Source organism: Parambassis ranga, chromosome 17 (assembly GCF_900634625.1).
Source record: "Parambassis ranga chromosome 17, fParRan2.1, whole genome shotgun sequence".
Taxonomy (NCBI): Eukaryota; Metazoa; Chordata; class Actinopteri; family Ambassidae; genus Parambassis; species Parambassis ranga.
The window spans coordinates 1224310-1365373 of record NC_041037.1 but is presented as its reverse complement, the minus strand read 5'-3'; the positions used below and the strand labels follow the sequence as shown (position 1 = coordinate 1365373).

Here is a 141064-nt window from a genome sequence, read left to right as displayed (position 1 = left end):
TGTTTGGCTGCACAGGAAGGATTGTGCTGATGTGAGGGGAGGATGGCATCACAGATGGCAGCATGAATGATTGAACAGACTGAGCAATGATTCCTAACACACTTCTACAACAAAGCAAGAGAATATAGGACATTTTACACAAGCAGCCAAGTGGAAGCTGGAGCTTGTGGGCCTGATGTAACAATAATATAAAACTTTGTTTTATACATTCATGTGTGCTGATTATTGTTCCATCTGTTCTACAGCAACCTCGGAGGGACTTTAAGCACATTCAGCCTGCTGTCAGGTAAAATAATGGATGTTAACCAAGAAAGAAGATTGAGAGAGAGAAAAAAGATACAGGGACAGATGGTAGGTAATAAGAGACGGAGAGACAGACTGTGTACAGACAATATTCACCCAGTGTAACTTATTACAACACAAACAGAATGAAAGACCAACAGAGGAATAAAGGTTGTTTTTGTGTGATGCATCAGGCTTCAAGGTGCCTGTGTGGAAAGAAAAGACAGAGCAGATCTCATCAGCTGGCAGGAGGTCAATGAACTGAGACGGGACATTGGAGCTGTGTGTGTTCAGCGAGTGAATGGAGTTCCTCAGGGAGATCTCACACACACACACACACACACACATTTATTCCCCCTCTCTCACGTTTATCAAGGTTAAATCTCAGTCATCTAATCCTCTGATGAGCAGCTCTTGAACCCAGGAGCAAGGCAGCCATTGTGTTGGTGTGAAAGAACCTGAGATCCGACAGAGTCCAGACAGTCTGCGGCCGCAAACACTTTCACTGCAAACACCGTCTGTAGTTAACATGAGATGATACTGAGAAAGACGTGTCCTCTTTATTTAAAAATGTTTTTAAAGGACCAGTGTATCGAGCTTAGTGACATCTTGTGGTGAGACTGGAGATAGCAAGCCTGACAACCTCATGTGGTCCTGGTAGTTGGGTCCTGGTTCCATATACTAACATGGAGGAGGCAGAGTTTAAGACCTGTACTGCAGCCAGCCAGCAGGGAGTGATCCGGGTGTTTCAGCCTCAGTTTTTCGGGGCTGTCATTGATTTGTTATTGATTTGCTAATAACCCCTGACCCCCTGCTACCAATCAATGCAAAGGCTGACGGCAACTTGCTGATAAAACTAGCATAGTGGTTGATTCAGCCAACAAAATGGACACATTTGTGATCCACCAACAGTGATTGTGTGTGTTTGTGAAAGACAGCGTGTGTGATTGTGTGTGTGTGTGCACAAATAGCAAGGAGCCATCTGGGTGTGATGTTTTAAGATTGTCCATCTTGATTGTGTGTCTGCTTAGACTCAAGGATGAGCTCTTTCTGTGACAAAGTCTACTGTGACCTTAGAAAGCAAAATTATTTCCTCCAAAAATTAAACTTATGAACACAACATATCTGGAGGGAGATTCTTGTGTGTTTATGAACACAAGTGAAGTGCCAAAGGTCTTTGTGACCTCAGAAGAACTTGCAGATACTAACACCTTCACCATGTCTGTTCAGACCAACAAATCCTTCATTAAAAATATTCAAATCAACATAATTAAGAGGAAAAGGGCAGCTCCTCACATTTGTGTTGCTGGCTGTGTTTGACATTTTGTGTGAAAAATAACCAAATTTCTGCCAATTAATTTTCTGTCAATCAAAGATGAATGTTTCAAGTATAAATACTGCATGTTTCATGTTACTGACGTCACTATATTCTGATAATGTACATAGAGGTTTCCCTTTGCAGACATATTGAACTCTAAATTCATGTTCTTTGAGAACAAAAGATGATGCAGAACTTAAAACACCTGAGATCGTTCCCGCTTGCCTTCCTGATATCGTTTTCGCCTCCCTCCACCTCCTCCTCCTCTTCCCGCCTCCTCCTGGGTGAGGAGCTTCAGGAGTCTTTTGTTTGTCAGTTTAGCATTCAGTTTCTGTCCTCGGGGACAGAGGAGGCTCTGTGTCGGGTTGGATGCTCGGCTCAATCAAAGAGCTCTGATTACATTTGAGAAACGGCACACTGACTGACAGAGGAGGTGCTCTGAGTAACTGCTTCACATCAGCTTGTGTATTTAATTACAGACATGAAGCAGAGTTTACTCATGATCGAGATTGTTCAGTCTGGAGGATGAGAATATCCTTCATACTGTCCTCTTGCATTATGGAAATATAGTTTTGAAGACAGAAGAGTATTTTACAAAGAGCAGAGTATAACATGTGGCACACAGATGTATCTCATCAGGTCTTTGGTAAGGTGTGACATCTGTTTTGCTTCCTCTGTGTTTGATCAGCTGCCCTGATGGTTGTCACCTGTGTCTTGCTAACTTTGTGTATTTAAGACTTGTGCTCCCCTTTGTCTGTGTTACCACTGTGTGCTCTGTGTTGTTAGGGCTGTTTGTGTGTCTGTTCTTTGTCTTTTTGTTTAGTTCTTTGTAAGTTTTGCAGCCTTTTGTTAGTGTATTTTATATTCTTTGACTTTTGTTGTTCATAGATGTTTTTGCCTAATTTGTCTGCGCTTGGGTTCTTCCTAAACTCTAAACTGTAACATGATGGCAGGTACTTTTTCAGGCAGAAAATCATGCTACATGTGTGTCTTTGTCTCTAAATCTTACTAAACAGACACTTGAAGCCATGAAGAATCAGGTGAAAGCAAAACTTAAATGCACCGCTGCCTGACAATCGAACCCAACCAGCCCAACTCACACTGTGGATGATGTCTCACAGCTGGGAAGCTAAAGTCCAGGGTTTGTTTGCACATGATGAGGTGAAGTGTACCTAACCAGGACACTGCCTTGGGTGTAATCTGCAACCTAGCCACTAGATGCCACTAAATCACACACACACTGGTCCTTTAAAAATTTTGAAGTAAAAATAAAGTTTCAATTTGTTTAGTGTAAAAGAACCAGGTGGAAAAATAAGGTATTAAATGTTGTTTTCCATTACTGTATAAATTGACAGCTAGCATATTGAGGCACAATCAGGTCACTGGCTGTTTGAAACCAATGAGCTGCTGTGTCAAGCTGACATGTTGTCTTATAACATCCACATAACCACTGGTGTGTGTATTTAGATGCAGATTTCTTATTAAAATTAGAGGATTGTGCAGGATTTTACTGCATTTTACTGCTGCTGCTGCTGACCAAAGCCTACAGAGAGTGTTGTTTTCTGTATCATTTAGACAAGATACAGTACATCCCCTATTAAAGCAGTCATGTCAGAGTGCAGGACTGGAGGATGTCAGCAGCTGGAAATTTTATGTATCCATTATTGCACCAAAGAATATAATTATCTTCCATTTGAGCTCCTTGCTCGGCAGATCATCCAGTCAGAGATGACACTGAAGCAGGCTAAAGGGGAATCAGGGGGAGTTTGTTTATTGCTGTGTTGACAGATGTTTTCAGTTTGAGTTCTGCCTTCTGTCACGTTGACTGAATATCAGAGCGGCCTGTTGAGGCATGACACCTCCTGCAGTCTGCAGAGAGTCGGAGGCTGTGAGGAGCAACACATTTTCTGGTGAAGCAGCTCCACTAGCAAGCTGTAATATTGTCAAACACTCAGTATCATAGCTTTTAGATAACGTCTTGTGGTATTTGCTGAAGTGTGGTGCATTTTTAATTAAGCCTCTTATGTGTGAACACGTTAGAAATACTCACATAAACAAAAACGTTTTATAGGCTTTTTACATTACTCTGTAGTTAGTTTTGGAAAAAATAAGTAAAAACCTGCAGTTCCTATAATGGCCACTTGAGGGTGGCACTAAAAGTGAGCCAATCAATATCATCTATATCTTCTATAGAAAATGTTGGAAGCATCCTGCTTCTGCAGCTTCAGGCCCATCTCTGCTTCACCTTTTCTCCTTTGCTTTGCCTGTATTTGGATGAACCAGGAGTTTACATCTCACACACATACCTCAAACAGCTCAGGTGATGCTTTAGAAACTTTCTTACAGTCTGTATCTATATGACACTAACTTCTCCACCATTTTCTTGCCTACCATGTTAACATGCTCCACCTAGGAGACTTCACATGCAGCTATTTAGCACAGGACCATACATAGCTACGTCAGTGGGCTTAAACATTCGAGCACTAGTGTCTATTCTCTGGTAAGAAGTGATGAAACTGGAAGATGATTTGTAATGTATGAAAATTATTTATACCAGGGCCTCAAATTTCTCTCAGATATGATGGATGAAGTATAATCTGAGCCCCTGGTGATGCTTTTGCAAACATGATGTGCACAGTTCCTTTAGAATCGTTGTTTATTAATTATTTGTACCGTTTAATTTATGTTAAATAGAACATAGAAAAAACGTAAATACATATAAAATCATTTGTGGAGGGGAAGGGCTCACAGTGTCAGCCAGATCACAGCTGAGCCATCATGAATCTTAATTTTCGTTTTGTGCCGCCTGTCGGCACAGCGAACCTGTTGACGCCTTGTCATGTTTAATTCAGCTTACAGTGTCAAATGATTTAATAGACAGCTTTGAACGGCAGAGCTTAACATGGAGACCTTTTTGTATGTTCAGGGCTGCAGGGTAGTGCACACACACACACAGAGTCGGGCTCTGTGGGAGTAGATTTGATGCAGGCTTAATTAATGATTTGATAACTGTTGAGGCGTTAAACGGAGCGCGGGGGAAGGCGAGAATCCCAGATGAGGAGTGAAAGCAGAGCTGCACTGGCTGCTAATGTGATGTGAAGGGTTTCTCTCCACACTTGCTGCAAGAACACATGCTGTGTTTGTCTTTCACTCTTCTCCTTAATTCTAATTCCAGACACCTGAACTACAAAACACTAAGAAGACACTTTAGTTAACCCCAGAGGAGCTGCAGGAAACCACACAGAGGGGGTGTCAGAGCCTTTATTTCACAGCCTCTCAGCTTTTAACTCCATACAAACACACATTTTCACACACAGACTTAGGAGCATCATGATAGTTTTAGGACGCAACATGTTCAAGTCAACGGCATCCTATCCTGCCTTCACAGGGGCGTGTCCTCTCATCTCTTCTTTTTGTGAGCGTTGCAGTCGCTGTGACAATCAGTCATATAATCAGATATGCAGATGACTCAGTGTTCTTATCGCTTCTCAACACTGATGATCCTGATCATGGCCCAGCAGGGTCAGGATTCACTGACTGACTGATGCAGATTGTCATCCTAAAAAATCAATGTTACCAAAACAAAACAGATGATTGTCGATTTTAGGAAAAACTCTTCAGCCTTATCACTTCTCAAATCAACAAACATACTTCTGCCTGATTCTGCATGTATCAAAGCTCATCAGTGCATTTATTACCTGCTGTGGGCGAGTCTGCACATATACTCTGAGGCCCTCCCACATACCAAAGACATGCATGTTAGGTTAATTGGGCACTCTACGTAGGTGTTATCATCATCCATGGTCTGAATCATCTGTGTCTATTCTGGTTTGTGAACCAGCTTCTCCTGGACCTTCACTCTGACTCCTCTCTGCTGCAGCTCTGAACTCTCTGAACTACAGGCAAAGTCAGCTAATAAAGAAACAGGACAATTACACACATAATGAACGCTGTTAGAGGAGAAATTCAAATTTAAAAAGAGCCAGGTGTAGCACTGAATAAGGAGAGAAATGGTGGAAAGTGCTGGAAGGTTTATGAAGTTAGACAGAAGAATGTCAGGAATAATTATCAGTCTGAAGCTGGGTGAGAATCAGTCCAACACTTTCTCTTTCCTCTTTCTGATCAAACATGAGTAAAATTAGTTTCTGAAGAGTTTTACAAAGAGTCCTAATGATTAAACACAGCCAACGGTTTTAACTATGTTTTTAATTCAGGAGCTGGAAGTCCATTGCAGTCCCTCATAGCTCTCTGCCTCTCTCCCTCATGACCTTATATTTTCTAAACTATAATTCAGAGCTCTTGAGTTAAGTGCCCTTTTGATCTAAATGATGTTATTAATCAGCACCTCAAGAAGAGGAACCACTAATGACCTTTATAACGAGAGGGCTGAACTCAACATGCAGCTTTTCCTCTTCCTCCTGAGTCATTGCATTTTTATTCTTTTCTCGCTTTATTCCTTTCTTTGGTTCTCTCCTTCATTTATATATATAGATTTATGTAGAGAGTATAATATAATGTATAATAATAACCTGCAGCCCTGCCTCTATCTGAAGCTCACCTGCTCAGCAAACCTTCCAATTTAAAGCAATAAAAACAATGTCGTCCTTAAAAAGGACCCATGCAGATGTTTTCTGACCCGACTGATCAGCAGGTACAGAAAAAAGGCTTCACATATTCACCCTGGTGTAAGACCTGGGTCTGATCTGTGGTGTTTATCAAACTATCAAACATTTAAATGGCTTCTGAAAACATCTCTGACAAACCTGTCTGTGCTTTTTATCCAAAAGTATCCTCAGGTATGACACAGATGTGGAGTGAATGTGTTGGACAGATGCAGCATTATAAACAGGGTGACTAAAAAAAGTTTTATGATGAATAATAATCTTGTCAATGACTTTTTTCTTAATGTGCTTTTTTTTGTGCAAAGCTCAGGTGAAAAACACACCTCACTCCTCTACATCCACCCTGCTAATGAGAGGCTGTGACTTCTTCTGGTGGAGGCTGAAATTTGTATTAATACCATTTCTGATTAATTGGTCTTGAAACCTGTGACTCATGTGCAGCTCCTCGTTCTTTCCTGCTCGTGATGAAAAGGTCGTGCCGTTCCCTGCAACACTCGGAGCTTTGTCATTTTGTACCTCCCACAGCATCACAAATATTTCACTGGCACGATTTAAATTCATGCTCGGAAGTTCCACTCAGCACTCATTAATCACTTGATTCTGACAGTGTACATTCTGTGGTGGTCATGAGACAAAAAAAAACTTGAAACCAGAGCTTGTTGTCATGTTTAATATCACAAAAAGACACCAGGGAGGAGATTGGAGCTTCAGGAGGAGATTTGAGCCTGTGATCCTTTATTTCTGGGCTTTTCTGTTTCTGGAACAGTTCATTTGGATTTCCCTCTTCATGCTGTTTGTGAGGCCTCTTCCTGCTCGTGTTGACGGCAGATGAAAGAGGTTTGCAGCCTCAGTGGGACAACGCGGTTAAAGAAAATCGCACTGTGGGTGGAAAACAGCGCCTGGAGGCTTCAGATTCAAATAGAGGCATGTGTAGGGCTCAGGCACAGCAGCCTGTTGTCGCTGCTTTCCTTTTATAGAGTCAAAAAAAAGACACAATGGGACATTTAATGCATACGTGAAAGATATGTAATGTGTTTGTTGACGAGTTTCTGCACAAAACAAGAAGAAAAAGGTGCTGCTTCTCCTTCTCTGGCCATCCTCCTGTCCCTTCCTGGTTTCCATAGAAACAGAGCAGGACGGTGGCTGAGGTAACAGACCAGAGTGACCCACCCTGAAATCTCTGCTTCAGAGACCAAACACAAGATAAGATTAGAAAAAACCTGGCCGAGCTCTGTGGGGAAATTGAAATGAGAAGTTTCTGGGTGACGTCCTCACGTCCTCACACGGTGATAACATCTTCCTGCCAGGTGGAAGGTTAGTATCACCAAACATCCAGCAGACATTTGGAGAAAAGAGGCGATACAGAGACACTGAAATTAAAATTTAAGCACACATGTCAGTCAAGTGCGGACCTGATGGAGGCGCGTCCACAGCACAGGTCTGTGTTTTAGTTCTTGAAGTGGGAGGTCTTGATGCTGCCGCTGATTGTTTTGCATCATGATCAATTTGATTTATTTTATTTTTACAAAAAGGTCCTGAAAATGTTCCAAACACTTGCAAACATCCATTGATTAACTAATTGTTGCAGAGTAGAGCACATAATGAGGATTTAGATGATGTCTTTGTGTTTGTCTGGGTCAGGAACTTCATCTTCATCCTTCATCAAGCTTTACCAAACGCTTCATAGGCTGGAAGGGAACTAACACTGAAACACTGTGGCTGTGTGTCCACATACTTTACATCCATATTGTGTATTTCAACAAAATGATCCATCGGCCTCACCAGGAGAATAACTGGTATGTGGTCATTTTATTCATGATCTCAGACAGACACATTCATCTTCATGTTTCCAGATGTCTTCCCACTAACTCTGTTTCTATTAGTTCTCCTAATACCTCACAATCACCTCACCTTATTGTGTAGGGGAGACCGGGGCTTCTTGTCACACTTTTTACACTCTGTTAGTCTTGGGCACAAACTTTGTATTCATTTCATTTTGATATCTCTATTCTGTGCAGTCTTATCAGCATTTAAATAGGGGGTGGACACATGTGACATGCTGCCCCATTAGCGGGTAAGTTGTCACGCCATACGTCACACATTTTTGGCATAAATAAAACAAGAACACTTCAGTTTAATTAATATTCCAAATTAAATTTAGCTACAAAATTTCAATTAATCAATGAACCAATAAAAATTGGAAAAATTGAAAAAGTTGGCTTGAAGCAGCACTGTAACTCAAGTTTGGCGAAACACTTTATTCTCTCTTCTAACAGGTTCAAATGTTAAATAAATGATATTTGTGTCTTTAAGCAGACAAATACAAACAATATTCAGTTGGTGTTTTTTACTTTCACATGTAAAAAATGGAACATTTGTCCTCAGTTGACAGTGTGCTTTTGAGTAGACCCCCTTTGTGGTCAAGTTATTGCAAGTGTGACAAAAAGCCCGGCCCCCCCATCATGCTTAAAATGAGATTACCTCCCTCAAACAGCTTGACCTGTTTTCCTCCCAGTCCTCCTTATAACTGTGGGAAAGTCTCTCATTAAAATGCAGTTTTATTTCATTTTGAAACTGCAGCATTTTGTGTTTTTAATTTCTGTGAGTCCTTTTTTCTTCTTTTTTTCAGATAACAGACACATTAACTAATTATGAGATAATGATTGTCCCCTGCGGTAAACAATGACCGCCTCTGGCTTCCTGTAGGCAGACAGCAGGGATGGGACATGTTACCATCCTCCTTCTGTTCTGCAGAGCCACAGCCTGCAGCTTCAAAAAGAGGAAACAGCATTGAAGTATTGAACATGAATTAAAGTCATTTCCTTCTCCATACTGTATGTACAGGTATGTGAAGTGACTTTAAACCCAGTCATAGTTCTAACAGCTCCTCTTTTATCACTGCTGTCTGTTCAGGCGTTCATAAATGGAGTAAAGTCAAGGACGCCCGTCCACCTCGACGAGCTCCCCTCGCAGAACAAAACCAGCTCCCGCCGGACAGAAACACCTCCTGTCCCTGCTGCTGCTGCTGCTGTTGTTGTTCGTGTTGTAAGAGACGACCTTGGGCTTTCCGTGCTGGGAGAATGTGAAACAAAGCTGTCTGATGCTTATGAGGATTTTTTTGCTATCGACATTCAGCTGCAGCAGATAAAGACTCCAGAGAGCTGCAGTCATTCACTGTTTGTTTATAGTTGTTCTCCCCTCAGCTGCAGGTTATTTAGTGTTTTTGGATAAGACAGTGGCTTTGCTAGCTGCCAGTCATTCTCCCTAAAGACATCCTCACCTAGTTAACGAGTGATGAGAGGCAGGCGGTGCTTAATGACTGATTCCATGTGTACTTCAGAAGCAGTTATGCAGTTTAGGAGCCAGAGGTTTTGTGTTGTTTTTAAAGCAGGATGTGGATGTTTGGACATTTTACTGTGGAGCAGCTTTTCTATGACTCGTGTCTCCATTGAGATTTGGCAGCAGACGGTGTTTATGTGTATGTTTGTGTCTTTGAGGATGAACAGTGTGCGTCTGAAGTTGCTTTTGGAGCGTGTCCTACAGTGCTGGTAGTTTGTAGCTGACTCAGCATGTTGAATGGACAGATTGTGTTGATTGGTTCATTACCTTAGAAAACCAGCACACAAGAAGCGAAATCCCCTCAGCCCTTATCAATGCTAAAAGAATGATCTGCCTTTTTAGTTTCCTTTCTTCACTCGATGGACTTTTAACAGTGTCAGTCGGCCATTTCGATTCTGAGCATGTGTGTTTTCAGGGTTTTTCTGAAAACAGACACCTGCTGAGAGGAGAGTTTAACATTCTGGGTGATTTTTTTTACTGTGGGCTACAAACAGAACTGACCTCAGTACGATGCTTTTATTTATTTATTTATCTATCTATTTATCTATTTATTTATTTATTTATTTATTTATTTATTTTGTCCCAAAAAAAACTCCCGGTTTAGGAGTTATTATTATATCAATTCAAATATTTGTGCCACCTGGAGTGGAAACGCACCTGAACTGCTGGTGGTGACAGTGACGTTGATGCATAGCCCCAATCTCTCCAGAGTTTGTAATCATCACCATCATCTTTACTTTATCAGGCTGTAAACCTCAAATGAAAAAAAAAAAAGAATACATGAGAAACATGTTGAGGGCGCCGTCACTGTGAACAGTTAGAATACTAAGATACAGACGGTAAACCTGATTTACTTGAGGAGCAGATAAGGCTCATGAGCTGCCATTCATTATCCTCAATTACACCGTTAATTGGGCTCATAATAGTGTAGCTGCTGCTCTGCAGGAGTGGCAGCTTTGATCCAATCAGCTGCCACTCGGCCTGGTCTGTCATTAAGAAGTCACGGCGTGTCGCCTGTTTGTGAACCTCCGAAATGATTTAATGACAGTTCAGGCAGAGAAGGGTGAAGCAGCTCTGTGAGGATGTTTCATTCAGATCAGAGTAGGAGACACTTTAGTAAACGTCTTACTGTGTCTCACGCATGCTGGTAAATACCAGGCTGCCTCGGTGTATGAATGTGTGAGTCCTTTTTCTGTGTGTGTCCTTTTTTTATTCTCTTTCCTGCATCACCTTTGAATACTGCGAGTTAAATCCTCTGAGTTTGTTTCTGAAAACTTTCATTCTTTGTGAGATTATCCACCTTTCAGTCCCTCCATTACTCCATGGCACCTTTTGGTCCTTTTGGAGTAATTATAAGCCTTCTTCACTCTGAATGGCTTAAAGCCAGAGAGCCATCAAACAGCTCTGTCCATTGCACAGCCGTCCTTTGCCTGAATTAAGGGAACTTTTTTGGTGCGGAGGATTTTCTTTTTAAAACCCGCTGATTAAAGCATGTTGGATTAAACAGTGAAGAAACACTTAAAGAGCGTAAGAGGAGGCTTTGAGGACGTTTTGATTCAGCATGAATTACTTATAATGATAATTAGCACTCTGTTCATTAACAGTGAATATTATGGATGCTCTTTTACTGCTCAAATTTGGCATTAATGATTGAAAAAAATATACTTCAAACATTTCCACTGTGTAAAGACTGAGCATGCTGGAGAGAGCAGATGGCGAAGGAGTCAAACCACATGGGTTAAAAATGGCCTCTGCAGTCTCTGGTCTGCCTCCAGGCTGCACGCCATGCTCCTGCTCATTTCCCTACATTATATTCCTATTGTTTTATTTTGAAAGTACTCACTTTTTCTCAGATCACTTCCTGTCCCTGTGTTTGCCACCTGTGTGATTACCTGCCCCGCCCTGATGTCATTCACTTGTGTCTCATATCGTTTATTCACACAGAGTTCTGTGTAATGTTTACTGATCAGAAGCACGATGGTCCCTCTCCTCTTTAAACCTAAATAGTTTTTCTTTGCATTCTAAAAGTTTCTTTAATGTGTGACTGCATTTCTTTTGTTTGGTTATCTGCACCAGCTCCAGCCTAGTTTCCAATACAACGTAAGGCAAATCTTTAAAAAACATTGAGTAACAGTGAGTAGGAGCATGTCCATCAGGTGATTGGTTACTGTTGGTTTTGCAGGTGGCTATATAGACGACCTGTACTGTAACATGGCGGTAATAAAAAAATAATAGATAAACTGGAAAGAAGTCAGCCTAGCAGCCATCATTTGCTGTTTTCCATCTAAAGTTACTGTAATGTTTTATCTTTCAGAATGAGGAAGGTTGTTGTCTCCTCTTTGGTTCATATTTTATAGAAAACTGCAGCAGAAACAGTCTTCTTCTTCTAAACATCCGAGACTGTATATAAAGATGGCGACATGACAGCGATTCAAAAGTGATACCAGACTGTGGATCTTTGTCTGGTGGCTTGTTGCAGTATATATCATTATGTAACACCACAGTCAGCAGCCAGTGGAGCAGCCAAGCTGGCTCGGCAGTGCATCCACTGCCACAGTATAGGTGGAACAGCAAGACCACATGACCATGCAGACTCTGGTTAAATGATGGTGTCCAACATGGCAGCTCCCATAAGCAGGACACTCTGGCCTCAGGTTTGTGTGATGGGCCGAGGCGGAGCTGCTGTATTCTAAGTTTTCCTTTCACTGTACTGATGCAATACTTCACAATGTGCATTAAGAGTGATGAAAACTCTGCTACTGTTGCAATAGTTATAACATGTAGTTATGAAGCATTAAAGTGACAGCAATGATGCTAGAACACTTTGCAGAGATCAGGGCCTTCAGGTTCGGGTGATAATGATCTGTTTGTCACACAGTAAACACTCAGTGTGTGAGTCAGAATCATTTCACAGCTCTGTCTCTTTGTTAACTCTGATCTCAGCAAAGTGTCAGCAAAGTTTGTGATGGGGCCGCAGACAGCAGAGAAGTCCTGTGAAGCTCGACCAGGAGAAGCTGCTCCACGGTCGGTGCTTTTATTTCCTCTGGGCCCATCTAGACTCAGACCCTGTGGCTGTGCACTGTCAGGACCACGAGCTGCTGCAGATAAGAGCCTCCGTTGAGCCACGTGTACATATGATGACACTGAGGTGTGGATATCTGTCTCTGTCTGCTGCTTCTGTCAGCTCGTCACATGCCGTGTCATCTTAACTACTGCGACTAAAACAGCCCTCCTGGCTGCCTGGTCGAGCCAACACTCTGGCTCTGACAGCCTCCTGATAGAACCCAGTGGAGACTGGACTCTTCCAAAGGTTTATCAGCAGCGAGCAGCAGCACAATTACACTACAACCAACAATGGAGACGATTACAGGAAACAGCTTGTGGAAATTTACATAACTGGAGAGTGAAAGCCCGTCTCTCCGTCAGTGTCTCTGCTGTTTATTCCCCTCTCTTCAATCCTGCAGCACTATTCTCAGCTCCACAGTTAAACCTGTTTACTTGCATTACATGGAGCAAAAGGATTCCATAACTTCAATTTACAGTGCAGATATTTTCAGGACTGTCTGCAGCGATTAGTGATGGAAACATGGACAGAACCTTGTTCTCTCCTTCCAAAGCAGCTCAGCACACACAAACACCTCCGGTCTCACCTGCTCCATTCTCACAGGAAACAGGTTTCACTCTGGATTTCTCACTTCTCACAGGACTGATTTCTTTACATGATACAGAGACTGGAGGTCAGGGCAGATAAATAAACCCTATTGGTGACAGAGGGGGCAGTGATTATGCAAATGACTGCAGGAATCAAAGCCTGTGGAACGTGTTGACACCAAATGACTGGAGAAGTGGAACTTGTTGGAAGTAATCAAGCAAGACAGTGAAGCTCGCAGCTTAAATGAGCATGTAAAATCACAACATGGAGTCCCTCCTGTCTTTGTTTGACAGTCTCCCAGCGGAGCAGGGAGCTCACTGATGTGACCAAGCAGGCTTTGCTAGCAGGCGCTGCCTCGATCTGCAGGGCTTATTCACAGATTTCAAATGGAGCTTCAGCTGCTTCTAGTGTCTTAAAGTAAAGAAGAAGAAAAAACAAAAGCCAGACAATTATTCAGCCTTGAAGCTCCAGGTTTAGGAGAACATGTTCTTTCTTTTATTTCTCTGCAGACACTGTGCAGGAGGAAGTGTGGAGACAAATCCTTGCACTGATTCTTGACACTTTATGCTAATCTCTTTTGTGATTTGCCTCCATTTGCCCTTGATGGAGACAGCTGTACCCTCCGGCGTGGAAGCACTGACCTGATATTGTGCCTTGTACTGATCTGTATCACTGCAACATCTATCTGTCATCCACAACAGCAGAATAACACACAGGTGCAGAAAACAGTGTGAAAATCGTCTCTCTGAGTAGAAAATATCCTGAGAAACATTTGTGAGCACGCATCATCTCTGTTTTGGGAAACATCTGCTTCTTTGTTTTTGCCACATTCACCTCCTGTCTGTGTGATGAGCACTGAGTGCAGCCTGCAGTGGCTTTTTACAGCATTTTTCACCAAAATAAACACGATGACCTGCTGAGAGACACAGAAACAGCTACACAATGAGCTGAGGCTGGCTGCAAAGCTCAGTAAAGCTGTGGGATAATACTCCGCAGAATGTCCACCAGAGACCCCCTCACTGTCTTTATCACCTGAATCCTAAAAATATGGACTCCAGCTGACCATTGTTCATGATTTGGAAATATCATATCCAACCTGTCATCACCAGGGAAATGTAACATGATGGCAATATTACAGAGTTTTCCTTTCTATGTTTTTTCTATTCTAATGTCTTAAAGGTAGGGTAGGAGATTTTGAAAACTCGGTGAGAGTCAGCCAGACTTTGAAAGTAAACACACGCCCCTTTCTCTCGGAGCTCACTTCGGCCATCATGCACGTACCTCTCTGGTGCACAGAGCAGGAAGAGAGTGGCAACCAGCCAATACTCCTACAGGGTCCACCCGGAGGATTGATGATGTTTTTATGTTTTATAGCTTCAGATGATTCATATTCTTCGCTTTAAAGCCAAACTGCACACTAATTGGTTGCTATCGGATTGTAAAGAGAAGTTACACTAATTTAACACAAAGTGCATCAGAGTGAACTCTCCTACCCGACCTTTAATACGTTGCTCTGTAAAGCACTCTGAATTGCCTTGTGTATGAATGGTGCTATTGGAAAGAAACTCGCCTTGTCTTGCCCCTAGCCAGGGTTTGTGGTGTGTGTGTGTGTCTTTCAGTTTTGTAGCATGAAACCCGCCTCTTCCTGTCGGTTGGTGGCTCAGGTCCCCCTGGCAACACGATTTGGTTGCTTTAACTTTGGTTGAGTGCTTTATTTGGAGCCATCTTTGATATTGGCATCACTTCATGTAGACTCTGTTGCTTCCCCAGCTCAGCCAGGAAAAACACAGCAGCACAAGAAGTATCTGTACGGCAGGGTGATGCACTTCTTTTCAGTAAAACCTCTCCAGTCCCAGTGTGAAATATATGTATGATGTTTTTGTAATATTTGGTTCCTGACATCTCGCCTTAATAGGTTCTCTGTTATTATTGCAGCCAGCAGGTTCAGAGATGAACTGTGTGCTTGGAGTGATCCAGAACCCTACATGCAGTGCTTCTGTCTCCTCTCTCTACAACCTAAATGCCTAAATATACAATATCCACATACTGTCACATAAACACCAGAACATATAGGCTGGAGTTCCTATGTCTGAGTGAGGGAGACAGCAGAGAAGTTAATAATTCAGCGGGAAATTTTCAATAATATGATTTATTCAGGTGGTTTCTGCAGAGAGACAACAAATAGTGCTGTGTGTGTTTCTGTGTGACAGTTCATTTAGGTATCTAAATTTGATATTATGTCTCTATCTTTGTAGTTATTATTCTGCTGAACAGAAATAAGGAAAAGTAAAATGAGAAATAAAGAATCGATTCAGTCGTGACACAAAAACAATCCTCCTCTGACACCTTCACATTTTCCTCCTTCTCCTCTTTTTCTTTCTCTGACATGCAGTAACACCCACCTTCTTCACATTTGGCAACCAGTCATTTAGTGACTGACGACCTGTGGCTGACAGCCCACAATAAAGAGAACACTATAGAGTGGTGCTGCCAGAGTGTGTTGCCTTTAAGTAAAGGTGTAAAAATAGCTTCAGCTTGGATCCTTTATTATAACGGTGTGACAGAGTCAAAATATAAAAACCTGTGAGACTGACAGAGTCTCCTCTTCACATGAATGTGTGTGAAAGTCCTCAGAAATCAATTCTAAGCATTTTTCAAATGTAAATGTGGCTAAAAGATGAATAAATGACACGGTGCAGAAAAGTTTCTACCTCAGAATTAGAGAAAAACATTTAAGGTTAAGATGTTAATAGAAACTCTTTCACTTTGCTTGAAGGGCTCCAAGCTCCTCGTTCCTGGAAGCAGAGCCCTCTGAAAACAAAAGTCACTACAAGGAGCAAAGACACACACACACACACACACACACACACACATGGAGATTCAGCTAATGAATCAGAGGTCACAGGATTTCACGGTGAAGTGAGTTCAGTTAGCAAAGAGGGGAGAGCGGCGCTATGCTGAGCATTAAATTTCCATTCATTAAAGAGTGAACCGAGACCATGAATTCCAAAGACTCTGGGTCAGTTTAGTTAGGGTCAATTGAGTTTTTATTAATCCCATCAGAATATGAATATTCTAATGGCCAAATGGCGTTTCAGTTAAATGCCTGTAATATAAAGTGCTTATGGACAATATGAGGAGCGCTGCAGACCTGAAGATCCTAGTATTTTAACCATTTATGAAAACCCTCATGTTAAACCCATTATGCTGTAATATTAACACATCCATTGTTTGTTTTGTTTTGTTATCTTGAATGTTCATTTACAGATAATTAACACTTAAAGTGCTGAAAGGACAAATATGTGCATTAAAATAGCTCACAAACATGACGATGACTTTGATTTTAATCTAAAGATGTTCTATAGCAGAGATTTCTAACTTTGAAGCAACAGCCCATTTCATGTTGCTATACCATTTTGTACCACTAGATGGAATAGTGAGTCCATGCAGCGCTTAGTCTGCTCTTGACATAAAGAAAATGTAGTGCTTCTTAGAGGTGTTTTTATTTGAAGCGCTCTGTAACTCTAACCTGTTATTAATCCAGCTCGTCCTCAGCATGAGGTTCATATTTCAGTCATTGAAAACATTTGTGTCCTTCATGGGCGCCATTTTCGGCTTCTAGGCACTGCCGGTAAAATACACTCACTGTTTCCGCTTTGAAGCGCAGAAATATTGACCTTATACAATGTTTTTCTGGTGAGGACGGACTCCTTCTGGAACACTGCTGGACCCCAGACTAACTGTTATTAAATCCTCTATGAGCACACTTGCAGCCTTTATCATTGAAATATAATGTTGTAATGTGTGGACCAGAGCAGACATTAAAATGTGAGATTGGGTTGTCCAAAAACACTTAAACTTTGAATATGGTTTAATGGGGACTGCTGGTAACCCTTGATTTTGACATCTCTGTATGGTATGAAGTCATATCCACGGGAATCTTACCCCTCATTATTGCCTATCTCAGAGAAAGTGAAGGCAGAACAGAGCAGAGATTTCTGCTGCGCTGCCTCCCACCGTGCTGTAGCAGGCACACTGTGCTGTGTGCAGACACATCTAAGTGTTAAAATCTCAGATTTCCATTTGATGAGGCATCTGGATGAGTGAGCATGCAGAGAGTTAGCATGCAGCGCACCACGAGGAGCGTAATCATCATGCAGACCTGCTCGCAGGAGCCAGCACTGAAGCCTGTTGGGCTCTAAGTGTGTGTTTTTAATGATTAAAGAGACTATGATTACCATGCAGGACTGGTAGCAAGTGTCAGAGACGAGGTCTTACGGATGGGAACACACACACACACACACACACACACACACACACAGCAATGGGAAGTGTGTTTATGTCTGCTGTCCACCATTAACATTATCTGTGTTCTCTGAGGATGTTTGGCTCTCGGCTGCTTAATGGAATATAAACAAATGTGGAAGTATTACATTACAGCCAACCACAGACAGACAGACAGACAGACAGACATCTTCATTAGAGAGAAAATATTAGCATTGGAGAAAGGACGGTGTTAATAATGAGTTTGTGAAGCTGGAGACTGAAGCTTCATGCTTGGAGGGATGAGAGATAATGGCATCAGGTGCCTTCTCAGCAATAAACAAATCATTGTGGAAATCAGTCCTATCTCACAAAAATGAAAACCTAATCAGCTCAGTATCCACATATATACAATTTTATTAAAGTCACAAAGACAGTCTGATGAAGAGTAGAAGCTTTTACATGCTCTGTGTGCTGCTTTAGGGCATTATTCAGAACATTTAGCATATGTCACAGCTCCTCCTCAAAGGGGAAAGGCAGGAAAACCCTTAATAATATATAGAATCTGCTTTCGGGTGCTAACCTGAAACTGCTAAAATCAGTTCCTTATAAACCCCTGCATCTTATTCTCCTCTGTCACCCGTCAGCATCCCAAACTCCACACTGGTGTGGCGTGTCCTCAGTTCAGACCACCTCTTTTCTTTAGTGTCTGTCAGGAATATTAAACTTTCTGGTGGCTGCAGGATCCAATCCAGGTTATTTTTTATTCACTTTTAGTTGGTTTTATAGGAGTGTGATGTGTGGGACAACTAACAGATTCGTTACCTTCCACCAGGAAGGTTTCGACAGTCTGGGCGTGGACTGCAGCAGGGGCTGAAACCGTGACATTTTGTTTATGGTGCTGCTATTGTAACCACTAAGTCAATCTGTCACCCTTTCCCTGTCTGGTGTTTTGTTTGAAGCACCTGGCCAAGATTTCGCCTGTACATACACTGTCCTCTATCACTGAGTAACAATGGTCCCAGGCCCGGGTTCCAGTTTCTATTGTCCTGATGGAGTGGACAGCAGCTCTGTGTGGGTTTATCATTTCCCATGCAGCCAGCGACTGAGCAGATATTAGCTTGGCTTTATCAGCAGGCGCCACAAAGGGCTGAGGCTGAAGTGCAGCGGATGCTGAGAGGGGAACAGCTCCATGGGGAGGCAGCTAATGAACGTCCCCATTGATGGAGCCTGACGCAGCCTGGAGGTCCAAACAGCTACCGTGTCATTTCAATGTTAACAGAACGATCTTCTCAACATGCAAAGTCAGCCTCAGTGTCACATGTAGCAGAACGTGTTATAAAGTCTCCATTTTTAGCTGATTCATGTGGGATATTTGTCTCCCCCTGCTGGCAGTATTAACACTGACAAGCACCTTTGACACATGAAGGTGAAGGGTCAAAAAAAAAAGTGGTGTTACCTCAAGACTGTCTGTTTTTCAGCCTGTGGGATAAGAGCTAAGCTAACCTAGCATGGACTTGTGTAAAGCAACCGAGACAAATATGTCCACTGTGAGTTTCTTAATATGCTGGAGGCCATGCCAGATGTCAATGGATGAAGGGAAGGCTGCACCATGGGCAGGTCGCCAGTCTGCCGCACAGACAACCGTTCATAATCACTTTGAAGGCCATTGAAGGGTGAAAGTATTTATTCTGCACCGTGTTAACATGCAGTGTGTAGAAGTGTGTCCCTAACATGAAGTATTCATTTTGTGAGTGTTTATGTGTTAGGAAGTTTTATAGAAACTCAGAGTAATTCAAGGATACTGAATGTATTAAGAAGTAATTTCATTGTCTGTCATATAACTTTGTTTTCTGCAGTTCAGGCTGTGACAGATGAGATCAGTTGTTTTTCTGCTCCGGTTGGTACGAGATGGTCATAAATTCAGACTAAGGACAGCAGCACCTCTGACCTGATAAGGAATAAGGAATTGAAGCTTTCACCTTATTAGGCAGTAAACACTAATGGTCTAGTCACTGTAGGGGGGCAGTAGATGCCCCTGTGGGCCGGCAGGCAGGAACGCCCCTGGGGTATATATAGGAACTATATTGTTCTTGCGTGGTTGTCCGCTGTTGTTGGTTGTTCTGTTCTTGTGTTGTTCTTGCCTTGTTCTTTGTGTTGCAACAACCCAGAGCTCTGTGACTCAGAATCTGCCCCATTGTTCAATAAATTGTAATCTTGAGACCAGAATTTATCCGCTCCTTCCTCATAAACCAACTCGGGAAGGTGATCAGAAGAAACAAGGGAATATCACCCTGACACCATGCACATAGTTAGAGTCTGCACACTCACCACAGACCAGCCAGCTGCACCGATGTGCCACTCTTATTATGACGTTTAATTCATAAATTGAATTTAACCCTGCAGATTTAAGCTATAAATGGCAGCTCTGTGACGTTTATGTGAGACCTAAGCCTTCATTATGAAGACATAGACACATGTATTTACCTATTTAAAGTTGAGTGACAGGTGGTTCACAACAATAGTTTCTGCTTTGGAGTTTAGGTGGAGTCTGGTCCTGCCAAGATGACGACAGTCAGCCTCAACATGGCCCCTCAGAAACCTGTGGGTGACATTTGTACATAATAGCCTATAGGTATCATTATGTTGAATATGAACCACGGTGAGGTGCCCTACAGATGTTTCTGTCCAGTTCTGCCTCTGCCTGGCAGCGTGCTGAGAAAATATATGAATCCTGTTTGGTTGATAAACTTCACCTCACCCACTGTTACACTACATCCCTGCCTGCAGTGAAGACAATTAGAATTCAGATCTAACATCATATCAGACAACAACAATCCCCTCTGTTGACGAACATGCTGTCAGATGTTCGTCTGTGGTCTGAAGCGTATCAGCGTGGAGCTCCTGAAGCCTCTGAGCACAGACACCTGTAGGAGGCTGTGTGTTTGTATCTGTCTGATCTCTACATGTTATTTCACACGTGTCTGCTTCCCTGAGTGCTGAGAGGGGCAGTGTGACTGCTGTCAAACATATGAGGAAGGAGGCAGCGATGGATTTCAGCAGATAGCAGACACACACACACACACACACACACACACACACACACACACCTAACATGTCGTGAACCATAAAAGCACGCCGGATTCTGTGGCCAGAGAACAGAGAGGAAAAGGCATGAGTGATATCTGTAACATTCATTATGCAGTACTGAGACTCTTTCCTGTGGATCTCAGCATGTGTTGTCAGAGGGTTTAAAGACAGAGGAAAGAGAAAAATCCACACTGCAGATAATGTTTCTGCTTCACTCTCCTCTCAAACCAGGTGTCGGTTTGTCTCCAGGTGTTGTTTTTAAAACTGATGGATATAAACTCTGTATAGCTTCTAATAACTCTAATGGAGCTCTAACAGATGGTGCCACAGCTCATGTCCTCACAGCTTAAACAAGAAAATGTGAATACTTACAGGAGGTGGGCGACTTATTGAAAAATAAAGCACTGAAACTCAGTCAAGACCAACAAATAAGAATAAATCTCAACAAAGAGTAGAAATCAGCACAGACATGTTTCCAGGGAACTTCAAATGGAGACTGAACCGGCCCGGAGGTGCATGCTGTTCAATGTTTTTTGACTTTTGAAGGAGTTAAAGTCACTCTTGGTCATCAAATGTATCTCAAGCGGTGTATTGGTGACTCAGCCATATGTGAATACAGTTAAAAACAGGACATTCGCTGTGGTGTCAGCGGAGTCAGGCAGGATATGAAGCTGCGTCTCTTCCTCCTGCAGGATTGTGTTTCACTTTTAAGCCATTAGTTCACACCTGAGAGCCACTCGGGCTAACCAGAGAGGACACTCAGGCACTCAAGTGCCACTGCGATGTGACATAAACAGGTCTGTGGTTTGATATCAGCTCAGTGAACTTACAGTAAGTCAAAAAACAGTCTCACATTTTTCAGCATCAGTGTTTAAAGTTAGTTCTTAAGTTTTAATTCAATGGATTTTTGAGTAAACACGTCATTAAAATCATCAGATCAGTATTGGGCATACCTAATACTCAGAGAAAAACCCAAGAGCTCCATGTCAGAGCCTACAGGCCTCACTGAGCACGCTCAATGTTAGTGTCCTTGACAGCACAATTAGAAGAGGACTGAACAAGTACAGTTGGTTTGTTTTCCAGGAGAAAGACTCTTCTGTCTAAAAAAACACATGGAAGCACGACTGAGCTGCACCTGAACCAAGCAGGACACTTGTGGAACAATGTCCAGCGGACAGCAGAGACCAAAGTGGAGGTTTTTGTTTTTTTGCCTTAATGCCGACCACCATGTCTGCTGAAAACCAAACATTTCAACAGAAACACTCCATTCCCATTGTCAAGCAGAGCAGTGAAGGGCTGGTGACTGCATTATGTTTTTACACACAGACACAGAGAGAGAGAGAGAGAGTTCAGAGGGATTGGGTACTAAAGCTTTTGAATATGATTTTACAGCTAAGATTTTAAGATTCTGAACTGTTCTGCACGTCTTCTACAGACGTGTTTCTACAGCGTCGTGCTGCTACTTTCCCTCCAGTGAACAATGCTTTCAAATGTTCAACAGCAGATAAGGAAGACGTAGAGGATGGCGTTGTTCTTTCACCCACACACCGACTCTGATCCACCAGAGGGTTCCAGTTTTGCTCTGCATCTTCAAGATGAGACAATTATTTTTGTACCTTGTTGCCATTAGGGGAATATTTTTCCCTCCTCGGCTGCACGTCGCTGCCCTTCTGCTTGACATTTCTATTAGAAGTTGTCATGCAGGCTGATCGGCTGGACAACAGCAAAGTGAACCAAAGATCCAGAGCTGCTGCTCTCTGAATATCACAGAGAACAGACCTGAGGTAATCATGTATACACAGTGTGGCACACAGGCTATATTCTGAAGAAACATTCTAGAATAATGCTGAATATATGTATTCAAACCATGCACTATTCTGAGCTCTCACATTTGGCTCCTATTTATGTGCTGAGAAATGTACCACTGAGCCATCAGGGCCACATTAAAGAGCTGACAGACCTTTATTTTTTTTAATTCCACTTTCGTTGATGGGAGGTTATGTTATTGCCCTGGTCAGAAATGGCACACAGGCCCCCCAAGGTGGACAGAATAGACTTTTCCACAGAGCGATCAAAGTGCAGTTGTTATTATTCCTGTGTGATGTGATGGAGGTTGAAAAGGTTATTTCATTTCTACAAATCAGTCTGCACTGCTGAGGCGCTGAAACACAGCGTTACTGTAATAACAAGTAGCATTAATGCGGCCCCTGGAGACCTGTCATCACTATTATGGTCCATATAAAGCATGGTACATTAATCACTAGTACATTATGGAGCCCATAATGAAACCATATATATATATATATATATATATATATATTCATTGTTGCTCAGTTGTTCACTTTAGCTCACATCAAATTGTTAACATTTAAAATGCGTGCAGATTGTGTTCTCCATTTAAATCACATTAAATTAGTGCTTGTTATGCCAAAGCCTAATATTTAATTGGAATTAACAGATTTTTATCTTAACAAGAGGCAGCATCGTTTGGAAAGTCACTTCAGAGACTAAAGCTGTGAACATTATGTTAATAAAATGTGCTGTTTTGTACTTTTCTTGACTCAACAGGAAACCATTTAAGCCTTTTTATCAGACAATTTACAAAAAATAAATTTACTGCGATCAGTATGTCCAATGCATCAAAAATAAATAATAAACTGCTATGTTTCCATATGTAAACTCAAAATTATTAAACATGATTATTATGGTTTAGGTTGATCGGCTGTTGCGCATGTTGGCCTGCAGAGGGCAGCCTGCATCCCTTTATCTCACGGGAAGAACGTGACACGTCACGTGACATTTTACAGGAAGTAAATAAACTGACTTCCCGCGCAGTTAGATTTGTTCAAAGCGACGTCTGCCTGGAAATAAAATCGAATAAAATGGACGAACTTTATTTGGATAATATCGATGAATTCGTCAACGACCACAATAAAATCGTAAGTGCGTCTTTAAACCGGCTAATTCAGCTAATTCACCGGCTACTGGCAGTTTGAAACGTTAGATCGTGAGCTCGACATATTTCGTTGTTGAACTGCGTTCAAAAAGTGCCTGTTTGTAAGTTGTCCTGATCTTACGGCCGTGTGTGTGTGTGGAGGTGTATAGTTATTGATTATCTTGATTTGTTTAGGGTTTCTGGTTAATTCGGCGACACAAATTATGCAGCAAATACCACTTTAAATTCCAAAAAAGCGTATTGATGTGCAGGTGAGTTTGTTGTTCACGTACATAAGGTGGTCGGAAACAATAAGCATGCAGAGAATGGACATCACATGAGTGTATGCTGTGTCAGGCAGCACGTTTTGATTCTTTTTCTTACAGCCTGCTGTGCCAAGGAGCGAGTGTGTGAGAGAGAGAGCTTATCATGTGTTCTGTTTACCAGGTGACCTATAAATGGCTCAGCCTCACACTTGGAGTCCATGTCAACACAGCCAAACAGTAAGTGTTTGCATATTTAGTAATTATAGTTCCTGTAGTGTCTGGCTGGCTGTCAGCAGGAAGGTTCTCCTTATCAGCCTGGTCCTGTTCAGGGTTTCTTCCTGTTATAAGGGAGTTTTTCCACACTGTTAGGGGGGTTCAGGCTCTGATGCTTTTTGTAAAGCACCTTGAGACAATTCAGATTGTAAAATGCACTATATACATAACATTGAATTGATAGTTGCCAGTTAATTGTTTATAGTAATATTGCATACATAAAGAAATAAAGTGTAATGTATTCTTGTTTGCAGGATGCTCTACCATTACCTGGATCACAAGAGAAAGGAAAGTTCAGCTCAGCTTCATGCCACCTATCTTGTGTCAGGGAAGTTTGTGGACAACGGCCAAACGGTAAATAACAGGACCTTTTCTTGTGGTTCTGGATGCACAGAGCAGCTCTCTTGATGTATGTGTTGATGTTGTGCTTGCTTTTCAGGGCCACAGGGTGTCAGTTGTCAGAGAGGACCAGTTAGAAGGTGTGTAAATAACATCTTGATTGTTCTTTATGTTTAGTTTATGAATGAATGTGTGTGTGTGTGTGTGTGTGTAACCTCAGCTGTTTTCTTCTGCAGATGCCAAAGCCAAGATGAGCCTGATAGTCAGCGTCCATGTCTACAGTGTCCAGAAAGCTTTGCTAAAAGACAGTGGGCCCCTCTACAGCGTTGACTACGATGCTGTTAAAAACAATCTGAAGGACTGCAGCAAGTATGCTGATTGTCCTGTTGTGTGCCTTTAAATGTCTTTTTTTGGCCAGTTAAATATTCATTTTTTCTGGTATTGTAGGTACAGTGCGATCCGCTGTGCCAGTGCAGTGCCCATGTCGTCTCTGGAGCTGCAACAGGTGAGAGAAAAGCAGCAGGCTTCAACGCCGGAGCCTGAAAACAAAAAGTCAGGCATGAACGGAGAGGCTGGCCTGGCTTCAAAACCATCTGCCAAGCCCCAAAAAGGCATCATGGGAATGTTTGCAAATAAATCTGCGCCCAAGAATCAGGACAGCAGCAAGGACATAAAGTCTGAACAGAAAGAAGATGCACCTGTGGTAAGCCTCTGTCTCCTTTTAACAGCTCCCAGCATAGTAGAGTGTTTGTTGTTTATGTCTTGTTTTTGTATTTTAGGTTGATGCCTCCAAAAGCAAACCAGCTGGAAAAGCCCATCCAATGGCCAACTTCTTTGGGACTCAAACAGCAAGTGAGTGACAGGACTAGTTTATCATGTTACCCCAAACAATGTCAGAGGCCTGTTTCAGGGTTTTACTGTACATTCCTGGTATCTATTAGTGTTAAGCTTTGTGTTTCACGAGCAATCCAGACTAATCGTTGTTGTTCACTTCTTCAGAGAAACCTGAAAAACCTGCAGCAGCTCGGTCATCCTCCACAGCAGAACAGCAACATCAGAGTTCAAAACCTGAAGAGAAACAAGAACCTGCAACCGCAGTGCAGCCAAAACACACAAAGAAAGACTCCAGAAGGTCTGCTTATATCCGTGTGGGAAATGACCAATCAGATGACAGAAAATTTGAATTTTTAAACTTATATTTTTTAAGCAAAACCAAACGAACAGAAGATTCTGACAGCGAGGAGGAGAAGCTGAAGAAAAAGAGACGACGGATTAAGAAGCCAGACCCAGACAGCAGCGATGAAGATGGTGGTTCTCTCACTTCATTCTCATAATGTGAAACTCAAATGTTTGATGGATTCAACCTAGGTCTTTTTATAAAACTAACATTTGTTCTTCTGTCCAGTCATTCCAGATTCTCCACAGCACATGGAAACAAGAGAACCCAGTCCTAAAATGGAGGTCCAGCCTGTTACACCTGTGAGTCATTGTCATCTTTATCTGTTTATGCCTCTAAGTCTGTATTATGTATTTTAAACTGGACACTTTTTTTTCACAGCCAGGGAACTCTGAAGTGAAGATAAGAAAGAGGAGACGAGTCCTGAAGGCTCGAACCTTTGTGGATGATGAAGGATGCATTGGTATGAAAAATGGAGGGAATGTTGGAATATATTGTCTGTAAAGCTTCTGCCCAAAACTGTAAGATGCCAGTTGTGATTCATCTTTATTGGTGCTTCTAGTTTTGATCCAAGAGTTTAAGAAATAAGTATTTTAAAGACCTTTTTCATACAGAGCAATGAAACACTGTGGTCTGGTTGTATTGCATTTATTATTTGTAACCTCAGTCTTTGTCTTTTCATCCAGTGACTGAAAAAGGCTACGAGAGCGAATCTTACTCTGAAACAGAAGATGACTTCGAGGCGGCCAAACAAGCTCAAACAAGAGATCCCATTAAAGTAAAACTACCATCTAGCAGCAAAGAGGACGAGAAGAAAAGTCAGAAGAAAACATCCAGGAACGCTAACAAAGGAACGAAACAGGCCTCCATTATGGGATTTTTCCAGAAGAAATGACAGTATTGGACCCTGACACTGAAACAACAAGCACTGCTGCAGAGCCCTCTATAACCATACGGATGTGTCCACTCCAGGATGTCATTTTACTGCATTTTACTGTTACCACATGTCCCACCCAATAAAGATTAAAAACCTAAACATGTTGCTAGATTGTTGTATTTTGATTCTTTGACTTCTAAAATGTTTTTAAAGTGCCGCCTCCTCCTCCACCTCTTCCTCTTCCTCTTCTCTTGGTTTACTGTTGTCTGTCTGCCAGGCTGACGGATCTTCAGCTGGACGACAAAGGACGTACAGACGCTGGAAAACACAAGATGAGTACGTTCATGGAAAACAGATTATTGTGATGAAGGATAAAAGACTCCTACTGCTGACATTAAGTTGTGTTTAGTCAATGTGTGACACTAAAACTGTCCACAGTGGCGTCTTCTGTGCTTGTTTTGTTTTGAGTTCTTTGTGTTCAGGAGCCTCCTCGTGCACTGACCTGTCTGAAGGTGCCTGCTGTCAAACACATCTGTACAGCTGCCCACAGCGGCACCATGAGGACAGAGGACAGAGTCATGGTCCATCCCAGTGCGTACGCCCAGTCAGGGTAAATGTACCAGTCGTTAATCTTGAGGTGTTTGTAATCAACCACGTAAAAGATGAAGGCGGCCTGTGAAGAAGCAGAGGCTGTTTTTGTTCTTTTGATTTCTTACATGTCACATTTTGTTGTTTTTTGGCTCACCAATGACAGCACAGGGATTATATATTTCCAGCACACTTTGAAGTAGACTGGTGGTCTGTGTCCCGTCATGTCCTCAATAATATTAATGAAGCGATCAGCACCTGGATAGAAATGATGATGTTTTGTGAAGCTAAAATGACACCTTGAACACTGCAGAAGCATAAACTGCTCTTAAATGTGACACAGTATAAATATGTTGCTTACCCAAACCACATGTCAAAGCCAGACACTCACACAGAGCCATGCAATAATGACAAGCTCTGGTTGAGCCATAGTAATCAATAAGCTGGAAAATGTAAATCCCTCCCTACAGCAAGAAGAGAAGGGATGTTAGTGTTTGAAAACACTTCTCCTTCAATGTGCTGTCATTGTAATTCACCTTAGTGACCAGCATCAGATGTATAAAGAAGAAGATGATGCAGATGATGAGGGCAAACATCTCGTGTCTTCTTGGTTTATGAAACAGTTTGGGAAACAGGTCGCTTACTGAGGTGATACAACTCTCCACTGACACAAACTGGAAACAAAATGAGAAAACTGTTCAGAGTTCTGTCGCTGAAATCTCTAAAACACAATGCTGTCTCTTACATGAGTGTCAACAGCCAGGACAATGAGCATCAGGAAGAAACAGACAGTCCAGAGATGTGATAATGGCATCATCGCTGCAGCCTGGGGGTAAGCAATGAAGGCCAGACCTGGACCTGTGGAGATCAATTAAAAACACACACATGTGTTTACTGTATAAATTTGGAAGTTTAACTTTGCTGTATACCTGACTCAGTCACAGTGTCGACAGAGACGCCCTGTTTCTCTGCCATGAATCCAAGAACAGAGAAGACGACAAATCCTGAAATGAAACTGGTCCCACTGTTCAGCAGACAGATCCAGAAGCAGTCCCTGAAGGTCAGAGACAGACAAGATGTCACAGAGTAAATATGGACAAACATTGTGTAACACCCACACTGTCTTGTGTTTGTGACTTTACCTGTAGCAGTCGTTGTTGTACTTGTTATAGCTGCTCAACACAATCAGAGTTCCTGTAGTCACACTGAAGGAAAAACAGATTTGAGATCCAGCCTCAACCCACACCTGGAACACAACAAAAACAGAATAAGAAGTGATCAGTGTGAGTTTTGTTTTCAGTTTTAAATGAACCCTGTGACCCTGCACCACAGGACAAAGTGGGTTCAGAACATACTGGTATTATAAACTGTGCTCTTTCTTTGTCATCAGGCCCATCACCTGAGACCAAAGTTCAGCACCCTGAGGAGTCACAGAGCTTCCCTTCTGTCTTGTCTTTTTAAATTGACAACTAAACTCTCTTTGCACTTATTAAAAACCATCCTGTCTGAAAACAGAGCCTGAAAACTTCAATGTCAACAAATACCAACCAAATAAATTTTTTCCAAACCAGACATAAAATAGAAAAGGATGATAGTGAACCAGTTGTTCCTGCTTCACTGTCAACATCCAGACCACTTTGTGTACATGAACAAGTTACCCTGAGGTTAGCTAAGCGATTCAAGTCTGGATACAGGTAGAAGTAGATGCCTTTCCAGGCTCCAGGCAGAGTCAGTCCCCTAATGAGCAGAACCAGGAGCATCACATAGGGGAACGTGGCAGTGAAGTACACCACCTTTAAAAAAAGCAGATTATTATTTGTAGTGAAGACAACCAGAATTTATACTAAAGTTTTACTATATTTATACTAAAGTGTAACATTTCACTGACTTTTCCAGAGGACCGGACTCCTTTAAAGATGCTGAAGTAACAGAACATCCAGCAGACAAGAAGACACAAGGCCAGCTCCCAGCTCACAGTGCCCAGATCCTCAATTCCTCCAGACATGGCCAACATCCGCCGTCTGAGGGCGCAGGAAATGTAACAGGTACACATCATATTGTAATTCTAGATTTTTGTGTACAAGCAATAAAAAACATCTAATCATAGCGTGTCTTAGCATTAGGAAAATACAATTTTGTGACAGTGCCTTCATTCATACTGAGCAGCCTATTACTGTTATTATTAATTTGATGAGCTGCAGCAGATGCTGCTGATCATCAGTCCTTGATCAATTGATCATCAGCAGGTGTACAGAACTCTATAAAAGCAGACATTTTGACCGTTTGCTCCTCTGGAGCATTCAGGTGTGTTAGAGTACAATGCCAAGAAGGAAAGACATGAATAATTGATGCTGCACATCAATCTGGAAAGAATGTCTGGTAACACCTCTTACCCACTGTCAAGCATGGTGGTGGAGGGGTGATGGTTTTGGGCTTGTTTGGTAGCCACCTTGGTCCAAACCTGATCATTAAACAGGACAATGATCCAAAGCACAGCAAATCTGCATCAGAATGGCTGAAAAATATGACGGTTTGGAATGGACAACTGAAGTGCTGGGAGCTTAAGACAGAATGCCAAATAACTTTAAAGCAACGTTGATAAAGTCATACAGATACATTTTTTGTATTTTTAGCTAAATAAATAATGGCAGTAAAAAGTTATATGTTGTTGTTTGTCTGATACTGATGTATCTTCTCAGCACTAAGACAAACTACAATCAGAATCAGAAAAAAATAGAAATAAACTCACTCCCAGAACTCTATAGCAGCAGTCGTCCTGTTGGTCGATATCGTCTGATTCGTCATATTTGTTGAGGGAGAATCTGAAATCTGTAGCTCCACACAGTCAGCTGGATTAAGACACAAACAGAGTGAGGAATTACATCAAAACAGTGGGTGTACTAAAGAAAGACTCAATACCTGTGTTCCAGGTGTTCTGACAGCTGGCCCAGGGTAGCTGTGATCTGAAGGAGAACACCAGGTAGAACAAAGCCCATGTCTGGACAATAATGTAGGTGAAGTCATACAGCCTCATTACAAGACTTGCATATCCAAATCCTTAAAAAAGTGATTGTTATTATGCAGTTATTTTTGTAGACACATATGTCACATAGAGCTCTTTGAGCACAGAATAATTTTTATCTTGTCCACATGAACTCACCCTTAGCCAGAGGACACAGTTTCCTCCAGCAGGTGATGAATCCCTCCTGTGTGTACTGACCATAGGAACTCTCCAGGAGGAACAGGGGGATCCCACACAGCATTATTAGCAGACCATATGGCACCAAAAATGCACCTAAAAACAAAGATGCATACAAATTATTTCCCTCTTCTTGTCTTTTTCAGCCACTAAAACCTCTGTGTGTTTTTCTCCAGGTTTTATTCACCTCCACCGTTTTTGTAGCAGAGGTAAGGGAATCTCCACAGATTTCCCAGACCCACCACATGTCCTGCAGTCACCAGAACATATTCCGTCTTGCTCGCCCACTGTCCTCTGTGTTCAGCCTGCTTCTGAAGTGCTTCTCTTCTTTCTTCTCTGTTCATTTTCTCCTGTTGCTGCTGCTGTTGTCAATTTGAATCGAACAAAAAGTCAAGAGCCAGAGGTCAGCCTTCAGCTGGATTTTTATTCAGATCAATCGTGACACGTATCAGCCAGCAAATTCAGACAAAAGCCCCCGAACCTCAAACTGAAGATCTTTTATAGCCAAGCCTGCCTGTGTGTGTGTGTGTGTATGTGTATGTATGGCGTGCGTGCGTGCGTCCGTGTGCGCGAAGGTGTGTGTCCAAATTTGGCAACTAATTCTGCTATTGTGTGCTTTCACATCTGTTTCCTATCCACTGGCTTGTTTTTAAGCACGTAGCCAGTTCAACTGAGGACGAGCCAGGTGATTCTGACCTTGCTCCTCAACTCTTGACCTAAGCATGCTAAGCAGCTACTATGAGTATGTGACAATAAAGATGTGATGCTCTTTATTGACTGTAGGAATGTCATCTTCCCTCTGAACCTATGTGTTGCACTTGTCATATGTGTATGTTTTGTCATGTATATCATGTATGTCAGGTGTATATATCTCTTTCATAGCATTCGTTTTGTGTCTCACTATGGGAGAAATACTGACTCCCGGATTGCCAGACATGCCTCTAAAAATCACAACTGTCCCAGAGGGGGCTCACGAAGAGTCGGTTGTACCCCATGAATGTGCCAGGGTTAGAACCGTAACAGACAATTTGTAAAACCTAGCAAAAGTGTGGGGTGAAACCAAACTTGCAGCTGCACAAATTTTCTTGGTGGAAACCTCCCTAACCCTAACCCAGGAAGCAGCCAGGCCCCTAGTGGAGTGTGCACGCAGACCAGCAGGAGGCTGAAGACCTTTGGTCGTGTAAGCCAGAGCAATAGCCTCCACAATCCAGTGGGAAAAGCGCTGTTTTGAGACACATGGTTTAGCCCAAGACACAAACAACTGGTCACTCTGCCTAACACCCTGTGTCCTGTCCAGATAGGTCCTTAGTGCACGGACCGGACAGCATATGCAGACGTCGATGCTCCTCAGAGGAGTAAGGCGGTGGATAAAAAGCAACCAGCTCTATTGGGGACAGAGACCCAACCACCTCTGGGTTAGGCTGCATACTGACCCTCTTGTCCCCTGGTGAAAATGGGTACAAACTTCATGCACAGACAGGGCATGAACGTCACTGACACGCTTAGCCGAGGCCAAGGCCAGGAGCAGTGCTGCCTTAAGAGATAGCACCTTCAAGTCCACCTGATCCAGTGGTTCATAAGGTGGACCAGAAAGAGCATCCAGCACCGTGGGCAGGTCCCATGACGGCGTAAGAGACCTAGATACAGGCAATTTACGTCGTGCACCTTTCATGAACTGACACACCAGAGAGTGTCGACCCACAGATTTACCATCAAAACCAACATGGCAAGCAGAGATTGCCGCCAGGTACACCTTGACGGTTGAGAAAGATTTTCCCTTCTCAATGAGGTCCTGCAGAAAGGATAAAATCACCCCCACAGAACACTGAAAAGGAATGGCCTGGGACTCCGAGCACCAGCTCTCAAACACTTGCCACTTAAGCCCATACAACATCCTAGTTGATGAGGCCCTAGCACATTGAATAGTCTCAATGACACTGTTTGGAAGTCCTGTTGAGTTCAGGTTAAACCACTCACGGGCCACGGGAGGGTGAAATATTTCCTCTTGTGCTTGGGATAGCAGGTCCCTGCGTAATGGCAGCTGCCATGGCGTGCCCACCACCATCCAGTGTTTTGCTGGCGAGTGCGGAGCCACCAGGATCACGACCAGCACCTTCTCCCTCACTCTGGCCAGAGTTGGAGAAATGAGAGCCACTAGGGTAAAAGCATACAGGAGAGCACGTGGCCACTCTGTCATTCTGACCTAGCTCCTCAACTCTTGATCTAAGCATTTCCTCGGTTCTGGGAAGTACCAGAACTCTTGCATATATTTATAGTTAAGGTCTCAGGCGATCGGTTGTTCTTAAGAGGTCTCAGTTTAGTGCTGTACTGTTGGTTTGTTGTTGTTTTGTGTCTTTAAAATTGTGGGGTACCATTCCTACTGTTACAGGCACACCTGGAATAAGGAATACATTCAGTTTTATTTGATATGGAACAAAAACACATCTGTACAGCTGCAAACAGTGGCACCTTGAGCACAGAGGACAGAGTCATGGTCCATCCCAGTGCGTACGCCCATTCAGGGTAAATGTACCAGTCGTTAATGTTGAGGTGTTTGTAATAAACCAGGTTTACAATCGAGGAGATCTGTGAAGAAGCAGACTCTTTTTGTTCTTTCAATTTCTTACAAGTCACATTTTGTTTTGTTTTGTCTTTTTGGCTCACCAGTGACAGCACAGTGATTATATATTTCCAGCACACTTTGAAGTAGACTGGTGGTCTGTGTCCTGTCATGTCCTCAATAATATTCATGAAGCGATCAGCACCTGGATAGAAATGATGACGTTTTGTGAAACTAAAATGACACCTTGAACACTGTAGAAGCATAAACTGCTTTTAAATGTGACACAGTATAAATAATATGTTGCTTACCCAAACCACATGTCAGAGCCAGACACTCACACAGAGCCATGAAATAATGACAAGCTCTGGTTGAGCCATAAATGATATCAATAAGCTGGAAAATGTAAATCCCACCCTATAGCATTGAACATCAACAAAACTGGTCCCACTGTTCAGCAGACAGATCCAGAAGCAGTTCCTGAAGGTCAAGCAGAGGCAAAAAGGTAGTGTACAATGTAAAAAAAAAAATATAATTTATAGTTAATAATTTACCTTTTAAATTAAGTTCTCTTTCATAGCATTCGTTTCGTGTCTCACTATGGGAGAACGCCCCCTGCGTGATCCTGACAGAAGCTTTAATTACACTACACCAGCCCTTGGGGCTGGTATCAGTGACGTCTATGTCAGGAGGGGCCGCCCTCCCCCTATATAATAGGCTGACATAGCTTCAGTCGCCATTCAAACACCTCTTCTCGCTTCTCACAGAAGCCTGATGACAACTGTGTTACTGGGTGCCTAGCTAAACTGTCCACTGATTCGAGCAAAAACTTGGTCACGGTAAAAGACGGTAAAAGCCCAAAGCTTTGCCCCTGCGGCAATAAAATGTCTAGCTGGGACACTTACCCCGTGTGTGCAGCATGTCTGGGCTTACCTCACGCATAGGCGGCTGTATCCTCCATGGACGATTGTATCCATAGGGTTTCTGACCCAGGGGGCTACCATGGGAACTGTTTCGGCCAGGAAGGTGATCTCTACAGATGCCTCTCTCACAGGCTGGGGTGCTACACATGAAGGGAGGACAGTGAACGGGAAGTGGGGCCCTCACATGCGCTTCACCCACATAAACTGTCTGGAGCTGATGGCTGTTCATTTGGCTCTAAAACATTTCCTCCCCTGGCTGCAGGGACACCATGTCCTAGTGAGGACAGACAACTCCACCGTGGTGATTTTATCCTTTCTGAGAAGGGAAAATCTTTCTCAACCATCAAGGTGTACCTGGCGGCAATCTCTGCTTGCCATGTTGGTTTTGATGGTAAATCTGTGGGTTGACACCCTCTGGTGTGTCAGTTCATGAAAGGTGCACAACGTAAATTGCCAGTATCTAGGTCTCTTACGCCGTCATGGGACCTGCGCGTTGTGCTGGATGCTCTTTCTGGTCCACCTTTTGATCCTCTGGATCAGGTGGACTTGAAGGTGCTATCTCCTAAGGCAGCGCTGCTCCTGGCCTTGGCCTCAGCTAAGCGTGTCAGTGAGGTTCATGCCCTGTCTGTGCATGAAGCTTGTACCCATTTTTCACCAGGGGGCAAGAGGGTCAGTATGCAGCCTAACCTAGCCTTTATCCCAAAGATGGTTGGGTCTCTGTCCCTAATAGAGCTGGTTGGTTTTTATCCACAGCCTTACTCCTCTGAGGAGCATCGGCATCTGCATACACTGTGTCCGGTCCGTGCACTAAGGACTATCTGGACAGGACACAAGGTGTTAGGCAGAGTGACCAGTTGTTTGTGTCTTGGGCTAAGCCATGTGTGGGCAAGCCAGTCTCAAAACAGCGTCTTTCCCACTGGATTGTGGAGGCTATTGCTCTGGCTTACAAGACCAAAGGTCTTCAGCCTCCTGCTGGTCTGTGTGCGCACTCCACTAGGGGCCTTGCTGCTTCCTGGGCTCTCAGGAAGCCCAGGAAATTTGTGCAGCTGCAAGTTGGGCTTCACCCCACACTTTTGCTAGGTTTTACAAGTTGGATGTTACGGTTCCAACCCTGGCACATTCAGTTCTTGGGGTAGGGCTTTCACGGGGTACAACCCACTCTTCGTGAGGCCCCTCTGGGACAGTTGTCATTTTTACAGGCATGTCTGGCAATCCGGGAGTCAGTATTTCTCCCATTGTGAGACACGAAACAAATGCTATGAAAAAGAACTGGAGGTTATGGCTATAACCATGGTTCTCTGATTAGCATTAGCTCTGAGTGAGTGTCTCACCAGACCACCCTCCTTGCTATGGAAGCGAGGAAGAGGTGAGCTTGTTTGAATGGCGACAAGCTATGTCAGCCTATTATATAGGGGGAGGGCGGTCCCTCCCGACATAGACGTCACTGATACCAGCCCCAAGGTCTGGTGTAGTGTAATTAAAGCTTCTGTCGGGATCACGCACGGGGCGTTCTCCCATTGTGAGACACTCACTCATGCTAATCAGAGAACCATGGTTATAGCCATAACCTCCAGTTTTTTTGTCTGTTTCAGAAGAAGTGCTTGTGGAAACTGAACTTACCAAGCTTTATCAAGCTGAACTGCTGCTTTGTCAGCGCAGGCCTCACCTACACTGGAAGTGAGGTACCAGTAGTCAATATTTTGCAGTACTTTTCATCTTAAGGAGTAACAGAGCATTTTGTTTTACAAAGTGTTGACTGTAATACGCTTTGATATGATCATTTCATTTGGCAGTTGCTCAGGCCTCCTAGAGTTCAAGCAAATAAATAAGACACATTGTATGCCTGGTCCTGCTCAAACTTTCTTCCTGATAAAAACAAGTTTTTCCTTGCCACTGTCGCCTAAAGTGCTTGCTCGGGGGTCAGGCAAAAAAAGGGTTTCATAAAAAAAAATTGAATTTAAAATAAACATAAAATATAACTAATATACATAACATATATAACATATAACATAATATAACTTTACTGTTTCCCTCCTGCTTTGTTCTTTATGGATGTAGACATAAGTGCATGCAGATGTTTGTGTAGAGGAAACAATGGATGTTTCAGTTAATGTTAAAATGACGTGAGTCACACACTCACTGTATGAGATGATTCTTTCAACATAAAACTCCAACCATGATGAAGGAGGAGTTCAACATCAGAGAGTCTCAAAGAGAGGTGATAGGTGATAGAAACTTCCAGAGGATGGACATCAGGACTGCTGCAGACCTTCTCTTCTCTGAACACATGGACACATCGTTGTCCTTCAGTGAGTCCCTGGTCCTTCTGATGGAGGGGACACTTTGTCCATCAGCTCTTCACATCACTGACGTAGATGTAGGAAGATGGAAACAGACAGAACAACAAAAAGACAAAAACACGTGTTCAATGAACTTTTGACTACAATAATGTTGCTGTTGTTAACATACATGTGTTTAATGGCTGAGGTGGGAGGGGGGCATAAAGAGGAAAGGCTAGAATAAATCACTGTAAGTTTAATGGAACTTATTCAAGTCTTAAATTTCAATACAACTAACATAATGTCCAGGTGAAATTATGTTAGTTGTTAAGTTTGAGTTCAGGAAGGACGGACTTTAGACTGCTAAGGCAGCTAAAATCAACCCAAAGATCTAAACTAACAAAAGAGCCAAAAAGTGATGGAAACTAACAAAGTATGAAACCAAAGGTCAATGGGACAAAACCTGGACAACCTGAAGACACAGGAGACAACAGGTGGCAACACAGAAAGCTGTCCCAGCTCAACTACATGAGTCAGATTTACTTGGTTGTATGTTTTACTAGCTGTTCTGTAAAGAGCATTATCTACTTTCTGATTGTGAGTTAGGGTGTTTTCATATTTGGGTGTGAATATCACAATTGTATAAATTATAAAAAATTTATTCAGACACCTAATAAACAATCATTATCGCAATAAATAATATAGTCTCAAGCCTTTTGTGCTGTAATTAATAGCTCTATTTTCCCTCACTGTGTGCACTAACACAGAAGGAGGCGAGCAGAGCAGCAGACATTTTGCTTCAAGTGATAACTATCCAGAATTCAGTGCAGCGGGGGTCTGAGAGCTCCTGGACCTGGTGTGAACAGAAGAGAAAGGACTGAGGCCCCAACAAAGCTGAACTGGACCAGAAAGAGAACCTGGTTTGTAATAAACTCACAGTGTGAACACAAAAAGCCTTTTCTGTTGGTCCACTTTTTGATCTACTTATTCAGAATCAGAAATACTTTTTTAATCCCAGGGGGAAATTGTTTGCATTCCAGGTGCTCCATGCACACTGAGAAACAGGTTAGAAATATAAAATAAGGTAAAATAGCAAGAATACAAATCAAATTCTAAATAAATGCTGAACAGTAATAAACATAAAGATAAAGTTAAGAGGTTAAAGAGGACTGAGTTCGTTTTTTTTAAAAAGGGATCAGGTGTGAAAACATCCTTAATTAGAATCACCAAGTAAAGGGAGCAATTACGTGACTACAACACATGGGGGCAGCAAAATCTGTTTCTAATTTACAAAGAAGAAGAAGAAGAGCAGCAATAACGACTCTGCGCGCAAGGATATCATAGCCTAGAAGCGGAAGAATATTGGCGCGAACTCCTATGAGATTATATTTTGACAGTGGTGGAGCCTAATTTGTCGTTTTTATGTGGAGAACGGTGAGGTAGGTTTTCCAGCAAACAATATGTGAGTTTGTTTTAGTGTTAGCACAGTATTCCACCTGCAGAACTCGTTCAGGTGTGTCTTGGAGGTAAAACCTGGTTACTAACAGGTACTTTCAGGTTACAGTGATGGAAAGAGTGTTGAACAGAAAGTGTTAAAAGAGCGTTGTTGTCATGTTTGGTCAGCTTTCACGTTTAGTAAAGTATTTAGAGATGATAAGAACTGTAATATCAGTAAGCTAGCTGATCTCCCAGCTCAAGCAGTGACGTTACGTCGTTTACAGAGTATGTGTCTGGCTCATAGACCGCGTATATAAAAGAAGGACATAGTCATCGTGACGTCACCCATTGGTTCGTGAACTCCTGTTATGAAGCCTCGATTTTCTTACTTCCTGGTCGCCATCTTGAAATTTTGGAGCGAGGAACCGGCTACACACCTACACAACCGGCCGTCTCCAAGCTAACTTACCGACTTGCTGCTAACATAGTTAGCTTCCTTATTATGAGGTGAACTTCATAGCTAACTATAGAAGTCGTTTCAGCAGCCAGTTTAATACTGTTAATGTCTACATTTGCCTTTTATTGCTGCTGTTGCTTTATTACTTGGACTTTTATCACCGGAGCTCCCATGCTGTTTGATGAAGCCTTTTAGGAACAGACTATTGGACTGTGTCCGTCTTGATTGTGATGACGGCTCATAATTCTACACACACACCTTAGATGTTATTCATTAAAATTCCTGACTGCTGCATCACACACTGTATGTTATTTATCAAGTATTATCAGTAGTTTCTACTGCATTTATACCCCCATAAATAAACAAACTATTTACACTTTGCTGTAAATCATATATCATATTTCCAGTATTGTTGACCCCTCCGTGGACCGCCACCTTACCGTGGTGGAGGGGTTTGAGTGCCCAGGTGATCCTAGGAGCTATGTTGTCGGGGGCTTAATGCCCCCAGCAGGGTCTCCCAAGGCAAACAGGTCCTGGGTGATGGGCCAGACTAAGAGCGGTCCAAACACCCCCTTATGAAGAAAAGAAGAACAAGGACCGTGACGTCGCCCGGTATGGCGCAGCCGGGGCCCCACCCTGGAGCCAGGCCTGGGGTTGGGGCTCGAATGCGAGCGCCTGGTGGCCGGGCCTTTCCCCACAGGGCCCGGCCGGGCTTATCCCGAAGGAGCGACGTGGGGCCGACCTCCCATGGGCCCACCACCGGTGGGAGGAACCGTAAGGGACCGGTGCAGAGTGGATTGGGTGGCAGTCGAAGGCGGGGGCCTCGGCGACCTGACCACAGGACACAGAAACTGGCTCTGGGGACATGGAATGTCACCTCGCTGGGGGGGAAGGAGCCTGAGCTTGTGCGGGAGGCCGAGCGGTACCGACTAGATATAGTCGGGCTCGCCTCCACGCACAGTTCGGGTTCTGGAACCCAACTCCTTGAGAGGGGTTGGACTCTCTTCTATTCTGGAGTTGCCCATGGTGCGAGGCGGCGGGCTGGTGTGGGCTTGCTTATAGCCCCACAGCTTAGCTGCCATGTGTTGGAGTTTTCCCCAGTATGTGAGAGGGTCGCCTCCCTGCGCCTTCGGGTTGGGGAGAGGTCTCTCACTGTGGTTTCGGCGTATGCGCCGAACAGCAGTGTAGAGTACTTGACCTTCTTACAGTCCCTGGGAGGGGTGCTGGATGGCGCCCCAACCGGGGACTCTGTCATCTTGCTGGGAGACTTCAACGCCCACGTGGGCAGTGACAGTAACACCTGGAGAGGCGTGATTGGGAGGAACGGCCTCCCCGATCTGAACCCGAGTGGTGTTTTGTTATTGGACTTCTGTGCTGGGCATGGTTTGTCCATAACGAACACCATGTTCGAGCACAAGGTTGTCCATCGGTGCACGTGGCACCAGGACACCCTAGGCCGGAGGTCAATGATCGATTTTGTAATCGTGTCATCTGACCTTCGACCTTGTGTTTTGGACACTCGGGTGAAGAGAGGGGCTGAGCTGTCAACTGATCACTACCTGGTGGTGAGTTGGATCCGTTGGCGGGGGAAGAGGCTGGACAGGCCTGGCAGGCCCAAACGTACTGTGCGGGTCTGTTGGGAGCGTTTGGCCGAACCCTCCGCTAGGGAGATCTTCAACTCCCACCTCCGGGAGAGCTTCACCCAGATTCCGAGGGAGGCTGGAGACATTGAGTCGGAGTGGACCATGTTTTCCACCTCCATTGTCGATGTGGCCGTCCGAGGCTGCGGCTGCAAAGCCTCTGGTGCCTGTCGTGGCGGCAATCCCCGGACCCGGTGGTGGACACCGGAGGTCAGGGATGCCGTCAAGCTGAAGAAGGAGTCCTATTGGGCCTGGTTGGCTTGTGGGACTCCTGAAGCAGCTGATAGGTATCGGCAGGCCAAGCGCGCTGCAGCAAGGGCAGTTGTAGAGGCAAAAACTCGGGCCTGGGAGGAGTTCGGGGAGGCCATGGAGGAGGACTATCGGTCAGCCTCAAAGAGATTCTGGCAAACTGTCCGGCGCCTCAGGAGGGGGAAGCAGTACTCTGCCAACACTGTATTCAGTGGGAGCTGTTGACCTCGACTGAGGGGGTGGTTGGACGGTGGAAGGAGTACTTTGAGGGTCTCCTCAATCCCACCAACACGCCTTCCGTTATGGAAGCGGAGGCTGATGGCTTAGTGGTGGACTCGTTCATCACCTGTGCTGAAGTTGCCGAGGTAGTCAAAAAGCTCCCCGGCGGCAAGGCACCGGGGGTGGACGAGATTCGCCCTGGGTACCTTAAGTCTCTGGATGTTGTGGGGCTGTCTTGGCTGACACGCCTCTGCAACATCGCGTGGCAATCGGGGGCAGTGCCGCTGGACTGGCAGACTGGGGTGGTGGTCCCTCTTTTTAAAAAGGGGGACCGGAGAGTGTGCTCCAACTACAGGGGAATCACACTCCTCAGCCTCCCTGGGAAAGTCTATGCCAGGGTACTGGAGAGGAGAATTAGGCCTATAGTCGAACCTCGGATTCAGGAGGAGCAATGTGGTTTTTGTCCTGGCCGCGGAACGCTGGACCAGCTCTATACCCTCCGCAGGGTGCTGGAGGGTTCATGGGAGTTCGCCCAACCAGTCCACATGTGATGTTTTGTGGACTTGGAGAAGGCGTTCGACCGTGTCCCTCGCGGCATCTTGTGGGAGGTGCTCTGGGAGTATGGGGTCCGTGGCCCTCTGCTGAGGGCTGTTAGGTCCCTGTATGACCGGAGCAGGAGCTTGGTTCGCATTGCCGGCAGTAAGTCAGACCTGTTCCCAGTGCATGTTGGACTCCGGCAGGGCTGCCCTTTGTCACCGGTTCTGTTCATAATTTTTATGGACAGAATTTCTAGGCGCAGCGAGGGACCGGAGGGGATCTGGTTCGGGAACCATAGGATTGCATCTCTGCTTTTTGCGGATGATGTTGTCCTGTTGGCTTCATCGAGCCGGGACCTTCAGTGTGCACTGGGACGGTTTGCAGCTGAGTGTGAAGCGGCTGGGATGAGAATCAGCACCTCCAAGTCTGAGGCCATGGTTCTCGACCGGAAAAAGGTAGTTTGTCCTCTCTGGGTGGGAGGAGAGCTCCTGCCCCAAGTGGAGGAGTTTGTGTATCTCGGGGTCTCGTTCACGAGTGAGGGAAAAATGGAGCGGGAGATTGACAGACGGATCGGTGCAGCTTCCGCAGTAATGCGGTCGCTGTACCAGTCTGTTGTGGTGAAGAAGGAGCTGAGCCGGAAGGCGAAGCTCTCGATTTACCGGTCAATCTACGTCCCTACCCTCACCTATGGTCATGAGCTTTGGGTAGTGACCGAAAGAATGAGATCGCGAATACAGGCGGCCGAAATGAGTTTCCTGCGAAGGGTGGCTGGGCGCTCCCTTAGAGATAGGGTGAGAAGCTCAGTCACCCGAGAGGAGCTCGGAGTAGAGCCGCTGCTCCTCCACATCGAGAGGAGCCAGCTGAGGTGGCTCGGGCATCTGGTTCGGATGCCTCCTGGACGCCTCCCTGGGGAGGTGGAGGAAGTGTCTGGTGAGAGGGAAGTCTGGGTGTCCCTGCTTAGACCGCTGCCCCTGCGACCCGGCCCCGGATAAGCGGTTGAAGATGGATGGATGGACAGTATTGTTGATGGATAACAAAATTTAGGTGGACTTTAGATTATTGATGAATGCTCCCTGTATTTATCAATGATATGGCAACACTAATTCGGAGTGTCCTGTAAAATTCCCAAGTTCAAGGCAAGAATGTTTGGGACAGAACTTCCACCAAAACTACAAACAATTAAAAATCACCTGTTAAGTTAGACATTTAGTTACATTTAGACTAACAATTGTTCTTAAGAGCTCTCAGTTTAGTGCGATAATTTTTTGTACTGGTTGGTTGGTTGTTGTTTTTTGTCTTTAAAATTGTGATGTACCATTCCTACTGTTACAGGCACACCTGGAATAAGGAATACATTCAATTTTATTTGATATGGAGAAAAAAAAAGGAACAAAGCAACAAGTGACAATATTGGACACTGAAGTTGAGGTGCATCAGTAAAGATTAAAACAGAAACATGTTGCTAAATTGCTGTTTTTAAATTATTTAAACACAAGGAGCTTCTATGACTTCTAAGCTGTCTTGTTAATGTGACTCATATTAAGATGTCACTGCGGTTGTCCTCAGTTCAGCAGTCACCTCCTCCTCCTCTTCCTCTCTTGGTTTTCTGTTGTCTGCCTGCTGGGCAACTGGATCTTCAGCTGGACGACAAAGGGTGTTTAAACGCTGAAAAACACAATATGAGCCAGTTTATTATTGTTGTAACACTTATAGAGGATGTAGGAGACTCCCACTGCTGCCCACAGGGCTTGATCTGTTAAAGGTAGGGGCAGGAGATTTCATTCTGATGCACTTTTTGTTAAATTAGTGTAACTTCTCTTTACAGTCCGATAGCAACCAATTAGTTCCGCAGTTTCACATTAAAATGAAGAATATGAATCATCTGTGGAAGCTATAAAACACTAAAAACATCAGCCAATCCTCCGCGTGGACCCTGTGTGGAGTATTGGTTGTCACTCTCTTTCTGCTATGCGTGCACCAGAGAGGTACGTGCATGATGGCCGAAGTCACAGACCGCAGCTCGTCTTCAGGTAATGCACGTCCATGTGATTGGGAGGCGTGGCTTAGGGTTGAGCTCCGAGAGAAAGGGGCGTGTGTTTACTTTCGAAATCTGGCTGACTCTCACTGAGTTTTCAAAATCTCCTACCTTTAATAAAGCTAAATGTTTTACAATGATGTCATGTATTTCTCTTGTGTCAGGAGCCTCCTCATGTGCACTGACCTGTCTGAAGGTGCCTGCTGTCAAACACAGTTGTACAGCTGCAAACAGTGGCACCATGAGGACAGAGGACAGAGTCATGGTCCATCCCAGTGCGTACGCCCAGTCGGGGTAAATGTACCAGTCATTAATCTTGAGGTGTTTGTAATCAACCAGGTATACAATCAAGGAGATCTGTGAAGAAGCAGAGGCTGTTTTTATTCTTTTGATTTCTTACATGTCACATTTTGTTGTTTTTTGGCTCACCAATGACAGCACAGGGATTATATATTTCCAGCACACTTTGAAGTAGACTGGTGGTCTGTGTCCCGTCATGTCCTCAATAATATTAATGAAGCGATCAGCACCTGGATAGAAATGATGACGTTTTGTGAAGCTAAAATGACACCTTGAACACTGCAGAAGCATAAACTGCTCTTAAATGTGACACAGTATAAATAACATGTTGCTTACCCAAACCACATGTCAGAGCCAGACACTCACACAGAGCCATGAAAAACTGACAAGCTCTGGTTGAGCCATAATAATCAATAAGCTGGAAAATGTAAATCCCTCCCTACAGCAGGAAGAGAAGGGATTTTAGTGTTTTGAAAACACTTCTCCTTCAATGTGCTGTCATTGTTATTCACCTTAGTGACCAGCACCAGATGTATAAAGAAGAAGATGATGCAGAAGATGAGGGCAAACATCTCGTGTCTTCTCGGTTTATAAAACAGTTTGGGAAACAGGTCGCTTACTGAGGTAAGAAAAGTCTCCACTGTCACAAACTGGGAACAAAATGAGAAAACTGTTCAGAGTTCTGTCGCTGAAATCTCTAAAACAACACAATGCTGTCTCTTACATGAGTGTCAACAGCCAGGAAAATGAGCATCAGGAAGAAACAGACAGTCCAGAGATGTGGTAATGGCATCATCGCTGCAGCCTGGGGGTAAGCAATGAAGGCCAGACCTGGACCTGTGGAGATCAATTAAAAACACACACATGTGTTTACTGTATAAATTTGGAAGTTTAACTTTGCTGTATACCTGACTCAGTCACAGTGTCGACAGAGACGCCCTGTTTGTCTGCCATGAATCCAAGAACAGAGAAGACGACAAATCCTGCAACAAAACTGGTTCCACTGTTCAGCAGACAGATCCAGAAGCAGTCCCTGAAGGACAGAGACAGACAAGATGTCACAGAGTAAATATGGACAAACATTGTGTAACACCCACACTGTCTTGTGTTTGCAACCTTACCTGTAGCAGTCGTTGTTGTACTTGTTATAGCTGCTCAAGGCAGTCAGAGTTCCTATAGTCAAGCTGAAGGAAAAACAGATTTGAGATCCGGCCTCAATCCACACCTGGAACACAACAAAAACACAATAAGTAGTGATCAGTGTGAGTTTTGTTTTCAGTTTTAAAAGCATTTTTACTTAAATGCTTTCAGGTCATGATGTGACCAAGTGACTCCAAACATGAGTTAATTGCACATCAATAAGAAAATGTTCATTATGTGGAAGTTAGAGCCTCCCATAGCCAGCTGCTAGGTGGCGCTATAACTATCAGTTTATTTGCTTTGTTCAATAACTATGAACTTCTGTCTCCAGATGTTCATAATTAGGCATCATTGGATTATATGTAAAAACTTGAGAACGTTTGTCCTTTTGGGTCTTGCTATGTTGAGTTTCGTTTTTGATGAAGTTCTTTTGAGGAACAGAGAAACATCTTCAAGAACCTCTAAGCCATGTTTCAAACTCTTGAAATAAAATTAAAATGACTGAACAAATTTCCTAACTGGGCGGCACAGTCCTGCAATGGTTAGCACTGTCGCCTCAGAAAGAAATTTCCTGGTTAAATTCTGGCTGGGATACCTTGTTTTCTCCAGGTACACTGCTTGTTAGGTTAATTGGTGACTAAATTGCCTGAAGGTGTGAGTGTAAATGGTTGTTTGTCTGTGTATGTTTCCCTGTGATGAGAGCCCTGAGAATTCCAGCATATTGTGATAGGATGCCACCTGTTACAGTACGCCAGTCGTGAAGTTTCCTTGCTACTAAATCAGAATCAGAATGTGTTGTTTTTGTGGAAGTCCATCATGAGTTCTTTGGTTTTTGTGATGTTCAGTATAAGGTTGTTCACTTAACAACATGCTGCCAGTTTCACCACGTCGTCTTAATAGGCTGCCTCACCTCATCCTGAGAAGAGAACAACCACGGTCGTATCATCATCATATTCGATGATGCAGTTGTAGAGATGAGCTGGTGTACAGTTGTATGGGTACAGTGAGTACAGCAGAGGGCTCAGTACACAACCTTGTGGGGATACAGTGCTGAGTGTTATGGAGGGGGAGTGATGGGGGGCCAAGTTTGATGGACTGTGGGTGGTCTGTGTGAAGTCATTAATCCATCTGCAGATGTGTGTGGAGAGCCCAAGATGGGAGAATTGTTCATCCAGAGTGTCTGTCATGATTGTATTGTAGATTGAGCTATAGTCGATGAACAACATCCTCACGTAGTTCCACTTATGCTCCAAGTGGCTCAGTGCAGTTTGAAGAACTGTTGTGATGGCGTCCTCTGTGGACCTGTTTGTTTGGTATGCAAACTGTTTGGGGACGAGTGTGTAATGGACTTGGTCCTTGATATGTCTTGCAACCAGTCTCTCAAAGCATTTTATGATTACAGGCGTGAGGGCAATAGGCTCTGTCTGTTTTTTGAGGATTCACTGATTTCATGCAGTAGGAACTTGAATCTATTATGCCCTGAGCATGTACGTGCCCACCTCCATGAACATTTCACACAGACTTTTCATAGTCTGTGAAAAGTCTGTGTGAAAAGCTCAAGTGAAAAGTCTGTGCCGAAACAAACTTTGTTCTTGTTCTTTATTCTTGTGGAGTATGGAACAAAGGGGTTGAGGGATAAGCAGAGATAGTCCGACTTGGTAAGATGGAGGAGGCTCTGTAAGCATGTTTAACGTTGGAATTTTATCCCCCCTGGTGGCACAATCCATGTAGTGGATGAATTTGGGCTGAATTAAGCACACTTAATTGCAGTCTCCAACAACAATAAAAACTTTGGGCAAGCTGTGGTTTGTTTATGATGGCCAGCAGGTGGCTAAGGGCTGTGCTAACATAAGCATCCATGAGTATTTAAACAACTGACACAGCAACTACTGTGCCGTGAGCTCTCGGTAGATTAAAAAGGTCTGCATAAGGACTGCCTGAACCTCTAAATCAGGAGAAAAGTGTTGATGATCCTCCTGTTGACTGTGCACTAGTGCACAACTCAAGGTTCATAGAGACATGAATGACTTTGGTGTGGAAGAACTTGACAGGCCTGCACATTCCTGACCTCAACCCGATAGAACACCTTTGGGATTAGACCAAGAGCCTGGCGTTCTCATCCAACATCTGTGCCTGACCTATAAATGCGTGTCTGGAAGAGCGGTCAAAGATTCCCATAAAGACACCTTATGGAAAGCCTAACCAGAAGAGTTAAAGCTGTTATAGCTGCATAGGATGGGCCAACGTCATATTAAACCCTGTGGATTAAGAATGGGATATCACTTAGGTGTGCATGTAAAGGCAAATGAGCGAATACCTTTAGCAATATAGTGTAGCTGGGATAGGCTCCAGTCCCCTTGTGCTTCTTTGTCATCAGGCCCATCACCTGAGACCAAATTTCAGCACCCTGAGGAGTCATTGAGCTTTTCTTCTGGCTTGTCTTTCTAAATTGACAAACTCCCTCTGCACTTATTAAAAACCATCCTGTCTGGAAACAGAGCCTGAAGGCTTCAACGTCAAAAAATAAACCAAATACCAGAAATAAAATAGAAAAGGAGGATAGTGAACCAGTTGTTCCTGCTTCACTGTCAACATCCAGACCACTGTGTGTACATGAACAAGTTACCCTGAGGTTAGCTATGCGATTCAAGTCTGGATACAGGTAGAAGTAGATGCCTTTCCAGGCTCCAGGCAGAGTCAGTCCCCTAATGAGCAGAATCAGGAGCATCACATAGGGGAACGTGGCAGTGAAGTACACCACCTTTAAAAAAGGAGATTATTTTTTGTAGTAAAGACAACCAGAATTTATACTAAAGTTTTACTATATTTATACTAAAGTGTAACATTTCACTGACTTTTCCAGAGGACCGGACTCCTTTAAAGATGCTGAAGTAACAGAACATCCAGCAGACAAGAAGACACAAGGCCAGCTCCCAGCTCACAGTGCCCAGATCCTCAATTCCTCCAGACATGGCCAACACCCGCCGTCTGAGGGCGCAGGAAATGTAACAGGTACACATCATGTGAAGACATGTCTTTTTATTTTGGAATTTGACTGCTAGACTTTTCTCACTGTGTTAAATCTCTCTTTTGCTAAGGTTCTCATAGTTGTGTTCAAAAGTTAGTACACACTATTGTAATTCTAAATTTCTTATAATTTCTTATAATTTTATTATGTTTGCATGCAAACATATTAAAAATCACCTGATCATAGTGATTTTTATTATTATTTTTTTCTAAGACCCACGATGATCAGACCCACTATGATCTGGTGATTTTTATTATGTTTGCAAACATAATAAAAATCACCATGTTTGCAAACATAATAAAAATCACCATGTTTGCAAACATAATAAAAATCACCAGATCATAGTGGGTCTTAGAATTAGGCAAATACAACCTTAGACAAACAACAGCATATAACTTTTGTCACTGTGCCTTCATTCATTTAGCAAAAGAAAAACATGTGGAGAATACTGAGCAGCCTCTACTGCTTCCATAGGATTTCATTTAGTGAGCTGAACACAGAATACAGAAAAGCTTCACTTTAAATTATTGCTGGTAAAAGTGGATCTACAAGCTGTTGTACTTAGTATTACCCACAGGTTTTTACATTTTTGGCATCATTTTTGCTGAATAAATAATGTCACAGTGAAAAAAGTTATACGTTGTTGTTTGTTGTTGTATTTTCCAGTACTAAGATGCACTACAATCAGAATCAGAAACATAGAATTAAAAGAGGGGGTAACATTTAAACATGACTGTACAGCACTGTTACAAACGTCTTTACAGTTTAACAAGTGTAGATGTACAGTCTTCAATAATCAATGACATTATTATTATTATCCAAAGATTTTAAACTCACTCCCAGAACTCTATAGCAGCAGTCGTCCTGTTGGTCGACGTCGTCTGATTCATCATATTTGTTGAGGGAGAATCTGAAATCTGTAGCTCCACACAGTCAGCTGGATTAAGACACAAACAGAGTGAGGAATTACATCAAAACAGTGGGTGTACTAAAGAAAGACTCCATACCTGTGTTCCAGGTGTTGTGACAGCTGGCCCAGGGTAGCTGTGATCTGAAGGAGAACACCAGGTAGAACAGAGCCCATGTCTGGACGATAATGTAGGTGAAGTCATACAGCCTAATTACAAGGTTTCCATATCCAAATCCTAAAAGAGTGAAAAATGATTTTGTATTTTTTGAGACATATGTCACATAGAGCTGGTTGAGCACAGCCTCATTTTTCACATGAATATGTCAGGATACTCTCATTCATCCGGGTCATAATCTTTTCCAAGAGTTTAACCCTCAGGCGTCACTTTAATTTACTACCCTTTTGTGTCATTAGGGGACAAAAACGTCCACTTCCAAAAAACTGCTATAAAAAATTAACAGATTAATATTTTTTCTTACTTTTTTCTGCATAAATATGTTAAACAACTTCAGCCCTGCTCAAAACTACCAAACATTAAATCATTTTGAGGAATTTAACCCTTTAAATGCCAGTTTGATTACTTGATGACGCAGTAATTTTTTTATGAAGAAAACACAAAAAATGAGTTATTTTCTACAAAACAAAAGTTAGATGGCTGAGGCATTACATTTATATCTGTCATGGATATGACAAAGATTAGCCAAAATATTGAGTTTGATGCATTATTAGTTTTTGTGTAGCAGCAGTTTAAAATGGTATTTTCCACTTAGGTCCCATTAACTCCTATTATAATACTACATTTTTTAATATCATAGCTATAACAACATATAACCATGCATTTCTTAATGTAAGGGTTTCATTTTTGAAAAAAAATAGTTAAATTTGACATTTTCTACTGTTCACCACTAAAATCAGCCATTAACCCATTATATTCCTATGCATAAAATCCTTGTGTTTTGGATTGTGTTCAGTAGGCTGTTTTAAGTGTGTGCATGTGTTTGTACACGTGTGTATGTGTCCATGTGTGTGCATACGTGTGTGTGTGTGTCTGTGTGTGTCTGTGTGTGTCTGTGTGTGTGCATGCATCTGTGTGCTGTTTCATGTGTCTTTGCAGTAGTCATTGTTGGTGTTAAAACTTATGTATGTAATGTCTGATGAAGTTACTTCAGTATATACCATCCACAGACATACAAACACTCTTTCAAGTAAACAAAAACATGCCCCCTTCAATGTGTCAAGGTGAAGAAAACATAATTTTATTTCTGTTATTTAATGTAGTTTTGAGCAGGGCTGAAGTTGTTTAACATATTTATGCAGAAAAAAGTAAGAAAAAATATTAATCTGTTTTTTTTTATAGCAGTTTTTTTAACATAACATTGTATCATTCGTGGACATTTTTGTCCACGAATGATGCAAAAGGGTAGTAAATTTGTTTCACCATGTTCTGGTGATGTACAGTGGCTTGCAAAAGTATTCATACCCCTTGAACTTTTCCACATTTTCTCACATTATGACCACAAACATAAATATATTTTATTGGAATGTTATGTGAAAGACCAACACAAAGTGGCACACAATTATGAAGCAGAAAGAAAATTAAACATGAGTTCATTTTTTTTTTACAATTAAAAAACTGAAAACTGTAGTGTGCAAAAGTATTCAGCCCCCCTGAGGCAATACGTTGTGGAACCCCCTTTTGCTGCAATTATAGCTGCAAGTCTTTTGGGGTATGTCCAGCTTTGCACATCTACAGACTGAAATCTTTGCCCATTCTTCGTTGCAAAACAATTCAAACTGAGTCAAATTAGATGGAGAACGTTTGTGAATAGCAGTTTTCAGATCTTGCCACGGATTCTCGATTGTATTTAGGTCTGGACTTTGACTGGGTCATTCTAACACATTAATATGTCTCATTTTAAACCATTCCACTGTAGCTTTGGCTTTATGTTTAGGGTTGTTGTCCTGTTGGAAGGTGAATCTCCGCCCCAGTATCACGTGTTTTGCAGACTCCAACAGGTTTTCCTCCAAGATTGCCCTGTATTTGTCTCCATCCATCTTCCCATCAACTCTGACCTGCTTCCCTGTCCCTGCTGAAGAGAAGCAGCCCCAGAGCATGATGCTGCCACCACCATGTTTGACAGTGGGTATGGTGTGTTCAGAGTGATGTGCAGTGTTAGGTTTCTGCCACATATAGCGTTTTGCATTTAGGCCAAAAAGTTCAATTTTGGTCTCATCTGACCAGAGCACCTTCTTCCACATGATTGCTAGGTCACTCACATGGCTTCTTATGGTTTACTTTAACAATGGCTTTCTTAATGCCACTCTTCAATTAAGTCCAGATTTGTGCAGTGCATGACTGATAGTTGTCCCATGGACAGATTCCCCCACCTTAGCTGTAGATCTCTGCAGTTCATCCACAGTCACTATGGGCCTCTTGGCTGTGTCTCTGATCAGTGCTCTCCTTGTTTGGCCTGTTAGTTTAGGTGGATGACCATGTCTCAGTAGGTTTGCAGTTGTGCCATACTCCTTCCATTCGCCGATGATGGACTGAACAGTGGTCTGTAAGATGTTCAAAGCTTGGGAAATCTTTGTATAGCCTAACCCTGCTTTAAATATCACCACAACTTTATTCCTGACCTGTCTGGTGTGTTCCTTGCACTTCATGATGCTGTTTGCGCCCCAATATTCTCTCAACAAACCACAGAGGCCGTCACAGATCAGCTGTATTTGGACTGAGATTAAATTACACATAGGTTGACTGTATCTAGTCATTAGGTCAACATTCGATCAGTCAGAAATCATCAGGCAACTTCTGAAGGCAATTGGATGCACTCAGAGAAAAGGGGGGTGAATACTTTTGCACACTGCACCTTTCAGTTTTTTATTTGTAAAAAAAAAATTAACTCATGTTTAACTTTCTTTCTACGTCACAACTGTATGCCACTTTGTGTTGGTCTTTCACATAACATTCCAATAAAATATATTTATTTTTGTGGGAATAATGTGAGAAAATGTGGAAAAGTTCAAGGGGTATGAATACTTTTGCAAGCCACTGTATTTGAAAAATTTTAATTGGAATTCTAAAATGTGTCTAGAGAGAGTCTTTGTTACAAAAAATTGTGCCATATGCACCAACACAGATAAAATGGTGGCCAGGTAAAGAGGCAAAAATGACCCAAATGGACAAAAAAGTCACCAATGACGCCCGAGGGTTAAATTGAGACGAGTGGTGAAACGTCTTCAAAAAACAATCCTTGAGTCCAGTTGCCTCAATTTAAACTCTTGGAAATTGTCCACATGAACTCACCCTCAGCCAGAGGACACAGTTTCCTCCAGCAGGTGATGAATCCCTCCTGTGTGTACTGACCATAGGAACTCTCCAGGAGGAACAGGGGGATCCCACACAGCATTGTTAGCAGACCATATGGAACCAAAAATGCACCTAAAAACAAAGATGCATACAAATTATTTCCCTCTTCTTGTCTTTTTCAGCCATTAAAACCTCTGTGTGTTTTTCTCCAGGTTTTATTTACCTCCACCGTTTTTGTAGCAGAGGTAAGGGAATCTCCACAGATTTCCCAGACCCACCACATTTCCTGCAGTCACCAGAATATATTCCGTCTTGTTCGCCCACTGTCCTCTGTGTTCAGCCCGTTTCTGAAGTGCTTTTCTTCTTTCGTCTCTGTTCATCTTCTCCTGTTGCTGCTGTGCTTAGAAAAGAAAATGTACCTTCTTCAGGTCGGATGAGTTTTTATAGGCAATGAATGAAGGTGTGTCCCTGAGCATCTGCTCATCTGCAGTAATTTTTTGTAAAAAAAAAAAAAAAAAAGTTCAGGAAGAAGAAAAAAGGATCAGAAAGATTGAGTCTAAAAGGCAGAGTCTAGTTATTATGCGTCTTTTCTGATAGTCTTGCAAGCTGTTCAGGGTCTATCCTGCACCTAACCTTTTGGCGGCTGAGGTCGGCTTCATTCTTTCACAGCATGGTGTAATTTTATTGTTATTGCATGATTAAAGTCATTCTATACTGTGGTTTTAGTTTGAATGAAGGACATCTTCCTTGTTGACTCCGTGATTGCTGCCATAATATTCAAACTTGGCAGCTCCTTGAGGAATCACAGTTGTAAGTCATCTTTACTGGTGCTTCTAGTTTTAATCCAAGAGTTTAAGAAATGAGTATTTTAAAGACATAAAGTAAGATAAAGTGATGAGTGTAGATGTGTGTTTCTCACCAAATATCCAGCCAACAGCCAGACATTCAGATATAGCCATAAAATTCTGACAGACTCTGGTAGATCTGTAGAAATCAATGAGCTGGAAAATGTAAATTCCTCCCTGAACATGAAGAGATACCATTATGATGCATGTAAGTCCTGAAACATTCTTCATCTGTGTGTTCTTATGTTATCATTGTTCACCTCAGTAACCAAAGGCAGATGGACGAGGAAGCTGGATAAACAGACGAGCAGGACAAAGATCTCGCGTCTTCCAGGAGCACGAAACACCTTTGGAAACAGGTCTGTCACCGTGGTGATAAAACTCTCTACGATAACAAACTGTGAATAAGGGAAAGTAAGTGAACATGGAGAACACTGTAATCATTTTTTAAACAATGTAACATCTTACATGTGTGTCTACAGTGAGCAGAATGAGCATCAGGAAGAAGCAGACGGTCCAGAACTGTGGTAATGGCATCATCGCTGCAGCCTGAGGGTAAGCAATGAAGGCCAGACCAGGACCTGTGTGGTCGAGGAGAAGGTTCATCTTGAAAACCCTGTTTTTATCTGTGATTTCTGGCTGTGCATGAAAAATACCTGACTCTACTACAGTGTTGACAGAGACGCCCTGTTTCTATGCCATGAATCCGAGCACGGAGAAGACGACAAATCCTGCAACAAAACTGGTCCCACTGTTCAGCAGACAGAGCCAGAAGCAGTCCCTGAAGGTCAGAGACAGACAAGATGTCACAGAGTAAATATGGAAAAACATTGCGTAACACCCACACTGTCTTGTGTTTGCAACTTTACCTGTAGCAGTCATTTTTATACTTGTTATAGCTGCTCAACACTATCAGAGTTCCTGTAGTCACACTGAAAGAGAAGAAGATTTGAGATCCAGCCCCACCCCACACCTGGAACACAACAAAAACACAGTAAGTAGTGGATCAGTGTGAGTTTTATTTTCATTTTTAAATTCAGCACCCTGAGGAGTCACAGAGCTTCCCTTCTGTCTTGTCTTTTTAACTTGCCAACTAAACTCTTTGCACTTATTAAAAACCATCCTGTCTGGTAACACAGCCTGAAGGCTTCAACGTCAACAAATAAACCAAATACCAATAATAAAAAAGGAGAATAGTGAACCAGTTGTTCCTGCTTCACTGTCAACACCCAGACCACTTTGTGTACATGAACAAGTTACCCTGAGGTTAGCTAAGCATTTCAAGTCTGGATACAGGTAGAAGTAGATGCCTTTCCAGGCTCCAGGCAGAGTCAGTCCCCTAATGAGCAGAATCAGGAGCATCACATAGGGGAACGTGGCAGTGAAGTACACCACCTTTAAAAAAAGCAGATTATTATTTGTAGTAAAGACAACCAGAATTTATACTAAAGTTTTACTATATTTATACTAAAGTGTAACATTTCACTGACTTTTCCAGAGGACCGGACTCCTTTAAAGATGCTGAAGTAACAGAACATCCAGCAGACAAGAAGACACAAGGCCAGCTCCCAGCTCACAGTGCCCAGATCCTCAATTCCTCCAGACATGGCCAACACCCGCCGTCTGAGGGCGCAGGAAATGTAACAGGTACACATCATATTGTAATTCTAGATTTTTGTGTACAAGCAATAAAAATCATCTTATCATAGTGTGTCTTAGCATTAGGAAAATACAATCTCAGACAAACCGCAACATAACTTTTGTGACAGTGCCTTCATTTTATTTAGCAAAGATTAAGGTAAAAAGAAAAAAAACATGTGGAGAATACTGAGCAGCCTATTACTGTTATTATTAATTTATTGAGCTGCAGCAGATGCTGCTGATCATCAGTCCTTGATCGATTGACCGTTTTGACCGTTTGCTCCTCTGGAGCATTCAGGTGTGTGTTAGCACAATGTCAAGAGGGAAAGACATGAATAATTGATGCTGCACATCAATCTGGAAGGAATGTCTGGTAACACCTCTTACCCACTGTCAAGCATGGTGGTGGAGGGGTGATGGTTTTGGGCTTGTTTTGTAGCTACCTTGGTCCAAACCTGATCATTAAACAGGACAATAATCCAAAGCACAGCAAATCTGCATCAGAATGACTAAAAAATATGACGGTTTGGAATGGACAACTGAAGTGCTGGGAGCTTAAGACAGAATGCCAAATAACTTTAAAGCAACGTTGATAAAGTCATACAGATACATTTTTTTTCTTTTTAGCTTCATTTTGCTGGATAAATAATGGCACAGTTATATGTTGTTGCTTGTCTGATACTGATGTATTTTCTCAGCACTAAAGCTGGATCCATACTCCGCGAGACAAAGACATTTTTCCCCCCTGCAGACGTTACGCCCACAAAATGACGTCATTTTTTGTCTCTGACCGCCCGCTGATCCGCACTCCTGTGCACAGGGTCCGGGCCGAACTTTGTCTTTCAAGGCTGTGCGGCAACCATGCTGTGATTGGTCGGAATTTATTGTGGGCGTGATGAAAGTGGAGAAGCGCAAGAGCCTCTCCAGGTATATAGGTAGGTGTATAAACAGCACTGATTCAACAGATACCGGTTTTGCATGATGAGCAATAAAAGAAAGAAAGAAAGGCAAGTCAGGGTGATTTGTCACCAATAACTCCAGACAGCCATTCACACATACCAGATGGTGACTGTTATTACCATTCTATATACTCCTACATACCCGGGCATAACAGGCTCGTTAACAATTTGCTATTGTTACATCTATGCTATGTCGCATCTTCACAGCTCATCACCGGACAGTTTGAAGTATCGCAGGCACATTGGAACACAGTAGATGTGCAAATGTGGTCATAAAGGCACAAACACTGAATCTTTGCTATTGTTACTTTTAATGTCGCATTTTCACAGCTCATCGCCGGACATCTCACGCTGTTGCAGGCACCCTCTCTGTATAATGCCCTCTTGCCATGGCACAAGTCCTTGTGGTGTGTTAAAAAACTCAGTACAGTCTTTCCTTATAGTTTAGTGGGCGGGCCGTATGAGGAGTTCTGCACACACGCGTCTCGCGGAGTATGGTACCTCAGTGCGGAAAAGACCTTTTTTTTCTCTTACCACCCGTGGAGCGCGTTCTCCGCTCTTTGTCTCGCGGAGTATGGATCCAGCTTAAGACGAACTACAATCAGAATCAGAAAAAAATAGAAATAAACTCACTCCCAGAACTCTATAGCAGCAGTCGTCCTGTTGGTCGACGTCGTCTGATTCTTAATATTTGTTGAGGGAGAATCTGAAATCTGTAGCTCCATGCAGTCAGCTGGATTAAAAAAAAAGTCGGTTTACTCTTATGAAAACATAAAATAAAAAAAAAAAACCCATACCTGTGTTACAGGTGTTCTGACAGCTGGCCCAGGGTAGCTGTGATCTAAATGAGAACACCAGGTAGAACAGAGCCCAGAGCACAGCATAATTTTATCTTGTCCACATGAACTCACCCTTAGCCAGAGGACACAGTTTCCTCCAGCAGGTGATGAATCCCTCCTGTGTGTACTGACCATAGGAACTCTCCAGGAGGAACAGGGGGATCCCACACAGCATTGTTAGCAGACCATATGGCACCAAAAATGCACCTAAAAACATACAAATTATTTCCCTCTATTTGTCTTTTTCAGCCATTAAAACCTCTTTCTGCTTTCCTCCAGGTGTTATTCACCGTTTTTTTAGCAGAGGTAAGGGAATCTCCACAGATTTCCCAGACCCACCACATTTCCTGCAGTCACCAGAACATATTCTGTCTTGTTCGCCCACTGTCCTCTGTGTTCAGCCTGCTTCTGAAGTGCTTTTCTTCTTTCGTCTCTGTTCATCTTCTGTTGCTGCTGTGCTTAGAACATTATGAGAACATTATGTTGTATCTTCTTTAAGGCAGTGCATTTTAATAGGCAATGAATGAAGGTGTGTCCCTGTGCGTCTGCTCATCTCTGTCTCATTCTGTGTAAAAAGACAGAGTGGCATGGCTGAGAAAGAAGTATAAACAGCTATGAAACAATTAATTTTGATATGTCATGCTACTGATGAGATGCAGTAACTTTGTATATATACAGTGTACAAGGATCAGAAAGATTGAGTCTGTGTATATAGAAGGCAGAGTCCAGTTAGCAGGTGCACACATAACAGCATGTAGTAGGTGGACAGCAGTATTAGTGCATCACAGACTTTAAAAACTATGGAAAATTTAACAGCTAACTTGAACCTATTTGGTTAAAATGTGCAATGCCGTGGAACTACATTCCCTGTAAAGTTTAAGGAATATAAATGTTGATAGAGATGTTTAGGTACACCCACAACGACGCATCTCCATCCACTCAAACACGCCACAGATCAAGTGGGGTGATCAATATTTTCCATCCATTTTATGCCGCTTGGCCGGGTCGCAGGGGCAGCAGTCTAAGCAGGGACACCCAGACTTCCCTCTCACCGGACACTTCCTCTAGCTTTTCTGGGGGAATCCCAGACATAGTCTCTCCACCGTATCGTGGGTCTTCCCCGGGGTCTCCTCCCACTGGGACATGCCCGGAACAGATGCCCGAGCCACCTCAGCTGACTCCTCTCGATGTGAAGGAGCAGCGGCTCTACTCCGAGCTCCTCTCGGGTGACCGAGCTTCTCACCCTATCGCTAAGGGAGCGCCCAGCCACCCTTCGAAGGAAACTAATTTTGGCTGCTTGTATTCGCGATCTCAGTCTTTCGGTCATTACCCAGAGCTCATCACATTAGGTGAGGGTAGGATAGTAGATTGACCAGTAAATCGTTCTTCACTACGACAGACCAGTACAGCGACCGCATTACTGCGGAGGCTGCACCGATCCGCCTGTCAATCTCCCGCTCCATTTTTCCCTCATTCATGAACGAGACCCCGAGATACACAAACTCGGGGACAAGCCACCTTTTTCCCGTTGAGAACCATGGCCTCAGACACGGAGGTGCTGATTTGCATCCCAGCCGCTTCACACTCGGCTGCAAACCGTCCCAGTGCACACTGTCCAGTCCAACATGCACCAGGGAAAGGTCTGACTTACTGCCGGCAATGCGAACCAAACTCCTGCTCCGGTCATGCAGGGACCCGACAGCCCTTAACAAAGGGTCACGGACCCCATACTCCCAGAGCACCTCTCACAAAATGCCACGAGGGACAAGGTCGAACGCCTTCTCCAAATCCACAAAACACATGTGTACTGGTTGGGCGAACTCCCATGAACCCTCCAGCACCCTGCAGAGGGTATAGATCTGCCAGTCGAGCGGCACTGCCCCCGATTGGCACGCGACGTTGCAGGGGCGTGTCAGCCAAGACAGCCCCACAACATCTAGAGACTTAAGGTACCCAGGGCGAATCTCATCCACCTCTGGTGCCTTGCTGCCGGGGAGCTTTTCGACTACCTCTGCAACTTCAGCACAGGTGAGAAATGAGTCCACCATGGCCTCCCCGAACTCCTCCCAGGCCCGAGTTTTTGCCTCTACAACTGCCCTCGCTGCAGCAGCCTGCCGATCAGGAGTCCCACAAACCAACCAGGCCCGATAGGACTCCTTCTTCATCTTGACGGCATCCCTGACTTCCGGTGTCCACCACCGGGTCCGGTGATTGCCGCCGCGACAGGCACCGGAGGCTTTGCGGCCACAGCTTCGGACAGCCGCATCGACAATGGAAGTGGAGAACATTTTCCACTCCGACTCAATGTCCCCAACCTCCCTCGGAATCTGGGTGAAGCTCTCCCGGAGGTGGGAGTTGAAGATCTCCCTGGCAGAGAGTTCAACCAAATGCTCCCAACAGACCTGCACAGTCGGCCTAGGGTGTCCTGGTGCCAGGTGCACCCATGGACAACCTTGTGCTCGAACATGTTGTTTGAATGGTCTTTGTCTCTGTGCGTAGTTGGAATATTGATCTACGCGTGCAGTTTAGTGCAGAAAATAAATCCAGTAACTACACTGTTAATGAAACTAAAACTTCTGCGGCGACGACTACGGTAGAAAAACTGTGTGCCTTCCTACCAACTAAGACAAGGTAGGAAGGTCGGAAAAGGTGTGGCTTTAAAGGTAAAGCAAGGGGTGCCCTCTACTGGCAGAATAACAGAAAACATAGGGCACAAACCATTTAAACCAAACTGTAAAAAACCCCAAATTTTTCTTGGTCCCTACAGTGTTCGTTATGGACAAACCATAAGGGGGAGGCAAGCCCGACTATATCTAGTCGGTACCGCTCAGCCTCGCGCATCTTACATGCCTGTCTACAGTGAGCAGGACAAGCATCAGGAAGAAGCAGGCGGTCCATAACTGTGGTAATGGCATCATCGCTGCAGCCTGAGGGTAAGCAATGAAAGTCAGACCAGGACCTGTGTGGTCGAGGAGTAGGTTCATCTTGTAAACTATTTTCAATCTGTGGTTTCTGGCTATGCATTCAAATACCTGACTCTACTACAGTGTTGACAGTGACGCCCTGTTTCTGTGTCATGAATCCGGAGAGGAGAAGGCCAGCTCCCACTGTAGCCCGCCCAGGTGCTCAATGCTGGTCTGATTTGAAGAAGACTTAAAATTCTGAAGACTGAGACAGTTAGCTGAGAGGGAGAACAAAGATTTTTATTTAGGTTAAATAAGCTGACACTACAGTTCTACAGTGTATTGATAAGCTCTGTCCAACTCTTGTGGTAAAATGTAGATGAAGAAACAGTGAAATCGACAGTTGTCTGAGTCCTTTTTCTAAAGCAAATAGTTAAATAGCTAAATAGTTGTTTTTTTTACCTTTCTGGTAAAAATATTAGTAATGAGTGGTTTTTCAGGGTGCTTCTAGTTACACTCTGTGTGTAGGACCAGGATTAGAAGTACTCTTAACAGAAAACAAGAACAAATGTTCAGTGTTGGACACTGAAGTTGAGGTGCATCAGTAAAGATTAAATCAGAAACATGTTGCTAAATTGCTGTTTTTATTTAAACTCAAGCAGCTTCTATGACTTCTGAGCTAACTTGTTAATGTGACTCATATTAAGATGTCACTGCGGTCGTCCTCAGTTCTGCAGTCACCTCCTCCTCCTCTTCGTCCTCCTCTCTTGGTTTTCTGTTGTCTGCCTGCTGGGCAACTGGATCTTCAGCTGGACGACAAAGGGTGTTTAAACGCTGAAAAACACAATATGAGCAAGTTTATTATTGTTGTAACACTTATAGAGGATGTAGGAGACTCCCACTGCTGCCCACAGGGCTTGAACTGTTAAAGGTAGGGGCAGGAGATTTCATTCTGATGCACTTTTTGTTAAATTACGTAGTGTAACTTCTTTTTACAATCTGATAGCAACCAATTAGATTGGCAGTTTTGCGTTAAAACGCTAAAAACAGCATCCAATCCTCCACGTGGACCCTGTGCGGAGTATTGGCTGGTTGTCACTCTCTTCCTGCTCTGCACGCAGCAGAGAGGTACGTGCATAATGGCCGAAGTCACAGACTTCGTCTTCAGGTAATGCGCGTCCATGTGATTGGGAGGCGTGGCTTCAGGGTGAGCTCCGAGAGAAAGGGGCGTGTGTTTACTTTTGAAATCTGGCTGACTCTCACTGAGTTTTCAAAATGTCCTACCCTACCTTTAATAAAGCTAAATGTTTTACAATGATGTCATGTATTTCTCTTGTCTCAGAAGCCTCCTGATGTGCACTGACCTGTCTGAAGGTGCCTGGTGTCAAACACATCTGTACAGCTGCAAACAGTGGCACTATGAGAACAGAGGACAGAGTCATGGTCCATCCCAGTGCGTACGCCCAGTCAGGGTAAATGTACCAGTCATTAATCTTGATGTGTTTGTAATCAACCAGGTATACAATCAAGGAGATCTGTGAAGAAGCAGAGACTGTTTTTGTTCTTTTGATTTCTTACATGTCACATTTTGTTATTGTTTTTTGGCTCACCAATGACAGCACAGGGATTATATATTTCCAGCACAGTTTGAAGTAGACTGGTGGTCTGTGTCCCGTCATGTCCTCAATTATATTCATGAAGCGATCAGCACCTGGATAGAAATGATGACGTTTTGTGAAGCTAAAATTACACCTTGAACACTGCAGAAGCATAAACTGCTTTTAAATGTGACACACAGACACAGTATAAATAACATGTTGCTTACCCAAACCACATGTCAGAGCCAGACACTCACATAGAGCCATGATATAATGACAAGCTCTGGTTGAGCCATAATGATCAATAAGCTGGAAAATGTAAATCCCTCCCTACAGCAAGAAGAGAAGGGATGTTAGTGTTTTGAAAACACTTCTCCTTCAATGTGCTGTCATTGTAATTCACCTTAGTGACCAGCACCAGATGTATAAAGAAGAAGATGATGCAGATGATGAGGGCAAACATCTCGTGTCTTCTCGGTTTATAAAACAGTTTGGGAAACAGGTCGCTTATTGAGGTCAGAAAAGTCTCCACTGACACAAACTGGGAACAAAATGAGAAAACTGAGTTCTGTCGCTGAAATCTCTAAAACAACACGATGCTGTCTCTTACATGAGTGTCAACAGCCAGGACAATGAGCATCAGGAAGAAACAGACAGTCCAGAGATGTGATAATGGCATCATAGCTGCAGCCTGGGGGTAAGCAATGAAGGCCAGACCTGGACCTGTGGAGATCAATTAAAAACACACACATGTGTTTACTGTATAAATTTGGAAATTTAACTTTGCTGTATACCTGACTCAGTCACAGTGTCGACAGAGACGCCCTGTTTCTCTGCCATGAATCCAAGAACAGAGAAGACGACAAATCCTGCAACAAAACTGGTTCCACTGTTCAGCAGACAGATCCAGAAGCAGTCCCTGAAGGTCAGAGACAGACAAGATGTCACAGAGTAAATATGGACAAACATTGTGTAACACCCACACTGTCTTGTGTTTGCAACCTTACCTGTAGCAGTCGTTGTTGTACTTGTTATAGCTGCTCAACACAATCAGACCACCTGTAGTCACACTGAAGGAAAAACAGATTTGAGATCCGGCCTCAACCCACACCTGGAACACAACAAAAACACAGTAAGTAGTGATATGTTGTTGAAGATTCTCAGTCATCCAGGTCATCATACATAAAGAAGATTGAAGCAAGGCGTCTGGACTTGTAGAGTTTTCTTGAAGACACGGCTGTGTGATGGGATGTGATCTTCTATTGTGGCCAACCTGGAAGAAGTGGAGAGAAGAGCCCTGAGTTCCTTTCCAGGAACCACCCCCACCTGTTTAGATATGTGGATGACACCTGGGTCAAAATCAAGACGTTCTGTGAACGGTTCACAGAACACATCAACGCAGTGGATAACAAAATCAAGTTCACTCGGGAGGACACCAAGGATACCAAACTTGCCTTCTTGGACTGCACAGTACATACTGAGGAGGACAGGAGCCTCAATGTGTACAGGAAACCCACACACATGGACCAGTACCTCCTGTTTGATTCACACCACCCACTGGAACACAAACTGGGAGTCCTCAGGACCCTGCAGCACAGAGCACAAACTGTAGCAACCAGCTCAGAGGGGAAGAAGAAGGAGCAACACCACATCAGGAAGGCCCTGCAGACCTGTGGCTACCCCAAGTGGGCACTCATCAAAGCCACAAAAACAAGACCCCCAACAACAAGAAGAAGGACAACACCAGGCGTAGAAAGAACATCTCTGTTCCATATGTGTCATGAGTATCAGAGAAACTCCACAAGATCTTCAACAACCATGACATCCCGGTCCATTTCAAACCGATGACAACACTGAGACAGAGACTGGTTCACCCGAAGGACAAGATTCCCAGGGAGAAACACAGCAATGTGATATATGCAGTCTAGTGCAGTGAGGAATGCTCTGATCTGTACATTGGAGAAACTAAACAACCACTCCACAGAAGAATGGCTCAGCACAGGAGAGCCACCTCCTCAGGACAAGACTCAGCTGTTCACCTCCACCTCAAAAACAAAGGACACTCCTTTGAGGACAACAACGTTCACATTTTAGACACACAGAAAGGTGGTTTGAAAGAGGAGTCAAGGAAGCCATCTATGTTAAGCTGGAAAAACCTTCCCTTAACAGAGGTGGTGGCCTCAGACATCATCTTTCTACCACATACAATGCAGTGATTCCATCCATTCCCAGGAAGTTTGCACATACTCACAATAAGAACAAAGGGCTGTCAACCAGTCCCCCTCCGGCAGTTTCATAGTCGTTAGCCAGTCGTTAGACACACCTGGCCCAGTCAGCCAGAACATCACAGGTAAGTATGGAAACATTTAGTGCTATTGTTTTTTAAACTTTACCCAGACCCACCCACTGAGGTCTGTAACCACATATAAACCACGTTTCCCACCAAAAGGTTAGAACTGATGAAGCTGCTTGGATGAGCAGCGAAACGTCTTCAAGAAAACAAGTCCAGACGCCTTGCTTCAATCTTCTATAAGTAAGTAGTCATCAGTGTGAGGTTTGTTTTCATTTTTAAAAGCATTTTTGCTTCAATTTTTCCAGGTCATGATATGACCAAGTGACTCCAAACATGAGCTGAATTACACATCAATAAGAAAATGTTCATTATGTGGAAGTTAGAACCTTCCATAGCCAGCTGCTAGGTGGTGCTATAACTATCAGTTTAATAAACTTGCTTTGTTCAATAAATATGAACTTCTGTCTCCAGATGTTTATAATTACTAGGCATCATTGCCTTTTTGGCTCAGTGCAGAATGGATGAAGTTCTTTTGAGGAACAGAGAAACATCTTCAAGAACCTCTAAGCCATGCTTCAAACTCTTGAACTGAAATGAAAATGACTGAACAAATTTCCTAACTGGGCGGCACAGTCCTGCAATGGTTAGCACTGTCGCCTCACAGAAAGAAATTTCCTGGTTAAATCCTAGCTGGGATACCTTGTTTTCTCCGGGGACTTGGGCATCCTCCCACACCCGAGAGACATGCTTGTTAGGTTAATTAGTGAATAAATTGCGTGTAGGTGTGAGCGTGAATGGTTGCTGGTCTGTGTATGTTGCCCTGTGATGGCCTGGCAACCAGTCCAGGGTGTACCCTGCCTCTCGCACTACACTATATTGCCAAAAGTATTCACTTACGTATCCACATTACTGTATATCAATATTACAATCACTTCCATGGCCACAGGTGTATAAATCAAGCACCTAGGTGTGCAGGCTGCTTCTACAAACAATTATGAAAGAATGGGCCCCTCTCAGGAGCTCAGTGAATTCCAGTGTACTGTGACAGGAGGCCACCTGTTACAGTACGCCAGTCGTAGTGGAGTGGAGTTTCCTCGCTACTAAACCAGAATCAGAAAATGATGTTTTTGTTGAAGATGAGTTCTTTGGTTTTTGTGATGTTCAGTATGAGGTTGTTCACTTTACACCATGCTGCCAGTTTCAGATGTGTGTTGAGAGCCCAAGACAGGAAAGTTTTTCAGCCAGAGTGTCTGGGATGATTGTATTGAAGGCTGAGCTATAGTAAATGAACAACATGCTGCCAGTTTCACCATGTCGTCTCAATAGGCTGACTCCCCTCCTACTGTCAACATCCAGACCACTTTGTGTACATGAACAAGTTACCTTGAGGTTAGCTAAGCGAGTCAAGTCTGGATACAGGTAGAAGTAGATGCCTTTCCAGGCTCCAGGCAGAGTCAGTCCCCTAATGAGCAGAATCAGGAGCATCACATAGGGGAACGTGGCAGTGAAGTACACCACCTTTAAAAAAGCAGATTATTATTTGTAGTAAAGACAACCAGAATTTATACTAAAGTTTTACTATATTTATACTAAAGTGTAACATTTCACTGACTTTTCCAGAGGACCGGACTCCTTTAAAGATGCTGAAGTAACAGAACATCCAGCAGACAAGAAGACACAAGGCCAGCTCCCAGCTCACAGTGCCCAGATCCTCAATTCCTCCAGACATGGCCAACACCCGCCGTCTGAGGGCACAGGAAATGTAACAGGTACACATCATGTGTAAAATGTCTCTTTTGCTTGTTTTCATAGTGGGTCTTAGAATTAGGCACAACCTCAGACAAACAACAACATATAACTTTTGTCACTGTGCCTTCATTTATTTAGCAAAAGTGAAGCCAAAAAGAAAAAAACAAACACTTGTGGAGAACACTGAGCAGCCTATCACTGCTTCCATAGGATTTGATTTGATGAGCTGATCATTAGTCCTTGGTTAATTAATCATCAGCAGTTGTACAGATCTCTATAAAAGCATATGTTGTGACAGTTTGCTGCTCTGGAGCATTCAGGTGTGTGTCAACACAATGCTAAGAGGGAAAGACATGAATAATTGATGCTGCACATCAATCTGGTAACACCTCGTACCCACTGTCAAGCATGGTGGTGGAGGGGGGCTGATTAGGCTCATTTTGCAACCACAGGTTTTGGACACCTGGGTCCAAACCTGATCATTGGACAGGATAATGATCCAAAGCACAGCAAATCTGCATCAGAATGGCTGAAAAAGCGAGGAAAAAAAATAAGAACACTAAAAAAGAAAAATAGGAAGTCAACCCAAATGAAGTGCTGGGAGCTTAAGACAGAATGCCAAATAACCTCAAAGCAATGTTGACTGATAGTTATACAAAAAAGCTGGTAAAAGTGGATCTACAAGCTGTTGGACTTAGTATTACTCAAATGTTTTTTTTTCTTTTTGGCTTCATTTTTGCTATATAAATAATGTCACAGTGAAAAAAGTTATGTTGTTGTTTGTCTGTTTTTCCAGCACTGATATGCACTCCAATCAGAATCAGAAACATAGAATTAAAATAGGAGGTAATATTTAAACATGACTGTACAGCACTGTTACAAACGTCTTTACAGTTTAACAAGTGTAGATGTACAGTCTTCATTAATCAATGACATTATTATTATTATCCAGAAATTTTAAACTCACTCCCAGAACTCTATAGCAGCAGTCGTCCTGTTGGTCAATATCGTCTGATTCGTCATATTTGTTGAGGGAGAATCTGAAATCTGTAGCTCCACACAGTCAGCTGGATTAAGACACAAACAGCGTGAGGAATTACATCAAAACAGTGGGTGTACTAAAGAAAGACTCCATACCTGTGTTCCAGGTGTTCTGACAGCTGGCCCAGGGTAGCTGTGATCTGAAGGAGAACACCAGGTAGAACAGAGCCCATGTCTGGACGATAATGTAGGTGAAGTCATACAGCCTAATTACAAGGTTTCCATATCCAAATCCTAAAAGAGTGAAAAATTATTTTGTATTTTTTGACACATATGTCACATAGAGCTGGTTGAGCACAGCCTCATTTTTATTTTTATCTTGTTCACATGAAGATATGTCTGTGGATGTTCTCATTCATTCAGACGTCTTCAAAAACAATCCTTGAGTCCAGTTGCCTCAATTTAAACTCTTGGAAATTGTCCACATGAACTCACCCTTAGCCAGAGGACACAGTTTCCTCCAGCAGGTGATGAATCCCTCCTGTGTGTACTGACCATAGGAACTCTCCAGGAGGAACAGGGGGATCCCACACAGTATTGTTAGCAGACCATATGGAACCAAAAATGCACCTAAAAACAAAGATGCATACAAATTATTTCCCTCTTCTTGTCTTTTTCAGCCACTAAAACCTCCGTGTGGTTTCCTCCAGGTTTTATTCACCTCCACCGTTTTTGTAGCAGAGGTAAGGGAATCTCCACAGATTTCCCAGACCCACCACATTTCCTGCAGTCACCAGAACATATTCTGTCTTGCTCGCCCACTGTCCTCTGTGTTCCTGCTTCTGAAGTGCTTCTCTTCTTTCGTCTCTGTTCATCTTCTGTTGCTGCTGTGAAAAGAAAATGCACCTTCTTCAGGTCGGTGAGTTTTTATAGTCAATGAATGAAGGTGTGTCCCTGAGCATCTGCTCATCTCTGTGTCATTCTGTGTGGAAAAACTGAGAGCGACATGGCTGAGAAAGAAGTACAAACATCTATGAAACAACAGTGATATGTTATGCTACTAAAGTGATGTAGTAACTTTTTGTAAATAGACTCACAGATTGAGTCTATATATAGAAGGCAGAGTCCCGTTATTATGTGTCTTTTCTGATAGTCTTGCAAGCTGTTCAGGGTCTATCCTGCACCTATTTTTTGGTGGCTGGGGTGGGATTCATTCTTTCATGACGTGGTGTAAAATGAAGGGGATTAGAAAATAGATGGAACCACGTTTTGATGCTGGTTATTGCATAATTAATGGCATTCTATACTGGTTGTACTGACGAAGGACATCTTCCTCACTGACTGCTTGATTGCTGCTCTAATATTCAACCTTGGCAGCTCCCTGAGGCTGTTATTGATTATGTGATAATATTTTAATGTGCATGCATTTCAAACTAAATACATACACATTAAAGCGTTGTGGTGATAAAATGAATACAGTTAATAGAGGTTTTATTATGTGTCTTTTCTTTTTTTTGGCCTGTTATATTTTCTGTTTTTTTGTGGTTTTGTAAGTACAGTGTTAGGTTTTAGTTTAGAATCAGACCCAAACGCAGTCAACTACAAAACGAAACTAAGTTTCAACAAAAGGCAAAAAACAATCCAAAAACACAAAGTACAAACCAAACAAGGCACAGGAAATCCAAGGGGGTCGGAGGAAAAGAAGTACCGGTACATCAGGGTGGTGGATACCAGCCAACAGACTGACACAGTCAAAGGTAAACACAAGACTTAAATACAAGGCACGGGTGAGACACATTAGGGCGGGGCAATCGATCCTAACAGAGGGAAAACACTAGGAAGTAAAACTCACAGGGGGCAACATGGACTTTCACAATAAAACAGGAAACACAGGACACCACTATAAACACATGAGGAAGGTCAGGAATGAAATGAAAACAACCTTTATATTCTGTGTAAAGCTTCTTTTTGTCTGCCCACAACTGTAAAAGATGCCAGTTGTGATTCATCTTTATTGGTGCTTCTAGTTTTGATCCAAGAGTTTAAGAAATAAGTATTTTAAAGACCTTTTTCATACAGAGCAATGAAACACTGTGGTCTGGTTGTATTGCATTTATTATTTGTAACCTCAGTCTTTGTCTTTTCATCCAGTGACTGAAAAAGGCTACGAGAGCGAATCTTACTCTGAAACAGAAGATGACTTCGAGGCGGCCAAACAAGCTTAAACAAGAGATCCCATTAAAGTAAAACTACCATCGAGCAGCAAAGAGGACGAGAAGAAAAGTCAGAAGAAAACATCCAGCAACGCTAACAAAGGAACGAAACAGGCCTCCATTATGGGATTTTTCCAAAAGAAATGACAGTATTGGACCCTGACACTGAAACAACAAGCACTGCTGCAGAGCCCTCTATAACCATACGGATGTGTCCACTCCAGGATGTCACTTTACTGCATTTTACTGTTACCGACTGTGAATACATGTCCCACCCAATAAAGATTAAAAACTTAAACATGTTGCTAGATTGTTGTATTTTGTTTATTTTTCTTCAGACACAAGGAGATTCTTTGACTTCTGAAATGTTATATTAAAGTGCCGCCTCCTCCTCCTCCTCTTCTCTTGGTTTACTGTTGTCTGTCTGCCAGGCTGATGAATCTTCAGCTGGACGACAAAGGACGTACAGACGCTGGAAAACACAAGATGAGTAAGTTCATGGAAAAAGATAGATAAAAAAGATGATAAAAGACTCCTACTGCTGACATTGTAGTATACCTACAAGGTTTAATCTATTGACATTAAAACTGTCCACAGTAGCATCTTCTGTGCTTGTTTTGTTTTGCGTTCTTTGTGTTCAGGAGCCTCCTCATGTGCACTGACCTGTCTGAAGGTGCCTGCTGTCAAACACATCTGTACAGCTGCCCACAGCGGCACCATGAGGACAGAGGACAGAGTCATGGTCCATCCCAGTGCGTATGCCCAGTCAGGGTAAATGTACCAGTCGTTAATCTTGAGGTGTTTGTAATCAACCAGGTATACAATTAAGGAGATCTGTGAAGAAGCAGAGACTTCTAAGACCACATTAATGTTATCCAACAGTCAGAAGTCTGAAACTACCTAATTTTGCCACATTTGTGCCTTTATTTGGCCAAAGTAAATTTTAGTAATCTGACCTGCTTGTGCAGATCTTGAATGTGGAATATGTAAATCTAGCTGTAGAGGATTTGTCTTTCAAATTCACCCGTTATGTTCTGTGACTCACCAGTGACAGCACAGGAATGATGTATTTCCAGCACAGTTTGAAGAGGACTGACGGTCTCTGTCCCGTCATGTCTTCAATGATGTTGTAGAAGCGGTCAGCGCCTGATGGAAGTTCAGTTATCCATTTACTTTAGTTTCATTATTTATGAGAATAATGAATCGATACATTCTGAGATTGTTGAAAGTAGTCCAGGATTTATCACACAATGTGAGATTTCCTCAAACATAAGAACATTTCATGAAAAGACCAGCATTGAATTAGTCTTACTTGGATGTCAGAGAGCTCTATCGTTGTCCTATTCTGTCACATGTTCCTTTTAATATCAAATATACATGAATCCAGCTTTGACAGCAGCTTGCGTCTGATGAAATTTTCTCTTTAGTTTGAGTAATGTTCGCTAAAAACGACCGTTTTAGGAAACGACTGAGCTCTTTTTTCTTATAAATTAGACACCATATGTTTAACTGGATTTTAAAGATAAAGTGATGAGTATAGACATGTTTTTCTCACCAAATATCCAGCCAACAGCCAGACATTCAGATATAGCCATAAAATTCTGACAGACTCTGGTAGATCCGTAGAAATCAATAAGCTGGAAAATGTAAATTCCTCCCTGAACATGAAGAGATACCATTATGATGCACGTAAGTCCTGAAACATTCTTCATCTGTGTGTTCTTATGTTATCATTGTTCACCTCAGTAACCAAAGGCAGATGGATGAGGAAGCTGGATAAACAGACGAGCAGGACAAAGATCTCGCGCCTTCCAGGAGCACGAAACACCTTTGGAAACAGGTCTGTCACCGTGGTGATAAAACTCTCTACGATAACAAACTGTGAATAAGGGAAAGTGAGTGAACATGGAGAACACTGTAATCATTTTTTAAACAATGTAACATCTTACATGTGTGTCTACAGTGAGCAGAATGAGCATCAGGAAGAAGCAGACGGTCCAGAACTGTGGTAATGGCATCATCGCTGCAGCCTGAGGGTAAGCAATGAAAGCCAGACCAGGACCTGTGTGGTCGAGGAGAAGGTTCATCTTGAAAACCCTGTTTTTATCTGTGGTTTCTGGCTGTGCATGAAAATACCTGACTCTACTACAGTGTTGACAGAGACGCCCTGTTTCTCTGCCATGAATCCGAGCACGGAGAAGACGACAAATCCTGCAACAAAACTGGTCCCACTGTTCAGCAGACAGAGCCAGAAGCAGTCCCTGAAGGTCAAGGAGAGACAGAACACAAGGTGAGAAGGTAGTGTAGTAGTTATTGTGTAATATTTTGTGTATTGTCTTACTTGTAACAGTTGTTTTTGTACTCATTGTAGCTCCCCAGAACATTTAGAGTCCCTGCATTCAGGCTGTAGGAGAAAAATATTTGAGATCCTGCCTCTATCCACACCTGAAATGCAGGAATATACAATCATCAGATGAAACATTAGCACCACCTAGGGAGAGGGAGTACAGGAAGAGTTTGTTTCCAACATAACAAGAATTTACTGGAAATAAGTAGGATTTATGATCACCTCGATGTTAGCCAAGCGGTTCAGATCTGGATACAGGTAGTAGGAGACCCCTTGCCAGGCTCCAGGTAACGTCAAGCCTCTGATGAGCAACACCAGGAGCATCACGTAGGGGAACGTGGCTGTGAAGTATGCCACCTAGAACACACAGCTATTAGATAATTATATGCAACAAAGACACAGAGGTTTTATGAAATCCCTACTGGACCTTTCCAGACGATCTGACTCCTTTCCAGATGCTGAAGTAGCAGAACATCCAACCGACCAGGAGACACAAGGCCAGCTCCCACTGCAGCCCGCCCAAGTCCTCAATGCCTGCAGACACAGCCAGCACCCGACGCCTGGGGAGACATTTACAGGTTTGTGACAGAAAGTGCTGCAAGGAGGGCATCAGGGGACACCTGGAGATATTACTCACTTTACATACTGATGAAGTCATCAAGTGACGCCAGAACCATGTATGCAAATATTTTGACATCTTTTTGTAAAGTGTTTCCTGAACTCAGTAACACAATCTTTTCTCACATAGCAAAAAAAATATAATAATAAAACCTGTTGATTGATCTAAAGTGCAATAAAATAATAAAAGACTCAATATATTATCAAATATTTTGACATGTGTTTGTAAAGTGTTCCCATGCATCAATGTATTAGTCATGTTAAATATTTATTTATATATATTATTTTCAATAGTAAAACGCTTTTTCTAGACATTCTTTTACTTTCCTTGTCAATCAGAAGAACAGAGTAACATAATCTTTTCTGACATTGCAAAAAACACAGTATAAAAAACAGCTGATTGATCTAAACTGCGTTAAAATAATAAAAGACTCACTCCCAGAACTCAATGGCAGCAGAAGTGGTGTTGGTCTGATTTGCAGAAGACTTAAAATTCTGAAGACTGAGACAGTTAGCTGAGAGGGGGAACAAAGATTTTTTTTAGGTTAAATAATTTGACACTACACTTCTACAGTGTATTGATAAACTCTGTCCAAATCATGTGGTTTTACCTGTGTTCCAGGGGTTCTCACAGCTGACCCAGGGCAGCTCAGATCTGAACGAGAACACCAGGTAGAAAATAGCCCAAGCCTCAATTAAAATGTAGATGAAGAAACACAGTGAAATCGTCAGTTGTCCAAGTCCGATTCCTAAAGCAGAAATTTTAAGCATTTTTAGCAGAATAATAGTTTTTTTAAAGGACACCTCTCTGGTAAAAACATTAATGTGTTTTTGTGTTGACTGCAGACTTTAGTCTGACTCACCTTGAGCCAGTGGACACAGTTTCCTCCAGGACGTGATGAACCCTTCCTGAGTGTACTGACCGACCGCAGTCTCCAGGAGGAACAGAGGGATCCCACACAGCACTGCTGACAGGCCGTACGGCACCAGAAAGGCACCTATTGACCGTAAGATATGGAAATTTGATTTTGTTCCGTCGACACCGCTGAATTAAACAACAAACTGCAGCGGCTTTCTTCTTCACCTCCTCCGTTTTTGTAGCAGAGGTAGGGAAATCTCCACACGTTGCCCAGACCGACTATACTTCCTGCAACCACCAGAACGTATTCTGCTTTACTGGCCCACTGTCCTCTGTCTCCAACCTGTTGAACATTTCCATTTTTCCTCTTGACTCTCCTCCGTCCATGATCAATGAGAGCATCCATTGTGTGCTTCTTTTAGGATTCAAAAGTCCTCTGATCTTTTGTGTGTGTATGTGTGTCTTCCAATTTTGGTTAAATCCTTCTCCCACACCAGTTTAACTTCTTCTAGTGTTGATTCTGAATGTATGCTGTGAGCTGTATGCACACAGTGTTTATGCCTATAGCAAGGACAAATTCAGATGTTTCTCAAGACAATTCCAATTTTAAAAAATGTGTATGATATCCTAATATACATGTTGCAAACATTGACAGGAAAATCTCTAAGTAACATTTTAAAAATACTTATGATAAAAATCCAGATAAAGGTCATGGCAGAATATTGCAGATTATTTTTTATTCTAATGTGATACTGATACTGATCTTTTCTACTGTGATTATATGTAAAACAAAGCTTTGTGATTTTGCCTGATTTAAATATGATTGATTGGTTTTTCAGGGTGCTTCTAGTTGCACTCTGTGTGTAGGACCAGGATTAGAAGTACTCTTAACAGAAAACAAGAACAATGTCATAAAGGAACAAAACAACAAGTGACAATGTTGAACACTGAAGTTGAGGTGCATCAGTAAAGATTAAATCAGAAACATGTTGCTAAATTGCAGTTTTTTTTATTATTTAAACACAAGGAGCTTCTATGACTTCTGTCTTGTTAATGTGACTCATATTAAGATTTCACTGCGGACGTCCTCAGTTCTACAGTCACCTCCTCCTCTTCTTCTCTTGGTTTTCTGTTGTCTGCCTGCTGGGCAACTGGATCTTCAGCTGGGCGACAAAGGGTGTTTAAACGCTGAAAAACACAATATGAGCCAGTTTATTAGGGCCCGAGCACGAAACGTGCGAAAGCCCTATTCAATGCAAGCATTTCGTATTATTATTCCCTATTCTTGTTCCGGCTCCGGTATCGCCATTTTGACCCCCTGAATGTGCTCAAAAACTCACCAAACCTGGCACAAAATTGTCCCCCGACGAAAATCGCAACTGGACACTGTCGCCGTTGGCGGGTGTGGCTGCATGGCTCTGCAGCGCCCCCCTAAAGTGTGAAAATATTCACCGCAAGTGCTACAGACCTGAAACTTGGTACACTGATGTATCGCCTCGTGACAAGAAAAAAAAGCCTCTTGGACGAAAATTCCACAACGTACAGGAAGTCCACCATTTTGAAAAAACCACGCCATGTTCCGATTTGCACACCCCGCACTATTGCAAACTCCTCCTGGGGGAATTGCTTGATATGGCTGAAAATTGGTGCACTTGCCCTTAAGGCGTTAGGGACCAAAAGTTATCAAAAACGCAGCACTTCGTCACACAGTCTGGCCGTGGCGCCGCCACAAAGTTGACCCTTCGCCAACGCACAGGAAGTGGATGTATTTGTGGCTGTCTCTCCCACATCCTTCATCCTATGTGGATGAAAAAAATTTGCCATGCTGAGCCTGTCGTTCTGAACAGATTGATATGCTAATGAGCTGATACTCTCATAGCGCCACCTACTGGCGGTCTGAATTGTGTTCAGGCTGATTATCCATGTTCACACCTCGTATTTGAACGAACTCCTCCTAGGGAAATACTCTGATGGACCTGAGATTTTGTCACCTGGTTCTGAAGACATGGCTGAGCAAAAGTTATCAAAAACGCAGCTCGATGTTACACCGTGTGGGCGGGGCATCGCCACAAAGGTGACCCTTCGCCACCAAAGAGAAAGCTTCTGTGTTTCTTGATTTGTTCATCCTACCTGCCTCTTACTCTATCATGACATCAGCCCCTGTGCACCTTTTCATATCACTTCATCGTCATATGTGGGCGTGGCCACATGGCTCAGCAGCGCCCCCTAGAATGAGATCTGTTTCCCCGTTTGACCTACAGATGCGAAAATTGGTACACATATGTATCACCTCTAGACGAGAAAAAAAGTCTCACAGGAAGTCCGCCATTTTGAAAAAACTGAGCCATTTTGCATTTTTCACTCCCCACACTTTTCCGAACTCCTCCTAGAGGATTTGTCCAATCCATCTGAAGCTTGGTCTGGTTACACCTAAGGCATTAGGGACCAAAAGTTATCAAAACCCCAGCACTTCGTCACACGGTCTGGCCGTGGCGCCGCCACAAACCCTTCGCCAACACACAGGAAATAGATGTCTTTTTGCCTGTATCTCCCACATACTTCATCCTATGTGGATGAAACTTTACAGTCACGCTGAACATCGGACACTGCACAGATTGACATGCTGATATGCTACAGTCACTGCGCCACCTACTGGCTGGAGGACCTGTCTTTTGTACATGTGTGTTTTGCTGTACTCTTCTGCCCTGCAGACCACAGCTCATGCCGGTACAGCTGGAAGAGAGGTCATGGGACGATAGGAGAGGCGGCGGCTGCTGGTCCCACGGACAGCAAGGGCTGCGAGGGCCCGTCACCGCTGCTTGCAGCTTTAATTACTGTTGTAACATTTATAGAGGATGTAGGAGACTCCCACTGCTGCCCACAGCTTGATCTGTTAATAAGCTAAATGTTTTACAATGATGTCATGTATTTCTCTTGTCTCAGGAGCCTCCTCATGTGCTCTGACCTGTCTGAAGGTGCCTGGTGTCAAACACATCTGTACAGCTGCCCACAGCGGCACCATGAGGACAGAGGACAGAGTCATGGTCCATCCCAGTGTGTACGCCCAGTCAGGGTAAATGTACCAGTCGTTAATCTTGAGGTGTTTGTAATCAACCAGGTAAAAGATGAAGGAGATCTGTGAAGAAGCAGAGACTGTTTTTGTTCTTTTGATTTCTTACATGTCACATTTTGTTTTTTGGCTCACCAATGACAGCACAGGGATTATATATTTCCAGCACACTTTGAAGTAGACTGGTGGTCTGTGTCCCGTCATGTCCTCAATAATATTAATCAAGCGATCAGCACCTGGATAGAAATGATGACGTTTTGTGAAGCTAAAATGACACCTTGAACACTGTAGAAGCATAAACTGCTCTTAAATGTGACACAGTAAAAATAATATGTTGCTTACCCAAACCACATGTCAGAGCCAGACACTGACATAGAGCCATGAAATAAAGACAAGCTCTGGTTGAGCCATAGTGATCAATAAGCTGGAAAATGTAAATCCCTCCCTACAGCAAGAAGAGAAGGGATTTTAGTGTTTTGAAAACACTTCTCCTTCAATGTGCTGTCATTGTAATTCACCTTAGTGACCAGCACCAGATGTATAAAGAAGAAGATGATGCAGAAGATGAGGGCAAACATCTCGTGTCTTCTTGGTTTATAAAACAGTTTGGGAAACAGGTCGCTTACTGAGGTGAGAAAACTCTCCACTGACACAAACTGGGAACAAAATGAGAAAACTGTTCAGAGTTCTGTCCCTGAAATCTCTAAAACAACACAATGCTGTCTCTTACATGAGTGTCAACAGCCAGAAAAATGAGCATCAGGAAGAAACAGACAGTCCAGAGATGTGATAATGGCATCATCGCTGCAGCCTGGGGGTAAGCAATGAAGGCCAGACCTGGACCTGTGGAGATCAATTAAAAACACACACATGTGTTTACTGTATAAATTTGGAAGTTTAACTTTGCTGTATACCTGACTCAGTCACAGTGTCGACAGAGACGCCCTGTTTCTCTGCCATGAATCCAAGAACAGAGAAGACGACAAATCCTGCAACAAAACTGGTCCCACTGTTCAGCAGACAGATCCAGAAGCAGTCCCTGAAGGACAGAGACAGACAAGATGTCACAGAGTAAATATGGAAAAACATTGTGTAACACCCACACTGACTTGTGTTTGCAACTTTACCTGTAGCAGTCGTTGTTGTACTTGTTATAGCTGCTCAACACAATCAGATTTCCAGTGCTCACACTGAAGGAGAAGAAGATTTGAGATCCAGCCTCACCCCACACCTGGAACACAACAAAAACACAGTAAGTAGTGATCAGTGAGTTTTGTTTTCATTTTTAAAGTAAGAATCCAGATTTTCAGTGCTTCCAGGTCATGATGTGACCAAGTGACTGGCATCCTCCCACACCCTAAAGACATGCTTGTTAGGTTAATTGGTGACTCTAAATTGACTGTAGTTGATTATAAACTGTGCTCTCTTTCTTTGTCATCAGGCCCATCACCTGAGACCAAAGTTCAGCACCCTGAGGAGCCCAGAGCTATCCTGTCCTGAACCATCCTGTCTGGTAACACAGCCTGAAGGCTTCAACGTCAACAAATAAACCAAATACCAATAATAAAAAAGGATGATAGTGAACCAGTTGTTCCTGCTTCACTGTCAACATCCAGACCACTTTGTGTACATGAACAAGTTACCCTGAGGTTAGCTATGCGATTCAAGTCTGGATACAGGTAGAAGTAGATGCCTTTCCAGGCTCCAGGCAGAGTCAGTCCCCTAATGAGCAGAATCAGGAGCATCACATAGGGGAACGTGGCAGTGAAGTACACCACCTTTAAAAAAAGCAGATTATTATTTGTAGTAAAGACAACCAGAATTTATACTAAAGTTTTACTATATTTATACTAAAGTGTAACATTTCACTGACTTTTCCAGAGGACCGGACTCCTTTAAAGATGCTGAAGTAACAGAACATCCAGCAGACAAGAAGACACAAGGCCAGCTCCCAGCTCACAGTGCCCAGATCCTCAATTCCTCCAGACATGGCCAACACCCGCCGTCTGAGGGCACAGGACATGTAACAGGTACATATCATGTGAAGAAATTAATTTTTATTTTGGAATTTGACTGCTAGACTTTTTTCACTGTGTTGAATCCCTTTTTGAAAATGCTATTATGTTTGGAATGGACAAGTCAAGCCAAAGTCCAGACCTCAACCCAAATGAAGTGCTGGGAGCTTAAGTCAGAATGCCAAATAACCTCAAAGCAATGTTGACTGAAAAGCTTAACCTCAAATCATTGCTGGTGGATCTACAAGCTGTTGTACTTAGTGTTACTCACATGTTTCATGGCTTCATTTTTGCTTAAAAATAATGGAACAGTGAAAAAAGTTATGTTGTTGTATTTTCCAGCACTAAGATGCACTACAATCAGAATCAGAAACATAGAATTAAAATAGGAGGTAACATTTAAACATGACTGTACAGCACTGTTACAAACGTCTTTACAGTTTAACAAGTGTAGATGTACAGTCTTCAATAATCAATGACATTATTATTATTATTATCCAAAGATTTTAAACTCACTCCCAGAACTCTATAGCAGCAGTCGTCCTGTTGGTCAATATCGTCTGATTCGTCATATTTGTTGAGGGAGAATCTGAAATCTGTAGCTCCACACAGTCAGCTGGATTAAGACACAAACAGCGTGAGGAATTACATCAAAAAAGTGGGTGTACTAAAGAAAGACTCCATACCTGTGTTCCAGGTGTTCTGACAGCTGGCCCAGGGTAGCTGTGATCTGAATGAGAACACCAGGTAGAACAGAGCCCATGTCTGGACGATAATGTAGGTGGAGGCATACAGTCTAATTACAAGACTTGCATATCCAAATCCTAAAAAAGAGTGACATATGTCACATAGAGCTGTTTGAGCACAGCATAAGTTTTATTTTTATCTTGTCCACATGAACTCACCCTCAGCCAGAGGACACAGTTTCCTCCAGCAGGTGATGAATCCCTCCTGTGTGTACTGACCATAGGAACTCTCCAGGAGGAACAGGGGGATCCCACACAGCATTGTTAGCAGACCATATGGAACCAAAAATGCACCTAAAAACAAAGATGCATACAAGTTATTTCCCTCTTCTTGCCCCTTTTCAGCCATTAAGACCAGGTGTTATTCACCTCCACCGTTTTTGTAGCAGAGGTAAGGGAATCTCCACAGATTTCCCAGACCCACCACATGTCCTGCAGTCACCAGAACATATTCTGTCTTGTTCGCCCACTGTCCTCTGTGTTCCTGCTTCTGAAGGGCTCTTCTTCTTTCGTCTCTGTTCATCTTCTGCTGCTGCTGTGCTTAGAAAAGAAACTGTCGTACCTTCTTCAGGGTGGTTAGTTTTAATAGGCAATGAATGAAGGTGTGTCCCTGAGCATCTGCGGTGAAACAATGAATAATAATATGTTCACTGAAGAGAGGCAGTAATTTTGTGTAAAAGAAGTGTACAAGGATCAGAACGTTTGAGTCTATGTGTAGAAAGCAGAGTCCAGTTTTTACTTCCTATAACTAATCCCTGGCTGATTTTCAAATTTTGTGTTTCGTTAAACCCCGGAGTCTCTCTGATAGTCTTTCAAACTGTTCAGGGTCCATCCTGCCTCTAACCCTTTGGTGGCTGGGTTGGGCTTCATTCCTCCACGGCGTGGTGCAAGATGGAGTGGATTAGAAAATAGATGGATGGATGGAACTGTGTTTTGATGCTGGTTATTGCATTCTAGACTGTGGTTTCACTTTGAATGAAGGACATCGTTCTTGTTGACTCCTTGATTGCTGCTCTAATATTCAACCTCACACTAAAGCATGCACATTAAGGCATTGTGGCAATAGAATTAATAAATGTAATAGTTGTTTTCTTAAGCAGCCTAATGCATTACAATGAAAGTAAATCTGCACACTACAAGACTGTAATAACTAAAGCACAGCTGTCGACTAATAGGCTTAAAAGTGGATGCTGAGCCCTTTGGTACACAGTTAGGGGGGCGGGGGGGTCTGAAACAAATATGTGACACCGTAATACAAATCACCACTTTGCTGTTCTAAAAGTATCAGCACAGGACAAAGCGTGAGCTCATAATAGCTCATAGCCTTTTATTACAGCAGGAGGAGGAACAGTGGACAATGTGGCCTTTGGGGACTTGTTGCTCAGTGATAACCAGACTACCCTGTTAGCTCACGCAGCAGCAGCAGCAGCAGCAGCAGCAGCACCACACCCTTCCACTGAACACACAAGTGGGCCAGTAGAACTGGTATTTGGATTAGCTCAGCACTGTAACATGAAAAAGGATATGCCTCAGTGTTTCACACAGGGAGTGGTCTGGAAATGTGCTCCGCCGCTCGCGCTTCGCTGTGGCTTTTGCTCCATGATGGCATCTGTGGAGTGAGGTCAGACATGATGCAGTTTTATTTAGGAGGAACGCTCACAGCTGCCACAGAGCTTTTAAAGACAGCTGAGTCACAAGCTGTCTCCTGTTTGGTGCAACAATGGCAGCAGTGTTTCTGATATTTCTCCTCAAAGCATATCAGATAAATAACCGTCTGACTTTGTGTAGCAGCATGAATTATATTTGTTTCTGCTTTCCTGCAGCATATTTTTAAAAAGACCTTTGCTCTCCTGCTTCACAGTGTCAGGCACCGTGGATGTGGCCATAGCTCTGTCGGGGTTAAAGAGGTTACAAGCATGATAATCACATCCAGTGGTGTAACAAGAACCTTTCTGAGTCTGTCATCTTCAGTTTCATCCTGCTTTTTACTCCCACCCCTCTGAATTTAAGGCTCATTCTGATCTTTAACTACACAACTGCATGGGAAATAAAAAAATAGTTCTGAGTGTGGTTCCTGAATTATAATACTGTGTTACAATATGTATATGGTCTTATTATTTTAATGCAGAGCTTACCTTATGAAAATGCTGTTTCAAATGTTATTTTAAGGACCACATGGACATAACAGAAGAATTAATGCCCGACTAGATGGGATATTCTGGGGGATGGATGGGCTAAATACATTTATAATATTGTGCCTAATAGTGGAAGAAGTCTCCAAAGCCTTTGTTTTACTAAAGTAAGAATACCACAACATAAAAATACTCTATAATGATGCATTTACTGCCACTGTAGGAAGACTTATGCAACAAAAACATACTTAGGCTGTCCATTCTGTGGAGTTAAAAGTACTATTAATAAAGGACAAATGAGCAGAAAGTGCACTTTTGTTAATGCACTTCTCAGCACTGTTCATGTGTAAAATTAAATTCTAATTTTGTCCTAAAGTTTTAGTTATTTTTTGTGTTTTTGTCCCAATAACACGACGAGGAGGGGAGCGCCGGGCTGACGTCATGGTGATCCACATCCACAGCAGCAGGAGGGGCGAGGCGGCCGCTCATCCACCGGTGTCATGGCTTCCTAACAGGAGGGGGAAGCGAGTGAGAGCAAAACAAGGATTTTTGTTGTATGCCCGACAGATTATCGCCTTTTACACAACCTGAGATTGGGACTGAGGGGCTCGGCCTCCCGTTTCGCCCCCCGCGGCCGCTCCTGGGATCCAGGATATAGTTTAAATTTTTTTATCGGTGAATTTCCATTCGTAAACCGTGGAAGATGGCCGACCCGGCGGAGTGCACCATCAAAGTGATGTGCCGTTTTAGGCCCCTGAACAGCTCGGAGGTGACCAGAGGCGATAGATACATTCCCAAATTTCAAGGGGAAGACACAGTTGTAATTGGGGTGAGTGATTTCTTGTTGACGATGTTTGGACAGCGCTCGGACAGAGCCCTCTGGCACGGTCAGCAGTACGCCATTTTTGATTGTCTTGGAGCTACGGTAGTTAGCGCCTTAGCTTGTTAGCTAACGTTAGCAGAACTGACCTGCTCACCGTTGCGTTGTTGGGTTGGCCCTCAACTGCACCAACCTCTGCCGCAACCAAACATTATTTAATATCGTTTTATTTATTCGGTTTTCAGTTCGTGGGCGATAATGGTGGGATTTAATTTCAGACGCTCACGTTGCCTGTAGCGTAAAATGTCAGTATTCGCAGTTGCCCTGTCATGGCTAGCGAGCTGTCATTCAACAAAGCCACAAACACATCGGGGGCTGACATAGGTTAGAGTCGCCAGCGCCTCCGTCCCAATCCGGCCTGCTATTCACTGCAGTGCTATCACAATATTAACTATTAAGCAGCCGTGCATCTGTAACTATAAAGCCATTAATTATGAACAGTTTGCGTCAGCATAAAACGTAAGCCAGCTTTGATTTCGTAGCGGCTAACAGACTGTTGGCTAGCAGGCTAGGCCAGCTGGTAGTTGACAGATTAGCCGGCCTTGGCTAGCTGGCTAGTTTTAATACTGGTGCTTAATTTAAGCTAACATTAGCTATCTGACCAGCTGGCTTTATAACCAACCCTTATGTTGAAGTTGGATATACTGGATATAAAAAGGGAAAGAAATGTTGATTCAATTTTATCAATAGGAAACAGACAATGGCATCGTCAACATAATGAAACAGGGAGTGGGCATCAAATTATATAGAGGCAGCTGGATTATGTTGGCCTGGGCACTTGGTAGATAATCATACTTGCAGTTTTGGACTGGTTTGTTGTCCTTAGTGTGATTAGCCCTCCAATTATACAGCAGTTGATAAGGATAAAAGTCATGGGCAGCATGACAAAAGAAGGAAATGCCTTCACTGATGCAGCACCATGTTACCTCCACTTTACTGCTTTAACAAAGAACTTGGCCAGAGGTCTGTCTGAAAAACATGTGCATATTTGATGCTTTGTCATTAGAGGGAATTATAAATTCTGGTGTGGTGCCTTAACATGCCACCGTCTCTGAATGGAGGGATTAAAGGAAACTGTTTGGCCTTTTTTTGGGGCCTTACGACTTGTAATTAGAAAGCATACAAGTCATGCTGATGTCTTGGGATGCAAACATGTAGTCGGTAGTTAAAAACGTAGTTAAACATTAGTTTTCCTTAGTGACAACCTGTGTGTCTGTCTTTGGACTTTGGTATAGAAACAGCTTTAAAATTGTTTTACAAAGCGGTAGAAACACATCTTGAATGACACCGTTTAGCTGAGTAGATATGTCATAGTTTGAGATAAACTTCAAAGTGTGGTGTTGAAAATAAAGCACAATAAAACTGAACATTTTCCGTCACCCAAAACAGTGAAAACCATTAGAGCTGTGGCGACTTCATAGGATTATTTTTGACAATGACTTTGGGCCTTCTTACTAATAGCACGCCTATTTTCTCCTTAAAGCATGACAGGGCCCTGCCCAGTCCAGAGTGCCAGTCATAGTGCCAAAATGCCAGTGCAGATTGTCAGAGGGGGCAAGTGTTGCAAGCCAGAAGCAAGTCACCTCTGCTGGTGCATCTGCTTGGAGAAGTACAGCACATAAGCAGCAGCACAGGCCTCCAGAGTAATCCCTCTGTGTTTTCTCTCTTGGTTACCAGCTGTTGGACCAATCAGAGCAGGCATTTGGCCGCTCACTGGGCAATCTCTCTGGGTGGGGAGGGTATTTATTATGGTGATGTGCTTTGTTTTTCACATGCTCTTAGCCACTGTGAGTGAATCTCTTAGCTTGTGTGTTTTTATCCCTTTTGAAACAAACTGGGGCGTGGACTGGCGCTCGAGCTGACCACAGTGCCTGTTATAAATACATCTGCCAAGCGGGTTCACCAGGCTTTGATGCTCTCTGTTATATTAGTTTGCATTCAGGAAGATTGTTGTGGAGTAGTACATCCTTATTCAGCTGTGGCTCACATTGGCAGAGAGCTTCCAGATGAGATGGCATGGGTGGTGTAACTAGCTCAATGTGCCAGGCTAGCTTTGCCAGCACAGAGTGAGCGTGCAGCAGGTGAATTATTTATGCTTCTGTTTCCTCTCTGCAAGTTGTACACAGAACGATCTAGTCATGCTTGCTTTGCTGTCACTATTTCTATTTTCATGCTGGTGGTTAGGACGCACAACAAGAACAGCACTGAGCTACTTTTAGACAGTGTAGTGGTGGAAGTGCGTGAGAGAGATAAAAGGAAAAAAGGATTAGAGAGTTAAGTAAAAGTGTTCCTTCCACATTTGAACAAATAAATAAGGTAATAACCACCTGCTTCCCTGTCAGAAATGTTTTCTTAATGAAAACACTTGATAAGAATGCAAAGATTTCATACATCAAACCAGAAGAATCATGGTGATGCTGCAGAATAACCCTGCTCCTGTTCTCAATAGCCTGTCCTGAGCAGTATCATAACAAAGCCAGCAGCAGGGAGAATCGTGAAATGCTTTAACAAAACATTTCACTGTAATTACAAATTCAGCCAGTAATCCCATTAGACAGAAGTGTAGGTAATGAGGTCGGTAGGAGCAGTAACAATGAGGACTTTAAACCCAGGCCGCGCTATTGTTTCCTGACAGTGTCTGGCAGTCCTGATAGTGGCTCTGTGCGGGACAGGGTTAATTGCCAGGATGTGGCTAGCTGGAGTGAATTACAAACGTCTTAAGATGCTGCTGCTCTGTGTTGCAGAGAGCTGAACTTGTGACGTGACCGTCTGTCAGGCGGGATTATGAGCCGAGGTGCAAACTGAGGACATCTCGGCTGTAGTCGTCTGAATAATTGTGTTGAATGTTCTTTAGTATTTGACGCCAAGCTGTGACACATTTGCAGTTTCACTTTAAATTATGAACGTGTTTACTTGTACTACCCGCCCCTACCTGGTAAGCCCTTAATCAGTGATGCCTTCAAGGTGACACCAGCTGCTTGTCAACATTCTCTGCTTAGACAGGTGTTAACACACAGTCTGACAATAACTAAGCTACTGCCTCTAAGACGAGTGTGTTCTTCACACTCCTGATGTAACATTAATGGGGTTTTTCTTGTCCTTATACTTTAATAGATCACAAATAAACTGCTCTTATTCAGCTGGAGACAAGATGAGTCAACAGGGACCACAACCTTCCAAAGACAGTACGCCACCCTGGATGAACCTTAGAATTGCTTGTAGCATCGGTTTTATTCCCTGCATTTGCCATCCTAACTCCAGCTATTGATCGCCATCTCTCACAGGAATTGTACTTTGAAGTCTTACTAGCTCATGGAATATCACAGTCAGATACAAGATGCTCGTTTGATGGGAAGGATGTAAATCAGTACTAAAACCTTAGGGTACTGTGTAGTTAATTTGAAATGTTTTGCAGAGAGGCATTTAAACATGATAAGAGAAGTAGTATCAGGTGAGGGGATGACCTTCAGAGGTGGACTGGACTGTAGCTGGTTGAAAACAGGTTGTGGTGTAGCACACCTCCTCCTAAAAAGCTTTTCTATCAGGAAAATATGGTATGTTGTTATTTTTATAGTATAAGATTGATTGCTTTTATACTGATCTTGCACTTTGTTTTCTTCCAGGGTAAACCGTACATGTTTGACAGAGTGTTTCAGTCAAACACAACACAAGAACAAGTGTACAACGCCTGTGCCCAAAAGATTGTAAAAGGTGAGGCTTGAGTTCAAAAAGTGCAAAAACCATTGTTGGGTCATTGTTTCACTGATTTCTCTGCGGTGTCTTGAAGATGTCCTGGAGGGATACAACGGAACCATTTTTGCGTACGGGCAGACATCTTCTGGCAAAACACACACAATGGAGGTAAGGGTGACTTCTAACATATTGTCTCTGGAATGAAGTATGTGACGCAACATTACACCAACGCTCGATGTGTTTGCAGGGGAATCTCCATGACACAGATTCAATGGGCATCATCCCCAGGATAGTGCAAGATATTTTCAACTACATTTATTCCATGGATGAAAACCTGGAGTTTCATATCAAAGTAAGCAAAACTGACTTTATTTGTCTTGTGCAACACTAAACCCCAAAGACTGGAATTGTGTAGATATGTCACTATGCTCAGAGCGAAGTTGTGGTCGATAACTGACGAGAACTGAGTGCTAGAAACACGAAATGTACTTCTCCTTTTTCTATTACTTAGCATTTCTTTCCTGAGACCATACGAGTGACAGAGAGGGCAGATGTGTAACAGGTCACTTTGTACTGCAGTATCATATTTCCTGGCTGACCCATCTTCCTGAGCTCTGCTCTCATGCTGCAGATCATGTCTTTAATATATGTTTCTTTTGCTATTATAACATCTCTAGTTACAAAACTTTAATGCAACAAATTTGAAAATCATAACATTCTTTACACTTTAGATGTTGACGTCCTGTGGATGTTTTTATATCTGTATTCATTTGGATTTGTTTGCATAATACATAATAAGGTTCTTCTTCTGTTGACAGGTTTCATATTTTGAAATCTACTTAGACAAGATCCGGGACCTTTTGGATGGTAAGTTGCTGTGATGGTGGCGCAAACACTGAATCACTCAGCTGACAGAGAGCTGTTGCTGAAAGGCTTAAAATGTGGAAAAAATAAAGAATATTTCTATAAGGGAATATTTTCTGTTAAGGGCCTAATTGATTCAAACTAACAGTAGATGAAGCCCTCGGGCAGGTATTAATACTGTACAACTACATGCCATGTAATGTCCAAATGTTGACACGCTCACATGGTTTTTGTGTTAAGTTAACCTCTCCTCTTATTTCTAGTGTCAAAGACAAATTTGTCAGTGCATGAAGACAAAAACAGAGTACCCTATGTTAAGGTGAGACCTACCCTCCTGTTACATGTCAAAGATCTGGTAAAACCTGTTTCAGAAGACTCTTAACTACATGTTGTACGTTTGTTTTTTAAAGGGCTGCACTGAGAGATTTGTCTGCAGCCCAGACGAGGTGATGGACACGATTGATGAAGGAAAATCCAACAGACATGTAGCAGTTACAAGTAAGAGTTTGTCTGACACCTTCATAGGCACCTAGACTGTAAATCCATCGACTGTAAGTGTGAACTGAGTGTCATGTGTCATTCCTCCCTCAGACATGAATGAGCACAGCTCCAGGAGTCACAGCATCTTCCTAATAAATGTAAAACAGGAGAACACTCAGACGGAGCAGAAGCTCAGTGGGAAGCTCTACTTGGTGGATCTGGCTGGTAGTGAAAAGGTACATTTATCATAAACTATTGTTAATGTTTATTGTCCACTTACAGTTCACCCTGAGCTCATATTACAGTTGGCTCTTTGTATTTTTTCAGGTCAGTAAAACAGGTGCAGAGGGAGCTGTGCTGGATGAAGCCAAGAACATCAACAAGTCCCTGTCCTCCCTGGGAAACGTCATCTCTGCGTTGGCTGAAGGAACGGTCAGTACATCGACTTCAGCTCATTAGCCATTTGGAGATTCATCTGTTGATTATTGTGTTTTAAATTTAGAACACCATGCCATTGCTATTAAGCTTATTCAGGTCTAATTTAACTGTAAATGTGGCAGGCCTTCTGTGCTGTTGATCAGCTAGCCTGGTTTGTTCTGTGGCTCATATGTTTCAGCCATCTACAGGTCCTTTGTGCTGCAGAAATAAGCTGAGCAGATAAAGATGTCCCCCCAAGCAGCGTTTGGTTACTGATTTCACTCTTTTCACTTTGATCAACAGTTGGTTTGTTCTGCAGCTTATTCGCTCTGTAAACAACCTGGGGCGGATGCTGCTGATGTTTTTGTGATGGTCTAAAACAATGAGCTCTTGTTACTCTCTCTGTTTCTCTCTGTGAGCACAACATTAGCTTTTTGTATCAACTCATTATATATCAGGCTACCATGTAACTGCTGTCCAGTTTGAACAAACTCCTGAGAGCTGTAACAAGTCATTACATCCTGATGGCTCAGGGCTGGTGAAACCACAGGCCTAATTTACAGCTTATATCAGCAGCAGGATTTCAGAGTATGATATTGCAGCTTAGAGAGCACTAGACAGTTATGCATATTTTATTACATATGTGAATGAGGTGTGACTAATCTGGCCTGAGACCCCGTTTACACATAGCCGGGTATTTTGAAAAACGAATATTTCCTTCCCTCCGTTTTCCAAAATAACATCATGCACACATCATCGTTTTCAAAAAAGTTTCCGGTTACATTAACCCTGCATAAATACGCTCCCAAGAGCAGTCATAACTACGCCAGGCCTGTGGGTGGCAGTGTAGGCAGAAGGAGAAAGCCGTGCAAGCCAATCAGAAGCCTCATTGACGCAGTCTGGCTCTTTGTGTCAGAAGTTGTTCCAAAATTGCTGAACCTGGAGACCTAACATAAGAGGAGCTGTATTTACAAATGCAAACACACTGACAGATTGCTTCCATTACTAGACTACAGCTGCTCTGGCAGCCGTACTACACAAAAAAAGGTTGCATGAACTGACGCACAGACTGCCGCAAAGTCTGTTTTTCTCAGTTTTTGTCAGTTCACATTGAGACGTGAATGAAGCGTTTTCCAAAATCTCCACTTTTGCCAGAGTTTTTAGGAAGATTCGTTTTCAGAGGCGAAAACTCAGTTTATGTGGAAATGAAAGGCACAGAGGAAGTCTTCGTTTTTCAAAATATGTGTAAACGGGGCCTGAGACAGAAACAGTACACACCCACTTCTAGAGTCCATTTTCAGTCTTGAACCTCAGTAAATTGTCCACACACCATGTCATCATCATCACCACTGTCAGGTGTCATTTCTTATTAGGTATGTATTGTATGTATTTATTTTGTGTTTTATCCTCCCAGGCATACATCCCCTACCGAGACAGCAAGATGACACGTATCCTGCAGGACTCGCTGGGTGGTAACTGTCGAACCACCATCGTCATCTGCTGCTCGCCTTCCTCCTATAATGAGGCCGAAACCAAATCCACCCTTATGTTTGGACAGAGGTTAGTAGGCTAGTAGAGGCACAATAATGATATCTTGTTGGTCTCATTGAGTTCATTTTTTGTTGGAATGTTCATCATTGGTATTCTTATAGAGGATTTTTCTTTCTTTTTTCTACAACCAGAGCAAAGACCATCAAGAACACAGTCTGTGTGAACATTGAGCTGACGGCCGAGCAGTGGAAGCAGAAGTATGAGAGGGAGAAGGAGAAGAATAAGACCCTGAGGAACACCATCACCTGGCTGGAGAATGAGCTCAATCGCTGGAGGAATGGTGAGATGTGAACCCGCTCACTGTTTTGCTGACCAAATACCAGCTGTCCTCCTGACAATATGTCTTCTCATATTTCACCTAAGGTGAGAGCGTGCCTGTGGAGGAGCAGTTTGACAAGGAGAAGGCCAACGCAGAGGTACTGGCCCTGGACAATATACTTAATGACAAGCCAGCGTCCACGCCCAATGTGCCCGGGGTTCGTCTTACTGATGTGGAGAAGGACAAGTGTGAGGCTGAGCTGGCCAAGCTGTACAAGCAGCTGGATGATAAGGTGAGGGACGACACATAACACAAGTCTCAGTCAGCCTCAGTTGTTAAATCAGAATGATCCTTCTTTGATTTATCACCGTCTGTCACTTTGTATGACCTGGAGTACTGATATGAATGCTAATGCTGCTGTTGTGTTTGCACTATACAGGATGAAGAAATCAACCAGCAGAGCCAGCTGGCTGAGAAGCTGAAGCAGCAGATGCTGGACCAGGAGGAGGTGAGTACTGGAGGTCTGACAGCTGGAGGGAAGTGAACTCATGATCTTTGTGTAAAGAAAAACACATAAAGCTCCCAGGGAGGTCAGGTTGTGTTAATATTTGTCTTCCTGATACATTTGAAAACAAAAAAAATAAAAATAAAACAAGAAACTGATTCTTTCCTCTCTCACAGCTTCTAGCCTCCTCCCGGCGTGACCACGAAAACCTCCAGTCAGAGCTGAACCGCCTGCAGGCAGAGAATGAAGCCTCCAAGGAGGAGGTGAAGGAGGTGCTCCAGGCTCTAGAGGAGCTGGCCGTCAACTATGATCAGAAGAGCCAGGAGGTGGAAGACAAGACTAAGGAGTTTGAGGCCATCAGCGAGGAGCTCAATCAGAAATCGGTGAGCCAGAGAAAGATATTAGAGCGCCCAAAAAAAATCTCTGATGCTGTAACTGTCGAGCGGCTACTACACACCTGGATCCATGCTGTTTATATTGGTTAACAGTTATATGTGTTGTTTACTGCTGCTGCAGTGTGTCTAGAGAACGTATCTTACGGTTTATATGCCACAGTCAACTTAAGTACCAGCGAATAATAAAAACATACTGTGTGTATTTGGCGATTAAAATCTTCTCTTTCTTTGCAGTCCATTCTGTCGTCCCTGGACTCTGAGCTCCAGAAGCTGAAGGAAATGTCCAACCACCAGAAGAAGAGGGTGACTGAGATGATGTCATCACTTCTCAAAGACCTGGCTGAGATTGGCATCGCTGTAGGCAGCAATGACATCAAGGTATAAGGATGTTCAGGTGTCGGATGTTTTTTCCTTTTCCTTCTTCATAAACATGGTAGATCACTTTCCTCCTCCTCACTTTCAGCAACACGATGGCGGCAGCGGTCTGATAGATGAAGAGTTCACGGTTGCTCGTCTGTACATCAGCAAGATGAAGTCAGAAGTGAAGACGATGGTGAAGCGCTGCAAGCAGCTGGAGAGCACCCAGTCAGAAAGCAACAAGAAGATGGATGAGAATGAGAAGGAGCTGGCTGCCTGCCAGCTGCGCATCTCTCAGGTACAGAGGAACTCAGGCTGACTTGACATAAACAGGTGCCCATGGTACGCCGGCTCAGGGAACGTCTAATGAAGATAAATTAACGCCTTTTGTTTTATTACTATAATAGTTCCATTCATGATTGTTAAGACAATACTTCATAATGTAAGTGAGAGATTCTTCCTCTCGCTGCTCCAGCAGTCTAGATATTTATTTTTTTACCATCATTTGGATCAGTGCTGCGGAATCTACGTTCACAAATAGTCCTTATTAATTAGAGGCTGTGTACAGTTTAGTAGCCTCTACAAAAATTAGGCAATTCTTCCTCTATTATGTGTTTTTTTTTAAAAATGCTTGTTTATTACTTGCGAACTGGGGATGGTTAGTTTGTGAGACCGACATGCAAAGATTGTGCATATGTAACGTTTCTTGTTTTATTGTTCTCCAGCATGAGGCTAAAATCAAGTCCCTGACTGAGTACCTGCAGAATGTGGAACAGAAGAAGAGGCAGCTGGAGGAGAACGTGGACTCTCTCAATGAGGAGCTTGTCAAGCTCAGTGCTCAGGGTATGTCACAACATGATGAAGCAGCAAACAAACACTTAGGCACATATTCTACTCCTCTAAGTGTAGGCTACAGTTTCTGTTAGATCCATTATTTGGAGTCCTTTTTTCAAACAAGTGTTTGAGTGAATTACACCTGATTAAACTGAGATGTGTTTGTATTTTACAGAGAAGGTCCATGCTATGGAGAAGGAAAATGAGATCCAGACTGCCAATGAAGTCAAGGTATGCCCTTCATTCCCATCGAACAGGATGCATGAGAGCAGTTTACAGACGGGAGAGAAGATTGTTAAATGTCCAAATGTCAAATTTAGTAATGTATTTAATCTGTTGATGTCTGTTTTCAGGAAGCGGTGGAGAAGCAGATCCAGTCCCACCGTGAAGCTCACCAGAAACAGATCAGCAGCCTGAGAGATGAACTGGATAACAAGGAGAAGCTCATCACCGAGCTGCAGGAGTAAGACTTTAATATCTGCTGCCGTCAGTGCTGCTTTACTGAAGAGATAACGACAGGATTACATGTTTACACACTGAATTCCTTAATCCTTAGAATAATTCCAAGCCTTTTATATAAATAAATACATCATTATCTTATTTTGTTTCTCCCAGTCTGAACCAGAAGATCATGCTGGAGCAGGAGAGGCTCAGAGTGGAGCATGAGAAACTCAAATCCACCGATGAGGAGAAGAGCCGCAAGCTGCACGAGCTCACGTAAGATTTACACATGCACACACTACTGTCCACTGGATGCACACACTACTGTCCACTGGCCACCATTAGCCGCATTGCTCAGCTCACAGACTCTGTAGAACTCCCAATTCTGATCAATATTGCTGTCTTTTATTGTCCTTCAGGGTGATGCAGGACAGAAGAGAGCAGGCCCGACAGGACCTGAAGGGGCTGGAAGAGACAGTGGTAAGTTCATGAAGAAAGCAGCAGTAAAGGACAAGAGCCAAATAATTTTGTATACATACATCTAAAATCCGCTTGTCCATCTTCATTCCAGGCCAAGGAGCTACAGACTCTGCACAACCTGAGGAAACTCTTTGTGCAGGACCTGGCCACCAGAGTGAAAAAGGTGAGCCTGAATACCAACTACGGCTGATAGCTGTGTCTAACAACTTATGAGCTTGAGATTTCATGACTAAAACTACTACAGCCAGCGTGTGGCGGTCACACAGACACAGGTGTGTACTGTATGTTGTTTATAATTGTGTGTTCTGTATTTTGTGCAGAGCGCTGAGATGGACTCGGACGACACAGGGGGGAGTGCAGCACAGAAACAGAAAATCTCCTTTCTTGAGAACAATCTTGAGCAGCTCACCAAGGTTCACAAACAGGTATGAGTTCAATCCGCTCCTCCGAGAACACATTTTACTTTTCACTCTGCTAAACCAATACAAATTGTCCCCCAGCTGGTGCGTGATAATGCAGACCTGCGCTGTGAGCTTCCTAAACTGGAAAAGCGTCTTCGTGCTACGGCTGAGCGGGTCAAGGCCTTGGAGTCTGCTTTGAAGGAAGCCAAGGAGAACGCTGCCCGTGACCGCAAGCGCTACCAGCAGGAGGTGGACCGCATCAAGGAGGCAGTGAGGGCCAAGAACATGGCCAGGAGGGGGCACTCAGCCCAGATCGGTAGGTTGGATGGACGGACTGGAAAGTCAAGAGAATGAGAAATTCTAATTAATTTATGCCATTGTCAGAGCCGGTACTCAGTCTCCTCTTCCTCTATTTAGCCAAACCCATCAGGCCTGGGCAGCAGCCTGTGGCATCACCCACCCACCCCAACATCAACCGCAGCGGCGGAGGCTTCTACCAGAACAGCCAGACAGTGTCTATCAGGGGAGGAGGCAACAGCAAGCCCGACAAAAAGTAAGCTGAAAGTTTTTTAAGGGAAGAAGAGAGTTTAAACTTTAAAGAGGGTAAAACTCTGTGGGCTCTGAGGGCAGCTGCAAAATTGTGAGATTGTTTTCAGATAGAAAAATCTCAATTCATAGCCGACCAAACTTTACGCCCTCATGGGTTCATCTCTCCCGATTCTTTTCAATCTCTTTTTTTTGTTTGCTGGTTGTCTTTGTCTTGCTGAAAACGGTGTTGTCCATTGTTTACCTCTAACATCAACTGGACAGACACAGGTATATAGTATGGAAGCACTGAACTGTCATGCTAGAAAGATTTAAAATGGTGTCACATTGTAATGTAATGGGTTTCTAGTTATAACCAGACCGTGTGCTGGTCAGTATTCAGGTCGTTAGCTTCCTCTTTTGGTGCCTAAAGAGACAGCTGGTACCTTAAACCTGGATGATTGTTGTGGTAGTTGTGTTTGCATGAAGTCTGACATTCACTCACTAACTCCCCCTTCCTTCTTTGTCTTTAGCTGAGGAGCAGGACAGAGGGATGACACCACAGAAGAAGTTAATATCACACCCCCGCCCACCCCAACAACCTGTCATTCCATTACAGCGAACGGGCTCCTCGTCGCTGCTTTGAAGGAGTTTCAGAATTATAAATATATATATAAATATTCCCGGCCTGTACAGCTCCGATCCCCACGCCACCCCTAAAGACACCCCACTCTCCCTGAGTTCTACTCATGAGTTATCTCCTTTTCTCTTACTGGATATAATAAAAAAAAGACAATTTTAATTTACGAGAAGGCAACAGGATAATATTCTTATTCACTGAAACCAAACGCAGTCTTGAAGTGCAGCAGCCTTGGCGAGCGAAACCGTGCGCGACCCGAACGTGTAGCTTCGGCTTCGTTTTTGTTTTGCACAGTCTGTCATCATCCGTTGTCGTCGTGCGAGTAGTTCTGCACTGTGCCAAGCTGAATGTAACAGAGCAAGATCTGAAAAAAACACATAAAAATATACACAAAAAAGACCAAAAAATGCATAAATAAAGGAGAGCAGACCCTACCACCAGAAAAAGCTTGACCTTATACGCTAACCTCTGTACATTTCATCATTATTATTACTGGTTGTTAACCACACTTTTCTCTGAATAGATTTTACATGCTTCTTTAAGGAAAAAAAACGACAAAAAACTGTTTTGAATCGACTAGATGGCGTTGAGCACTACTGTTCTGTCCGGTCTTGTTGTACAGATGTAAAATTGGCACTGCTGCACATGTTTCCTGGGAGAGAACGCTATAAGAAAACAGCAGGAAAAAGAAGAAATAAAAAAAAAAAAAAAAAAAGAATAGAAAAGCCAAGATGTGTGACAGTGTACTGTAGATGTATTTAACTAAATACCTGTGGAGGCCAATTGTTTTTATCATTAAGTTAAAATCAAACCTATACTCGTCATTGGTGACTTCATGGGAACGATGTAAAGAATGTTGAAGGAAGGAAAGAGGAGAATGATCCGGTTAACACAACCAACTTCCACCTGTTAGCATAGCCTATGCTACGTAGCTACATGCACTGTTTATACTTCTCTCAGTGGGTAAAAATGCTGTTAATGGACGTTATTTATATCTCTGCACAGTGGAGCACATAGACCGCAGGCATATAGACTGAGATAGCACACACACACACACAATGCTCGTCCTGTCCTAGCTGGGTCTCCGTCACGCTCGCCTCCTTTCACTCACATATTCAGGACCTTTTTCTTTTTTGTTGCGGAGATCTCCTTTCGTTTGAAGATTTCTTTTCAAGGGTGCCTCACTTCTTCCTCTCCTCCTCCTGCACACAAACCTGCACCCTTTTTTGTTGTTGTCCTTCCTTTTTAATGTCACCTATAAACTGTACACGCCCTGTTGGTTGTAAATTTGCAGAAAGCCATGTGTTATGCTGGGTTTAATGTACTGTATCTCTCTCATTGTTCCATAGATGGTGTAGATTTACGTTTGAAATTTAGAGGGGGTTGACGGGTGGGGGGGGGGGGGGTGTGTGGATGGGTTGGACCTTTGCCGCTTGATCAGCCAGTCGGGGAGAGCAGGGTCTGAAATTGCACAATAATCTTCTGTCATCATCTGGAGGAGGGGTTTATTTAAGTAAGTCTAGCCCGGGGGTGTAGGATTTATTTTGTGATTTTGTTGTTTGTATTTTTAGTGTTTTTTCTTTTGTCATGATTTTTATCCCATCACAGCTTCTTTTTTTTAACCCTGTGAAGCATCATCAGCTAAAGAGCTTGTTGTGATTGTAACCCCAGCATGAGAACACTAACATCTTGTGCAAGTGCAATATACTGTAAAATACACTGTACATCAGTCAGCTGGCAGGTGTGATCAGGGTGTGTCTGCAGCGGCAGTCCTGCCACACCTCTTCTGTCGGCTTTTGTTACTCTAGCTTCTGTTTGGGTTTTTTTTTTCTCACTGAAGGCTTCGCTCTTTCCAAAAAGTTGATTCTGAGGTTTTCTTCTCTTTAAACTGTAACTGTTGTAATGGACAGCTGCACAGGATTGCAGATTTAAAGACAAAGTTAAGAACCTGTCAGTGGGAAAACAGACAGATACTAGTGGAACAAATGGAGCAAAAAAGGAGGGGTAGGATTTCGGCTTTGACTCAAAAAGGTGTCTTTACTAGAACCTGTCATCTTGTAACAGAGACGTTGGGTTTAAAAGCACTTCTTCACAGAAAAAACACTCCACATGTGACTGGAGGGACAAAAAAGACGTTTCCAAAGCCCTGCAAATACAACTACTTGTTCACAGCAGTTAATCGCCACAGTACAAATTATGTGTCTCCGACAGGACAGTGTTGTTTATACTCTCTGTGTAAGCTTCTAGATTAGTTACAGCGTGGACCTCGAAATGTTTGACCTTCCACCAAAACTGGATCTGAAATGAGGGGAGGGGGGGAAACAGTAAATGAATACAGCAAAGGATACTGGTGGTGTTTACGTGGATTCAATTTTGCATTAATTCTAAATTAAAAGAACAAAAGTGTAGCCACTTTTTTTATTACTGTGTAATAGTTGGTCAATTTTAAAAGGGCAGTTTTGGGGATCCATCAGTAGACTAGGTACTGGATCATTCCTGGAGAACTGGGGCACAAACAGCAGGGCTCTGATATGGACGGAGGCGGGAAGTTAATGAGATCACAGTTGTGGATTGACTGCATGATGTAAATGTATGTGTGATTAAATAATTATGAGAAAAGTTCTCTGTCTCTTCATGTGGAGTTTGTATCACGCTGCCATAATGTTTTTAAGGACGTGTGTCATCGAGGTTTTCTCTTGTTGATACACTCTTAAAATATTGTAATTAAATCTGACCTTATTGCTCTTTAAAATAACACCTTTTATAATTTAACATCTTTATTATTGGTTAATATTATGTAATGTTTCCTTCAATATAATTAAAAAGAAAATAGCATATCAATATAATTGATATCCAATAAATAATATTGGTTGCCCCTAGTAAGGGGGCTAATTTTGGAAATTAAATGCAATGTGGAGACTATGTTGGCTTTTAGAGTGATTAACTGCAAACGTTCAAGGTGAGAAGAGCACCATCTGGTCTAAAACATAAATATTCATCACCTTGCACTTTATTTTAAATAAATCAGTCAATTTATTTGAAATTAGTAAATCAACTTTAATTAGATCAATACTTTAATGCATGTAAGTTTCTTTAATTCTACTTTATTTGAATAAAAATACTGTTTATATAGTTATTATTGCGGATGTTTTGCTTCTAAAGTTTATTTTCTATAGTTTATCGTGCAATGTATTTGTAGTTTCACGTCATGACCGCAAGGTTGCGCTGATTCCCCGTTTGCACCTGTTCACCTGAAGGCTGTGCCCATAGAGCGTACGTAAGACAGGAGGCGTCCCTCTGAACTTATTGTCGTAAAAAAAAAAAAAAAACAAGTTTAATTAAATAGAGAGACCAACAAAAATATTCATAAAGCCTCATTCACTCTGGCAGTCATTGGGTTAATAGTCAAACTTGGTGTATATCTTTAAAATGTTTGCAGCATCTTTATGATAACTAACACCGAATTGCACGGGACACAGAAACACGTAACGCTCCAGAGTGATACATCTTCGTAGGAGACGATCTTTGCTTGAAGGTAGTTGTCAGGGCAGGCGAGAGTCCACGGGAGCGAGCGCCGCGGCCGCTGCTGTGGATTACACCGGCCGAGGAGGAGCAGGGGACCCGAAGCGCCGCTGTCTCACCAGCCTGACACCCACACGAGAAGTTCCACACGGCGCTCAGTCGACGGGGAAGTTTACGGATAGTTACCCGCTCCCAGGAGGCTGTTTTCGGGGTCTTCCGGGGACACAGTAGCGAAGGTAAGGCGGAGGTGTGGATCTCTGACTGTTCGGGACAGTATGGAATGTTTTAGCCAGAAAGCTAATTAGCTAGCAAACATTAGCGACACTTTTAACCTGCAAACTGAAACTTACGGTGTGTTAAGGTGACAAAACGTGAATGTAAGTTTAAGCTGAGACATTTACACACATTCTGTAAGTGTTTAAAAGTGTTTTCGGATGATAATAAAGTTTAGAAGGAGGTTGTTAACTGTAAATCCTGTTGGGAAAACTTCCTAAATAGGTGTCATCAAATCCCCACCCTGCTACAACACTACATATTAGCTCAGTATAAAGAACGATATAAGATAAAACTCTTGTTTTAAACCAGGCTTTAAAAAATGGATTACAAATCAGAGTCATTGATCCGAGTTTTTAAAGCGATCACTGTCCATAGTGACAACAGCATTCCTGTAAGTTAGACATAAAGAGATCAAACTTTAGTTGTTGACATTGGAAGAATGTTTTAATATTTGCTCTTTCTTACTAAAAATGTTGCATTAAATAGGGATGGTGTCATCTGATAGATTTAAATGTGATTTAAATGGGTAGTTTGTGTATTTCTGTCCATTTGTGTGTTGTTTTATAGTCTTGATGAACAGTCTTGCAGTTTGAGGAAACTATAACATCTCAGACTAAATGTCATCTTGTCTAAATCTGGTTATTAGGACAATATAGTGCATAAATCACAGTGATCAGGGTCTGCTGTGGTCTGTAAATATGCTCCTTTTGCCTCATTTCTCTCACTGAGTGAGCTGCAGTGATGTGATGAGCTGAAGTGTGACAGATTGTGGTTGTAACAGTTGCAGGAGACCTGGGGGAGTTGAGTTTCGAGGAACATCGTGGTGAGAGGAGCCTAACTGGGACAGTCTGTGCTGAATACAAGCTGTTTCGGGGGCAGCGTGGGCCTATATTTGGTGTGGCTGCATGTGAAGGTCACAGTGCACCATTAGACTAGATCCGCTCAGTCCTGATGGGACAGACTATTGATGAGTTCTCCTGGTTGAAGGGTGTCTGTCCAACTCTCTCAGTAACCGAATTTTTGTGACTTACTCCTAAATGATTAGTCCACACAATGAGACATCAGTGGACATGAGCGTCCCCTCACAGGCGTTCTTTTCGGGCTGTTTCTGGGGAGACTGGGGTGTGGGTGCTAGGTTTTGATGCTGATTGGCTGAATTCAGCTCTCTTCCTGTTACACCCTGAAAGTAAGCAACAAAATATGTGCAGCATTTTTCTATAAAAGTGAACTTCAGCCCCAGCAAAGGTCAGAAACACACAGACAGAAGGAAACATGAAAATAGACCAAGATCAGGCTCATGTATGAAGCCTCGTGGGTCCCACCGCAGGGTAAACTCAACACACTGAGGTGTTTGGGCTGCTGCTCAGATACGTTCAACCTATTAAATCTTATTAAATATTAATTATAATGCTCGAGACCAGTTATTGTCGGCATACAGGAAATTCATGACAGTAATGAGAGAGAACGGGTTAAAAAAACAACTTGTACCTTTGTTTCTGAAAGGTTTTTCTACATAACGTCTGTGCAGTATATACTCAGAGGGAGGCTGACGGCCATCGCTTTCCATTCCCCATAATAGGAGAGAGATTTGCTGTCTCTAATGAAAGTAACTCCTTCACAGCTCCGGATAGAAACAGCCTGAACTCTTAACCAGAGTCATGTGCGATGTGATGCTGCTGCCTCACTTATTTCAGTAGAAATATTCCAACAAACATCCTTTTTCAGAGTGCTGCTTTCTCTTCTACAAAAGAGAGAGAGAGTGTGTGGGTGTTTCCTACAGCTGACAGTGGCAGATTTTCCAACACATATCACTGTAAACAGTGTTGAACACATTTCCTCTGCCTTCCCATCCCTCGACCAAGGCCCCACTGTCACTTCCTGGACGTCCATATTGTTTTTAGTCCTCAGACCCATCCTATGTCCCACCGTAAATCTTATTACCATCACTTTAAATTAAGGTGCTTTCTGTGATTTTGCTGATTGGGCTCTGAGGAGATTTGTGCTGTCTGCTAATCTAGGGAGGGATAAGTGAAAGAGACGACAACCCCCCCGGGTACTTAACCTTCCAAAGGCCTTTCAGAATGATGAATGCTGCGAGAGTAATGAGCAATAACAGTCCTGTGGTTTGTCGTCTGGCCCAGTTTATTTCATAAAATATTTCGGTTGAATCGTTGTGATGTTATATTGAAGCAAAGGCTAATTCATGGATGACTGTGTCTGTAAAACATGAGGAAACATAACACTGATTTACAAACAAGACATGGCAACAACAACAAAAACAACGAGGGTGAGTTGAAAGAAAACGACCTGGGGAAATGTTGTGCAAGGACGGCAGGAAATTAACTCTTGTCTGACTGCAGTGACTGAAGTCTCAGAGTTTCCCGGCCACTTTGACTAATGACCAGAGGAATGAGTGGGTAAACAGTCAGACCTGCTGGTTCTATTCCCAGGCTTGAAGAAAGTTACTCTTGCACACGTATGTAAACCACAGAGTTCTTTTTATGACTCCTGCTGTTGCTCATGTCTTGCCCGCCCTGAGACGAGGTTTGTTTGAGGTTTTCCGTCATTGTGTGGCAGTAAAAGTACACGATGAATGCTCCTGTACAGGCGCTGTGTCACCGTGGTAGCAAAAAAAAAAAAAAAATGGCGGAGAAGCTTGTCTCTGATGGAAGACGTTTGCGCTGCAAGATGTTACCTAAGGAATGTAATAATTCTCATGTGCAACTTTAATATAGTTCTGCTCTGCCGCCTTCCTGTTTACAGTGATTATAATCCCCACTGACTGTGTGTAATAAGAAGATATCTGGTCTTCTTCCTGTCTGACCAGACAGCCAGACTGAGAGGTCACAGGTTAACAAGGAAAGCTGCCACGTCTGCTCGTGATACAGCCGCCCCCCGGTCTAATGCCTGAGCAGCCTGCTGCATGATGTGTTGTTACTGTGAGCTGTGAATTGGCACCAGATGCAGTGTTTCGTTTCATTCGGCTGACGGCCTTTCTGCCTGGCCGATAGGTTCATTTCCCACAGTGCCTGTTAGCATGAACCAGCGAGCTAATCTGTGCTGATATTATCCCTCCAGTCACTCCATCAGGAGTAATCCAGGCACCTAATCACAGATCTTTATTAAGCTTCTGCACAACTGACGGTAATCAGAAGAGTAATATTAGATAATCACCACCAAACCCACGTTTACTTTCCAGCTGGGAAAAGCACCTTTTAATGACTCGAGTGGTTGTAGAAGAGTGTAGCTCCTGTTGTCCACTGCAGGCTTTACAGTGACAATTACTTGTTGTGTGTTTGGATGGTTGCCTAGACTGCACAGAAATGTTGTGATGTTGAATTTGTGTGTGTGCACCACGCATGTAAATTCAGAGAAACGCACACATTTTTATGGTAAATAGCAGTATAGTGACACTGAAGGTGACTCACCGAGGACTTCGTTGAATTGGAATTACTGATATTGTAAAATACTGACGTAACTTCTACACAAGCTGTAATATCCTGCAGCTTTATCTCAGTCCCGTGGTTTAGACACTTTATTTGAAGCTGCTGTCTGGGTTAAAGGTCCAGAGATTCAGAGATTCAGCATCAACACGTTAAGTGTATACATGGGAGAACAAATCAAAGGTAGAGCAGTGCTCCACTTAACCCGATTATTGATGCACTGCATTAGAATGGTCGATAAGAATTAAGATTTGTGACCTAATTTTTAGAACCAGGAAGCAGCAGATGTGTGGAAATGTTGATCAAAGGTTTCATGTCTACATGTCCTTTACTGGCTCATTTATGTAGCTAGCAATCTTTTCCTTCAGTGAACCTTCAACACAGCAACACAGGAAGTGAAACTGTATAAAATACTCTGCATTTAATTCAATTTTCTTCTGTAATTAAGTTAAAGTTGAGATTCCATCTCCTTTCAGAACAGGGATGAGGCCAAGACGAGCTCAGACAATGAACAAAGACAACTGTCCCACATAGTAAAGGACTTTTTGATTAAGTAAAGGGGTTTTGATTCATTTAATGACTTCTGTGTATTTTTATCTAACTCCTGTTTGAGCTGTGTCTTTTTATCTGAAACTTTGGTCTCAGGCGTCTCGTCATTGTGAGTTGAGTCATGAGCATTTACAGAGTGACGCTTCAATCTCACTTCATGCTGTAAGAGTGTGTGTGTGTGTGTGTGTACACATGTGACTTCAGCAGGAAACTATGTGTGTGTGTGTGTGTGTGTGTGTGACTCTACTAATCTTTCCAGCAGCAACATGCCTCAGTTGCTGCCGGACAAGCTGTCAAGAGCAACAGTGTGAGACAGAAAAACAGAGCTGGAGTAAGAGGAGGAAGACGATGGGACTCACAACAGCGTCTCCCCTCGTCCTCTTTAATCTTCTGTGGCTCTAAAGCTCTGAGCTGGACGTTACAGCGAGCCTTTGAAGAGGATTAAATGTCCTCAGTTTTGTCTTATTTGTTTGTTCTTATTGGGTTAGTGGAGTAATAGGCTGTGAAAGACACCACTGTCTGTGTCTCTGTATTCCATGTGTTGCATAAGAAATAGAGAAGCGCTGAAATCTTGTCTCATTACATTTTAGACCACTAGACCATCAAGACACACAAGGCAACACTATTATATCCATAACGGATCACTACAAATGTCATTAATATTTACTTTGTCTGTCTAACCCCCAGCTCTGCTCATGAAGCCATGGTGAGATACGTTTCCCTCTTGCAGTGAACTGCCTGGTGGACAGTCAGAGGCATCATGGCTGAACTGCCTATTGCCCCGGGCCACATCTACATAGAGGTGGAGTACGACTATGAGTACAAATCTAAGGACCGCCTCATCACCATCCGGCAGGGGGAATGCTACCTGCTGGTCAAGAAAACCAACGAGGACTGGTGGCAGGTGAAGAAAGAGGAGGGGGCTAAAGCTTTCTATGTGCCTGCTCAGTATGTCCGCGAAGTCCGCAAAGCCCTCATGCCACCATCCAAACCCATCCTGCATCCTCCACCCAGCACTGGCGCCATCCCTCCTCAGAGTGGGAGCGCACTCTGGGTCAAACCCACCACTCTGGAGCTGGGACTCCACGATCGGCCCTCTGAGAACCTTCACAGACGTGAGTCCAACTACCGGCGCTCTCCTTCGGCGCAAACTGCCTCGTCGGGCCACTTCAGCCCCCCCGGTCAGCGCAAAGACAGCAACCACCACCACCACCACCACCATGCCCCCACCACTCCCACAGACCACGACAAAGCGCTGGCTGATATCCTCGTTCACGGCGGCGGCGGCCACCAGCCCTCTCACAAAGGAGGATCCAGCACACTGCCCCGAACCCGGGCCCGGTCCCCAGAGATGATGAGGACACCGCTGGACGTAGACACACATCTGTGTGACTCTGCAGGTGAAGAAAGGCGCACCAACGACTCGGAGTCTGGAGATGAACTGAGCAGCTCTTCCACTGAACATCTTCAGGTAAAGCTGGCGTTGTCGTTGCTATGGATACAGATTTTGTTTGTTTAAATCTGCACATCTTCACTTCTTGAACTTGTAAAGCAGCCACTGCACCTTCAGACAGAAAGCACTAGTGACATATTAGCCTGGTCAGTGATTAGCTCGGCTTGCTGCAGAACAAAAGCAGATGAAAGTAGGAACCAGGTCTCGGAGGTGCTGCTGATGGCTGAGCAGTGTCATCTGCCCAGAACAGACATGCGGCTCTGTTATCGTTTTGCAGAAAATCATCCACAGATTTGTAGCATTTGTTTTTTACGCCTCTGCTAAAGGACAGATTTTGATGTTTCTTGTGTTGCTTTAGTGAATCTCTCACCTGTAGTTTCAGAAGTTGTGATTTCAGAATGACACATCGTTCACTGACGTAGCCGCTGGCTCCATCAGTGTGCTGTTGTTGTTGTTGTGAAAGGTTATCTGATAGCAAACACATGCAATTTCAAAGTCTCTATATTTTCTGAAAGCAGCCCGTTCACAATGGAGCTCCTTCCTTCCTGAACCACGCCGTCTGCTGTTTAAATGGCAGGACAAAGGTCAGTGCAGTCCAGCTCGTTTTGGTTGTGTTTACCACCAGTCCTGCTCGGTGTGCAAGTAAATATCACAAGAAATACAAAATTCCTGCTTTTAGATTCAGGGTTAATCTGTTGTTCACCTCCCCTTTCCCTTTACTTTTGGAAACAGTTCACTCACTACAAGTGTTGTGAGCTGCTTACCTTCTGTTCTTACTGCTCTGGTTTCTGAAGAGGTGTGAGGATATTTTTATGATTTGTAAACATGCTATTGTTGTTTGAATCCACAGTCCTTCAAAGCTAATGTGAGCCACAGGTTGGGTTTTTTTCCACACAGGCCTGTTGGTGTGAAACTGCTCCAGTTTCTGTGGGTTGGTTGTTTGTTTTTCCTCATTGCTGGCAGCATGCTGCTGGTGACAGGAGCTCAGGTGTGAGTCAGGCCTGCCTGACACACAGAGCCTGACCTCCCCTCTGTCCTCAGGTTTTCTTTCGTCAGCCTCTTTGCTGTCCAGTTACTTTTGTTTTTAAAGAATGAGGGAAGAAGGCTGGCCGTAGAGCTGCGTGTTTCTGTGTCTGTCTGTCAGGCCTTGCTCCTTATTGCCAGCTCATTCTGTTCCCTCTGATAAGCCACTTGAGTAGGCTGTGATACAACAAACTGACGCTGAAGTGCACTTTGTCACTGCTTCGTCCTGCTTTCAGCTGCAGCTCTGCTCTCATCCTATTTATTCATCTTTATCTCAGACAACTAAGCTTAAGTGAGTTAAAGTTTGGTGGTGTTGTTGTCCTGTTCTGCCCTTTTTATGTTATTAAACTCGTCTCCATCCGTTTAGGACATGAGGGAACACTGACACTGCACACCTTTTTGGAATTATGTTTATGTGCTAGGTGTGTCGCATCCTCCTAAACCGTTCTACAATAGAGGTGCAGTTTACAGCCAAGAGTCAATATGTCTTATGATTAAACTGTAAACTTAATGTCCACCTGGCAAACAACCCTTAGATTCCTCCCCTAACCTTCAAGCACTAGAGACTAGAGACATGTGCTGATGAACTCGGTTATTTTGGGGGAACCTGAGTCTAGATCTCAAGTGAGACCATGTGGCATCTATCTACTGCAAACTCGACATTTCCCGCAGCTTTTGGAAGTCAAACGTTTGCCTAAATTAGCCAGTGTTTCCTTTATTTCTTTTATTTCTGTCTCTACATGGTCACGCATTTACACTTCACTGCTGCGGCCTCCAGAGCGTGATAAGGCGTGTGTGTTGTTTTGCTTACCGTGTAGGGCTGCAACAAACGAGTATTTTGGTACTGGGATACTCGCCGATTATTTTTGCGATTATTCGGATCACGCGTAAATGTCATCGTTTCCCCATAGATACAGCTGCAGCGTCATTGCTTCAGTCCAGAGCCGCCTCCATACCCGGCGCCAAAACCTTGTGTGTGTGTCTCCGACCTGCAAACGGCTCGGCCGTGTTTCGGACCCAGGGCTTCTTGCGCCCAAAAACGGCGATCATCCCGCTGCGCCACGAAAGAATCTCTCTCAGTGACGTCACTAACGAGTCCTCGAATACTAAATTAGTTGTCGATGCATTTTGTCCTCGAAAATTACTCGAGTACTCAAGTAATCGTTGCAGTCCTATTACCGTTGCTCGTGACATGCTAGTTGGATTGACAGAACTCCATTGACTACGCTAAGATACGCTAACGGCAGTGATGCCAGACCCTCCAGAGCTGTACTGTGCTGTTGTTTCTATCACCTCCATGGAGGCACATAGTTCAGAGAAGGCATGCTGCAACACAACTATAAAGTGATAAACCAAACCATGCAGGCGTGTTTGAAAACCAGCTCAGACCTCTCATAGGCTCACCAGCCTCTGAGCCTGAGTTTGAAAACTTTGGTGCATACAGTACGTGTTAGCGCCTCCGGTCACAGTGGATTGGACGTTGTATTCGCTGAAGCAGATGCTTCCCTCAAGCCACAGAATATAATGGCTGTCAAGGTCTCAGTGTGTTTTAATTTGCTGCTTCACTGCACTGTCTCATCCATTGCTTTTCATCATCCCTCTTCCTCCAGGATCATAATAATCCATCAGCACTGGTGAGAAACCCTGAATGCTCCATATACTGTAAGAAATGACCTCACATAATTAGTTTAAGAAATGAGCACTGCATCCTGACTTCTGGTCGGGTGACAGCATGTGTTAATATGTGGTCTGTCAGCTGTGTGTGTTGCTTCACACAGGGCAGAGCTACATTATAATATGGTGTGTGTGTGTGTGTGTTACAGGCAGCAAATGATATGATTTTGTATGACAGAGATCATTCAGGACAGGGGCACAGTGGGTCTGGTATGACTACCCTTAGCTTAGCTTAGCTTAGTCAAAGGAGTTCAGTCTGTCATGAACAATGGTGCATGTCTGCTGTATGTCTTATCACCTGTATGTGCACACACAGGTCCGGCGTGTGTGTGTGCACGCGTGTTGAGCAGTACCGTTGGGGGGTAAGTTTACCTCCCCTCAGTCAGATGTCTTCATTAATCCTTGTTAACCTGTAGCTGCTATTCTGTCGTCTGAGCCGATTGAGCCTTTTTGACACTATTGTCTGATGTTTGTTTTGTTTTTGACTCTAGAGAATGCCCCTAAAACCCCTCAAGTGTCTCTTAGTAGCCGGTGCTTCAGCTCCACCTCCACCTTTGATTGTCACAGTCGATAACACACTCAAACCAGCACCAGACTCCCATCGTTCTTTATGGCAGCTGTAATCAACTAAAAAGCTCTAATGACTGAGTGGGATGATTGATTGGAGGAAGCACTTCCTCATTTCTTTGATTACATACCGTGGCAGGAAGTTGAATTGGCATGTGTCTGTTCCACTGTCACACTGTGCTCTAAACACATTCCAGTGCAGACTGTTGTGCATTCCATGAAAAGTTAAACAATTTATTACTCACAAACAAAAGGGTCACATGGCCTCGTTGGACACATGTCGGTGGAGTACGACAGAAACACACACACACACACACACACACAGGCTGAGAGGTCTGTTAATAGGAGCAGGGCCATCTGCACTGCTGTTAATTCTCTGCCTTATTAAAAAGCGTTATTATATCACATGTTGGCAGCAGAATCTGAACTCTTTCAGAGTCCCAAATGTGGCCATGCTGAAGACCCTCAGATGGAAACATAATGAACACAGGCCTTTAATTTGTGAAGAATTTCTTTGAATGGAGTTTAGACATGTGCCTCCTTGTTGGCTGCCGAGCTACAAACTTTGCTCAAAGGCACCGTGATGCTAAGTGTTCACAGAGAGGGAGTGTAACCGACACTTTTTCTCCGACATGCTGTCTTCATTTGCTGAACTTGTTGGTTGAATTATATATTGTGTGTGTTTTCTTTCCACCTTATCTTACTCTGTCATGTTTCCTGCCAGATTGTTTGTGGATTACAGTTGACCTTCTGTCACAAAAGCCCTCCTCTAACATCTGGGCCACCATTCAGCCGACCAGATGACTGTCAACACAGTGACGTGTCGTGTTTATTAAAGCTGCACCCACTGATGTTTTTATTATAGATTTGTTTTTCGGAAGAATCGAGTGCCCTTTATGTTATCTTTTGTTTTAGATATAAATGAAAAGAATATGCATTTTTATTCATCTGTTCACTAGCATACATGAATCCTCACCACTCTGTTGTTGTTCAGATTTATTTTGGGATTTGAAACCCAGAATGACTTCACAGAATGTCTCCTTTCAGGAAAATCACAGTCGGCAAACGGCAGTTCATTTGGAGAGAGGGGAAAAAAAAGCAGGAAGTCTCAGTGGAGTACAGCAGACAGTGTTGATGTCAGTTTGTGTGCTCATCACCAATGTTGGTGTCTTAGGGGTTTATACTGCTGTTCTGTGCTGTTCTCAAGACGGACACACACACACACATAAACACGCATGCACTAATAAACACACACACACACAGAGCTTCAGGCGGTCTGGCAGCGGACCCATTGCTTCGTCTCGGCTCTTGTGTAACAGAGCAGCAGTAAGGCCAGGTTTGACACCCTCACTTTGTGTCGGTCTTTTTTAACACTCTTCTTTTCTACTCCCTGCATTTAAAATTCAGCTGCTCTGATTCAGCTCTTTTAGCTTTCTTCTTCACGTTGACAGACTATAGTCGAAGCTGAAGAGGCTAAGAAGAGCTTCAGGCCAGTCGATTGCCTAGAAAAGCCGTAAACCTCACGTTGCCATTAAACTGCCCTGCCGATTGATTCATTTGGTTTATGTCTCTGTTGCAAGTGATTAGAATAGGAAGATCTACTGTCCTAAAAATAGAGTGGGAAATATTTGTTATTGTTAAAAGGCATGTGTCAAGGTGTGCTGTTTACACTCGGCACAGGCTCGCTGTACTTTTTCAAACCATGTTCTTTCTCCCTGGTTGATCCCGAGCTGCTTCGAAACGAGGACGAAGCTCTCCTTAGGGGAGAGGAAGTCAGTTAAATGTGGTTTAATGTGGTCCCCGTTGTGTTCACATGCAGCTCAGACCGTCCTGGTCTGGACAAAGTCCCCCTTTCCTATAGATGATGGTTGGAGTTGTGTAAAAAAAGCTGCAGCCAAGACGTGAAGATTAACACAGATTTGTTATTAGAACAAGAGCAGAAGACTTTAGTTGAAGTGAATTTCCGCCTTTATAATGTCGATTGATGAGCTGTGATGATAGCGCTGCTCCCATGAGTATAATGACTCCTTGATGCTGATTATGAGGGATAATCCAGTGTAAACCGGTGCTGTATGACTGCTTTGATTAGAGACAAGGAACATACACACAAGTGTGTGTTAGTGTGTGTGTGAGTGAGCACAAGAGGCATACTATTCACTTTATGGAGCTTTTCTTAATCCCTCTGGGAGCGTCAATTGGATATGTTTGTGTGTGTGTGTTTGTGTGCACATGCATTGTGGTTGTTATGTCAGCTGTGGTGTCCCGTGTTGTGCAGCGCAGCAGCATTATGGGAGGGCAGGTCAGGCAGTGTAGCTCAGGGAGAGCGAGCATTGCTGAGCTCTCTCTCTCTCTCTCTCTCTCTTTCTGTTTATGTAAGAATGTGCGAATTAGAGTATATGTGTGTGTTTGAGGGTGTGTTTGGAGTCTCAGAGTGGCACAGTGACATGTCAGTCAGAGACAGAGTTGGTGAATAGGCAGGCGCTGCTGTGTTTCTCTGCATCATCAGCGTCCTCGTCAGCACCGCCGGCTCCAAGACTTATTCCTCTGCAGCAGCAACTCAGCTACAGGACAGCATGTACCCAGATGAGAATGAGACGGTAAGACAGCCTCTCTATCGATGCATGTACTGACAGCATGGACACTCGGAAATAAGATGGTGCCTTGCTCCAGCTATACTGTCAGTGTACATGCAATTTTTTTTGCCAATTCAGCAAATCCTTACTTCTCTTTTGTCAAAGTCTTACACAGTGAGACTGATGCTGGTTACTATTTCTGATACTATCCAGCTGTGTGTGTTGCAAGAAGCTCACAGATGCACTGTTGCACATAAAGAGAATTATCTAGAAATGAACTCGTCTGTGTTTTAGCTTTAATACTGCACACTGTGCACAGCTGCATGGAGCTACACAGCTGCTGTAGCTTGAATTTTTGTCGTGCAAGCAGCATCGTTGAGCCTTAAACTTATCTATAAAAGCATGAATGCATACCTGCAGTTCTGTATTTCTCCTTTCTCTCAAGCACAAAGCAGCTGGTTTTGCAGCTTCGGGCAGACTTGTGTTTATCATCCATTCGTTCAGTGTGAGTGTTCACACCAATCCATAACATTGATTAGTTAGAATGCATACTGAATCCATAAAATCAATGGCCAGAGGGGGCAGACAGGAGGCTCAGTTGTGACCTGAGATGCTAGAAGTGATGATGGCATGCGACAGGGAAGCTAAGAGGATGCGCTAAGCACTCGCTATGCTTCATTACATAAGTGGCAGCTACGTAACATTTGTTTGGACAGCTGGCTGGTGAGACGAGCCCAGGGCAGCAGTGGTGATGGCACAGAGGACAGAGAGGAGCTGGACCCAGGCAGGACATCCAGTGACGTTTATTTGAATTTATATGTGTTTTTATTTTACATGACACCACACTACACTGTTTATAGGACTGTTCTTTAGTCTTTTGTCTTTTCTGGCACCATCATGTTAACCCAGCAGAGAGTGCAGCTGTTTAAAACTGCTTTTACTTAAGTGATGAGTTCAATCCCCTCCAAACCACACAATATATCTGAGGAGCCACTAAATGACAGTGAGCTATCTCAGTATATAATCTTCCAGGCCTCTATAAATACGGGTTTGCTTGTGGCCCTGCCCATGTGTACTCATGCTTATCAGGCTGACGACAGCATGCACTGTAATTCCTCACTTTGCAGCAGAAGCGACGGTCTTTGTGTGCATATCAGCCTCAGTGAAGTTCAGTGGTAGAGATGATTAACTTTCAGGAAAGTGTAGCTGAATTCTCTTGGTCTTTTATTTTTAAATTTGTGTTTATGAGCAAGTACGAAGTTCCAAGAAGCAGAACGCAGAAATATGCAGATTTAACAGCTGCAAGTTCCTGAAACTGTGCAGCTGTTTTATTAATATCTGGGAAGTTTTCTGTAGCAGTGTTTTGCTGCCATGTTGTCAAAAAAAACCACAAAAACTTAATCACCAATTCAAATGTCTGGAACTGGACTCTGTCTATAGAGTATAAAGTCTCAAACATATGCCTTCAGTTGCACTTTACCACTTCAAATCTTGGTGTTTTGTTTGTATTTATTTTTCTGGAGGCATGGAACGCTGCAGCATGTGGAGCAGCTCCACATATGTTGTGTGGATTTCAACAGCTAAAGCTTAAATGAAGACAATGCAGCCGGGCTGGTTTAGTCTTCACTTCCAAAGACGTACTTTCTCCTCAAAGCTGACGGGGTGTTGATGCATGTGTGTCAGTGGGCCACTGCATCTGCAGGAAATGTTATCATTATACAGGGCAGAGGTCACAGGAAGAAGAAACCGGAGGAGGAGACCGGCTCCAGCTTTGTTCTGGTTCTGAGAATGGCATTTAAATACATGCACAGTGTAAACATGTGACTGTGTGCGACCAGACAGGAAAGACTGATTTAAGCATGTGTAGGCTGCCCCACTGTTTGAGTAACAGTATTAAATAAGGGATTATAAGTGAGTAATATAACTAAACTAGCAATGGTTTTCTCCAAGGTTTTCCTGGGATCTAATGTTCTTGAGAGAAAACAGGTTGTAACGTTTCTTCGTGGCTCAAGGCCTCCTCGTTTAGGGTTCAATCATACATTTCTGAGGGCGTGTTCAGGCAAGAGTTGCTGAATTTCTTAAGCATAATGGTACAAAAAAAAAAAAGAAACCCTGGGGCAGAGTTCTTTAAATGTGGCTTAGCTAACTCAGGCTAACATGCTGCTAGCAGGCTAAAATAATCCAGCTAATTTGATCCTTTGAACAGAGTTTAAGGATTGAACTCAGCAGCTCAGGTATTAAATGCAGCATGTCGTCTTATCCTGATACGTGTGTGTTAAAGTCTTCTCCCTGCACTTTGTGTTTATTTGTCTGTGTGCAGCTTATCAGCCCGTGTGTCTTCCTGAGTGATCAGTAAAGGCACCAGTCTCTGTGAGACATGGTGATTGAACATAGAAGAACAAACACTGCAGCATGAATAGATGGACCTGCACAGTCATTGTGGGGAATCAGCGGCGCGCTGTCAGCTCTCCTTTGTCAGCTCCTCTCCCGCAGGATAAAAGCTCCTTAACTTCCTGTTTAGACCTGGTCCCTGTGATAAATCCATTTCAGATTAGATTAGTAGATTATTCAGAGAGACCTGCCTTCCCTGTTCTTCCTCTTCCTATTCCTCCTCTTCTTCTGACTTCTGGCTTCAGTAATATAGCAAATGTAATATAGAATAGCACATGATGTAATGTGTTGTGTCCCACAGAGAAAACCTGGCTTGGTCTCGTTGAACTGGTTTGTCGTGAGCAGGTTCTGTGCCTTGTTCAGGTCTGAGAATCCAGAGACATGATGCTCATTTCAGCTCATTTGCATTCAAGACCAGAAATACAGGTTCAGACCCTGTGAATGGCTGGTATTCTGAAGAGAGGACAAGTGATGTTTTATTTTTCCGAGGACAGTGGTACATTTGTATGAAAACACACAGTGCTCGCTGTTATCTGGCAGCTTCAGCAAACCTTTTCGCCGGCTGACTTTATTCGGGCGATGATTAAAATGCGAGCTGGATCTGATAGTCGTAGGTGCTGCTCTGCTTCACATTGTAATCAGGGAAGTGTCGACTGGCTGAGACACTCAATCTTACCTGTATGCAAATGTCTGCAGCTTTGGGGAGAAATAAAATGTGCACAGAGAGATGCTGCTACACAAAATACAGGATTCAGTCTCAGTCTCACACTATTGTCTACCTACAACAGACTTTCTCAGTGTGAGGAAAAAGAGATAAATGTTAACTAATGTGGCACAGACATTAATTACCAACATTAACAACAATCACCAGGTCAAGACAGGGAGCAGCAGCCCTGTGGCTAGTGTTGTGTGGTGTATTTCCTCACTGATGAATTCCCCTGCAGAGTCTAATTTAATTAGCTCCTCCACCCATCTGATGCAGGCCACAGGAAGCAGCTACTGAGGGTCGTCCACAGCTTCATCTCTGCAGGATGACCCTGGGAGACGAAGCATTCTCCAGCTCCAGCAGCTCCCACCGTCTGGGACTCCTGTCAAAACACATACAGGGCTGTGCTGACCTGGATACTTTCAAAACAATGCTCACCAGAACTGCTTTGAACCTTTAATTGCAGAAAAAGCAAAGAAACATCTAAGAAAAGATGAAGATGGAAAAAAACGGTGCTGAGGTAAAAGCCCCTAACAGAAAGCATTTGATGAGACAATGGATGACAGATGTAACAGCACTGGGCAGTACCAGGCTTGTGTTAAGAAATGTCAAAACAAAACAAAACACTTTTCACACTTCTACTACAGACACTTTTCTCCCTCTCCGGGTGCAGTAAGCCTGCCTAAGGTCACTTCACATGTTTTGATGACAGATTTTTGATGATCGGACCAAACTGTTTGCTGCAGAACAACCAGTTTTTGCACCATGTGGTTTCCTAGTAACAGCTTTGTCGGCAGTTACGTTGAAGGGCTGTAATGACTGCTAAATGACTTGTTGTTGCCGGGCCCTGTTTAGTACAGTCACATCTCTAAAAGATGATTGCTCTGCTGTGACAGAATATTCAAAACTCTTCCTACAGCTGAGAATTATCATCTTTTCAGTTCAAGAGGATCTCACCAAATACTGAACGTAGTTTGGACTTTATTTAACAGACAGACCTCTATCAGGCTTTGTACCACCTACTTCTCACTTTTTTCAGGTTGGAACATGTTTGTGTGAAATAGCAGTTTTTCCAGCTCAGAGCTCCCTGTATGGCAGTTTTCCTTTCACCTCCCTCCCTCCCTGCCTCCCTGCCTGCCTGCCTCCCTCCCTCCCTCCCTGCCTCCCTCCCTGCCTCCCTGCCTGCCTCCCTGCCTCCCTGCCTGCCTCCCTGCCTCCCTGCCTGCCTCCCTCCCTCCCTCCCTGCCTGCCTCCCTGCCTGCCTCCCTCCCTGCCTGCCTCCCTCCCTGCCTGCCTGCCTCCCTGCCTGCCTCCCTCCCTGCCTCCCTGCCTCCCTCCCTGCCTGCCTCCCTGCCTCCCTCCCTGCCTCCCTCCCTCCCTCCCTGCCTCCCTGCCTGCCTGCCTCCCTGCCTGCCTCCCTCCCTGCCTCCCTGCCTCCCTCCCTGCCTCCCTCCCTCCCTCCCTGCCTGCCTCCCTGCCTCCCTGCCTGCCTGCCTCCCTGCCTGCCTCCCTGCCTCCCTGCCTGCCTGCCTCCCTGCCTGCCTCCCTCCCTGCCTCCCTGCCTCCCTCCCTGCCTCCCTCCCTGCCTGCGTGCCTATCAGAATGACCTTGCAGGATTTGCATGGTCATTGAAGTAATCACGGCCAGCAGCCTCTATCTCAGGCTGCTGCTCTCTCGCTCCGTGCTGCCTCTCCCCTGGAGTGGAAGCCTGTGAATGGAAAAGTGCCAGGAGTCATTTTGAAGACAAGCCACAGCAACTGACAACACCTGACAAACCTTTGCAGTGCAGTTTTTTTTCTTTACATGAACCTCTGCCTGTTTTACTTTTACAACAACTTTTTTTCTGAATATACACGTTCTGTGTGTTTTTCACAAAAACAGACTTGGAAGCTGAAGTACTTACTTTGGAAAAGCTTTTTTCAGCTGATATTTCACCCTCACACAGGTGAAATGGTAAATCATGGGTTTAGAGTTGGATACACCGGCTTCTCTTAACCTCAGCCCGTACACTCATTTTTAAGAGCAGAAACCCTGGTGTTACACAGGCAGACTGTAAGATCCTCTTTAGCCGGAGGGATTTCTCTTCCTGTCTTCCTCATACCTGGCCTTTGCTCTCCTCCTCCTCCTCCTCCTCCTCCTCATCCTCCTCCTCCATAAAGAGGTGTGCTGTTGAGGCCTGTGGCTGTGAGGAAACCAGGTCTCGTGGCCTCTTCTCTGTAGCTGGAGGAGGAGAAAAGTGTTTATTTTCTCTCGCTCTTCCTCATCACCACATTCCTTGAGGTGTGCAGGAGCAGGTCGATACAGGACTCAGATGTGATGCTGATATTCACAATCTTTTGCACACATGCCCATCACTCTCAACACTTTGAAATGAACAGCTTACTTTACAGCAGCAGCACTCCTGAATTATTGATGGACTAAACTTAAATGAATCCACACTTAAACATTTACACACAGCTGCCTTTGATGGTTTTGAGAGAATTTGAGTTTCGTGGTTGAACTGGGAAACATGTGGATGATGAAAGAAGCATCGGCAGGAGGCTAACCTACATGCAGAGAGGTGCAGGCTCACTCCAAGAGCAATAAAAAGGATGAATCATGTTGTTTCTCACTCCACATCAGCTTCGGAGGGGTGTTGTACTTCTGCACTTATTGGCTCTTGTTGTGCATTATTTACTCATTACTCTCCTCCGATTACTGTGCGCTGCTGTTGACCTTGTGAAAAGACTTTCGCTGGGAGTATTTGGGCCTGTTGTCGAGCTTAATTACACTCTTAGCTTTTCTAATTGCCCCATCATTTTGTTGTCGCATGCTGCTGCTCTTTCCGAACTCATAATTATCGGCCTCTTCACTTGCTGTTTTGCAGTTTGTTTCACTTGTTTACAGGTCCTAAAGCCAAGTCGCGCCCACACTGTTCACTCTTAGAGCCTTGAAACTGACAGTAATTTGGATTTTCACACACAGAATATGAACATAAAATACTACCAGAATATTAAGTAATGGATTTTGTTGCTAAACAACAATAAATTTTAGAGTCAAAGAACCAACTCCTAGATGAATCCTGCATTAATTCACCACTGAGGATTTTAGGGTTAAGTTACAGACGAGTTTCTAAAAGCTAAACCGCATGTACCCTGATCGTCCAGAGTTAGTGCAGTTTCTTTATGTTCAGTTCACGTATGAGGGAGAAATGTGTTACTTTTCTAAATAAAGCCGAACTGGGTCCCTCAGTAAGAATGTCCTATATACTGTACATGTCAGACCAGTGACCCAGTTCACCCAAACAGGCCAGATCTCCGCTGACCACCTAAAACCGGCAGCTTGTTGTTTGCTGCTGTGAGAAATGAAATGAGAGTTAGCACTCTGATGTGTTTTGAGACATATTGAGAACATGCTAGTGTCTTAATGAGGAGGAATGTCAGAATGCCATCAGGTTTGGTGCCAATGGAATATAAGCACATGTGATTTATGTTGCTCACTTACAGTAATCCATGGATTCCAGCGCTCTGTCATTACCTCTGCTGTCAGTAAAAAAGGCCACTTGTGTCATGCCTGAGCCGTGACTCACTCTTTTTCCAGTGCCCGCTCATTTATGAGGACCACTGCCGGGCCTGTGCCTTTTCATGTTTCCATTATTTGTCCTGCCTCATAAAGCTTTTTCAGATTTCCTTTAAGCTTTGAATGTACAGCGGCTCTCCTGCTTCTGTTCCGAGTTATTTCCTCAGTTTTCTTTGTTAGTTTTCTTTCTTCTACCATCTTTTGTTCCACCCTGTCTATGTTTTTTTTCATGTCATGTTTGTCCGTCGAGGCTCTTTTTGTCAATTCATAGGAACATTTAGTGGCACCACTGAGTCATCATCCAGCATGTAGGCAGACTTTGATGAAACTAAAGTCCGCCTATGTCATCCGCTCGGGCATTCGACTTCTCACCCACACATTTAACATCCATTACTGATGCATGGAAGTAGAAAGCAGCTTTTCATGATGCAGAAAGAGAGATGGTTGTTTAAAATGACCTCAGACTATGACACTGATCTTGTGTTTTGATTATGGCTGAGGTCCAGAGGTCCATGATGTTGTTCCAGTAAGTCTTAGGAATACAATAAGAAACTTAAAACTGCAGCTCTGCTCCCAGCCTCCTTCAAAGTCTACCAGTTACACTACACTGAGGTCAGTACATCATAGATGTGTTGTGTATAACACACAACGTACGTATAACTCTTCATTCATTTTGATGACTGGACATCCAGCACGATGGCCTCGAAGGACCTGAGTCTGCACTTAAACATATAATACTCCTGTTCCCTCCTTGCTGGATTTGGTCTTAACTCATTCAATGGGCCCAGCTGGGCCATGCTGCTCATCAGTGAAGCTGTGTGTATCATAATGGGATCCGACAGGATGAGCATGGAAGGAAACAGGTCCTCTGTGTTGTTGTATGTAGGTTTAATTAATCTCAGAGATCTAATTTGATGCTGACATCTAGAGCCTAAGAGTTGCTGTCTCATTGAAAATGTAGACTCCAGTAGACACCAGGCTGTGTCCCATTGGTGTTCTCTAATGTGCTGCAGAACAGGAGGTTAACTGAATGTGCACTGTTTGCCGCAGAGGGGTTACAACACACTCATGCAGCCATACATGCAGCCATCTGTCTCATTGCTCTCAAATCAAACCAGAGGTCTGATGTCTCAAGTTGTGGAGTGATTCTGTGTGAGAGGTGAAGTGATTCTGCTCCAGCTAACAACAAAATCCACTTCCTGAACACAAAGTGTCAGTAGCTGGAAACAACAATGTGTTTTTGGCAAAATGGGGATCAATGAGTCGAGTAATTGTTCCAGCACTAATTGTGATTAATAATTTTACAGAGAAGAGTAACAGGCTTCTAAATGGAGCTGGGCAGGTGCACAGAGCTGCAGGTGTTCTCTGTCGCCGCTTCCTCGTCCTTTTAACCCTCGTTTCCCCCGGTTTTCTGTTCAGTGGGGAATGTTTGGCATGCTGCGTGGGCTGTTCTGTTTACATTCACTGCTGCTGGGAGGACCTCACCACCTGTGCTTTGCTCTTTTGTGTTTTGCTATTTGTTTTTTTGTGTGTTTGTAACTCTGGCTAAAAAAAAAAGTTAATCTGACAGAACTCTTCTATGAACTCAGCTACTCAAACCTTCTCATGACAGTTTGGAATCTGTAAACCAGCTTGGAAAAAATGTGTGTTGCAATAAACATCAGAAAAGGCTCTCCCTCCTGATCACTGATCATCACTCTGCCCTTGCTCAAGGCATTTAATGCCCAGCTGCAGAAATAAAGCTTCTCCGAGCAGCATCCTCCCTCAGGCCTCCGAGTTTCTTACCTCATAAATGTAAAGCAAGCTGTACTGAAGAAAGAAACCTACTGTAGAAGTCTGCAGGAAAGCGTTTTGACTGGCATGTGGTGAGTAGCAGAACAGCTCTCTATCTGCTTCATATCTTCATCCTCCTTAGCTGTGTTGGCTCAACACAGGTGGACTGAGATAACAGGAGATGTAAACACCAGTGCTCGCACCTTTAAGTTCATGTTTATGAAACATTCACTGCTTCTGTAGTTTAAAACACGTCATACCTGGAGTGTCACGGCTCAGTGTCAGAGTTAGATAACAGCATTAAATCCTCCACAGAGCTCTGATTGGAGAAGAAAGCTGCACGCAACATCCGTCCCCTGTAAGTCACATCCCATTGCATTATGTGTCCTGAGCAGTGACCACACCTGTGCCCCTGCTACACTCTTACATAACCACACACATACCTTTGAATACACCAGCTGTCCTGAGCGGACCCCTTCAGCCCCCGGCCTACCACTGTGCTGGAGAATTAGCGTCCTTAGCCGTGACCAGTCAGGTAGATGGAATAAGAGGATTAATCGTGCGCGGCTGTCAGCTGTTTGTTGCTCTGTGCTTCCTCGCGGCTTCTCTCAAAACAACATCACCACCGTGCTAACATGCATCTAACGCTGAGTCACTTTGGAGAATATTCTGCAGACATTTCTAGAATTCATCATGCTGTCCCTGAAAGGACAGCCGGAGCAATCATATATCCCTGGGAAACATCGAATCCCTTCCTTTTTCTCTCGCTTGTGTCTCGGGTTATATTGGTCAGCAAGATGTCTGAAAACCAAGAGGCTGCTGCAAATTTGGACATTTAAATGAGGTTGACTGTGTGTGTTCATGCATCATGTTCCAGCCTGCAGGGAATATCCCACATGGCCTGTGAGGAGGGGAGGAGCAGCATCCAGACAGCTGCTGCTCCTGACTCTCATCATTAACACACACACACACACACACACACACACACATCTGGAGATGTTTATTCCCACCTTCATATAGGGAGGGCCAACACTTATCACTTTTTCCCCCCTGCTACATTTGATCTGTCACATTTTATAAACCAAATAATTATCCTTCTCTGTTGATTTTTCATCCTCTTGCTGTTTTTCTACATCTGACCTATTTGCAGAGAGTTTATCGAACTGTAACATGTATTCAGTTAAAATTCAAGATGAATATTTGTGCATTATTTGCCATTTGTGCCATTACATTGCAAAAAAAAATCTAAATTAAAAAGAATGGAGTTGAGCTGAGTTGGCCACTAGGATATGTTTCACAAAATGTTTTTTATATTGACTAATTGATAATGGAATGAGTTGTTGGGTCAGTGCTTCCTGACTTCATAGAGTCAGACTCAGACCCACTTCAGGCTGGACGTCACTTCAGCAGAGTTGTGTAACTCTTGTGTCTCTTGCAGTGTGTTTGTCTGATGGTTTGCCCTTTCTTCTGTATTACTCAGTTCAGATTTACTGAGATTACCTCAGACTAGACTAGCGCTCTGATGGACATCTGTTTGACAAGCTTGAGGCTCAGTGTCTCTTGGGGACTTTTGTTTTTGGACGTAAGCCCCTCAGTCATGTTTATGTTTGGTCCTTTGCTGTTCCTGGTCAGTTGGTCCTCTACAGAGGTGACAGTTGTCATGTACTCGATCTATCCTGCAGAGTATTTAGGATGTGGATGTTGTGAATGAATGGAAACGTTTACCTGTCATATTTTCACTGTGTTACAGTATCGGTGAAGATCTTATCAGGGAAGACTTCCTCTACATTTCCGTGAATTCAGCGTCCTTCCACTCCCTGTTTTGATCAGGTTTCACTGTCATTGTCATTCATCCACCCATCAGTGGTGCCTCTGCATAATGACAACTACTTTAAGAGAATAAAATCAGCTCTGGATTTGATTTTGTGGTAAATAATGTGCTTTGTTGTTCTTCAACAAAAGTAATTCTACAAAGTTTTGAGTGATTTTAGCAGTAAGGTCAAACCAGTGAATGGAAATGTCGCTGTCATCAGCTGCATTTGTGTAGCTAAAGTAGGAAAATGTTAAGAAATATTTCCTACTTGTGTTGTGCAATGCAGCACTAGCCGGAGTCGAACACGCAAAGCACTGCAAAGACACTTTGTCCCAGTGAAACTAAAAACTGACTGGACGAGGAAGTAAGAGAGAGAGAGACGGAGAGCTGTGCTTGTTTTATGGGCATGTTTGTACATGTGTGAACTTGCACGTGTGTGTTTTAGTTGAACACACACTTGTAGCTTGACATCAAAATATGGTAGCGTGTGTGTGTGTGTGTGTTTACTTTTGTGTTTGTTATGTGTTTGCCTGACCCAGCTCCCAGTGGTATGCAGCAGAACAGGTTAATCTGTGTCAAACAGCAGAGGGGAGGTGAACATGCGGAGCTCCACCTCCACCTCCACCTCCTCTCTTCCTTCTACATCACACATGTCCCATTACTTGAACAATCCTTGTTGTCAGGCTGCCACCTAAAGGGCTCTGCTGCTCACCTGGGATTGTCTGTTTGCCGTTTACACTGGTCAGAACCTAAGGAATCAGATGTTACTACTCCTTCAGCAGCTGGTTATTGTATTAATTATAATCATGGCGTTCTCTGTGCAGGAGTCTGTAGTAGGGCTGCAACGATTATTTGAGTACTTGAGTAAATTCGAGGGCAAAAATGCATCGACAACTATTTTAGTGGACTAAAGCTATTAGCTGCAGCCGTATTTATGGGCGAACTATGACATTTACATGTGATCCGAGTACTCGTATAATCGCAAAAACAATCGTAAATAAAAAACAATAACTCGGCGAGTATCCGAGTATTAAAATACTGGTTTGTTGCAGCCCTAGTCTATACAGTTCACCTGGCTTCGAAGCCAGATTCATTTTAAACCCAGACTAAACAAGCAATCTGAGAGACCAACAGATAAACCACAAGAACCAACATGAGTGAAAGAACTGCTGAAACCACAACTGAAGCTAACAGTTCTGAGATGAGCCAGCTGACAGCGCTGGGGAATGACCTCAACTTTACATGAGAACAACAACTGTGCACAAATGACCAGTGAATCTCTCACCATACTTGTATTAATACGGAGTGTGTGATGCCAAAGCAGCTGCAGCCATTAAGCTGTGCTGAGTCCGATTCCTCTCTTTCTGTGTTTGTCCTGGTTCTGATGAGGTGTATCTGTATCTGAAGAACACTGGACCGGCTGATTATTATTATTATTCCACTGCAGAGCTGCAGGCAGTACAGATAACACCGTGCCGCTCTCCTATTTGGAACTGGCAGCGTCACTCTCCATCTCTCTCTCTGCCCATTAACCACTGCTCTGGCCTGAAATAGGAAATTAGGAGGAGTGTGCCGGGGTACAATCAGAGCTGGTAATTGGCTGCTGCAGTGTTGTGCACCCTCAGGCTCAGAGTTTGAACTGCACAGTCATGATTGTGGGTCCTGTGTGATTGCGGTTAGTGGGTCAGACTGTGCAACCACCAGATCTGTTCTTGAACTTTTCACCAGCAAACCTCTTAATGTTTATTTCATGTTTAAGAAGAGTGGTTCAGGTATTACCATGCAGATTTATGACACCTCTCCTCCGTGGACACCTTTACTCGGAGCACAGTATGCTGTGAAAGAGAGCAGCTTCCTCATAGTGAGAGGTCAACCTCTTAATGTCCCGCTGTGCTTCAGTGGGTTTTAGAGCTGTGTATTGATTAGGCGGTCAGCCTGTTCACACCAGATGTCCAGCACCAGCTGCTCAGGAATATACAGCCGCTATAAAGGAGACTGGCCGTGCGTTTTTTTTTTTGTTTATGGGCCGAGTGAAGACTTTAGTTACATAAGGGGTGTGTTTATGTGACACAGGACATATTGCTGCCATCACTGGAAGTTAGGATTTACTAGGTTGTTCCATGAACCTGCCTGAGATCAGTTGAATTTTAAAGTGTTTTCTTGCATTTTAAGTTGCATTCATAGGTGTAGTGCTGCCAGAGTGCAGGTGAGTTAACCCAGAATATTAATAGGCTGCATAATCTGATTAATTTACATTTTTACCATTTTATTTTAAAATGCAACACTGATGCAGTGTGTCGCTTTTGGAGATGCTCATATGGATCTTAATGTATAAAGGAGCAGATATATATTTAATTTAAAGCAGCCCTTGAGGGGGAAATGTGGTTTTTGAGGCCCACTCTGAAGTGGGTTACCACCTCCCCGGTTTTTGAACGGTCGATTGACTGTCAGGACTTCCCCTTTGACAGCTCCGTGCACTAAATCACATGTTCACTGAGCGCTGTGCAGGAAGACCACAGGACAGTGTCAGCGGCACGCTGTGTGCTGCAAACTGACAGCTTCACTCCAACACAGCATACTAAACAACAGAGGCCATGATCCACCTGAGGAGACATTTTTTCCGAACCTTCTCATTACATGAAGAGGATGACGTGTTCACTGGTTGCTCACCTCCACAGGTAATATGTCATAGATGTGTTTTCACACACAAGTTTTGAGAAACTGCTGTTAATGAATTATCGGACTGTCTGTTCTCTGTGTTTGGTCCTTCTCATTGAACCACGCTCTGCTCAGACTCCTCTAGTCCACTGCATATTCGATTCTGCCGGCTACCTCCAGCTGTTTGCTCGCCTCCTGCATATTTCATCCCTATTGATCCCCACGCAATAAAAACATCACAGAGCCAGTGTTAGGAGGCCTCGGGGCACCGGCATTATTTATGACTCTCTCTCTGTGCCCTGTCGCTTTGCAGCCAGGCAGCCGCTTTGTAATGCCAGCATGAAATAATCATGACAAGCAGCAGCCCATTGACTGGATCAGTTCTGCTTCTGTGGTTTGAAGGATGCTCTGTCATTTACTGGCTGCACGCAGGCTGTACTACGACGGAGGAGAGCTTCCTCTTCCACTCAACAAGAAGTTTTTTGTTTGCTTGTCAATACTGGAATTTAACAGGAATTCGGTCTTTATTAGGGTTGAGTTACACAGAATGTAGTGTAACAGCAGGGACGTTTGATTTGTTGTTACACAGAAACATAGTTGTGTTGTCAGAGGTTGGTTTTTTTTCTGCCAAGAGCCAAATGTAAATCATATCATTACTTTGGGGTTTTGATGTTGTATACAGACTGCAGACACTTCTCCAAAGACACATTAATCAGCACTTATTTTAAACTGTTTGACAAAAAGGATCATATAGTGCTTGTTCAGGTCTTAAGGTTGACTAAAGATGTTGTGGTTTTGGACATTTTAGACAAAATACAATCTAAAAATGTCGGCCTGGTTCTCGGAAATTTTAATGGGTTGAATTTTTGCAGTCCAAATAAATCTGACACTCTGAAACTGTCTACAATATAACAGTGAATATTAGTCTCTATCCATGAACTGATATATTTATCCAGGAATGTTTCCCACAGTTGTCTCTGTGTACAGCTGTAAGGATGGGACTGGACAAACTGTCATCCCAATGTTCAGGATGCATCTTGTGTCAGTTTTACTTCCTCATTTCTACCTGACACGGGTCCCCACCACTCTGTTATATAACAGCAGTAACTTCCTTCCTCAATCATCTGCTCCTCAGTCGCCTGCATTTGCTGTTTTAGCTTCATATTTCTTTTTATTTCCCGGGTGTGTGGAGTAAACTATGAGAACACTGCAAACAGCAGACCTGTTTGAGGTTTTACATGATTGTCCATCCACCAACTTTAAATCCACTCACAGTCCCACCTTTCTTTTTCTTTTCTCAGACGGTGTCCTCGTCAGGTCAGGGTCGCCCGGAATCGCCCGTCTATACCAACCTCCAGGAACTGAAGATCACCCAGACCAACCTGCCCCCTCTTCCATCCAGCTCCCCTCACCAAGTGCTCGGTGACTGGGAGACCCACAAGGACCAGACTGGAAGGCACTACTACTACAACCGCTCCACCCAGGAGAGGACCTGGAAACCTCCTCGAGCCAAGGACGCCAGCACAGGGAACTCCAGAGACAGCCACAGCGCCGGGGAGAGTTCAGAGGTACAAAAATGTGCACTGAAAAACAATAGTGTTTTCACAGGGGCCACATGGGCCTTATGGGCAGACTCTAGGAGTCTTTTCACCCTTTTGTCATCAAAGGTCTCATGACGTGTCACCCGGGATTAACACCTGGTTAGAGACTGTAGAAAAGAAGTGTGACTGTCCTTCCAGTGGGTTTCCTCTCTAAACGACCACTCCGCCCGATTATATAAAGACCTTTGACCTTTACCCTGAAGCCTGATCATTAGATTTGATTCAGAATCTGAATTTTTAGCAGCACAAATTGAAGTTTGAATTGGAGCAGCTCATACAGACACACACCAACAGCAGCTTGTCAGAGATAACAGATACAGCATGGCAGCACTTCATCACACTGTGTCTGAAAGAAACAAAAACCAATCATCCTTTCAGCCCTGACAGATTGTTGTGGGAGATTTGAATTTTCAGATAAAATATATTTTGGCAAAAAAAAATCTCAATTTTTTCTGTCTGGATAATTTCTTCTTTAAAAAATAGAAGCTTTTCCAAAATTGGAACTACGGAAGCTGCGGTCTGTTTTTCTTCTTTAATGACAGGTGGTCCACAGGGAATGACTTTGTGTGTGATGAACTCGCACACAGACACACACCCTCTGTGATATATTACAGTCTAAATCATTTGAGAGTCAGCTCTGACTCTGGCTACACCACACTGCCACCAACAGGCCAAAGACAGTCACTGTCACTTCATCTCCTCTACAGATTCACCTCACTGCTGTCGGGGGCTGTTCTGTGCTGTATCAGGCTGGTGTTGGGCAGTTCCTCATGATTTAGTGGTTCTGGCTGCATGGCTGTCTTTTCTCCTATTTGGTGAAAAACGCCCTCTCTGTTTTCTCTTTTTTCCCCCCCACACTAATCGTAGACCACGCCTCTCTCGCTCTCGCCATCTCTCCTTCCCTTCCTCTCGCTCTCCATTGGGCGCCTCCAGCCTCTGTCATCAGAAGAAACCTGCTTCAGTACCTACTCTAGCCAGTCAGACAGCCAGTATGGCTCGCCGCCGCGTGGTTGGTCAGAGGAGATGGACGAGTACGGCCACACGCTGTACGTCAGCGACTATACTAACGAGAAGGTACAGACGTCTGCATGTGGGGCTCCTCTGCTGTGTCTTTGCTGTTGGGGATTTTTTCTGGGGTTGAATGGGTGGAGCAGGTGTGGGGTTGATTTATTTACATTGCTGTGCCTCTACTGCATGAAAATGATTACGACAAGAGACAGTGTGATGCCTCAGTTTGATTTTGATCTATTTTCCCAGACTCTAGTCTTTTTGAGTTTTGGCACAGCCTCATTATATTTGTGCAGGACATTATAGGCTTTAAAAATGTATTGCACAAATTAAAGTGTCTCACACCACTGATGATTCCCTGGTGTGTGTCTGTGTGCCACTAGTGGCTGAAACACATTGATGACCAGGGTAGACCGTATTACTACAGTGCAGACGGCTCCAGGTCAGAGTGGGAGCTGCCAAAGGTAAGAATCAGCGTACACAGATGAACTCCCGCTTCTTTAAAATAACATGATGTGACAGTGACTGAATTAAAGGTGGAACAATCTCCAACAACCCGAACATTTCTCTGAAACTACAGGCCCTGAAGAAGTTGTATGGAGATTTGCTGATGACTTTTTTTTTTTTGCAAAGAACCATCTGACTTTTTTAAGTGAAACCATCCACCTGACATTCATAGCTCTTGCAGCAGCTGCCACAAGAAGTTTGTTTATTTAATATATCAAAACAAGACAATAGAAACTTTGTGTGATACATTTCTGACAGCTATCAATATATTTCATATACATTTGGCTTTAAGTGGAATGTTCTGAGGAGCTTCGCCCCTTCACATTGAGTCTTCATGGCATGCTGGGGTGAAAATGCAGGCGGATTTTCCTAAATTAAAGGTTTCCTCTTCCCTCCCTGCAGTACAACCTCTCCCCTCCCCAGCCCTCCGGAGACGCCCCAAAGAGTCGCAGTCTGGACAGGAAACAGGTGGAGCCCATCGTCTTGACCAAGTGGAGACACAGCGCCTACGTCCAAGAGCCCAATGACAAGGTCTGGCACGTCCCACTGACGCCTCGGCAGAAACTCTGTGTTGTTGATGTTTGATGAGTCCAGATTGTCAGTTGTAGACTTGTTGCTTTGCAGCGGCTGTTAAAAAGCAGACGTGTTCGCACAGGCTCCGCCCGCCTACACCCATACAAACACCAAGTCAGTAGCCTGTCAGTCTGATCTATCAGTGCCTCGTCCCTCATTACAAACACGCAATCAGGCTGCATGAAGACAATCACACAGCAGGACTGATTATCAGATCAAATTATATCCTGAGTTGATTGAGCCTGTTCATTTTTTCACCAATCATCATAAACCGATGAGTTCAAGCAGTTAGGACCTGCAAAGACAGAGATCACACTGCTCAAAATTATTAGCAGCTGCACGAGCCCTCCGAGAACACACTACCTGCATCCACATCTTAATTAATAACCGTTTGTGTCTCTTGGAAAACACCCAGGTCCTCGACACACTGTGCATTATAATCTCAGCGCTAATTACCATCACGCTCTCTCAGCTGTGTGTGTCCTTTTAACCTTGCATCGTCTTCTCATTAACCCTAGCCCATGTGACAGTGTGTGTTTTTTTTTCATCCCTGTCTCCTCACTAGGATGTACCTCTGAGCCCCAAGCCCCCCTCTCCTGACTCTGACTCCTGCTCTTCGTCTCCCAAGCCCCCCGCCTCTGTTAGTACTCACCTCCCTCTCAGAATGTAGGCAGTGACGCACAAACTGCAGCTTATTGCAGGGTTCCTACACAGGTCAGAGAGATGGTGCCACAGTGTACAAACGACCCTCAGCATTAAAAGAAAAGCTGAAGAAATACTTGAGCCTGTGCAGGAAGACTGTTTTTTTTTTTTTATTGTTAGGACAAATTGAGATAATTTTTCCTTCTGGGTGGTTTGATCTGCAGCGTTACCTTCCCCTCTCTCTGTGCACACTCAGAAGTCCATCTGTGCTTCTGTGTGTGATCATGGTGCCTTCCTGAATGGGAGTAATGGTTCTGATGCGTCTTCCTGCATCGTTGTTCCGGGGGCGGGTTGTTCTGTGGTGGTGTTGTTCTTCTTTTTTTAATGGGAATGCTTTCTCTGTTCACTCTGATGGAGCAGCATATTTCTCTCGTGTGATCCAGCGGTGGTTGTCAATCATAGTTTGAGGGATGTGTCTCTAATACAGTTTTTGGACATTGTAACTCTTGTGGTTTTTTTTTTTCCTCGACAGCCGTCTGAAAAGTGCGGGGTTCTGAATGTGACAAAGATTACTGAGAATGGCAAGAAAGTACGGTGAGTAGCTCCGAGTCTTAACACCCTGCTGTTATAGTGCTGGTTCTCACTGTGATCAGGGTTAGGGTTGGGGTTTGAGGTTTCTCAAAAAAAAAAAAAAAAATAAATAATAATAAATATATATATATATATATATATATATAAAATAAAAAAAATAAATATATATATTTGTATAAAAAATTGATATTTATATATATATATATATATATATATACACACTCCTCCTGAATAGATAAACATGAAGTCCTACAGGTTTACTCCCATAAGTTGTCATGTTTCTATCTGTCTCAGGAAGAACTGGACATCTTACTGGACGGTCCTCCAGGGTTCAACACTGCTGTTTACCAAAGGTCAAGGAGGCGGGACCAGCTGGGTGAGTAGCATATTATAAAAGACAGCTTTCCACCAAGAAAGAGGAATCCTAAACTGAAGAGGTGTTTTTCTGTCTGTACTCCTTAGCTCATGTGACACATTACCACCTATCAAAGCTAACAGTTCGTCACTGCAGCAGCTCACAGATCATTAGACGTGTATATGTAAACAGTTAAGACTGTCAATGATCTTCTCTCTCTGTGTCCAGTTTGGAGGTGGTCAGTCCAAACCAGAGATCACGGTGGATTTGAAGGGCGGCTCGGTGGAATGGGCCTCCAAAGACAAGTCCAGCAAGAAGCATGTTTTAGAGGTGAGAGAGAGCTCACTGTTGTATCTTTATATAAATCAACAAAACACGTCAATCAACACGTTTGAGGCATTCAAAACTGAATTATTAAACATAAACATAAAGAATCAGCCTACACATGTTTCCCAACTTGCAGCTGAAGACCCGGCAGGGCACCGAGCTGCTGATCCAGTCTGAAAACGACGGCCTCATCAATGACTGGTTCCAGGCGCTGCAGAACACCATCAGCACTCATGTGAGGACACGAAACAGCTTTAAACCTTGAATAGAGTTTTATCATCCTCAGATTGTGTTTTGGTTTTGTGAACTTGAAAGTCAGTCATCCCTCTTTATACGACCTAGACACATAGAATGACATGTAAGAGTTAACAAAAGCTGTGACTATGAAACCTTGAAAAATACCCGATTCTGTTCCATCAATGGTTTAGATACAGTGTTTCCCTTTGTTGGGAGAGCAAAGGATGTTTTTCAAAACCACTCATGTATTTCCTCCCTCTGTGTGTGTGTGTGTGCAGGCTTGGGAGTCTGATGAGGCCATAGAAGAAGACATGCCAGAGTCTCCAGGTGCCGAGAAACATGACAAGGAGAAAGAACACAGACACTCCAACAAAGGCAGAGGTTTTAAAGAAAACTACGCAGAAAGAAAACATGCACCACGTTACAACAGACAAAAACAAATCATACAGACAAAACACAGTAAATAACAATAATAATACATAATCTGGAAAAAGTAAAAATACATAAAACATATTCTACATGACTGCAGACCGAGATTAAAACATTTAAAGCATTAGACTGAAAATGAAAGCACTACGTATAGAAGCAGCTGGAGGACTTTGACCCCGACAGCCCTGTGTGTCCTACTACTATAAAATAGCTGCTTATCAAGTTTGTTCCTCCAAAACATCGAGCGGCCGCCATGGCGATCAGCGCGCTGAGGCGAGTGGTGGATAATGCCGTCCTGTCTCATTTCTCCTCTGCAGCCATGAAGACCTCGACCAGCATGGATGTCTCTGACAACAAGAAGACCAGACACAAGCTGAAGAAGTTCCTCACCCGCCGCCCGACGCTGCAGGCCGTCCGAGACAAAGGATACATTAAAGGTGCTGCAGTGTGTCTTTGAACAGTAACATAAGCAGCAAGGCTCAGGACGTGACGTTCTTGTCTTTGTGTGTCTTCAGATCAGGTGTTCGGCTCCAGTCTGTCCAGCTTGTGTAACAGAGAATGCAGCACGGTGCCAAGCTTCGTCAAGACGTGCATCGACCACGTGGAGAACAATGGTGGGTTCAGATTCTTCTGTTTTCCTGCCTGTAGTAAAAACAGGGTGCGGTTTACTGCCTGTTGATAACGCAGGCAGCGTCAGATCGGGCGTGGCTGATGACGCACATGAAGAATATTTAGCAGGTATTGAAACTCATGTTGACGCCCACCCCCCTCCTCTGCAGGTCTGTCTGTAGACGGGTTGTACAGAGTAAGCGGGAACCTGGCGGTCATACAAAAACTCCGATTTGCAGTCAATCACGGTGAGTCGCTGTATAAAGCTGCTCCTGTTCGGTGTTCCTCCCGGGCTTTCAGGCGCTCAGTGTCTCTGTATGAATGTAATGTGCAGATGAGAAGGTGAACCTGATGGATGCAAAGTGGGAGGACATCCATGTGACCACTGGAGCTCTGAAGATGTACTTCAGAGAGCTGCCGGAGCCTCTCTTCACCTACGCTTTCTTCCACGACTTCGTCAGCGCCATCAGTAAGTCTACAACAACAAGCTGCATCACAGCGATATGTGTTCACTCACACTGAGCTGCACATACCGTGACTAAACATGCGGCACCAACTTATGAAGCCAAATGTGTAACTTTGATGAATCCATTCCCTCTTCTGTTCTGCAGAGATACCCGACTACAAGCAGCGAGTTCAGTCGATCAAAGAGCTGGTCAAACAGTTGCCCAGGCCCAACCACGACACCATGCAGGCTCTCTTCAAACACCTGCGAAAGTAAGAGACACACACAGCGGTTTATTGATGTTTTTATTGACTGTAAAACAGATGGACACCACGGCTGCTCCTCCAACCTTTGTACAAAAACAAGGCCACAATATCCCACACACAGGTGCTGTCATGGTGGAAAAGACGCCATCTTGGACCCAGAGTCTGAGCAGTAGAGGTTAGAGAGGTGAAGCAGCCTCATCATTTGTAGCTTAGCTGCTCCAGTGGCTGCTGACTATGATGTCATGTATTTGTTTTTAGCCAAAGTACAAAACTAAAAGTAAAAAAATATATAAAACAATTTGCACCACCAACATGGAGGAGGCGGGGTTATGACCTGTACCGCAGACAGCCACCAGGGGGCGGGGGGTGATCCAGACGTTTTTGGCCTCACATCTGGGGAGCTGTCATGGCGTCCATCTTTTTACAGTCTCTGGTTAAACCTAAAAAATTTCATTGCTCACTCAAAGTCATCCATTGGTTGTTTAAACGTTGCTGAGTACATTTAGCGCCCCTCTGGCGCCCCCCTCTGGCGCCCCCCTCTGATAGCCTGGGCCCCCATTTTGTTACCTGCTTAACAGAAAACAACTTCAAAATGTGACAGGCGCTCATTTGAATGATTCCATTTACTTGGGTCAGTGCACTTGTGAAATGAAGCAGATTGGATGAAAAGCTGTCAAGAGATTTCTTGATTTCTTGGGAAGACTCATAAAATCCACCACTCTGTAATCTTAGTGGCAAAGTCCGTGGGTTTGTCTGGTGTTTGATTGATAGAGAACCTTCTCTGTCTGTCCCTCCCTCCAGAGTGATCGATCATGGCGAGGAGAACCGCATGACCGCCCAGAGCGTCGCCATCGTGTTCGGCCCCACTCTACTGCGGCCTGAAACAGAGACCTTGAGCATGGCGGTCCACATGGTGTACCAGAACCAGATCGTGGAGCTTATACTGCTGGAGTATGAGAACATTTTTGGCAGGTAGATGCCAGAAGAGGAGCTTCTTTCTGTTTTTTCTCTCTCTCTCTCTCTCTCTTGATGCAGAGCTCTTCCTTAAACCCAGCATGGCCCTGCCAGGAACAGTCCGGCCTGGCCTGGCCTGGCCTGGCCTGGCTCTGGGCAGCTTGTCTTCATCGCGAACCAACCAGGCTTCTCTGGTCACACCTCTGGACCAACTAAAGCCAAACGACGAATTCTCATCTCATGAACCAAACTGTAGATGTTAGAACTTAGAGACCAAAATGTTTTTGCACTCTTCAGTATCTCATTTTCTGCTGCAGCTGCATTTGTGCCACTTTACTGCAAAGGTGACGACACTGGATGACTGGGAACACACCGGCGGGCGGGCGGAGACCGAAGGAGCCGCAGAGGACCGAGCTTCAGTATTTCAGGGTCATGATGCTGTACTGTAAATCTCATTGCTTGTATAGTCACTCCTTTATGAACCAGACTGGGGAACCAAACTGCTCTGCTCTCTCCTGCCTCCGCTCGGCTTCACAAGGAACAAGAACCAGAGGGAGAACATTCATTCTTCATGAATCCGCTCCTCCATGTTTTTGTTTTTGTTTTTTACCTGATGAACGGGACCGACGTCCTCTGAACTCGCCACTCTGTGTTAAATCTGCACGCCATCTCTTCAGTTTATAGAACAAATCCTCTCTGAGAACTTGAAATAATCTCGGTACTGACCCGTTTCTTCAGCGACAGGCGGGTTTAAAAGGCGGACGGCCTGCGGACATCTATACAGTGTTTGTGTGTGTGCATGTGAACATTGGGTGGGTGGACGGTTCAACGGATCAATGGATTTTATGACCATATATTGTACAAATAATAAATATAAACTGTACCTATGATACAAGGGAGGAATCACTAATTTGTGACCGTTGTGTAGCCCACAGTGAGGAATAAAGGTATGAATGGTGGTGTGGAGGTTTACCTGTGGCTTATTCAACCTGGAATAAAAACCTCTAAAAGAGAGTCCCTGGTCATACACTTTATATCTGCATTCCACCTCTGACAGCCTCCCTGTTGTGATGGTATGATGTCATATATGGACGTTACTGTAAGGGGACGATACCAAAAAACATTTAACTATCACTGTCAGCAGTGAGTCTGACCTTTTCCACAGGGGAGAGTGGAATCACAACGGCTGCCTCTTCAACAGTAGCTCCCCTTCGGTCAGGAAGTCAGCACCCAGCGTGCACAACAGGGTCCTGGAGGTGGAGCACCACACCGCTACACCCCCTTAATTAAAGTGATGGATTACACCTGCACCTTTTCTGCCAGCGAGCTGCACCTGGAACAGAAGAGCGTCCCAAAATGTTATGTTATGTTATTTTAAAAGGCTCTTCTGCTGACGTGTAGTGGTAAATGTGCTGCTGCTGCCTCCTGAGAGGGGCTTATTGAGAAGGTGTTTGCAGGACAACAGGAAGTAAAGGATGATCTCCAGCAGCAAATAAGTCTAATAAATGGAGATGCACTTTGTTTTCACACACACACACACACACACACACACACACACACACACCGCGGTCTGTTTTAATGTTGGATGGTGGTTTATGGTTTATAAATTAAGTTGAAACATAGTGGTTACAGACGTTTAATTTAATAATTGGAAGAAGTAAGAATTATAAAAGGTATTTTGTTTACTTTAGTAAAGGTTTTTAATTATATTTATTTATTATTATTTTTCCAAAATAAAAAAAAACTATTTTCAAAAAAAGACTACTTCCTCTAACACTGATAAATTAAGAAACATTTGTTATATAAACATTTATAAAACCTACTTCAGCTCCGCGAACTGTCTCAGTTCGCTCCGCGCTGCAGGCGAACAGTCAACACGTTAGCTAGCTAAGCTAGCCTTAGCGCCGTTAGCCGAACCGTTCGGTTTTTATTGTTACCGCGTGAGTTAGTGACTAACGTTAGCTGCAGAGCTGTCCGTGCTATTTTGGAAAAATTATTATCAACACGTAGATATTTAAATGGACACCGGAAGAGGACACAACTGCCTCTGCCTCTGCGTAAGCTAGCACAGCTAAGCTAACTCCATCAACAGCTCAACACCTGCCGACGCAACAGGTGAAGCTACTTTATATTATTTACATGTTAGAACAGTACAGTCGATATTAAGCCAGCTGTCTCTACATCCAACACATGTGCACATATTTCAGCAGTTTCTCAGTTATTATGATGTTTAAATGCTTTAATTAAGAAACAGAAGCTGCATGCATGATATGAAGCTGATGGTAATTTGACTGTCTGTGTTGTCCTGGCACATGTTGTAGTGTAACTGAATCAGGTGTGTTTTCATTGTGTAAAAACTAAAAAGCTCAAACGGTGATGGATTATGTTCCCTGTGGGACACACTGCCAAACTAACATCTCAAAGATGGATCAGAGGGTTTGTTTTTAACACAAACTGAGCAGCAGTAAGCAAAAACCTGCAGCTCACTCCGGTTATGGCCAAGAAATGCCAAATATTTCAATGCAGAGGCTTTAAAAACATTATCAGGCTCATGAGAAGTTCAGAAAAAACTACTTTGCTCTTTGCTACTTCAGGTTTTTGGACCTCAAACTAGACATACTTTAGATAAACCCAGCAGTAGTAGATATCTGCTGAACAACATTACAGCCACATGAGAAATACATGATGATGCAGAGAGCAGATCAAATGTGATGTGCAGACCTGCACAGAAGTCCAGTTCAGAAGCTGAGAGGTTTGTAGTTGTTGCCGTCTTTGCAGGGACCAAAAAGAGAAAGAGAAGTTTTTGCAGATGGGAGAAGTTTTACTTTGTGATGTGTGTTTGACACTGAGAACTAACTGCTGTTATCTGAAGCACGGCGTGGCTCCACGACAGTGCCCCTTTATTATTCTGGGGGAAAGTGAATTGCTGAGGCTGCACGGTCTGTTTAAGGACTGTCCCACTTTAAATTGCTCCACTTGCAGAGTAACACCTGAGAGAGGAGGTCAGGGCAGCAGCCGCTGAACACAGGCTTTAAACCTGAGTTACACAAGTCACAGTAGATTCTGTTACAGTGCTGATGCACCTGAATCAGACTCACACAGATTTTAATGGCACGTATCCACAAGTGAGAAGATGTGTAAAACATAACAACAAGATATGTTTCACTTACGGTTCCTGCAAACACAGAGATGAAGGTAAAACACACGGATTATTTTAAGGAGCTACAAATAGCCTTTAAAATAATTATTAGTCAGTAAAAACCGCTTTATGTGAAGGTTAGCAGACTGTTTCAGGTGGATTTAGACAGAATGAGTATGCAGACTTGTGGCTCTGATGAGGGAGCAGAGACTCTTTAGTCTGAGGATTTGAACACTGACCTTGCAGTCTGTCCTCTGAATTATAATCAGCTGAAATTAGTAAGTTAATATCAATACTCTGCTAGCTCAGGCCCCTGCAGAACAAGGAGGCTCTTGTGTTATCTTGGAAATTACACGGTGGCTGCTGATCCTCCACAGAGAGGCCTCGGGCGCCTCAGGCCCCACGTCAGGCTCCATCAGTGGGGACCATCGGTGTGGGGACTGTCATTAGCTGCCCTCCCCAAGGAGCTGCTTCCCCTCTCAGCATCCGCTGCACTTCACCCTCAGCCCTTTGTGGCTCCTGCTGATAAGGCCAAGCGAATATCTGCTCAGTCGCTGGCTGCATAGGAAATAATATACACAGGCCTGGCTGCTGTCTGCTCCATCAGGACAATGGAAACTGGAACCCAGAAAATGCAACTCAAGCTTTGACTTTTCTTTGTTTAGTTGTGCATTTTCTGATGTTTTTGATTTTTGTGACAACATGGGAATAGCTTTATTTATGATTTATTATTTGTAAGTTTGCAGCAGTTAAACAGGTGCATCCCTGTGTGTTCTTAAAGAGAGCGATGACTGTCTGCTACAATAGTTAATATAGCATTTCCATGCTAATTTCAGAGCATGGAGGGATGTGACCAGCTGAGACAGACGTGCGGTGGACAGTGACGGCAGGTGAGTCTTTCATGTCTTTGCTTTGTGTGTGACTGTGTGAGGAAATCCCTCGTATCTACCCTCATGTAAATGCAGGCCACCTCTGTGTGCTCTGCTCCTGCATGGTAATTATATTCTCCTTTAAACACACGCTCTGGATGACAGGGATCCTCCTGCAGGCAGCAGCTCTGCATAATGATTATGTTCCCCACAGTCATTGTTGTCGCCAACCCCAGACTGTACACTAACAGCAGGTGGGCTGAATGTGTCGGCGTGTAGCTCAGTTCCAGTGAATGGAAACCAGAGAGGCAGACTTTTACATGCGGTGTAACAACTTCACGCTGTGCTGCTTCGCTGTGTTGAGGTATTTCAGCCAGTGTGATGAGTGGGTTTGTTAAAAGAAGAGGTGGACTTCACAAACCTAAAAATAAGTTTTTCTAAACTTTGGGAAAGTTTTATAGACATCAAACACTGGATTAAAATTTAAAAAAATATAAAGCCAGTCTGCAGGGAAAGTAGTTTGGGTATGGTACATATGAATGTTTCTGTTGTAATAGTAGAGCAGTCTTGTTCACTGATGAGTGCTGTGCAACCCTGGATGGTTGGTGGACGGCCACCATGTCCCTCCAAGACTGCGACGTCAGCACGGAGGTGGTGGAGTCATGTTTTGGGCCAGAATCATGGTTAGAGAGCTGGTCAGCCCCTTAGCTTTCCTGAGTGTGTGACAATGACCTCTGAAAAGAATGTGGAGTTTCTGACTGACAACTGTCCTCCATGGACCAAAATAAGAACTGTGATTTCTGAAACAAAATCATCTTCGTGCGCCCTCTCATGCTGTAAGGAATGCCTCTGCATCATTGGCTGCTATAGGCATAAAAGAAGACACACTCGTGGTGTGGCCCCCATCCTCCCCTGATCGCAGCCCTATTGAGAACCTCAAGCAACAGATATATAAGGGTGGGAGGCAGCTCACCTCCAGACAGCAGCTCTGGGAGGCTGTTCTGACGTCCTGCAGAGAAATTCAAGCAGAAACTCTCACAAACTGCGTCACAGCCTATGTTAAAATAGCTTTTGTTTCAGTAAATATGACCTCCAAGTGCTGCAAATTAAACAAATGGCCATTTTCACTTCTTTACAACCTATAACATCTTGTGTAACTTTGTTGTGTAGTCGATGACTGGTTAGTGACGTAATCACATGGCATGCAAGTGTTTGTAGCACAGAATGACTCTCTGGCTCATAGTAGCGTGATGATTGGAGTTTTGGGTGCAGGAGGCCCTGGGTTTGAAACCCGGATGAGCCGCTTGTAGGCCGGTGTGGAGCAAGTGTTTAGATTTGTCGGTGATGTGGGAATGGGTGAGTGGACCAACACTCACACACTCACTCTTTTAAATCACGAGGGTTTCGGCTCTAGGCATGAAGGTGGTTGCAGATGAAGCAGCAGTCCAAAGCAGTCTGTAGTAGTTGCAGCCGTACTTATGCGAAAATTATGACAAAATAATCGGTGCCTATTCAATCAAAATAGTCGTTTGTGGCAGCCCTAAGTTTAAGTTTTTTATTTTTGAAAAACAAATTCTGTTATCATTGGGAGGTTTGTTCAAGAACATTCAAGTTATACTCTAATGGTTAATGACTTAAATTATTCTGACATCTGTCATTTGCATCGACTGTTTAGACAAATCAGAGAAAATGTTGTTCTCATGATAATTTGAAGGCAGTGTACCTTCAGCTGGGACGGTTTTCCTCATAACTTGCCTGAATGTTAGAGGACAGTAATCACAAACATTCAAATCCAAATGGCAGATTTGTCACTGTGGCACCGGCTGACCGCTCCTTGTACCGTTGAGGTGCAGGGATGTATTGCGAGCCTGTGAGTGAAGAGCTGCAGCATGTTTATTGGAGTAACTGTGTGAAGTATGTTTGGCATTAAAGCTCTCTGCTGACTTTTGTCTCCACGAGGCTTTAAGCTTCAGTGGTCGCTGCGAGCTGTGAGGGAGATCTCTATTAAGATTGACCTGAGCGACAAGAGCTGCAGGTAGTGAACGATCTCTCTGCCTGCAGCTGGTTGGCAGTGATGGGGCGGTGTAAGCCAGTGGGTGGAGGATAAACATCTGCTGGGAGGGTGCTCGGCCTCTCGAAACGCTGCTGTGAATTCCTACTATATTTCTATCCAGGGCAGGACTTTATCTGTCAGAATGAGCTGGACGCTCCTCCTGTCGAAATATATTCACACACCTGCTCTTTCCTACCCAGATGCTTTCTCCTGTGTCTCCTCCAGCAGAAAGAGCCCAGGTGTTGATGGTGTTTTCTCAGCTGGTATCTATTGCTGTTTCCAAGTAGGAATCATAATTAAATATATTCCACATGAGAAGTGGCATTTGGCTGGGTTAAGCTGCGAGAAATGGGACATTTAAAAACTTTATTCAGAGCCTGTGAGCTTGATCGGACCGTGGCCCCTGAAAAGGCTTTTTACTGGGAGTTCAAGACACACATTAAAAACTGTAAACCTCTCCCATTTAATGTGACACATCACTGAGTAGATGGCCTGACTCATTTGACACTAGTAGAGGTTTGTTAATGGAATAGGACTACTTCACTACTACTTTACTTAAGTATTAAAAAGCCAGATCATGTACAGTCTGTGCACGGCTGCTGTGCAGCACATGGAGGAGGAGACCAAGAGGAGGTGGATGTTTCTCAGTAGAGTGTGTTGCTGACCCACAAGTAAGCTGCTGTGTTTGTGTTGTTATTCAATGAGACGATGTCCCTCTTCGTCCTGTGTGCTCCTGTGATATCTCACTAATAGTCTTAATTTATAGTCATTCTATAGTGATAAATGTCAGAGGATAGATTGATGATTTAATAACTACTCAAGTACATTTTTGGTAGAGTATCTGTACTTTTACTCCAGTCTGGGTGTGTGTAAAGCGACACATACGTTACAGGCTGATTGACAGTCTGAAGCTCTTCCAGTTTCTTCACACAGAGTGTTCTATTCAGCAGGGCAGAGTTTAATATGGCCTAAGCTGAATAAAGGAGGCTGTAATTACCCTCCTCTGACCCTGCTATTAAAAATGGCTGTTTAGATGCTGCTCCTTGTTTTGCCTGCTGGTCCCTCTGCATCCACTCAGTGGATCCTGGCAGCTAGAAGCTCGCTGGTACTGTGGGTTAGGTTTGCTAAAATGAGCAGTGAGAGGTTTCTGCCTCCTAAACGTTTGATTCCCTTGTCGGAAATTCCTCGACACTCAAAGGTGGCCATTTTCTTTGACATTTTGGTTTGATAACTGCCAGCAGAACGGCAATGTTACCAAGTTAATGAGATTTATCCAAAAAGGCCAATCTGCTGATCCACAGTGACGCCGTGACATTTCTCCCTCTGTAGATCGATCGATAAGTGGTCAGACCTTCCCCACAGGCTGAACATTGAAAGAAAAACACAACAAAAGCGTCCTTTAGATGAAGCTGCAAACACAAAAATAAGCTCTTTCTCCCAATGGAACATGCTGTCCTGAAATATAAAATGAGACTGTGACATATGGCTTTAGAGCTTTGTGTGTATGGTACCCTCAAATCAGATTAAGCCCGTGTCAGCCCTTTAAATAGAATAGTCACACTTATGACACTGGGTGCCTTTTATGGATTTTATTTAGCATACATGTAGAGCAGCATGCCCCCCCGCCCTGACTACATCTGGGAAGACGCTAATTATCCGGCAACTGGATATCATACAACAACCTGTGGGGATTCATCTAAACTAAACATTTGAATCGAGCGTCCGGTCAACTGCTTGGCCAGATATTCTGTTTGATTAAAATATGTTATATGCAATTCGTTTCTTATCAAGCCTACCTGTGTGTGTGTGGCTTTCTGCTGTGTTTGACAATTGCAGGTGGTTTCCTTCATCCTATTCATAGGAAGAGGAACGGTGAGATTCTTTCCTTGGAGGCTGAATAATTGCAGCTTTCTTCTTTCTCTAATTTTCACCTAGGAGGTGGAATCACGGCCCTTAAAGCTGTTTGTTGTTCAAATAGATGAGAAATGTGTTCTGAAAAATAAAACATTTAGAATTCTCCACAGCTGCTCTCACTCCAAAAAGCAGTGTTGTTGTTTGTTTGGATGACAAACGTTATAAATGACTGTTGGCTAAAGTGGTGACAGATATCAATGCTGAAAGTCACACAGTCGGATCGACACCAACTGTGTGCGTGTCTGTGTGAGTGTGTGTGTGTGAGTGTGTGTGTGTGTGGCAGGCATTAATCCAAGAAGTGTTTCTCTGACATGCCTGAGGGTACAGCTGTCTCCATCAAGGGCAAATGGAGGCAAATAATAGAGCAGATTAGCATAAAGTGTCAAGAATCTGCTCAGGGATTTGTCTCCACACTTCTCCTGCATACAGTAAATATTCAGTGCATCAAACAACACCAGGAAAAACATGTTCTCCTAAACCTGGAGCTTCAAGGCTGAATAATTGTCTGGCTTTTGTTTTTTCTTCTTCTGTTCTTTAAGACACTAGAAGCAGCTGAAGCTCCATTTGAAATCTGTGAATAAGCCCTGCAGATCGAGGCAGCGCCTGCTAGCAAAGCCTGCTTGGTCACATCAGTGAGCTCCCTGCTCCGCTGGGAGACTGTCAAACAAAGACAGGAGGGACTCCATGTTGTGATTTTACATGCTCATTTAAGCTGCGAGCTTCACTGTCTTGCTTGATTACTTCCAACAAGTTCCACTTCTCCAGTCATTTGGTGTCAACACGTTCCACAGGCTTTGATTCCTGCAGTCATTTGCATAATCACTGCCCCCTCTGTCACCAATAGGGTTTATTTATCTGCCCTGACCTCCAGTCTCTGTATCATGTAAAGAAATCAGTCCTGTGAGAAGTGAGAAATGCAGAGTGAAACCTGTTTCCTGTGAGAATGGAGCAGGTGAGACCGGAGGTGTTTGTGTGTGCTGAGCTGCTTTGGAAGGAGAGAACAAGGTTCTGTCCATGTTTCCATCACTAATCGCTGCAGACAGTCCTGAAAATATCTGCACTGTAAATTGAAGTTATGGAATCCTTTTGCTCCATGTTATGCAAGTAAACAGGTTTAACTGTGGAGCTGAGAATAGTGCTGCAGGATTGAAGAGAGGGGAATAAACAGCAGAGACACTGACGGAGAGACGGGCTTTCACTCTCCAGTTATGTAAATTTCCACAAGCTGTTTCCTGTAATCGTCTCCATTGTTGGTTGTAGTGTAATTGTGCTGCTGCTCGCTGCTGATAAACCTTTGGAAGAGTCCAGTCTCCACTGGGTTCTATCAGGAGGCTGTCAGAGCCAGAGTGTTGGCTCGACCAGGCAGCCAGGAGGGCTGTTTTAGTCGCAGTAGTTAAGATGACACGGCATGTGACGAGCTGACAGAAGCAGCAGACAGAGACAGATATCCACACCTCAGTGTCATCATATGTACACGTGGCTCAACGGAGGCTCTTATCTGCAGCAGCTCGTGGTCCTGACAGTGCACAGCCACAGGGTCTGAGTCTAGATGGGCCCAGAGGAAATAAAAGCACCGACCGTGGAGCAGCTTCTCCTGGTCGAGCTTCACAGGACTTCTCTGCTGTCTGCGGCCCCATCACAAACTTTGCTGACACTTTGCTCACAAGTCACTTAAAGTTTTAAAAGAAGAGTCTAAATGTCTTGAGACCCAGCGCTGCTGTTGCTGTACAGTTGGAATTTGATTTTATTGGATACACATCTGTGCAAAGAAATTATAGTTTTAGACCAGTTAGCACAAAAATAAAGCAGTGAGATTTGGTTAGTGATCAGTAAAGGTTGTATATTTATTATATAGTGCTTTTTCTGCCTACTCCAAAGAACTCAAAGCCCTTGTGAGCAACTTCCTGTTAAGTGCCCCTGGTTTACACAGTTTGTGTGACACCAACATAACTTTCTTTTGTTCTTTGTGCATTAACTGAATCAGTTTGAAAATCAGAGTTATACATGATACACTGAACCGAAACATCCTCACAGTCTTCTCTCTTTAACCCACTGTGCTTTAATAAGGTTTAACAGTAAAGCCCTGCTCAGTAAATGACTTCCTTTCTGTTCTGTTTGCTCAGCCGTAATGCAGAGGGACAGAGCTGTTTGATGACTTTAGGCCTTACAGTGAAGATTCATAATTATTCCACAGGACTCCCCGTGAAGCCGTCAGATCAGTGTCAGACGTCACTTTGATGTTGTGAGTATGAAGCCTTTGCTTCTAGTAGCAAATGTAAAAGAAGAGAATCAAGTACTTTTTGTTGTTTTTAGCTGCCATTCAGTCATTTAGCTTGAAGTGCAATGACGCCAGTAATAAGTAGGTTTATGATGCTGGCCTGTTTATTCTTTTCTTCCACCGCAAAATATGAACAAGGTGACGTGACTAACAAGGACCAACTCCCAGCTGCTGCAGACACATGTGCCTCTCATTACCTATTAACCTGATAGGTATCATTAAGGAATATCATCAGCAGCTAATGAGGCATCTGTTCACGGAACTATTAAACAATGTACTGCAGAGAAAGGCTCGCTTTGAATGTCTGAATCAGCTAAAAGTTGATGGAAAACAAACCTGCTCACATAGTTTGGACTGAAAAAGTCCAAGGAGGTGTTTACGTCCAGTGGGACTGGGTTTTCTTTTGGTGACTGGAGCTCGTCGATGTGGACGGGCGTCCTTGGCGAGGCTCCAGTTTCAGCATCTGAGCAGACGGGATGAAGAGCGAGTTTTGATAAAAGTGAAGCTGTTCAAACTGACTGGATTTAGAGTCTCTGGAGGCACTGGGGATTTATGTGGGCTTCCTGTTGCTGTAACTGTGGATTATAAGAAAATATTTTTTGAGTTGCAGATCATTTTAATCTGTATTCAGTGCAGCTTTGGAACAATCCAAAACTGTCTCCTCTGCATCCGATTGTAGAACAGAAGGAGGGTGGTAGCATGTCGGCTGTTTGCCAGAAGGAAGCCAGGGGCATGGTGCTGTTTACTGCAGGGGAAGTCATAAACTTATTATTGTGTAACAGAACATGTGAGTTATGTGCTGTAACAGTGCATAAGAAGTCAAAGATGGGCCAGAAAATGGTCCATTTTAAAAGGCCAGATTGGCAGACGTCTGACACAACTGTCAGATTTCTGTGGCTCTAGTTCCAATAAATTTCCATTTGATCCATCCATCCATCCATCCATCCATCCATCCATCCATCCATCCATCCATCCATCCATCCATCCATCCATCTTCCAACCGCTTATCCAGGGCCGGGTCGTGGGGGCAGCGGTCTAAGCAGGGACACCCAGACTTCCCTCTCACCAGACACTTCCTCCAGCTCCTCTGGGGGAATCCCGAGGCGTTCCCAGCCAGCCGAGAGACATAGTCTCTCCACCGCGTCCTGGGTCTTCCCCGGGGCCTCCTCCCAGTGGGACATGACCGGAACACCTCCCCAGGGAGGCGTCCAGGAGGCATCCGAACCAGATGCCGAGCCACCTCAGCTGGCTCCTCTCGATGTGGAGGATCAAGACCACCTAGTGTGATAATAATATTAACTTAAAACTGACCAAATGACCTGCTCAAAGCGTGGCTTCACTAAAGTGTCTGACTGTATTTTAGATGTCTGCTGAGACACAGGCAGATTATTGATTCTGTCCAACACGTTCACGCCACATCTGTGTCATACCTGAAGGATCTGGATGTGTGTTAAGCAGCTGAACTTGCAGAGGATACTTTTGGATAAAAAGCCCAGACAGAGATGTTTTCAGAAGACATTTAAATGTTTGATAGTTTGTTAAACACCACAGATCAGACCCAGGTCTTACACCAGGGTGAATATGTGAAGCCTTTTTTCTGTACCTGCTGATCAGAGTCGGGTCTGAAAACATCTGCATGGGTCCTTTTTAAGGACGACATTGTTTTTGTTGCTTTAAATTGGAAGGTTTGCTGAGCAGGTGAGCTTCAGATAGAGGCAGGGCTGCAGGTTATTATTATGCTCTCTACATCTACAGAAATAAATGAATACAGGAGAGAAAGACAAGAACCAAAGAAAGGAATAATAGAAACAAAAGAATAAAAATGCATTGACTCAGGAGGAAGAGGAAAAGCTGCATGTTGAGTTCAGCCCTCTCGTTATAAAGGTCATTAGTGGTTCCTCTTCTTGAGGTGCTGATTAATAACATCATTTAGATCAAAAGGGCACTTAACTCAAGAGCTCTGAATTATAGTTTAGAAAATATAAGGTCATGAGGGAGAGAGGCAGAGAGCTGTGAGGGACTGCAGTGGACTTCCTGCTCCTGAATTAAAAACACTTGTATCTTCAGTCACATAGTTAAAACTGTTGGCTGTGTTTAATCATTAGGACTCTTTGTGAAACTCTTCAGAAACTAATTTTGTTTGTTGTTTTCATGTTTGATCAGAAAGGCGCCTGCTTCCCCTGACCACACTGCATGAAGAGAGGATCTTTCCTTTGTTTGTTCACCTTTGCTGTCTGATCTGCAGCTGCTGGTGGAGGAAAAGTGTTGGACTGATTCTCCCCCAGCTTCAGACTGATAATTATTCCTGACATTCTTCTGTCTAACTCAGACCTGGGCAAAGCACGGCCCGCGGGCCACACCCGGCCCACTTGCGTCTTCAATGCGGCCCGCGGACCGTGCACACAATATTAAACGAAGGCAGCAACAGTCAGCTGTCAGCACGGCATCACCAGTAACGTCTTTCCAACCCTCCTTGTCTCTTCCACGCTGCAGTACTGCGTCATCCCATCTACT

General features: G+C 43.6%; 8 protein-coding genes, 1 long non-coding RNA gene and 1 pseudogene across 17 annotated transcripts; 3 read left to right on the top strand and 7 right to left on the bottom strand.

Moving 5' to 3' along the window:
* Window positions 1-23367: 23367 nt before the first annotated feature.
* Window positions 23368-26596, top strand: pold3 (polymerase (DNA-directed), delta 3, accessory subunit). The gene is made up of 12 exons (XM_028427691.1): window positions 23368-23505; window positions 23949-24004; window positions 24295-24394; window positions 24480-24519; window positions 24616-24748; window positions 24827-25082; window positions 25159-25231; window positions 25379-25511; window positions 25587-25687; window positions 25785-25858; window positions 25938-26019; window positions 26243-26596. Exons 1-12 carry the CDS (start codon window positions 23449-23451, stop codon window positions 26449-26451), a joined length of 1314 nt encoding a protein of 437 aa, XP_028283492.1. The 5' UTR covers window positions 23368-23448; the 3' UTR covers window positions 26452-26596.
* A 315-nt stretch (window positions 26597-26911) lies between these two features.
* Window positions 26912-34081, bottom strand: LOC114449617 (sodium- and chloride-dependent GABA transporter 2-like). Its single transcript, XM_028427425.1, has 16 exons — window positions 34058-34081; window positions 31719-32012; window positions 31332-31442; window positions 30408-30582; window positions 30182-30316; window positions 29941-30078; window positions 29771-29870; window positions 28910-29042; window positions 28680-28814; window positions 28164-28267; window positions 27951-28075; window positions 27767-27879; window positions 27558-27695; window positions 27383-27485; window positions 27179-27279; window positions 26912-27106 (listed from the first exon to the last, which is right to left on the bottom strand). Exons 1-16 carry the CDS (start codon window positions 34079-34081, stop codon window positions 26912-26914), a joined length of 2124 nt encoding a protein of 707 aa, XP_028283226.1.
* An 8014-nt stretch (window positions 34082-42095) lies between these two features.
* LOC114449616 (sodium- and chloride-dependent GABA transporter 3-like) lies at window positions 42096-51624 on the bottom strand. Its single transcript, XM_028427424.1, has 14 exons — window positions 51468-51624; window positions 51242-51376; window positions 48032-48169; window positions 47862-47961; window positions 46852-46984; window positions 46623-46757; window positions 43978-44081; window positions 43765-43889; window positions 43581-43693; window positions 43369-43506; window positions 43193-43295; window positions 42986-43086; window positions 42743-42913; window positions 42096-42161 (listed from the first exon to the last, which is right to left on the bottom strand). The coding sequence occupies exons 1-14, from the start codon at window positions 51622-51624 to the stop codon at window positions 42096-42098; spliced, it is 1719 nt and encodes a 572-aa protein (XP_028283225.1).
* Window positions 51625-52083: 459 nt separating this feature from the next.
* LOC114449615 (sodium- and chloride-dependent GABA transporter 2-like) lies at window positions 52084-57576 on the bottom strand (annotated as a pseudogene).
* A 1026-nt stretch (window positions 57577-58602) lies between these two features.
* Window positions 58603-73812, bottom strand: LOC114449614 (sodium- and chloride-dependent betaine transporter-like). The gene is made up of 17 exons (XM_028427423.1): window positions 73803-73812; window positions 72194-72252; window positions 71315-71432; window positions 71094-71228; window positions 70842-70979; window positions 70667-70745; window positions 70040-70172; window positions 69835-69969; window positions 69607-69710; window positions 69402-69526; window positions 69215-69327; window positions 69007-69144; window positions 68821-68923; window positions 68311-68411; window positions 67929-68099; window positions 59146-59265; window positions 58603-58665 (listed from the first exon to the last, which is right to left on the bottom strand). Exons 1-17 carry the CDS (start codon window positions 73810-73812, stop codon window positions 58603-58605), a joined length of 1845 nt encoding a protein of 614 aa, XP_028283224.1.
* LOC114449271 (sodium- and chloride-dependent GABA transporter 3-like) lies at window positions 59712-66842 on the bottom strand. Its single transcript, XM_028426773.1, has 15 exons — window positions 66715-66842; window positions 65774-65939; window positions 65548-65682; window positions 65209-65346; window positions 65039-65138; window positions 63935-64067; window positions 63706-63840; window positions 61037-61140; window positions 60824-60948; window positions 60640-60752; window positions 60433-60570; window positions 60257-60359; window positions 60042-60142; window positions 59796-59966; window positions 59712-59720 (listed from the first exon to the last, which is right to left on the bottom strand). Exons 1-15 carry the CDS (start codon window positions 66766-66768, stop codon window positions 59712-59714), a joined length of 1725 nt encoding a protein of 574 aa, XP_028282574.1. The 5' UTR covers window positions 66769-66842.
* Window positions 73813-73982: 170 nt separating the features above from the next.
* On the bottom strand, window positions 73983-78806 carry LOC114449613 (sodium- and chloride-dependent GABA transporter 3-like). Its single transcript, XM_028427422.1, has 14 exons — window positions 78761-78806; window positions 77290-77460; window positions 77080-77214; window positions 76861-76998; window positions 76691-76790; window positions 76033-76165; window positions 75803-75937; window positions 75287-75390; window positions 75074-75198; window positions 74890-75002; window positions 74678-74815; window positions 74502-74604; window positions 74295-74395; window positions 73983-74225 (listed from the first exon to the last, which is right to left on the bottom strand). Exons 1-14 carry the CDS (start codon window positions 78804-78806, stop codon window positions 73983-73985), a joined length of 1785 nt encoding a protein of 594 aa, XP_028283223.1.
* A 714-nt stretch (window positions 78807-79520) lies between these two features.
* On the top strand, window positions 79521-92536 carry LOC114449569 (kinesin-1 heavy chain). The gene is made up of 26 exons (XM_028427331.1): window positions 79521-79881; window positions 83556-83643; window positions 83720-83793; window positions 83873-83977; window positions 84444-84492; window positions 84753-84808; window positions 84900-84987; window positions 85081-85205; window positions 85297-85401; window positions 86801-86946; window positions 87069-87217; window positions 87301-87488; window positions 87636-87704; window positions 87878-88084; window positions 88331-88474; window positions 88560-88751; window positions 89179-89296; window positions 89463-89518; window positions 89641-89750; window positions 89903-90004; window positions 90148-90208; window positions 90300-90371; window positions 90529-90633; window positions 90709-90925; window positions 91027-91162; window positions 91668-92536. The coding sequence occupies exons 1-26, from the start codon at window positions 79756-79758 to the stop codon at window positions 91669-91671; spliced, it is 2892 nt and encodes a 963-aa protein (XP_028283132.1). The 5' UTR covers window positions 79521-79755; the 3' UTR covers window positions 91672-92536.
* A 2653-nt stretch (window positions 92537-95189) lies between these two features.
* On the top strand, window positions 95190-129256 carry LOC114449422 (rho GTPase-activating protein 12-like). 9 transcript variants are annotated; one of them, XM_028427082.1, is made up of 18 exons: window positions 95190-95532; window positions 100252-101035; window positions 121055-121321; window positions 122222-122428; window positions 122746-122826; window positions 123272-123400; window positions 124008-124082; window positions 124617-124678; window positions 124970-125051; window positions 125259-125360; window positions 125494-125592; window positions 125873-125969; window positions 126341-126460; window positions 126539-126637; window positions 126803-126880; window positions 126967-127101; window positions 127244-127349; window positions 128145-129256. In XM_028427082.1, the coding sequence occupies exons 2-18, from the start codon at window positions 100325-100327 to the stop codon at window positions 128317-128319; spliced, it is 2625 nt and encodes an 874-aa protein (XP_028282883.1). In that variant the 5' UTR covers window positions 95190-95532; window positions 100252-100324; the 3' UTR covers window positions 128320-129256. The 9 variants fall into 9 exon arrangements, with proteins under 9 accessions (XP_028282883.1, XP_028282884.1, XP_028282882.1 ...); XM_028427083.1 differs by lacking the exon at window positions 124008-124082 and adding an exon at window positions 123494-123556 and having other exon boundaries at window positions 95192-95532; window positions 125873-125975; XM_028427081.1 differs by having other exon boundaries at window positions 95193-95532; window positions 125873-125975.
* On the bottom strand, window positions 111991-128984 carry LOC114449424 (uncharacterized). The gene is made up of 3 exons (XR_003671992.1): window positions 128908-128984; window positions 117402-117420; window positions 111991-112001 (listed from the first exon to the last, which is right to left on the bottom strand). It is a non-coding gene; the product is annotated as an uncharacterized LOC114449424 (long non-coding RNA).
* Window positions 129257-141064: the final 11808 nt, after the last annotated feature.

Excerpts from the sequence above, each read along its gene's own strand:
- pold3 (XM_028427691.1), top strand. The coding sequence starts at position 23,449 with ATGGACGAACTTTATTTGGATAATATCGATGAATTCGTCAACGACCAC. Across the intron at positions 24,395-24,479 it reads TTGTGGACAACGGCCAAACG|GGCCACAGGGTGTCAGTTGT; the intron begins GTAAATAACAGG and ends CTTGCTTTTCAG. Across the intron at positions 25,859-25,937 it reads AGGTCCAGCCTGTTACACCT|CCAGGGAACTCTGAAGTGAA; the intron begins GTGAGTCATTGT and ends TTTTTTTCACAG.
- LOC114449617 (XM_028427425.1), bottom strand. The coding sequence starts at position 34,081 with ATGGCAAGCAGAGATTGCCGCCAG. Across the intron at positions 27,486-27,557 it reads ATCTGATGCTGGTCACTAAG|GGAGGGATTTACATTTTCCA; the intron begins GTGAATTACAAT and ends TTCTTGCTGTAG. Across the intron at positions 27,107-27,178 it reads TAATCCCTGTGCTGTCATTG|GCCGCCTTCATCTTTTACGT; the intron begins GTGAGCCAAAAA and ends GCTTCTTCACAG.
- LOC114449616 (XM_028427424.1), bottom strand. The coding sequence starts at position 51,624 with ATGAACAGAGACGAAAGAAGAAAAGCACTTCAGAAACGGGCTGAACAC. Across the intron at positions 46,758-46,851 it reads GAGTCCGGTCCTCTGGAAAA|GTGGTGTACTTCACTGCCAC; the intron begins GTCAGTGAAATG and ends CCTTTTTTAAAG. Across the intron at positions 43,296-43,368 it reads ATCTGGTGCTGGTCACTAAG|GGAGGGATTTACATTTTCCA; the intron begins GTGAATAACAAT and ends TTCCTGCTGTAG.
- LOC114449271 (XM_028426773.1), bottom strand. The coding sequence starts at position 66,768 with ATGTACCGGTACTTCTTTTCCTCCGACCCCCTTGGATTTCCTGTGCCT. Across the intron at positions 65,139-65,208 it reads TCAGAACACCTGGAACACAG|CTGACTGTGTGGAGCTACAG; the intron begins GTATGGAGTCTT and ends GTCTTAATCCAG. Across the intron at positions 59,967-60,041 it reads TAATCCCTGTGCTGTCATTG|ATCTCCTTGATTGTATACCT; the intron begins GTGAGCCAAAAA and ends GCTTCTTCACAG.
- LOC114449614 (XM_028427423.1), bottom strand. Across the intron at positions 68,412-68,820 it reads GGCTGTTGGCTGGATATTTG|GCGCTGACCGCTTCTACAAC; the intron begins GTGAGAAAAACA and ends AACTTCCATCAG. Across the intron at positions 58,666-59,145 it reads CAGAACTGAGGACGACCGCA|ACCAGCATTGAGCACCTGGG; the intron begins GTGACATCTTAA and ends TCTTCAAATCAG.
- LOC114449613 (XM_028427422.1), bottom strand. The coding sequence starts at position 78,806 with ATGGCCACATCCACGGTGCCTGACACTGTGAAGCAGGAGAGCAAAG. Across the intron at positions 76,166-76,690 it reads GCTGCTATAGAGTTCTGGGA|ACGGCGGGTGTTGGCCATGT; the intron begins GTGAGTTTAAAA and ends CTGTGCCCTCAG. Across the intron at positions 74,226-74,294 it reads TAATCCCTGTGCTGTCATTG|ATCTCCTTCATCTTTTACCT; the intron begins GTGAGCCAAAAA and ends GCTTCTTCACAG.
- LOC114449569 (XM_028427331.1), top strand. The coding sequence starts at position 79,756 with ATGGCCGACCCGGCGGAGTGCACCATCAAAGTGATGTGCCGTTTTAGG. Across the intron at positions 83,644-83,719 it reads TGCCCAAAAGATTGTAAAAG|ATGTCCTGGAGGGATACAAC; the intron begins GTGAGGCTTGAG and ends GGTGTCTTGAAG. Across the intron at positions 84,988-85,080 it reads CAGACATGTAGCAGTTACAA|ACATGAATGAGCACAGCTCC; the intron begins GTAAGAGTTTGT and ends TTCCTCCCTCAG.
- LOC114449422 (XM_028427081.1), top strand. The coding sequence starts at position 100,325 with ATGGCTGAACTGCCTATTGCCCCGGGCCACATCTACATAGAGGTGGAG. Across the intron at positions 124,083-124,616 it reads CTCCCAAGCCCCCCGCCTCT|CCGTCTGAAAAGTGCGGGGT; the intron begins GTTAGTACTCAC and ends TTTCCTCGACAG. Across the intron at positions 124,679-124,969 it reads GAGAATGGCAAGAAAGTACG|GAAGAACTGGACATCTTACT; the intron begins GTGAGTAGCTCC and ends TATCTGTCTCAG.